We start from the raw sequence: 144,179 nt of genomic DNA on the forward strand, positions 1-144,179 counted from the left end.
AAAGGGCTATGCGGATGAGTGAGATGTATGGGTTGGTATAAGGGTATGAAGGGCAATCGGGAGTAGGTAGAGGAATATAGCGTGACATAGGGGGTATGAGGGGTTGTGGGATAATACAACAAAATGAGGTAGAATGGATTGGCATAGATGGGGTGTGGGGGATGAGATGTGAGAGCTCGAGGGATGATTTTTTTTCAATCTTTAACGCTGTGCCGATGCACTAATGCAGGCCTTGGGATTAGCCTGCCCCAGAAACCTCTTCAGTCATCCTGGAGAGGGTTAGCCTGATTTCTAATCCAGCCTGTCTTCCCACTGCACATTTCCAGAATGAATATCCCAACTTCCAAGTCTCCTTTATGCCAGTCTTGTAGGGATCGGGTTTGATTCTGGCCTTGGGTCACTGTCTGTGTGGAGTTTGCATGTTCCCCTTCATGTCTGTTTGGGTTTCCTCTGGGTGCTCTGGTTTCCTTCCACAGTCCAAAGATATGCAGGTTAGGTGAATAGGCCATGTTAAGTTGTTTGTCAATGTCCAAACATGTGTAGGTTAGATGGATTAGCCATAGTAAATGTGTGAGGATATGGGAATAGGGTGGAGGGGAAGACTTGGCTATGGAGCTCTGTTGGACAGTCATTGCGGACATGATGGGCTAAATGGCACTATCAGGATTCTATGGTCCTTTGGTTGTAATTTGTGTTAGGAGGCCATGGAAATCTACTAATATGACACCATCCACCTTCCCATCCTCCATTATATATAACTTCCTCTTTCACACATTCTAGTTATTTGCTTAAGAATGGGCAGAAAATGCTTCCTGTCGAAGCCTATCAGTTCTTCGAAGGAACTTTAGAAAGGTAACAACTGCTAATTTTAAAGCAAATTTTACATGCTATAACTGTAAAATCATCATACTCAATACATGATTATCTTCCAATGACAAAAGGCTTCAAGTGAGGAATGGAAACTGATGTCTCCAGTTAACCATTTTGGTTGCCAGGGTGAATACATTGAAGTAATTATATACATAATTCTCTTTTCAAGCAAGTGTTTTTTTTTCAGGGTACAGATTTGACCTGATATGTGCCAAGACCAGGCAACTGCAGAATCATACATGCATGTAATACAACCATCTATTTTATACTCCCTCTTTGGATCAGAAACTATTAATATCACCAACTAACCACTGACTCACAACCAACATTCTACCATCCAATCATACAGGCATCACCTTTATTTCTGAATCATAAAATGTAAATCTCTAACAAGAAAAAAAAACTCCAAGCCTTTGAGAGGCTCCTATTCTTGTGTTTCGCATGAGTTATTGAGAATCCCATTCCAGTGGCTAATCTTGTTACCTTTCTTATTGAAAGCTCCAGCATGTTTAGTACATGCTTACCTCAGCAATGGGCTTTGGGAGAAATCCGGAGCACACAGAGGAAACCCACACAGACATGGGGAGAATGTGCAAGCTCAGTAGAGACAGTCACCAAGGCTGGTATTGAACCTGGTCCCTGTGAGGCAGCAACGCTAACCATGGTGCCACCGTGCCACCCTGACTTGACATGACAGGATTATAAATTGCAGCTAACAAGTTGAAGAGAACCAGTTCATGAAAGTTCAATAACATCCAAGGTGGTATGTTTGGTGCTTCAATATTCAAGGTTTTGTACTTACAGACATGTCTGATTATATATTACAGAAGATCTGTCTTCAAAATGACTGTTTTACTGCAGAAGCAGTGACTGAGCTGATTTACAGGCAACATCAAAGATTGAGAAGGCCTTTCTGTAGTTGTGAAGGTCACAGTTCATTATGCTTCCACGGAACAGAAACCTTCAAAGACACCACATGAGACATCTGCCAAATAAACCAATTCACTCCTATATTAAGCAATATGTGTATTATAGGATTGTACTAGAGTTTCAGCACAATGCTTTTGTCAAGAAAATTTCAGGTTGGCAAGTAGAATTCCTTATGGTTAAGATAGGGACAGCATTGATTAATAATATTTCAATGCATACATGTGAACAATTAATAGCTCTAATTATTCTCCTCATTGGCACCAGATATTGTTCATTATCCAGGCACAATGGAAAATGAAAGAGGGCTGTGCAGCCTCCATCAGTCTCAATCCATCTTGCTAATTCTGTCTCTTGCTCAGTCTATTACACTATCGCTTGAAGATTGAAATGTAACTTTGGAGAACATATTAAGTGAGCAGTCTTGCATTTGTCACCCATTTAATGCTCAGCTTGATACTCCTTCCCAGTGACTTAGGTGGAAAGGAAGTTTGAGCAGGTTATATACTGGGCGGCCAATCCATCACAGCCCGTTTTGCATCCCTGCCTAAATTGAGCCTCAGCTCATAATTACTGCTCAATTTCTCTCACTCTTTCCACCAATGGAAAAGTAAATCCAACAGAATGTAAAACAAAAGCAAATTCATTCTCACTCACTTCTGACTTACTGCCCAAGCTGAATTTTATCCCCTCTATCCATAAATCTCCTCTTACTTCTGTCTGTCTGTGTTATTAATATGTACTCTTCAGCGTTAAGTAGCCAACAATACAGATTGAACATTCACTTACTCCCCTGGCCCTCATTCTTTCTGAGCTAAGTGAACACTCACTGCTGTTTCAGAGTATAGGTATATTACTCAGTGACTAGATCAGTACAGATCGCAGTTATTTTCATCAACAGATTGCCTACAGTTATTTCCTTAGACAGTTGAATAATAGAATCATAGAACGGTTCCACCATTCTCTCCATCATACTGTGCTGGCTCTTCAAAGGAGCAGGTCACCTAGCACCAGTCCCCCACCTTCTCCTCATAGCCCTACTATTCTTTTCAGATAATAGATGTAACAAACTTTGAATCACGGATGATACATGCCTTGCTTTGCCCATCAAACATTGCAATATAAACAATTCATAACCAATTTCCATTTGGACACAGCAGTACCTTTCCAAATCATCCTCACAGGAGCAGATTAATTTCTGCAGTACTCTCCTATTTCACTGTCATAGCTTCAATAGCAAAGCCATGGGAACCCATGAAGAATGATGTAATTGGTTCACATTTCTACTGCTTTTCCAAAGTTTTAGTCAACGATTAGTAGATCAGCCTCTAAAAATCAAATTATAGCACAGAAATTACACATTGTTGGGATTCAGCCAAAGAGTAAATCCAGGAGAAGGTCAAATTTGGTTTAAAAATGGAATGGCTGGCTTTCATCCCCTCAAATTGAGTATAGGCAGGCATTCCAACCAAAGCACCTCAGATAGGTACCCTGCACATGGATGAACTTAGGGAAGGCCTCAATTCTGTTCTGGTCCTCAACAAGGACTTAGTAGTAACAAGTGGTCATGATAGCCTTAACAAAATGACCCAATGGTTCTTTCACATCCTGAAAGAGGAAAAAGTCTCTTCTTTCTTCCTGACCATCTGAGTCCACTTTTGGATTGACAAGGTGCTACTCTGTCAATCTGCTGCTCTAAAAGGTCAGTTACCATAGTTTTGACTAAGCATGTGTAGGCATCTCCAGAAAATCCAACAACCTTGTTCCTGGGAATTGGAATGGGATTACTGGTGAGGCACAACAATCCGTTCGACAAAAATTACACTCCTTAAACTGATCCTTAATTTCTCTCTTTTTGTCAGATTGGATGAGTTGCTGGATGACTGAATAAATAAATTGTGGAGTAATCATTTACCAATTGGCTTTTTTTAACAGTGATTTATGGAAATCCAAATGTAAATGTGAAATTTCTTGGCAATATTTTTATTAGGACTTCGATAAAACTGAGACGGTTGGCACAGAAACATTGGAAAATAAATTTAAAGTTTTTAAAATTTATTTATTAGTGTCATAAGTAGGCTCACATTAACACTACAATGAAGTTACTGTCTGAAATAAATTATCGAAGTCTGGAGCCACGCAGCAAGTTAGTTAGCAACTGTTAATAAAATATAGGCAACAAAGGGTAAGACCTGAAATGTTAACCTGTTTTAGTACTTCATAAATGTAGCCACGTATGTTTATCAAGCATTTCCTAGTTGATTTTAAAATCATGAGGACAAGATATTGATTTTTATTTTACTTGTTACCCATCCAGTAATTGCATTTAAACTTGAACGTTCTTGATAAATTTAATAAATGAACTTCTGCATGTTATTGGAGATGGAGCTTGAAACAAGATTCAACTCCAATAAGGAACTCCGTAAAAAGAGCCTTCAGAAATAACACATATTACTGAGCTATACAAATGTAAAACAGTTGTACAGTACACCACCACTCATTAGTTTTACATTGTATGCATCTTAAGTAGCTTCCTTTCAATTAGATAACAAGTGGAATAAAAGGAAAGGATGAATATGAAAGAAAGATTTTGTGTATTAGAACTGAGTAGATATTTTGAGTTTTCTTGCTGTTTATCAATAAATTTGCATAGACCTTGAAAACTTTCAACCTTTCCAATCATAATAATGGTGGGAAGAACTTCCCCATCAGAATTCTTGGTGGGCATGTGCTTTTGCTAGTAGGGGCACAGCTTGATGTCCATTGGATGTAAAGACTGGCAATTGCTCCACCTAGTCACCTAGTTGCTGGGTTTCAGAGGCTGCATTTCTGATGAAAAATTAAGAATAGATTCCTTTCTAGGAATACTGTATTATTCTTATACTTTTGGATCATTTTGTAACTAACTGCCATCAGAACATTACCTTTTCCACTTCTGCCAGCTTGAAATTCCTATGTTATACAGGCACACAGTACATTGGAGCCACTGAAATTAGATTGAAAGGAATTATCACAAAATCATGGAATCCCTACAGTGCAGAAGGAGGTAATTTAACCCATCGAGTCTGCACTGACTTTCTGAAAGAGCTTCCCACCCAGACCCACCCCTCTGACCTATTCCGAAAACCTTATGCATTTCCGATATTTCCCATGCACTTCGGCCAACCCACACATCTTAGGACAATAAAGGACAATTTACTGTGACAAATCCACCTAACCTACATATTTTTAGACTGTGGGAGGCAATCAGAACACCAGCAGGAAATCCATTCATACAAGAAGAGAATGTGCAAACTCCACACAGAGGGTCCGATTTTATCACTGCAGGTGAGAAAACTTAGTAAAGTCGGGCATGAGGCGATTAATGCAATCTGTGCCCACGTCCGTGCAGATGCCCACGTTACCACGGCCCGAAAATGGTCCTGATCTGAACAGCGCCCGAAATGGGTGCAACAACGATTTAAATGCATTTGCATGCATTTAAATTGACTTAATGAGCTAGATGCCCAATCTTACCTGCGTTTCCCCTTTTACCATTGCGTTCGCCCATCCAGATACAACATGAAACAGACATGCTCGGCAAAGGCTGTTTCGGGTGCTCCAGCTTCTGAAGAGGTAAGTTCAGAGCTTCTGGCGGCTCTCTAACTCAGGTCAGTGGAGGGGGTGGGGGGTGGGGGGGAAGGTGTGGGGGTGGGGTGGGGTGAAGCCAGATCAATCTCTGGAGGAGAGGAGTCAGATGTATCTCTGATGGGGGGGGTGGGAGAGGAGGGAGGGCCAGATCATTCTCTTGTGGGGGGAAGGGGAGGCAGGCCAGGTCTACTCTCTGATTGGGGGGGTGGGGGGAGGAGGGAGGCCCTATCATTCTTTGGTGGGGAGACTGGAATGCCAGATCATTCTCTGGTGGGTTGGGCGGGGAGGGAGGGGGGAGGTGGGTCAGGTGTATCGCTGGTGGGGGGCGGGCGGGGTGGAGGGAGGGGTGGGGCCAGGTCATTATCTGGTGGGGGGGGGGGGGCAGTGGGGGGATCCACTGTCACTCTGTGGATGATCGTTTGGGGGGGGGAGGGTTCAGCAGGTCACGATCGGCCTGGGTAGCGGGAGGGTGGGTCGATAAGGGGGACCATTATGTTCTGGGGGTGGGGCAATATCTGTGGGGGCCATCGCTCCCGCTTTTTGCTCCTAGACTACTTTATCTGCCTTTTGCAGCCCAGGAGCGATGTGACAGGGGCATGTTTTTCAAAATTTTTTTTCACTACGCATGCACAGTTCAGGGCTCTGCTCATTTCAGATGCAATAAACCCCACTCACAGCGTGATTCATACTCGCGACTTTTTTTCAGGCTAAGTGCGTATGGGGGCACCTGAGAACAGGTTCCCAAATCAGATCTGAATTGCACCCAGATTCAGCACTTAGAATCAAAATGGTAAAATCAGGCCCAGAGAGTAGCCCAAGGCTGAAATTGAACCCAAGTCCCTACCACAGTAAGGCAGCAGTGCTAACCACTGTGCCACCCATGATTATGCTGGATTGCATTATCCCACTGGTACCACATCCACCTCTGATGTCATTTACAAAGGGAAGGCAGACAGAAGAATCCAGAATTACAAATTGTAACTCCTTTATTCAAAAAGAGGGGAGATAGAAAGTGGAAAGTACAGACCAGCTAGCCTAACATCTGCCATAGGGAAAATGTTAGAAGCCATTGTTGAAGATGTTATGGCAGGGCACTTAGGTAAGTTCAAGGCAATCAGTTAGAATCAACAAGCTTTGTAAAAGGGAAATCATGTTTAATCAATTTATTGGTGTTCTTTGAAGCAGTCATATGTGCTGTGGATATTGCTTCACATTTCTCCACATTGAAATTCATCTGCCACCAATTTATCCATTCCACTAACTTGTCAATGCCCTTTAGAAGTTCTACACTGCCCTCTTCACAGTTTACAATGCTTCCAAGTTTTGTATTATCCGCAATGTTAAAATTGTTCCCTGTACATCAATGTCTTGATCATTAACATATTTCAAAAAAAGCAAGGGTCCCAATACCAACCCCTGGGGCACTCCATAACAAACCTTCCCCCAGCCGAAGAAACATCCATTAACCATTACTCTCTGCTTCCTGTCACTCAGCCAATTCTGTATCCATTTTGCTACCGTTCCTTTTATTACATGAGCTATAACTTTCTCACAAATCAGTTGTATGGCACTGTATCAAATGCTTTTTGGAAATCTACATATACCACATCAACAGCAAGTCGCTCATCAACCCTTTCTGTTATCTCGATAAAAAACACCAGTAAATTAGTTTAAGATGATTTTTCTGTAAGAAACCCAACTGGCTCTCCTTAATGAACACAGATTAATAGTCCGTGTTACTATTTTAATTCTGTCCAAAATTATCATTTTAGGAAGTATCCCCACCACCTGAATTAAACTAACTGTCTGTACTTGCTGGCCTTAGTTTTGCATCTCTTTTTGCTTAAGGGTATAACATTTGCAATTCTCCAGGCCTCTGGCTCCTAAGTCTAAGGAAAGCTCAAAAATTTTGGCCAGTGCCTCTGCAATTTCCATTCTCTCTTTTTTCAGTATCCTTGGATACATCTCGTCTGGTTTTGGTGTCTTGTACACTTTAAGCATAGACAACCTATCCAATTACTTTCTCCTGATTAATTTTATACCCTTCTAGTGATTGCATTCTTTCACCATGGCCCAGATAGCATCTTCTTCCTTGGTAAAGGGAGATATAAAGTATTCATTTAATACCTTAGCCATGTTCCCTGTTGCCATGTGTAAATTCCCCTTTTGCTCCCTAATTGACCCTATTTTTCCTTTTGACTAATTAAATGCATATAGAAGGGTTTGGGATTCCTTTTCATTTTAACTGCCAGTTTCTTTTCAAACAACATCTCTGCTTCTCAGATTTCTGTTTTTACGTTCCCTCTGAACCTTCTGCATTCAGCTTGATTTATTTTCTACCTTACACCTGTCAAAAACACATTTTTTCTTTTTTATCTTAACTTCTAACCCATTTGTCATCCAGCGAACTCTGGATTTGTTTGCAATACCTTTCCCTTTTTGACCCTGCCTGAACTATCTCTTTGAAAGCAACACATTGTTTAGCTATCATTTTTCCTGTCAGCCTTTGACTCCAACTAGTTGACCCAGATCTGTTCTTGCCCCCATTGAAGTTGTCTTTGATTATAGTTAATCATTAATAGTTATTAACTATTAATTGTTCTTACTCTGCATTGTCTGCTGTTTTTCCCAGTCATCCTAAACCCCATGATACATTGACCACTGATCCCTAAATGTTTTCTGACTGCCGCTTGATCCTCTTGGCCACCTCATTCCCAAGAATCAGGGCCAGCAATGCCTCTTTTCATGTTGGACTGAACACATACAGCTGTAGAAAACTCTCCTGAACATACTCTAGGAACACTTGCCCTCTTTGCTCTTTACATGACCACTATCCCAGTCTATATCTTGATGATTGAAGTCCCTCACTACAACTACTTTATAATTTTTGCACCTCTTCATAACTTCCTTGCAGATTTCTTCGGCTGCCTTCTTCTCACTGGTTGGTAGCGTACAGATTACACTGAGCAATGTAATTACACCATTTTTGTTCCTTATCTCTAACCAAATGGATTATGCTTTTAATCCCTCTACAACACTGCAATGTCCTCCTTAATCAATATTGCCATCCCTTCTCCTTTTTTTCCTTTCTTATCTTTCGTGCACACCTTGTATCCAGGAATATTTCACAGAGTTCTTCACTTCTTTGAGCCAGGTCTCAGTCGTAGCCAAAGCATCATATTTCCACATGTTAATCTGTACCTGGAGTTCACCAATCTTATTTACTACACTTTGCATTAAGATGTAAGCACTGTAACTCTGATTTAAACTCCATTACTTTCTCCCTTATTCTGACCCCATTTATTAACTTACTATTCTCTTTTCCAATGCTATCTGTCCCACCCAGTATTTTATGCACCTTAGTATTCCTCTATTGATATTTTTTCCTGATTCCCACGCCCCTGCTGAGTTTCTTAAATGCTCCCCACAGCATTAACAAAAAGCCCTGCAAGGAACCCAATCCTGGCTCTGTTCAGGTGCAACCCATCCTCCAGATCCCATCTTCCCCAAAGCCCATCCCAATGTCCCAAGAATCAAAAGCCCTCTTTCCTGTATTATATTACCAGCCATAAATTCATCTGTCTTATCCTCCTATTTCTGTATTGTGTGTGGCACTCAGAGTAATCCATAGTATAGTACATTTGCTTGCTAATTTTCTATCTTGTTACCTAAACTCTGACTGCAGGACCACATCCCTCCTTCTATTTGTCATTGATGCCGATGTAGACAATGACTGCTGGCCAGCCACCCTTTCTCCTGTCAGGGTGCTCTGCAGCCACACAGTGGCATTCTTGAACCTGGCATCAGGGAGCCAGCAAACCATTTGGAAATCATGGCTGCGACTGTAGTAACACCGATCTTTTCCTCTAATTGCCTACCACCATTATTTTTCTAGACCCGTTCTCTCTCTCTCTCTCATATCCTTAAGCTGTGTGGTGACCACATGTATAAAACTCTACATATCTCTCAGTCTCACAGATGCAGCATGGTGACACCAGCTGCTGCTCAAGTCCCAAAGCCTGGAGCTCAAGCTGCAGCAACTGACACTATTACCTGTATAAATAGTTACCCTGGAGTTCACACGTTGCACAGGATGCTCATTCTCAAGATTGGAGTTGCACTGATTTTTCTTTCTTTCTTAGTTAACTTCACTGCTACCAAAATAAAAACCTTACCAACACTAATACATCTTACTAGTACTAATAAATCTTATGAATACTTAACGCATGTGACTTGTTGTAAAAAACCTTATTGAAAAATAAAAGAAAAAAGACAATAGTCACCAGCGACTCACTTGTTCTTTATTAGAAAGAAGTGCTCACTGAAAAGGAGGAGTAATTCTGATGACAAGTTTAGTTTGGATGATGAATCCTGTTGGGACTGATGTAGGTTTGGGATGTATAGCATTTCCATGCGCTTTCAACAACTGCAGCCATGTCTAACACCAGCTAATAACTCCTTTGTCTTTTGAGGGCCCTAGTTGGAGTGAGAGAATGTGTGGTCATCTTGAGAGAAAACTGCTGCACTGAAGCTTTTTCCTGTCATTCACGCAATGATGGTCACCCAGATTAGACAACCCATCGTCTAAACAGTCCAGAGGATGTCTCTGGTAAAAGCCAGTGCAGCATTTCCCAAACATTCTTTGTATCAAATCCAGCAGGGCGCTTGTTGATTTTAGAATCCAAGGAAATAAAAGATTTTAAAAATTTGCATTCGCAGCACAGAGTGGAAATGAGCATCAGGAATCTGAGTAAAAAGAATAACTTGTTTAACGTGGCCACCACAATTTTTCATCAATTAATTGTAGCAAAATATATGAAATGGAAGAACTAAATTGTAAAATTTGCTCCAATAGTACGTTTTAGAAGCACAAGAAAACAACTGCACTTAGAAACTTGATTGATCATTCTCACATATCCAAGTTTACACCATATCCTTCGATTCCATAAATACATTGAATTTTACCTTGATGTGATTTATATTGTTCATTTCGATAATCTTATCAGGTAACTTGACCTAAAGCTATATTATCCTTTGAACGAAATGTTTCCACCTGATTTTTCATTCCAATTAAGTCTTGACTTTAATATGCGTACCTTATTATTTGCACCTCTCAACATCAGAAAGAATTTGACTAGACCAAGATTTTTAATTTCCTTCATATCTCGAGCACTTGCATTACATCACTTCACTAGGAATCATTTTCCAATTTAGTGCTGCCAGCAGGGAACCTCGCTCACTGTTAATGTCAAGCACACACTACACACAATCTTCCAACTACTCAAAATTAATAGCAGACAGAACCATATGCAGTATGAACCTACATTTTAAATTTGCATTTCAAATGGATAAGACACTTTCCAGCAGTGCTGTTCAAAAATTATTTATAAAACCTCCTCCTTCTGAAAGAAAATAAGTCAAACTTTCTTGATGATTCCTTGTGTTAAATTTCCAAAATGTTTGCACACTACATTCAAAATGGATTTTGAGCAATAATGGTTTATTTCATTTGCACTGTACATTATGCCTCTGACAATGCAATCCAATACCTTTTTTTAACACAATGTTACTGCTTGACTGATATTCTGACTTTGCCTTAGCTGGACATACCCATAAAATACACTTCACCAGGTTATATCTGTAAAGATATAAATATACATTATTCTCTGTTGTTATACAGCTTTCCTCTTTTGCATTTTCAGCATGCTAATCATTGACAAAATGGACTTCCAGTAAGATAAGTTACACAAAAAATATCAGAATTAAATTTGCTGATCCTTGCCTCCCCCCCACCACCACCCTGCACACCACCGCACCCCCACCACCACCACCACCACCACTACCACCACCACCACCACTACCACCCCTCAACTCTCAGTGAATGCTCAGTCTTTGCCTGTTACATTGTCATGAGATTTCAGTTCATTTCTGGGATGGGGGAGTGTAGGCCCAGTCAGATCTGGCAAAATGAAGCATGTATTTCCAGCCCCCTCATTTTCTAGGATCATCCAGAGACACCGTGAAACATTTCTGTAGCCTGTTCCAAAGATCAAAGACAGGAAAGGCACAAGGAATCTCAAACAGGTAGAAGATGAGTTCTCCTCCTCAATCTGTAAATTTTCCCTCCATCTCCACCTCACACCCTGCATTACACTCCTCTGCTGTAAAAAATAGCAAAACACAAATATGGTTAAGTCCAATTGGGAACTTTTCAGCAGCAGATACCCCATCAACAATTAAAACATTCCAATCTCTGGCATCCAACACTCAACCCAGCCCTGCAGACATGGCTCATTTTTTAATGCCTTCCATCAAAGCCAGGAGAGGAGCCTTTCTTTGCTGGAGATTATTTTGATGCATGTCTCGACAGGGATTGAATATCCACATGAGTAGTGCACTAAGAAGCTTCATCTCAGGACACTCGAATGGTGCCCTGCCATTCAACCTCCCCTCTGATAGTGACACTATCACCTCCAGCAGGTCAATCTGAGGAAAGTGCATCTACATCTGAGAAGGAGATCTTAAGACAAGCCAGGGTCCTCTGGACCTTGGTTCGCCAGAGGCACACACGAAAATCATCACACACTATATATAGGGCATAGCAGTTCGCAGGCTGCCTCCACCTCAGTGTGATGTCAGGGCTCCACCTAGGATTAATAATGGAAAAGAAAAACAAATAATTTTTGAAGGCACAGATGTACAACTATTGTATATAGTTCTGGCACCTGTAAACATGTGGTCACTTGCCCTGTTTGGAATTTTCTGGATTCTCATCTTGTTGCAAGTTGCTTCAATGGTCATGGGTAGTTAGGGGTGTGGAACATAGTCCCCCAACAGAGTCCATTAATGTCCTCCCAGAGGTCACTTTTCTCACATTATCAACATCGTGATTACTGAGTATTCCAACCTTTGGGTGCTTAAACATTTTCCATTATTCGTGAGTGAGTGGCCTAGGTACATTGTTCAATTCATTACTTGCAGATCTCTAAAAATGATGTTGACACAGAGTGTGATGAGAGGTCATTGAATCTCCTACTGTTGCCCTAATGTGAGATATGGGTGGATGCAAAGACTCCTCAAGGGGAGTCAAACAAAAAGTTGATGCATTTTCAAGGTTAAGAGAGTGCAGCTCTCCACAGTGACCTTAACAATAGAAAACCAGAGGCTTCCATTGATGTTAGGAGAATGATGGGGTGTACACATCCAACCATTCCTGGCCTCATTCAATTGTCATTTTGAGCTAACATGCAGGTGAAGGCTGAATGTAAGGAAACATTGGGCAAGTTGGCCTTGACTGTAAGAGAGGTTGTTTGGCCTTTTCATCTCCTTAGAGTATAAAATAGACTTCACATGAAAGGATTGCAAAAAAAGTGCACCAGACATCATTAATGGACTGTGATATTATCCCATGAGGGGAAAGCAAGTAGAATGGGTCTCTGTACTCGACCACGTGGAGGTCTATTAGGCTATCTATGTGAAATATCAAGAGCTCTCAAAGGGATCTGCAGGGACCATGCAGAAAAGATGTTAAACCTGCCTGGGTGTCCAGAATGACAGAACACAGTTTCACAAAATATTAATGGCAGCGACATTAGTAGGACTCCACAAAGGGTCCAGAGTGGTTTGTCTTCAACACTCGATATCACAGTTGTCACTGTCTATGTCACTGAGTAGACTCCAAAATTATTTTGATACTTTTCAGAATGTTAAAGGTTTTAAGGAATATGGAGTTATGGAGATGAATGACAATCAGGCACCAATTACAAGAACTTCACTGATCAAGGTGCATGGAGAGGTGACGGACCAAATGGTATTCTCACTCTATTTTTTCTGTGTGCCCAAATTTCTGCTTCTGCCTGAAAGTACTGTTTGCAATGTCTATTCCCCGTTGGGAGCAGATGTGAGTGTGGCATGAGTGCATCCTTGCCCAGGTCAGATTTGATAGTGCTTTCAATGTGTATTGCATATCGACTCTGTGAGGATCTTGGAAAAATCTCATTTCTACTTATAGGTAGCTGAGGTTGCAGGTTGTAATGTGTGCATTAAGTGCAAGGCCTCTGTATATCAGCACAGTTTAACGCATGCAAAGAATCAAACCATTAGCAGGGCTGACATTAAATAGTGCAATTTAATTCCGCTGTCATAAATCAAGGGGATAATTAAAGAATAAACTATAATGTCTGTTACAAATAAGGAGCTATGGCCTACCAAACAGCAGAGGGTTTAAAACCAAATAGTAAGGAAAAGTACTGACAGCTACTTTGCCTGGAATCTGTTAGCGACTTGTTATCGGACAACAAATTTTATGAAATTGGGCGCACAATATGGAAGCAGACTAAAGTTACACTCAGAGCCTCTCCACTAAAAAGCACAAAGTGACAGACACAGACTAGTAGGCAAGAGCATGCTTTTAGAATGCAAATGAGGGCTAGCACACAAGGGAAGCTGGACAGGATGGCACCTACAGGAACTAAATTAAAAAACATATCCCCACCCCACCAAACGAGCGCTTCTGAAACAGTCAAACAACCCATGGAGACACCTAAAATTAGCATAGCTAAGAAAACGTCCCTGGCCCCTCAAACCTCTTTTAAGGTCAATGACACACCTATGGTTCGAACCCCAGAGATTCTAGACCATTAATAACCAATCAGACAAAAATGATTAACACACCCTTAAAACAATTTCCCCAACACTTGAAAACATCGAGACAGGATGGCTAAGATCAAATACTGTAAACAAAGTATTAGCATTTGAATCGCGTACTACACCGAAGTTCAGGTATAACTATAGCCCGCTGCGAGGGATCATTAGAGCACTTTCAGGACAGTCCGATTGTATGTCCTGACTGCGCTTCTCTGTCGACGTAAAAGAAAATAAAGCTGTGCCATTATTGAACTTCACCCTGAGTCCGTACTGGTCGTTTCGTCCACTCACGCTACAGACTAAATAGTCAGGGGCCTGTCTGCCATGTTGTACCCTTATAATTGCCTCTCTATGAGCCTCCACAACATCCTGGCCCTCATCCTCACTATCATCTTCACCATTCTCATTAATGGAGGAAATATCTCAAACCTCCATGTCTCCCTCAGGCAAGACATCCCCCTTTGATAAACAAGGTTGTGCCCAGTGTAGCAGATAACAATGATGCAGGACATTCTGTGGTGAGTATCGGAGAGCCCTGCCTGAGCGATTCAAACATCTGGGCCTCACCATTAGGACAGGTACTGTTTGCTCAGTGGGGTCCCTTGTAGAGGCATGTGCAGCATTGTAGTTCTTGCCAGTCGCACTCTGCAGCCTATGAACTGCCATCATTAGCCAGGTTTTCTGGAAGTATCCCTTGTCCCAGTGGAGCCAGTCCCGCAATCGCCGAGGTCTTTCAAAAACTTGTGGCACCTGGGACTAGTTCAGAATGCTTTGAAAGCTCAGCATGGCATCCCCACTCCACCCCTTCCAGGTAAAGGACATCCTGGAGGGTGAGTGCTTCTCTGGTTAATACATGGAGATATTTCGCATTGACCGGGGTGATGATAGCCATGTACGACAAACCTTCCTCAGACAATATTCAACATAAGTCCATTATCCTCGAGACTCAATAGAGGGACCATTGCCATAGCATCAGAGAAAGACTTATCACCATAAGCCTTATCAGCCATCATCAACCCATGAGGTTTGAGGCTTGAAATTGGGAGTTTCTGGTTGTCCACCACCCATACGTCTTGGAAGCATCCATCCATCTATCTACCTCCCTCTCTCCCTCCGTCCCTCCTTCAACCCCAACTTTGTCGAGTGTTTGAGAAGTTTTACAAATTGTGCAACAACATTGAGAGCTTCAGAGATGCTGCTTGTAAGGTTTTGCCAGTGTGCCAAGAATCTTGTATCCTCTGCCATTATCCACCAAGATCCACCCCATCCTCACATACAATCACCGCTTTGTGATTAATCGCTCTCCTGCAGCCCTTCAACCTACTCTGATTCTCCTGAATCCGATAATCATTTATTGCATTCCCTGCTGTCCCATCACTGTTGACATTCCCATGCCCCTCCTGATTCTGACCCCTCTCATTCTTGAGACCAGCTATACCCTGACTTTCCATGCCCCCCCATGAGACCATCCACTACTCCTGCCCACTATGAAGCTAGCACTTTTGCCCAACCTGATCAAACTCACTTCTCTGACTGTAACTGTATCCTCTGCCTCCCAGTGACCCCAAACCCTTAGGACCCAAGTCTTGGAACCTGTCTTTTAGACCCATCTCTCCATTATGCACTGCTCAGAGAGGTCATCCATTACCCTATGACAAACCTAGGACATGCATGACATGCATACACTCCTAAAGAGTCCCTTACTGTCTTGTTTCTTTCCTCAGACTCTGCTCCACCCTTCCCCGCTGACACTGCCTCCCTTGTCCAGCCTTCAAGCAGCTTGTCCTACTAACATCTTACTAAAAGAAAAGGCTGATATTTTTGATTTGTCCCTAAGAAGCACAAAGCAGCGGTGACTTTTTACAAAGCTCAGGAAGAGATCGACCTTACCAGAAGCATTCCATTTATAGGCAATAGTAAATGTGAATGTTTGAATTGCTCAGTTATTGATTCGATTTTTGATTTTATTTTATTTGATTTGATTTATTATTGTCACATGTATTAACATACAGTGAAAAGTATTGTTTCTTGAGTGCTATACAGACAAAACATACCGCTCATAGAGAAGGAAAGGAGAGAGTACAGAGAGAGTACAGCCAAAGCTAGGGTGTAGAGAAAGATCAACTTAATGCAAGGTAGGTGCATTCAAAAGTCTAATGGCAGCAGGGAAGAAGCTGTTCTTGAGTCAGTTGGTACGTGACCTCAGGCTTTTATATCTTTTTCTTGACGGAAGACGATGGATAAGAGAATGTCGGGAATGGTGAGCTGGCTTTTGAATGAGCAAGCACCACATGCAAAAGTATGCAAAAGGGCTACCTGACACTGCTCATTGGAAACCACAACCCACCATTGAAGATCTAAAAATGTAATTACGAGAGTTCATCCTGCCATTGGGAAACTGATTTTTAGCCACCCACTAAATTAAATTCCCCCACCTGCCAAACGTTTTGCTACAGACGGTCTGGAAGATTCCAGGATAAAGTGCAGTGACCACCTGTATGTCATGGGCTCAATATCCTTCTCAGGAGCGTGTTCTGCAATTTGCACAATTTCCTGACTGTGTGACTTTTCCCAGGAACTTTGTCCTTTCTCACAGGGTTTGTGTTTGAAGTGCAATTTGTGAGCTGCAAACCAATTCAGGAGGAGTGTGGGTGTGGAAAAGTGTGGTTGAAGAAGTACACAGATGAGAAGGCCTGCATTGGTTCTCAGCAACAGCAGAATGGTCCTAACATTGTTTAAAGTTCTGCTAAATATCGCATGTCATTCATTTATTCCTCCATCCCACAACACCATGTCTGCCACATGTACCTCCATATATCTTCCATTGATACTCCCTCCTTATCCATTATGTACAATCCTCAGATTGAAAGTACATTAAAAATGGAAAATATTTTACATTCATTGAGGAAAAAAAAACCTCTGAACACCTGATAAAATATTCCATCAAGCATACAAATACTGATATTGAGAAAAAATGCATTCTGCCATGTATAGAACACCATACAATCAGCTTTAGACATAAACCTTCCTATTAGCCTGTGTAAACAAACCAGAAATCAAATTTTATTACAATCTTTTAAAACTGTCACTCGTTCTTAGATGAATGCCCATTAGCACTTGAAACTCAGACAAGCATTCATAATGACCACAGCCGTCCAAACAATAACATACTCTCTGAGATGGAAAGAAAATAAGGTGCTTCTTTCATTTTCAAAGCAGAGTGCCTGTCAATCAATGGATGGGAGCAAGAGGATATATTTTGTCAAAAGCAGATTTTATTTTATAGCCAAAATTGTCACTTGATTAAATCACAGTTTACAAAATTAGAGTGTAAGGTGACATAACATTTTGTAACAAATTTTGCTGCATTACAGTACATTCCCTATTAGAAAAGTACTGTAATAAGAGTCAGCTCACCTTTAAATAACAGCACTCTCTGATGAATAACTGCAGTAAAAACACATCTACATTGCAATAAAATACCTAACAGTGATATTTGAAGGTGTGAAAACATTTTACACTTAACTTTCAGAGTGGCCCCAATTCCCAAGCATGAACTCTCAAACCTGACATGTTTCTAATAGGCTTCCACCAGAGATGAAAATGATGTGGGAGAGAAAATCCAATTTTTGATGCTCACTCTTAGGACCGTTCAGACTGGTAGGATTTTCCCATCCTGCCACAGAGATTTGGTTGGCTGCCAAATCCTTTGACCTCGCATAGTTAAGATCACACTCCGGGAACCAATCTCAGTGGGTTCGGTGTGCATTTTGGACACTAACATATAAAAGGTCAGAGGAATGTGGCTCAGAGTCAGAAATGTGGAAAAAAACATATTTCCTCCAAAATTAACCAAGAATGTGATCATTCATCCACCAAAATGTTCCCAGACGAAAATTCAACTCTTAGTTTCCATTTACACTGTTCCACAATGATAGCTAATATTATTTCAAAATGCCATTCATATTTCACACTTGACAGTCCAGTAAAGCATACCTGTTTCCTAATGGTCTATTTTTGATTATTTAGTTAGAGAAAAAAAATGCTTTTTCCTATTCTCTAACTGTAAGTGTTCATGACAATGCATATGATGTTCTAATCTATGGTAGACTAGAAGTGTTATACATCTCTTACTCTTAATTGGCTACATGGCCTTTTCTACAATTTTGATGAAGTCCTTAATTTTGTACTATCCAGAATCAGAGCTCTAAATTCAACAGCTGCTACTGAGAGTCTCTTTCCCTGAAGATATGTGGTATGTGAAATTGTAATCTAATTACCAGAGCAAAGACAGATAGGAAATCTGAATAAATCTGAATACTATATTTACTATAGAATGTCACGTCAAATTTCAAAGTTGGTAAGTGAAAATATGTGGTCTTGAAAGACAATGGCAACTAAATGTTGTGATGTGGAGATGCTGGCGTTGGACTGGGGTAAACACAGTAAGAAGTCTCATAACACCAGATTAAAGTCAGGTGAGTGGGAGTTCTATTCACAAACAGGGCATATAAAAACACAAACTCAATTTACAAAATAATGATTGGAATGCGAGTCTTTACAGATAAAAGACTTAATTACCTGTAAAGACTCACATTCCAATCATTATTTTGTAAATTGAGTTTGTGTCTTTATATGCCCTGTTTGTGAACAGAACTCCCACTCGCCTGACAAAAGGGCAACACTCCGAAAGCTAGTGACTTTTGCTACCAAATAAACCTGTTAGACTTTAATCTGATATTGTGAGACTTCTTACTGTACCTAAATGTTGCACATATCCTTCAACAGATAATGGCATCTGTTCAAAGGTGATAGGCTTGGCCGTGAGATTGATGAATTCCTTTAATCCCGGAGATAAAAGAGAACATATTTTCCTTTCAGAAATATTTCTAATGCTCAAAATCAGCACAGCTGAAAAGCATTGCTGTTTTACTGACAGAAAACCTTTCAGTTCTAATAAATTTATCAGGGCTACATGAAAACCTTATCAAAGCTTTCTTCGGGGAGCTGACAGTGAGAAGGGTAACAGTCCTTGTGTGCCAAGGTGTGACCTAATTAAATATATGGTGGAATTATGTACATATTTTACATACTTTTCTGAGATTAGCACAAGACATTGCAAATGTCCAATATTGACCTTTAGACAGTCAAGCTATTTGAACAGAATTTCAGATGTAATTAAGGTATTTAACCTAATTAATCAACTACGTATGTAGTTTTAACAACACGTCATCGATCTGAAATGTTAATTTTATTTCTCTCCCCACAGCCACAGATGCCTCTTGACCTGTTGTACATTGCTGGTATCTTCTGCTATTATTTCAGCTTTTCAGCTTTGGTATTAATTGGCTTTCGAGCCGTCTTCAGTGATTGCCTGGCATCAACTAACTGTCAGTGACCTTGCTGCAAGACCAATTTAAATTCCAATCTGCTGACCATATACCCAATACTCAGCAGTAAACTCCTCCCTGCAACAAATTCTCAGCTTCCACTATGTTTGTAATCCACTTCATCATCATTCACCCAAATCTATCCGCATTCTCTGTCTCAAAGCTCTGAATCATTCCAATTTCTTTCTTTCAGCATGGTGGCATAGTGGTTAGCACTGCTGCCTCACAGTGCCAGGGACCTGGGTTTGATTCCCAGCTTGGGTCACTGTCTGTGTGGAGTTTGCATATTCTCCCCGTGCCTTTGTGGGTTTCCTCCAGGTGATCCAGTTTCTTCCCACAGTCCAAAGATGAGCAGGTTAGTTGGATTGGCCGTGCTAAATTTCCCTTCACTGTCAAGGGGACCAGCTAGTGTAAATGCATGGGGTTATGGGGCTAGGGATTGTGGTCAGTGCAAACTCAATGGGCCAACTAGCCTCCTTCTGCACTGTAGGAATCTATAATTTTATGAAAAAGATGATTAATTACTATGCTGAATCTCAATGTAGCCTCTTGACATGTTTAAGAACACATTGGCTAAATAACTTTCAGGATGTTGTAACCAGCGAGAATTCCAACAATACATTGGAGTACCTCACACCCCCCTACCAAAGTTCCCACATAAGGATTGCATGGTAATCTTTCATTGAGCTATTGTCCTACACAGGGAACCATCTAATACCAATCCAATTTAAATTGTAACCTTTGGATGGTTCCAATTGTCTTCCAGGAACAGTTATTCAAGAAAAGTTAGAAAAATTAAAACCATTTCCAACTGCCGGGTAACTCTAATATGACCTTCACTGACCCCAGCAGACCCCTCATGGGCCCCCCCCACTCTCTTCCCCCCCCCCCCCCGCCCCCCCCAGTTACCACCCTAACCCCTGACTGCCTCCACCAACTACCCCATTCCCTCAACAATGTTCCCCCCGTCCTCCCCCACAGGACCCCCCCCAACTACTCTCCTCACAATTCCAACAACTGTCCTGATCCCCCCAACAGGACCCCCCCCAACTACTCTTCTCACAATTCCAACAACTGTCCTGATCCCCCCAACTACTCTTCTCACACCTCAAAAACCCTCTTGACACTCCCATAGGACTCCCAACTATCCTCCTCGCACCCTTGACAATTCTCCCAAAGGCCTATTTTTCTGGCCCCCTGACTATCCTCCTGATCGCCACAGAACCCTCTGACTACTTGACATCCACCATCCTGACCTGCCTATGGGACTGCCTGACTACATTCCCTTCCCCGGATCCCTCCCCACCCCTTTAAATCCCCTCCTCCCCTCACGGGACCCCCAAATACTCTCCCACCCCTGACTACCCCACCCCTCATGGGAATTTTGTAGGTTAAAAACATTGCAACGCAGATGAAATCAGTCGAACCTGAGCAAAAGATGCACAAATTTTAAATCTAAGCTAAATCATGCACCTGCACCTTTCATGTCCATTTTAGATACTGAGAAGTTATTTAAGCCAATGTTCAAAGAACCATTATTTAAAAATGCTATTCTTCTAGTCAATTACCCTGAATAATTGTGCAAACAACAAACAAAACAAATTTGATTCTACAGTTCTGATGAATACTGTCTGTCACTAATATTAAACCTTTTCTTTTCCTCTCTCAGATGTCAATTGATCTCTGTTTTCAGCAATTCTTGTTTTCATTTCGAGTTTCCAATATTTTCTGCTACTTTTCCTTTTCATCCATAATTTATTGCGTTAAGTCCACTTTCTGTGATGTCTCCACTTTTGTGTGTATTGACTACATCAATGTGGCATTGGGGATTGTTCCAAGATTAGATCAGTAAAATCACTGCCTACATGGAGGATACTAAACTGGATGTATACATTAAAATCTAATGCTTGTATTGTCTGCTGAGTGATAGTGGAGTAGGAGTCCTGAGGTTCAAGAATTTAGCATTGGGCATAAAATCCCCATTCAAGTCATAAGTGTACTTGTTAGCATTGCTGATGGAATCTTGTACATTCCAATATACGCCTATAGCAGTAAATGATTTCCACAGGCGAGTTAATTTAGACAAATGTTAGAGGGCCAATCCAAATAACTGAGGTACAACAGCTATAGCCAGTACTTGAGAAGATACAGTACAATGTGAGTCACAGTTGGATGTGGTTTAATAGTTCTAGCAAACCTAATGAAGGATGATAGAATCAATTGCAGAAACTGTTGTTCCCTGATAATGAACAAGAAAAGTAGGAGATGGGGGAAAATATGAAAGAGAAGGTTTAAAAAGTGCATGTGCTAACCAAGCAAAATGTGAATTGCTGTCTGCAAACTTGAGGAGTAAGGCGCTACCTTCATCATTCTGCTCGCGGCAATAAAATTTGTTGCGGTAATTTTATAACCCCTGGAGAAGGTTAGGATGAAGCCCATCTGCCCCTAGGGATTTGTCAGCTTTTATTTCCAATAATTTTCTCAGTATCCTTTCCCTGGTGATTGCAATTGTTTTAAGTTTCTCTCTTTCTTCCACCTCCTGATTCACAATTATTTCTGGATTGTTATATGTATCCTCTGCAGCGAAGGCAGATGCAAAATATCTATTCAATTCGTTCATCATTTTCTTATTTTCTGATATTAATTCCCCACTCTCACTCTCTACAGGACCAACGCCCACTTTACTTATTCTTTTCCTTTTTAAATACTTGTAGAAACTCATAGCAATTGCTTCTAGATTTTGAATGATGTTTCTCTCATATTTTAATTTCACCCTACTTATTACTCTTTTAGAAATCATTTGCTATTCTTTATATTCTTTGGAGTCTTTTGATCAGCCACTCAGCTTTGAAGAATTATACTATTTTTCTTTCAATTTGATACTATGTTTACCTTCCTTAGTTGGTCACGGATGGTATGTCCTTCACTTAGGGTTTTTCTTTCTCACTGGAATATATCTTTACCTAATATTCTAAAATATCTCCTTAAATGTCTGCCACTATGGGTAGGATTTTCCTTCCCTCCATTCTTTCTGGGTTCACTTTAGCCATCTCTTTCTTCATGCCCTCACTTTATTTAAGTTTAAAACACTAGTCATATGTCCATTCCTCTCTCCCTCAAAATGAATGTGAAATTCAAACCTATCATAATCATTGCTCCTTATGAGTTCCTTCACAATTAGATAATTAATTTTTTTTTTGCACATTTACAGAGATCTAGTATTGCCTGCTCTCTGACTGGTGCTAAAATGTGCTGATCTATGAAACTGTCCCAAAAACACTTATGAACTCATCATCCGTGCTACCTTAGTTGCCAATCTATTCAATGATAAAAATCACTCATGATTATCATTATAACTTTCTCACACACCCCCATTATTTCCTCCTGTATACCCTATCCTACATTGTGGTTACTGTTAGTGGGCCAATAAATCACCCCCACAAGGTAGAGGTGGAACTCAGCCTCCAACTCAATAACAATGAGCCAAAGCTCCTCAAGTCACTGACACTTACTGTAGACACATTTTTCTTGGATCACCCAGGAGCTCTGCCTCTCAGTCGCCTTTTCACCAATTCTTCCAAGCTTTGCTGACTGTCTCCGGGTCTTCATTTTGCCCACTCTCCTCTGTTTAACTGTGTAACTATCTTAAACTTGTGTTCAATGACCTGAGAAAGCCCATGGGTCCTCCACATAAGTCAGAAATATATGCAATCGCAAACCTAACATGATGTCCTTTAATACATTGCAATACTGTGTATTCACTTGATGGTGATAGCTGGTGCACGGTGAAAGCTTTGTGGTTATGTGACAAAGGAAACTAAGATATTTCTTCTTTCATTTCAGATGCTCTAGATTCATCTATGGAAATAAAAAAAAAGAAAAAAAAGATAAACTAGAAGTGTCAGCAATAAATATTATTTATTTTAATAGAAATTTGAGTTCAATATCAAATAATGAATGATATCTGCATTTATATACTGCCTTCCTATCAATAGATCACATTTTCATTATAGAGTAAAGGCCACTGGGAGCTGTAAATACATACAGGTTCTAGTGAGTGAGTGCTTTTTCTCAGGATTAAATCCCAACATCCCTTTCAGTCCTCTTTCAACTGTTGTGCAAGCTAGGAGTTGGTTTGCACAGTGGCACAGTGGTTAGCACTGCTGCCTCACAGTGCCAGGGACCCAGGTTCAATTCTGGCCTTGGGTCATTGTCTTTGCACTTTCTCCCTGTGTCTGTGTGGGTTTCCTCCAGGTGCTCCAGTTTCCTCCCACAGTCCAAAGATATGTGGGTGAGGTTGATCAGCCATGGATTGACCCTAGTGTCAGGGGACAGGCAGTGTAAATGCATGGGGTTACAGGAAGTGGGCTTGGATGGGATTGTGGTCAGTACAGACTCAATAGGCCAAATGGCCTCCTTCTGTACTGCAGGGATTCTCTGATTCTATACCATTGAGATCACACAAGAGGCCATGTTTAATATAGAAATCACAGTTCAGTGACGTATACAGGATCTCAACAGCAATTCTGAGGAATAATTATGCTGAGTGTGCACCGTGCCAACACGATGTGGCCTAAAGGTACCAAAGGAAACCAATCTAAAAACACCCCTAATTTATTTTCATATTTTCTTTTTACGGCAGATGAACGCCACACTTTATCCACAAAAATATTTCATCCCACTGTCACCCCATTCCGGCCTTTGCTTCTTCAGTAGCCATTTCTCAATTCCCATCTCACCTCAGGCTCCTATCAGACATGAACGAGCAAGAAACTGGTGAACTTTGAACCTTTTGCATACCACCCCAAATCTCTTCCCTCACAGCACTGATGAAGAAGCCATGTCACTTGATCAGACATTCGCTGCCAATGTTCACATGAGCTGCACAGATGTGCTGCCACTTGATAATCAGGAATACACCACGCAGGGAACAAAATCCTGCACAAGAAACATTCCTTTTAACATCCCTTTTGCAGCTGCTCATCATCTTAAAGATACAACGCAGACCTACAAGTTGGCCGCGCATAGTAAACAGAACTTAGGTGTAACATTGCTCACATACTCAGATATGAACAGCACATGTTCACTGGAAGCTAGTAAAGAGTTGAAATCGACACAGTGAGTCACTAGGCTGAAAGCCAAGCCAGCGGTAAAGAATGGTTCATTTGCCAGTTCCTTAGAGACTGAAGGTGCAGATGCTTTCTGCTGTAAAAGACTCAGATAAGGACCGTGATAAGGCAGCATATGGGACAGTGCTGATGGGCACTTGAATATGCATAAGACCACATGAATTAGGAGCAGGTGTAGGCCATTCAGCCCCTCAAGCCTGCTCCGCCATTCAACAAGATCATGGCTGGTCCAATTGTGACCTGAATGTCACTTTCTCACCTACCCCCAATAACAATTCCAGTGTTAAGCATTTATCTACTTCTGCCTTAAAAATATTCATTGACCCAGCATCTACCAATCTCTGGGGAAGAGAGTTTTATGGCGTCACAACCATCTGAAAATAAAACAATTTCTCCTCACCTGCATCTTAAGTAGGGGTCTCCTCATTTTTAAACCATGATCTCTCCCACAAGGTGAAACATCCTTTCAGTATCCACTCTGTCAAATTCCTTCAATATCTTATATGCTTCAATCGGATTCCCTTTCATTCTTCCAAATTCCAAAGGCTTTATGTCTAACATTTCAAACTTCCTTCATATGATAACCTCTTCATCCCAGGAATCAGTCATATGAACACTCCCTGAACTGCTTCTAATGCAATTGTATTCTTTCTTAAATAAGGGGATCAAAACTGTACACAGCACTCCAAACGTAGTCTCACCAATGCCTTGTGCAACTGTGACAAAACAGTCCTACTTTCCTAATCACTTGTTGTATCTGCATACTAGCTTATGATTCATGTACTAGGAACCCAGATCTCTCCAGAGTTGTGCAATCACTCCACATTTAAATAATATACCACTTTCCTATTCCTCCTGCCAAAATGGACATGTTCGCATTTTCCTGCATTACTTTCCATCCGCCAAGATTGTCCACTCACTTAAACGATCTGCATCCCTTTGCAGACCCCTTAAGTCCTCTAAGCAACTTGCCTTCCTCCCTAACTCTGCATCATCAGCAAATTTAACAATTATACATTCAGCCTCTTGATCCAAATCATTAACACAGATTATAAATAATTGAAGCCCCAGCACTGACCCCTATGGGACTCCACTTCTCAATCTTGCCAAACTGAAAATGCCTACTTTCCATTTGTGTCAGCTAACCGATCGTCTGTCATGTTAATATGTCACCATGAGCTCTTATTCTGTGCAGCAACCTTTGCTGTGGTACCTTGTCAAATATCTTCTGGAAATTTAAGGACAGCATATCCACAGGTTCCCCTTTATCTATGTTGCACACTACTTCAAAGGACTCTAATAAATTAGTCAAACACAATTTTCCTTCCACTAAAGCATGTTGACTATAAGTAAACGGACTGAGATATTCTGAGTGCCTAGCTATGACCTTCTTAATAATAGGTTCCAGCATTTCCCCAAGGTAATGTGTTAAGCTAACTGGCCTGTAGATCTCTGCTTCCTGTCTCCCTCTTTTCTTGAATAGAAGTATCACATTTACTATTTTCCAATCTGAAGGGATCTTTCCAAAATTGAAGGAATTTTGGAAAATTAAAATTAATGCATCTACTATCTCAGCAGCCACTTCTTTTATGGCCCTAGAATGAAGCCCATCAGGACCTGGGAACTTGTCAGCTTTTATTTCTAACAATTTTCTCAGTACCCTTTCCCTGGTGATTGTAATTGTGTTAAGTTTCTCCCTCCCTTTCACCTCATGATTCATAATTATTTGCAGGATCTTATTTGTATCCTCAACTATGAAGATAGATGCAAAGTGCCTGTTGAATTCATCTACCATTTTCTTATTCTCTAATCTTAATTCTCCAGTCTCACTCTTTAGAGTGCATAGTTTGGGGCACATTGAAAAGCTTGATACATTAGCTGTCCTGTCAGACAGCCTTCTGTTACTGTCAAGGAGCATGGACAGGTCCTGCTCTAACTCAGCAGAGGACATCATGCAAAATGTTATCCCTGCACTATCACTGATCCATCTCCCCGTCAGGCAGCAGATCTTGAAGCACTTACTGCTGCTCCCATACCTGTTACAGTGTTTGAGCAGGATTTTTCAGCCCCTAAACTGGCGCATATTGTGTCCAGCAGGACAGGAAAATTTAGAGAACCAGTAAAATTCAATGACTCTCCAAACTTTCCCACTCCACTCATGTTGATGCCCACCAATGTCGAGGCCAGAAAGTGCTGCCTTTTGTGTGGGCAATTCACATGAACCAGAAGTCTGGTTGCACATTACTATTGCTGGGACTCACCACATGTGAATCTCAACTCTAAACTCCCCTCAACGATAAGTGCAGTGCCAATATCTAAACTAATAGCTGCAAGTGTTGGATCGAGTAGCACCTCCTCTTCATCAATGTTGCCCCTCCTCCTGGGTGTGTAGTGACCGGGCAGTTGACACATTTTGGATGTCTGAATGCAAGGAGTTAGAAAGGTTAGGTTGTATTGAAGAAAGCAGACAGAGTTGTGAAGCAAGAGGTCTAGATCACTCCATCTGCAGCTCACACTTCATGCCAGGTAGCAGAATGAGGGTATTTAGGTAGTTGAGAAGGGACACAAAAATCAGCAAAATGCCATCATTCTCAATGTTCAAAGCAAGATTAGATACGATGAGCACCATTGCAGGTAGCCCATGCCACAGAAAGCCATTTCCTCCAAAGGGTTCAGCAGATACAGGTGGCTGCATAAAAATGTATTTTCACAGACTTCACTAGTGAACACAGAAGATTGGTGTTTATGAATAAAAATTGCACAACAGCTTCATAACTGTAGTAAGTATCCAAAATGTCTTTTTGCCTAAGGAGCCTCTCTCACCAAGGAGCGATTCCATACTTTGAGCCCTGATTGGTTGCACAGACCTTGTGACCTTTACTCTGCTGTGTTGCCCTTAAAGGGACAATCACTCAATGGCCTTGTCCCACTTGTTCACCACTGACTGCAAAGTCATGCCCATTATTGAGGAAGATATCAGTGGAAGATATGTCAAGAGCATTATCTCAAGTCTCAATCTAAATTAATCCTTGAGCCTCATCTCTAACATGGGAAAACTATAAATGCCAATTAGGTATCCTGATGTAGCATCCTGGTCAAAGCCTTTTCAAGATCATTCAGCTTGCAATTCTCCCCGACTGGGGCAGAAGTGGAGAAGAAAGGCAGGGCAAGTGAGAATGGGCAGATACTGCTCAGAATTCGGAGTGTTGATCTTCTGGAGGGACCTCGGGGTCCTTGTGCATGAGTCGCAAAAACCCAGCTTGCAGGTGCAGCAGGTGGTCAGGAAGGCTAATGGGATGCTGGCCTTCATAGCGAGGGGGATTGAATATAAAAGTAGGGAGGTCTTGTTGCGGCTGTATAGGGCATTAGTGAGGCCGCAGCTGGAGTACTGTGTGCAGTTTTGGTCGCCGTACTTACGCAAGGATATTTTGGCCTTGGAGGGAGTGCAGAGGAGGTTTACGAGGCTGATGCCGGAGTTGAGGGGGTTGAGCTATGAGGAGAGGCTGAATAAACTAGGCTTGTACTCGTTAGAGTTTAGAAGAATGAGGGGAGATCTCATTGAGAGGTATAAGATGATGAATGGGATGGATAGGATAGAGGTGGAGAGACTCTTCCCGCTCAGAAAAGACAGTAGGACTAGGGGGCACAGCCTCAAGATAAAGGGGGGGCGGTTTAGAACGGAGTTGAGGAAGAACTTCTTCACTCAAAGGGTGGTGAATCTCTGGAATTCTCTGCCCGTTGAAGTGGTGGAGGCTACCTCGCTAAATATTTTTAAGAAGAGGGTTGATGGGTTTTTGATAAGAGAGGGGATTAAGGGTTATGGGGAGAGGGCGGGAATGTGGAACTGAGCCACGACAGATCAGCCATGATCTTATTGAATGGCGGGGCAGGCTCGAAGGGCCAGATGGCCTACTCCTGCTCCTATTTCTTATGTTCTATGTTCTTATGGATCAGGACTGCTGGTTAAATCGCCTTAGACCTGGAAAATCCAAGTAAATCATGGCCCTCTCTGTTTTTGCCCAATTTGGTATTGGTAAAACCTGGATTAGCAAACAGTTCCAGGAATTTCTGGTGATAACAGGGGGCTGGAGAAGTGCCTTGATGTGAATAATCACACATCTGGAAATTATCTATGTGCAATTCACACCCAAAGAACGGGTACTGGACGAATCAATTTCTCCCCATTATTTTGATATGACAAACAGTTAAAGCGATTTAGAATGAAGCACTTGGGGACATTATTGAAAATGGTTAACTTTAATTCAACTGAGTTAAACCAAAAAGCCTATTAAGAAAAATTAAATCTGGATCCTTATGATCAAGGACTGTTGTTTAATTGGAACACCACAAATTGGAAGAATTAAATGCTCCAGAGACACTATAACAATATTCCACTTAAATAACAATGAGAATCCATTTAGTTTCTGATCGTGAAAGGCAATAAGCAGCTAAAATGAATAAAGAACAAATTAAAATATTTGTTCATGAAAATGCAACTGGCATATTGCCATTCACCATAAAAGTTTGGTAGATTGAATTGCACCAGCAATCCACTGCACAATAGGTTAGAATGTCTTTATTTTCTAAATGTTGAGAGAGTAATATTCAACATTTCGCCCTTAAATTTTCAGTTACTTTTGTCCTGCGTTTTTCACCTGCAGTTCAGGTGCTTGTGTTTCCATGTTTCTTTGTTTCCAAAAAGCCTTTCAACAGGGATTGGGTTGGAAGGCATGCTTCCCTTTAACCCCTTGAGTTCAAGTCCAACCCAATTCAAATCTCTTTCTTTAACGGCTATCTGGGAAATATGAAGCAAACCTGCCCAGTTCCAATTTTGTGGGTAGAATTACAGCACAAAATTAACCAGACATTAACTTAAATTGTTGTAAAATTTAAAATCTTACTCAGAGGTGTTGCCGGAAGTTAAAAGTTTAGGTTTAGTTTTACATTAAAGTCACACTACAGTGAGTGCTCTTCTGAAGTGGGAGTTAAAGTTTATTGTTGGCAGAGTAAAACTTCATACAGGAATGCTTGCTACTGACACAACATTCCCAAATTATTAAGATTTGTTTAATCTTAAAGGCATTGGGATGTAACCATGTCGAAGAGGCCATTAGTGTCAGATTTTCACTCCATGCCCTCTGACGTGCACTAAACTTTGACTGTGCCTGTGTCATCCGACCTTCCTATTCAGGTTAGATTAGTTCCAAGTAGCACAGCTATCTATGAGAGCCAGTGTCGGAGTACAGGATGGTGGATTGATGGAGGATGCGCTGTATTTATTTACGGGACAGGCTGCTACCAAGGCGGTAAGTTTTAACGTCTGATTGAAATTGACAGGCCAGACAGAAGCTAAACGCTGAAAGAAAGTGGATATGATTTCGTGGGGATCAGAGGTTGAGGGAAATGTCAGTATTGGAGTGAGACAGTAATGTGGGGGGGGTGGGGGGGTGGGGGTAGGACACCAGGCAGGGTAGATGTTCAGACATTATGAGTGGGGTGGGGGGTGTGTTTGGATATGGGGGGTTTCAGACATCTGGGGGTGGGTAAGTTGGCTCAGGGGAATTAAGGTAAGGTCGGATGGTGGGTAAAGGGGGGCAATCAAACATTGGGGGTTTGGGGGGGGTTTGAAAATTAAGGCAGCTGGGGGGTAGGACAGCAGGAGGGGTAGTTGTCAGATATTTTGGGGCTGGATGGGTCAGCTTGTAGGGGTAGAGGTTAGATTAGGTTGGGGGAATAGAGGTCGGGTCGGGGCAGCCCCTCAGGATTTGGATCAAGGGGTTCAGATTGGGTCAGAGGGTGCGGCTTGTGTCAGGGGTAGTCTAGCCAAGTTGGGGGTGTTGGACCAGGTCCGGCGGGTGGCAGTCTGGTTTGGCCTGCAGGATGGAGGTTGGGTGGACGGGTTTCAGTTGCAGGTTGAGTGGGGTGGTTGCCTGGAGTTGGGCCGCAGTTCATCAGGGAGAGGGGAGGAACTCCTATTGAGGGAGATGAATACTATCAGGGGGGTGTGGTTAGTTGGGGGGGAAGTCAGGAGCAGTGATCTGACATGCAAAGGAAGAATGAGACTCTATGAAGCATGGACCATTCATTGTTGCTGATGCCACAAACATGTTTGGAGGATGCCAGCTGCGTCCAGTGTGCCCAAACACCATGAAAGAGCTGAGACAGTTGAAGAGACTGTTGAGCAGGCCAATCCTTGGGAGCACCTGCGTTACCCTGCGTCTCCTTGGCCACTCTGACTCTTGACCCATCTATGTCACAAGGCCTTATGACAGAAGTTACTCTTGCAATAACATGGAAGAAGCAACCTGTGGAAGAGCCCCCACGGTGACCTCTAGGATAGAAGCCATGGGCATCTCAGCCATGGGAGGAGATTGCCACCTCTAGAAATGAATATGAATGCAAGATGCCACGCTGTTAGATTAGTGACATCTCTTGTTATCTTGTTATCTTTCCATGAGAATTATATATTCACAAAAGAAATAACTACTCTTTAGTGGTTTATTTTGCATGAGCACAACAGCCTTTAAATATTAACACAATAATCGGAATCTAAAGTCACTAACGTATTCACTTCAGAACATGACCTCTTCACACAACAATTTCTCCACCTGCACTATCGACATAAAATCTGATTATGAGACACTGCAAGGTGACTGTTCATAATTTATCAAAAGGCTTTCATATAAAAACACTAAATTACAGTAAAAAAAATTAGCGAATAGATTAATAGTTTAGTATTACTGCTATTTAGGAGAATAGCTCCCTGAATCCCTTTCTGTCAACTCATAACGGTTCTTCTTCCACAATATCGAGTGATTCAATACAATTTCAAAACTATGTCCCATTTTGAAGGATGAACAACAGAATGGTTAAACTTATGCTCATTTGTTATGCAATTTGTAATTCTTAAAGATGAAACACACCACTGAGTTATTATTCCAGGCATCTAACCTCAAACTGAGAAAGACTCAGATAACAGCAGACATTTTTCACAGCTTTTTAGTTTTGTTCTTTTTCAGTCAGAAAATGACAAATTATCTTAGATTATTGGAACCAAAGAATGTAACTTTGATTCAGGAAAAAAATAAAAGATGTAGAAGAAGGTATCTGAACTGTGTGCAAGAAATCACAGATTGTATTGTCAATCCAGGAAATGCTAATCAAATCAAAACCTTATTGTGTGGCAGCTGACTGGGCAAATACAAGATAAATCTCTGGAAGGAAGATGGAATCCTGACAGAATTTACATGCTCCATCTTTCACAAACTCGCGCTTTGCGTTATTCATTAAGAAAACAGAATATAAAGCAAAGCTGCACTTGCAGCTGGCAATCATTCAGCGGAACGATAGCCAACTGCATTTCATTAATTGGTTTCGCAAAACAAATCTTCGCTTTGCCAGGTGTTTGGGTCATTTCATTTCCTTATGATATATAAGAACAGACAGTTTCCCTCAAAACCAACCTGTAACATGTTTTTCCATATTGCAGCAATATAGAATTTAATTAATCATGGGCTGAATCTTCATAAATATTGAAGTGGGCTCAAGTTGTATGATTGCTTTTAAGATCTTCAACAAGCAAATACATGGAAGACTACTGGATTGAATCAACCTCCATTTCAGATTACAGTTCTGCCCTATATTCCCATCCAATCATGGAATGGTGACAGAATCACAGGATTGTTTGCTTAGTCCATCACATCAGCACCAGCTCCCTGAACGAGCAACCCACACAGTGCCATTGCCCCACCTTCTCCCCATAGTCCTGCACATTCCCCCTTCCCAGATAACAGTCGTAATTCCCCTTTGAATACCTCAGTGTCTCCACCACACTCTCAGGCCGTGCGTTCCAAACACAAACTACTCACTGTGAGAAAAGGTTACTCCTCATATCACCATTGCTTCATTTATTAATTATCTTAAATCTGTACCCTCTCGTTCTGGATCCTTTCAGGAGTGGGAACAGTTTCTCACTATCTACCTTGTCCAGACCCCATATGATTTTGAATACCTCTATCAACCTCCTCTCAAACTTCTTTCCTCTAAGGGAAATAGTTGTAACTTCTCAAATCTATCTTCATAATTGAAGTTCCTCATCATTAGACTACTCTCGTGAATCTTTTCTGTGCCCTCCCCAATGCCCTCACATCCTTCCTAAATTGTGGTACCCAGAACTGGACCAATAATCTAACTAAGGCCAAACTAGTCTCAAGTCCGTGATGCCCCTATTAACATTCCTAGGATACTGTTTGCTTCAATAAAAGCAAATTACTGCAGATTCTGGAATCTGAAACAAAACAGGAAATGCTGGAAAATCTTAGCAGGTCTGACAGCATCTGTGGAGAGAGAATAGAGCTAACACTTTGAGTCTGGATGACCCTTCATCAGAGGGAAAACACTAGAAAATAGGATGAGGTTTATACTGCAGGGTGGGACAGAATTGAAAAAAATTATCATAGACAAAAAGATGTAGTTCGTGTTGTTAGATGGCTGATAGTGGCCGTTAAGAGAAAACACTGTTGCTTCACACTGCCAGGGACCCAGGTCCAATACCGGCCTCAGGTCACTGTCTGTTTGGAGTTTGCACATTCTCCCTGTGTCTGCATGGGTTTCCTACTGGTGCTCTGGTTTCCTCCCACACTCCAAAAATGTGCAGGTTAGGTGGATGGGCCTTGTTAATTGCCCCTTAGAGTAAAGGGGACAAGTAGGGTAAATACATGGGATTATGCAGATGGGGCTTGGTGTCAGTGCAAGCTCAGTGAGCCAAATGGCCCCCTTCTGCTGTGTAGGGATTCTATGATTCTATGATTCACATTCCGCCTGCCAGCACAACTTTTAAGCTCCCAGTCAGAGAATTGAGTCCCGATCTCCCTCGTGACAGGCAGGGATAATAACCACTGTACTAATGAGGAACTCATAAAGCGCACCTCACCAGCCATCAGCTATCAGCACCCTCTAGGAAACAGTTGGACACTTTAAATTTCATTAACGGGAGTAAACTGAAGCCAAGCATTGACAGTGAAAGGAGAGAGCAGCCTATGGTCATCTGAGACCATGACAACTCTCCCTTCACCCATGTGAAACCATCCAGGCCTCTTTGTGAGATACCAAACAGCATTGTAACACAGTCTGATGCAGGATCAACCTCAATGTCCATTTCCACTTTGCTATATCACAAAGCATATAAAAAGATGAAAGAAGCTGAAGCCTGACCTGAGAGAAGTGCTTCTAGGTTGAAGACACAGGTGGAAAATGTCAAAATAAAAATGTCCCATTGCAGACCTTGAGGCTAAAGAAGGCCTTCGGGGCACATGGAGGTCCATTGCCAACATTATCAAAGGCACGTTAAGAGACCTAGCCAGAACAATAAAAGGCTGAGCAAAATTCAAAACAAAAGGATGAAAAGGCAGAAAGGTAGCAGAATAATCCATCACGCAGATGTAATGCCAGGCCTGATCGAACACAGATTCAAAGAACTCGACCAAATCATAAAAAAGTCTCTGCAAATTTCAAAAGCAAGAGGAAAAACAGAATAATCCACTCTGAGGATGAAAAGAGGAACCGAGAGAACCCAGAGTCAGGAGACTGCCAAATCACAAGAAGAATGAGTAAAATTCAGTAAAAAAACCGAGCTTGCCTTTTAGAGTAGGCAGCAATCAGGATCAACACACCCAGCAGGCTTTGTGAGAAAGTCACAGCCAACACCATAGTGTGGTGACCAAGCTCAACTGGACAAAAGCTTCTACAAGACAGCAAAAACGTTCCAAAATTCAAAGGCTGCTTCTACTCAGTGAAAATGCAGCTAGTGTCTGACTACAGGAAGTGTATCCCGCAACTGTGCACACAGTTCCTGGGCAGTTGTTATGATTCTTTCATCCTTCAAGGGGACAGTGTGCCATGCCTCTCCAGAACAACATCCAGACTCGGAGTGGTTGCTGGGTGTAGTAGCGTGGCCCCTTTAAGGTGTTCATCGGTCACATGATCCTCCTGGATCTATCAGGAGGAAGCATGCGAATCATAACCTATTGGGTGTTAGGGCTTGGGTCCCGGTAGGAGGGAACCTTTAGCATGAGTCTGGGAGACAGTGGAACTAGACCTGTGCCTGTATTGAGCTTATTGTGCAAAGTTTTCATTCAATAAATCACTATTGTGATTCAAGGTTTCCTCGTCATGATACCTCATGCTACAACACCTGGTGATAAGGATTATGCCCTGAAGTGCCTCCTAACATCTGTCCAATACCCAGTTAAGGACAGAGAGAGACAATATAGCCAAAGCCCATGCCTTAACATGAACTTGCATTGTACAGACCATCAGCATCAAGAAAATGTCCTTTTGTGTCATTGACTGGTCAGGTGATACCCTCCACTGCAAGCTGGAGAGAGTAACTTGTATTCTAGGCATTTGTTGTGTACATATGATTGTATGAGAGGACCGATGCTGGCTGAAGAAGAGGGCCTGGAACAGCACTCTTCCACAGAGGCAGAGGGGAGGAGGAAGAAGAGGAAGAGGCGGAGGAAGGGGCTACTCCAGAAGAAACCAGTCAAGGAAGACTGCTAACGCCATTCAAGATCTCAGCTTGACATGGCCACAAGAGCCTGACAGGTGCAGCAACGCTTAACATGAGCTCCTCTCAGCCTATTACAGATAAGTCTGTCACTTACTTCCACCGGAGAGATATTACTCAGCAAGCACACAGATCTGAATAATTACAGTGCCAGTCTAATAGATTGAAAATGTCTCACTGGCAGAGTATCCCACAACACAGACTCTGATATTGCAGGAAAGCTGGTTTTCTCATGCCCCTGGCTGTGCCAGGCAAGCCCCTTCCCTCACCCACATGCCACCACCCCCCCCTCATTCCTTCCATTTCTCCACCATGGCCCTTAAATGTCCCTTTAGACATCAAGCAATAATAATACAAAGTCTGCTGATGAGTATAATAATTAAAGGGTAAGTTAACAACCAGACAGAGCGAGAAAATACCCTCAAACGCCCCATAAAATGCAACTAACCTCATGGAGCTTTGGGTTTGTGCTTCATTCTCTGTGGCTAAGGATGAGAAGGAGGCAGTCTGCTGCATTGTCTCTGCTAAAGATTGAGATGGTCCTCACTTCCATACTCATCATGGAATTGCCTGAAGGGGTTTTCCGCAAGCTGCTGTGACTGTGTCATTGCAGGACAATCAGAGAGTTTGAGGTATTGAAGGATGACTGGCTCCCCCTGAAGGATGTCCTCTGCATTAATCTCTTCAACTGTGCATTCATGGCGTCTTTGGTGGATGAGACCATTTGCAGGAAGTGGGAATTGCTGGCTGGCCAGCATTTATTGCCCATCCCTAGTTGCCCTTCAGAAGGTGGTGGTGAGCTGCCTTCTTGAACCACTGCAGTGCCTGTAATGTAGATACATTCTCAGTGCTGTTAGGGGGATCTTTCAGGATGTTGACTCAGCAGCAATGAAGGAACAGCGTTATATTTCCAAGTAGGAATGGTGCGTTACGTGTAGAGCTACAGGCCTTTCACCTCGGTGCATTTGCCACTCACCCTTCCAGACCTTTCCAGATCTTTGAAGCGCTTTCTGTTCCAAAGCCACTCCCTGCTGCCGACTCCCCAAGTATTGACGTATCGCCTCCGTCCTTGCCCTCTTGGTTTTTCTTCTTCTGGATTTCAGGACAACATCTCTTCCATTTATTAAAGCATCAAGGGAGGCATCAGAAAAGCATGAAAGCACTTCACCTCCCTGTGCTAGCATTTCCCCTCTGAGCTGCCTTCTGCTCCAATGTTAAGTTTTAATTTTAAATTTATTTATTAGTGTCACGAGTAGGCTTTCATTACCACTGCACTGAAGTTACTGTGAAAATCCCCTAGTCGTCACACTCCGGCACCTGTTCAGGTAGACAGACGGAGAATTTAGTATGGCCAATGCACCTAAACAGCGCATCTTTCGGACTGTGGGAGGAAACCGGAGCACCCAGAGGAAACCAACGCAAATACAGGAGTACGTGCAAACTTCACACAGACAGTGGCCAAGCCAGGAATTGAACCCAGGTTCCTGGTGCTGTGAGGCAGCAGTGCTAACCACTGTGCCATTGTGCCACCCAGCCACTTTGTCATGGCTGCCGCTTGCCATTTCAAAGGGTCCCCTGTTATTAAGTCACACCTCCAGGCCACTCTCAATGCCATAATTGAGCACTAAACTCACGCCAGGAGCAATTAGGTTCTTTGTATTTCAAAATCATGTCGCATCACCGATTCTGCAGGATTGGAACTTGGAAATGATTCAAGTATCCAGTTCCCAATTCTGGATTAATGTCATGATTCTGGAACAGCAAAGGATTGCTCTTTGAAAGTATCTTGGTCAACCCTTAACTATCAACCAACAGTGCCAAAACTAATTATCTGTTCATTTATCTCATTGCTGATTGCTGATTGCAATGAGATAAATGAACTGATAATTACTTTTGGCACTGGTCAGTTCAAATTAGCTCAGGGGTTTTCCTACCTTACTGCAGTGACTACACTTTAAACGTACTTTGCTGACTGAATTGCAAAGTCCTTCTTTTTTTCCTTGAGAACTGTAGTTAACCGCAAAAACTCCTTTCACCATTAAAGGAATGATGGGGATGAAGCACATATTAAAATCTCACTATCAATCCTTATTCACTCAGCCCTCTCATAAATCTCTGTAATCTCTACAGCTACATCTGGCTGTACAGCCTGATTGGAAAGGTGGTGCTTGATTAATGAGAATGAAGTTCACAGCGTCCACCAAGATGTTACCATCTGAAAATCACTTGACACTATTTCCAGTTACATGATGGCAAGCCAAATAACTGCACAACTTTTCATATTAATAGACCCTTGGACCTGATTATACTTTTCAGATTTTATGTATTCTGAATAGACATCATAGATATCAACAACTTGACTGAAATCACTATCTTTAGTGACTTTGGTTATTACTTTTACAACCCTTGCACTTGGAGAGGAAGTGAGGGATCCAATATTCTCTGAAAAAAGTCCAAAAAATCTAATGAAACAAATATCTTACGAACAATGTGACACATTGAAAGTTACTTTGAAGGCACATAAAGTTACTCCAAGTATTATTTGATGCACTTAAGGCTACATTTTACAGGGGTGGTGGGGATCAGGTGACTCAGCACCAGCCCCCACCACCCTTCTGAAAGGAAAGTCAACCAGAAGTCAACAAGACCAGAATGAACCCACCACATGGCCATAATACAAATGGACAGGAAAAACTGGTTGAGTGTGGCCCTTCTCCCCATCTAATGGAGTGGGAGAAGGCTCCGCCCTCAGACACTGCTGACCAATCTGATTGGAAGTCCTGGCAATGCCAAGATACAGCAGTGGCTGCTGCTGGTGTTGTGTCTGGTAGTTTGGTGTCTCACACAGAGGTCTGGAGACTTGTATGGTTAACTTTAAACCATTTATTGGTAACCCATAACTATATCCATATTCAAAAGTACTGCCATGCATGGGGACTATCTCAGACTCTACGGTACAATATGCTAGTATGTGACTCTCTCCATTATACTGTAGGAAGTCCTCTTCTCCAGTTCCACATTAACCCTTGCTCTGGAGAACATATTTATACTTTAATGACATGCTGCTAGCCCTTAAAGGCAAATTACAAATTCCTCTTTTTTAAAAAAACTTGCCCCATTCCTTCCAATGAAATGTACCTATTTGCAACAAAATCCATTTTTTACTTGCTATCCCTTTTCACCCCCTCAAATCTCAGATTTTATAAATTCAGATGGTCTTGAGGCTTGACAGTTATTCCAGATCTCAGTCTGTCACATTTGGAAGCATGGTAGTCTCAGTTGTTTTGGTTTAACTTTATCAGTGTTACTACCTTGCGTTTTCGCAACTTGATTTTCACCATTTCATTTTCATTCATGTTTCTTTCATAGAACCCTACAGTGCAAAAGAAGGCCATTAAGCCCATTGAGTCTGCACCGACCACAATCTCACCCAGGTCCTATTCCCGTAGGACTTGTCTTCCCAGGCAATTAAAAATCCAGCCCAGGATCTTTAAATTCCACGAGAGGAATCATTTTCCAGCTTCTGCAGTAAATTCCCCTGTACTGGTTGAATACTGTAAAAAGTCTGACAACACTAGGATACTGATTAGAATCTCTAATCAGTAATCTGTAAACTGTCTGTGCTTTATATGCTCTGTCTGAGGCCAGAACTCACCATTCACCTGAAGAAGAGGGAAACCCCTCGAAAGCTAGTGACTTTACTATTAAATAAATCGGTTGGACTAAAACCTGGTGCTGTCAGACTTTTTACTGTGTTTACTCCAGTCCAACATCAGCATATTCTGGTTAAATACTGCCATTAGAAGTAAAGTTTATTTATTAGTCACAAGTAAGGCTTACATTAACAATGAAGTTACCTGTGAAATTCCCCTGATCGCCATATTCCAGCGCCTGTTCAGGTCAATATATCTAACCAGCACATCTTACAGAATGTGGGAGGAAACAGGAGCACCCAGAGGAATCCCACACAGACAATGTGCAAACTCCACACAGACAATAACCCAAGCCAGGTCCCTAGCGCTATGAAGCAGCAATGCTAACCACTGTGCTGAAGTAAGGTGCTAATAGCTCTCACATCCTATGGGTCAGTCCATTTGCAGAATTTTCAGATCCAGGAGTAGATGTGAACAGTTGCTAATTGGAATGAAAAATTGTATGTAAATGAAACCTAAAAGGGTACAAAATGTTCAACCAATGTGTCATAATAAATTGGAAAATGTCTGAATGCCCTTTAGAAAGTCTCAAAAAGGAATGTTAACTAATTAGCAAACTTCTCCAAAGGCGATGGGATAAGGGGTTAAAAAGTGACAGGCAAAAGTGAAGGGGAAGGAAAGCCAAGGTGCAAAAATGATGAGGTGACCCGACACACTAACCAATGCTTAAGAGCTGCTGAAGTGGAGGTGGCAATACATAAAATGGTTGCAAGGAATTTGGCTTTCAATGTTACACAGATGTCACAGCTCTGCATTTGATTCTCTGTGACCATAAACATTTGATATTGAAGAAGGGAAAGGGTTAATGAATTTTGTACCTAGAATAAATCACAAACATAACCCTTCATCATGACTGATCTTCTCAAGCTTATATTGCTCCTGGCATTAATGTAAATTACTTGTTCATGTCTTTCATTCTTTAATTCTCATAAAGACAAATGGTCAGATGTGAATATAGATGGTCAGATGTGAATGTTATTTTGCAGACATTGCAAGTCTTGCCTGTTTATGTTAATCACACAAGTAACTTCAAAGACAGAGATGCCAAAGCAGTCGCAGGCGTTGTAATTGAAGAAGGAAGATCAAAGATTTTGAACGAAATCGGAAGTTTGTGTATGTTTGTTACTAAGACTCATGATGTATAAATACCCACTTGTATTTGTGTTCTATGGGAAGTCTGACAGTCCATTCTTAGAACCAATTCTCCCAAAGCTCTGGAATAAAAGCCAGAGCTTTGAAATAAAAACCACTGTATTTTGACTCACTAACAGTTTCAGAGGTATTATTTTACCTACAACAATTTTTTTTAGTTTGTTTTCAGAACAGGATCACAAAAAGCACCTCTTCACATATGTTAGTTTCTGGAAATATTGCTTGGGACGTTGCTTGAATCTGCTCTCATTCCCAAAGGTGCAGCAGAAACTCAATTTACACAAATACAGGATATTTCCATCACATTTTATGTGAGTTCAGTGGTGGATTGTTAGTACTAAGGTAATTCAGTCATTGCTTGCTTTATTAATTAATTTGAAGAAAATGATTAGACACAAACCTTTTAAACTTAATCACAAAAGCACATTCAGTGCCATTAAACCCAAGCTTTTCATTTATTTATCTAATTACCTTTCCTAATTAAGTCTCGATTTACAGATGCTCTTGGGATGTGGGTCTATCCCGCAAATGATTTTGTCCATATTTAATTCTGACCTTGGCTTGTCTTTTTATTAGGTCAGCCAGCTCTCCTGGATTTTCATTATTTACCCTCAGAATCACCCTCAGGTCCAGGCAGCTTCCCTCCCTTTCATACTATTATCTAAATCATTTGCTTCTGATTTCACCAACCTTGAGCAGAAAACTGGTCATTGCAATGGAATGGGTGGGATTTTGGTTGTGAAGGGCACTGCTTTTCATTTTGGACCTTGCTCTGTTCAGGTTGGCTGCTCGTTTTCTTTGTTACAACAGTGACTATGCTTTGAAAACAATACATCGACTGTAAGACATTTTGGGATATCCTGAACTCAGGAAAGGCACAATATCAACATCAGCCTTTATTTCTGTCATAGTGACTGACATTGTGAGAGTTTACTGCAGAGGAGAAAATCATCAGAATCTCTGAGAACACCATTCTGTCGAAATTTGATGTAAATGTTTACCACTTCTAGAAAAAGATATGTTAATATTGCGACTTTCATTTTATTACTAACTGAATGCTAACTTCAGTTTCTGTTTTGTATGGCATTTCTTCATCATTACAAGCAGTGATCTGACCAATCAGGACTCCATCTACAATAACAATCATCTGGCACTTCTCAGGTGGTTTGATGGCCACTTAACTATTAAAAGTAATAGCCAAGAATCCTGCTCAAATCATCAGGAAATAAATTAAACTTAGTTTCGAAACTGCACAGCCTAATTAACTGACAGCACTGTTCACCTATATTGAAAGATAATTTTATTACCTGAAATATTAGCCCCAAAGAATTTACTCCTATGGGTAATCAATGTTAGTCCTTTTTAATCAGAAGCAAAGATTAAATTTACGGACCGTTTACAACTTGTTAGAACTGGGGAGCAATAATGCAGAAACATTTACAAACTGTGCCAGGAACATCAGATTGCAAATGCAATCTTTCAGAATAAATTTTTAATTTATAACTTGCCTGATGCCATGGTTTACCATCTGAGAACATGGCTAACATTGTCATAATAGGTAGTCAATAAAACAAACTGAAATTCAACTAGATTAATCCAATATCATTTACATATTCAGCACCATCATTTTCATTCTGCATGAAAAAGCTGACCTTCATTAATTGGTTAATTAAATCACAACTCTGCTGAGAACACATTTTTATTTTTCAACTTTTGTTTCATTGAATTCCATCAATTGGTTTCCTCCTACACTGTCTTTTGTCAGCTGAGTTTATAACCACACCAGTAAATGAACAACACTGTTCCACTTTAGTATTTCTGAATTTAAAATACATGATTTCTGTCAAAACTGCAGCAGCAACAGAACATTAAAAATAACCTACTATTAAGGAGATTGACAGATGCATTTAATTTTTAAAGCTACCAAGCGAGAAAACATCACAAAGAAATTTAGAATAACAAAATATCACTCAGTTATTCAAATAGTTATTCCAACATTTACTGTTCTGCTCTGCCCAATTGATTTGACTTCCTGAGAAAGCTATGTGATTAATGAAAAATATAAAGCTATAGGCAAGTTCTCTCTGACTTCTATGGGTAATCAAACATTGTGGTACCAGATAAAACACCTTCACCAATTTTGCCATTGCTCAGCCTGGCCAGGTTCCTCTATATTTTGAAAGGGTAATCAAACACAACAGGGTTTAATCCACAGATATAACAAAGAACAAAGAAAATTACAGCACGGGAACAGGCCCTTCGGCCCTCCAACCCTGCACTGACCATACTGCCCATCGGAACTAAAACCCCCTTCCCTTCCAGGGACCAAATCCCTCTATTCCAATCCTATTCATATATTTGTCAAGGTGCTCTTTAAAACTCACTACCACTACCTCTCCCGTCAGCGAGTTCCAAGTACCCACCACCCTCTGTGCAACAAACTTGCCTTGTACATCTCCTTTAAACATTGCTCCTCGCATGTTAAACCCATGTCCCCTAGTAATTGACTGTTCCGCCATGGGAAAAATCTTCTGACTATCCATTCACCATGCACCTCATAATCTTGTAGACTTCTATCAGGTCGCTCCTCAGCCCCCGTTGTTCTAGAGAGAACAAATCAAGTTTCTGCAACCTCTCCTAATGTCCTCCATACCAGGCATCAGCCTGATAAACCTTTTCTGTGCTCTCTACAAAGCCTCCACATCCTTTTGGTAACGTAGGGACCAGAATTGAACACTATATTCCAAGTGCTGCCGAACTAACGTTCTATAAAGCTGCAACATGACTTGCCAATTTTTAAACTCAATGCCCCAACTGATGAAGGCAAGCATGCCTTCTTGACTACCTTCTCCATCAGCATTGCCACTTTTAATGACCTGTGTATCTGTATACCCATTTCCGTCTGCCTATCAATATTGTTAAAGGTTCTGCCATTTACTGTATATTTCCCATCTGTATTAGACCTTACAAAATGTATTATCTCACATTTGTCCTCACGTGGTTCTAATCTGATTACACAACAGTTTTTGCATTCAGTATTTGGTAATTTTGAGGTAATGATGCATTCCAAACAGTTTTTAAAACCATTGACATTTGGATGGTTGATTTTTTTCTATAATGATTTTCCATACTAACAAAAAGAAATATTCAATGAGAGATGCTAAATAGATTGGCAGACCATCTAGTCAGAATGCATTGGGACATACACAGAAACTAGACAAGACATTCAAGAGCCATATTTGTACTCTTTTGGATATTGAATTTCTATTCCCAGCTGAAACCCTGTTCAGTCAGCCAGTAAGGACAGCTATGTTCTTTATTTGTTGCAAATATGCCACTTATATAGCAAGGATTAGTAAAGCAATAATATAGTTTCATTACTTGAAGAGAGGACTACATTCGAAGAAAGGGATAAAATTCAAATCGGGGTGTCGGAGCAGAGGGGCCTGGGTATACACGTGCGTAGATCATTGAAGGTAGCAGGACAGGTGGAGAGTGCAGTTAATAAAGCACACAGTATTCTGGACTTTGTTAATGGAGCATAGAGTACAAGAGCAAGGAAGCTAAACTTAACATTTACGAGACATTAGTTAGACATCAGCTGGAATATTGTGTGCCGTTTTGGGCACTAGACTATCAGTAGGGTGAGAACACATTGGAGAGAGGGCAGAAAAGGTTTTACAAAAATGGTTCCAGGGATGAAAAAACTTCAGTTATGAGTTATAGATTGGAGAAGTTGGGACTGTTCTCCTTGGATAGAAGAAGGCTGACAGGAGATGTTCAAAATGATGAGGGGTCTGGACAATTATGGAGAAATGGTTCCTGCTTATAAAAGGATCAAGAATGAGAGGGCACAAGTTTAAAGTGATTTGCAGAAGAAGCAAAGATGATGTGAGAAAAAATGTTTTCACACAACTAGTGATTTGAGTCTGGAATGCACTGCCTAGTGGATGCAAGCTCAATTGAGGCATTCAAGAGGGCATTAACTGATTATTTAAACAGAAACAATGTGCAGCGCTATGGGGAAATGGCAGGGGAACGGCACTAAGTTATAATGTTTGTTAAGAAAGTTGGTGCAAACATATTGGGCCAAATGACCTCGTCCTGCACTGTAACAATTCTGTGATACACATAGTGCTAAGTGGGGAGCTGCCTGGCACAGCAGTTGCTGTCTACTGAATACAGAATCAATGGACTACTCATCACATCCTGTCAAGAAGTGGGTAATGATTGACATCAGTTTAAGATATGCATTCTTAAAGGCACATACACATCATATCATAACTAGGATCACTGTCCCAAACCATCACTTCACAAACTCATCTTTTATCACAGACCAACTGCAGCAAAACCAGAATAGGATGAAGGACAATCATGGTAAACATGACAGAACAGAACTGCCTCCATTCCAAGCCAGTCATGCAATAATAGAATCCCTACAGTGCAGAAGGAAGCCATTTGACCCATCGAGTCTGCATCGACTCTGACAAAACATCTGACTCAGGCCCTATCCCCCCGCTCTATTCGAGTGATCTCACACATTTGCCTCGTTAATCCACATAACCAACACATCTTTGGACACGATGGCCAGTACATCTAATTTATGGAGTGTGGGAGGAAACTGGAACACCCAGAAGAAACCCCACACAGAGTCAGGGAGAACACGCAAACTCCACAGCTAAGGCTGGAACCGAACTCAGGTTCCTGAGGCTGTTAGGCAGCAGTGCTAACCACTGTGCCACTGTGCCATCTGTCAAAAGTTGAGAATCATGTCCCCACAGGAACAAACAAAAGCCCCATCAGAAATGTCAAAGATTTGTAAGGAACCATATTCCTATAAAGTGACAACATTAAATGGAGCTACACTAAGAAGAAATGAATCCCACCTGAAGAGAATTCTCTGTTGGCCATGCAACAAGCAGTCCAACAGCACAGCCTACGCAGGAACACCTGTGCTTTATCCATGAAAGGCAACAAGTACCAAACCAAGCACACTGAAAACAACCATTCCAAACCCACACTTCAGTCCGAGAAAACAGGTAGTTAAAATACAGCTACATGTAGCTGCCATCAGGGCTGGTCAGCCACCAACCATCACATCTCCAAAAATACAAACTGTAATTGCATCTTGAAGAGTAGTCATTTGATGTGTTGTTGTTATGAATTGTAATACTTTATGTTAAATAACATTTATGGTTACTTCAAAGCAATGACTCATAGTGATGGCTATCAGCGTATAGTGTCACTAATGAAGGAGAGTGTGTTAAAGTAAAAGATGTTGTTAGGTAAGATGTAAATTTGCCAATATATGTGCTAGAACACTGCCCCATACCAGTCTGTAACCATTATACCACTTTTCTACTCTATAAGAAATATTTATTTACATACATAGTAGTGTTAAATGGAATTGACCCAGTATTTGAGGGAAGGGGGATGAGGTAAAGCTATTTGAATACATGTTTATGCATATGTACATGTCACTACTAGAATTGATGTAATTACCCATGTTGGGCTGGATTTTGTGAGGCACCATGAACTTGCCCCTCCAGCACAAGGTCAGTGATTAGTTCACCCACAACCATGACAACTGCCCCGCAGCAATTAAACTGGGAGCAGCATAAGTTGTGAAAAGGCAAGACTTCCACTAGTATTTTCAGCAGGAAGTCCCACTTTAGAGAAATGCTGGACAGTCAGATGACAGCACCAGACTGGTCAGAGCAGTAATCAGTGCAGGGACTACCAGCAGTCCAGTGAAGAGCAGCCTAGATTCAGGATGTTGCTGGAGCCATGTTGGCAGGCCCTGGAAGAGGGAATTGTAGGATTGGGTTTGAGAGGATCTTGATGGGTCTCAGCAAGAAGGGGATCTTACAGAGGGGGTGACTCTGATCAGCCCAGGGAGTCGCAAAGGAGGATCCTTCCTCCTTCCATGACACCAGCCTGCTCAATTCAAGGTGACAGGCTACCCAATGGCATAGGCCCCCCACCTGCTTTCCCCGTTCTGATTAAAATACAGGAGGGGGCAGGATGAGGACATTAAAGTGGCAATTAATTGTTTAAGGGCCTCAATGGGTCAAAAGGAGGATGAGTCACACGTGCCTCTCCCACCCCTTCCCCCACAAAAAAATTCAGACAGGTCTGTGGCAGGCAGGTTGGGAAGGCCTCCTGTTGGATTTTACACAAGCTTCTCCACCTTCCAGTCTTCTGGCAGGAGGACATAAAATCCAGCCCATTGCATTGCCATGATGTCCAGGCAGGAGCACAAGTATGATCAGTCTCTCAATAAAGCATCAAGTCAGGAGGTCAGGCTGATTCTTAGGCGAGACTTTTCCAGCCCCCCTTCAGATGCTGTGGCAAGTCATTCCAACATTGATAGACTTCTGCAGAGCCAGAACATCCCTTCAGGGGGAGAGGTCAGAAAATTCCATTTTTTATCAAGTTACTATTAATCTAAGCACAGAAAAGACAACAATACCCTGACTTGCTTCCTTCACCAAAGCTTTAATTGTAAAATTCAGAAACTTTTATCATAGCTTATCAAAGTGCGCATTTGTCTATAGATAAGTTAGAACAATTGTCACCGGCTTCTTTTAAAATATTATTCCGAGAAGCGACTCATGGAAAGAGAGCAGCTAGTGGGAGGGCCAGGCTGCTCAGCGACTGTGAAGGTCACAAAGCTTCCAACAGGGCAGTCGTGCGTCCCAGCTCACAGAGGGCCAAAGGTCACATCTATCAACTAGAGACAGATACATAGCAACCTGTCACTTCACTGTGGGAGCACGTAGAATTTCTGTAACACACACATCCTATCGGTCACTAAGCTGATGCACTGGGGTGACCAACAGTAGCACTGCATAAAGTTCACAGGCAATAAATAAAATATGGAAGCACAGAACTTATATTCTATACTACATGCTGTACTATTGGGTACGTCTATCCAGAGTGGGGTCTGTGGAGTTGAAGGTGGATTTCTTGAGGATGTCAATATGGGTGCTCATCTGGAAACACTATAAAAGTAGGGAGGTCTTGCTGCAGCTGTATAGGGCATTGGTGAGGCCGCAGCTGGAGTACTGTGTGCAGTTTTGGGCGCCGCACCTGCGCAAGGATATTTTGGCCCTGGAGGGAGTGCAGAGGAGGTTTACTAGGCTGATACCGGAGTTGAGGGGATTGAGCTATGAGGAGAGGCTGAATAAACTAGGCTTGTACTCGTTAGAGTTTAGAAGAATGAGGGGAGATCTCATTGAGACGTATAAGATGATGAATGGGATGGATAGGATAGAGGTGGAGAGACTCTTCCCGCTCAAAAAAGACAGTAGGACTAGGGGGCACAGCCTCAAGATAAAGGGGAGGCGGTTTAGAACGGAGTTGAGGAGGAACTTCTTCACTCAAAGGGTGGTGAATCTCTGGAATTCTCTGCCCGTTGAAGTGGTGGAGGCTGCCTCGCTAAATATTTTTAAGAAGCGGGTTGATGGGTTCTTGATAAGAGAGGGGATTAAGGGTTATGGGGAGAGGGCGGGAAAGTGGAACTGAGCAGCAACAGATCAGCCATGATCTTATTGAATGGCGGGGCAGGCTCGAAGGGCTAGATGGCCTACTCCTGCTCCTATTTCTTATGTTCTTATGTAACACTCATGTCAGGATGGACTCCTTCATTGCCTGGGCCAGGGTGTAGATACACTCTGGAATCCCTGCCAGATGTTCTCATACTTCTTGCTCTACGCTGAGTATTTGACACTTATTGACAACTTCAAAGACACATCATCAGTGTAGGGCTCAGCATGGCCTAGCTTCCCACACTCCTCTGTCAGTCAGTGATCTCACTGTCACAATCTCTAACGGCTAGTCAGGCAGGAGTGGGTGCTTGAACCACAGGTTATGACCCCAAATCTAATCACCAAGGTGACAATATCTGAGCTGCAGGCGGGTACGGGGGGAATAATATGATGCTGCACCCTCTGAGGTCTCCTCCTCCTCAGATATGGACAGAGGTGGTCCCGCAGAGATTATGGAGGGAATTTTCCCGTCACGCCCACCACAGGAATCATAGCAGGCAGTGGGTCGGCCTTGGAAAGATCTTTTGAGGTTTGGGTGGGATGTTACAGCTTTGGGGTGAGTGCAGCTGGAAAATCCTACCCTATATCTCTCTGGTCCTGCAATTTACAGTGTGCTAAAACTGAATGATCAAACCGACTCATCCCTCCAGACAGGAGCCCATGTAGTCAAGTGCAGCTCAAACAGATCACTATTAATTGGACAGTACGACCATCCCTCATGCTCAACTGATACTTCCCCCCAGTGTGACTTATCCTCACCTAATTTTATTCTGGCCTTACCGTCCACAATGGGACAACCATCTTGGTATCCTCCTAGCTTTAGCATCCCCTCCTCTATTCAGATCAAGACTATGATGAGCAGGACTCTTTCACCAATCTGTGCTGTTTGGTATTCTGGTCCTTTTCTCCTGCAGACACATAGAAGAATGATGCTGGCGGCCACACTAGTGCAAACACAGCACCTAATCACTTTGCTGGAGCATCAGTGGTAAATGGCAGTCTCATGACTTTGGATCATTCTGGAGTAGCATGCCTGGGACGGCAGTGCCAGGCTCTTGTCCCCTAACAGAATGGCATCCATTCATATGCCAAACAAAACAACACTGTGACTCTCCCTCCCCAGCATCTGCTATTTAACTTTATCTACTTGCCCTATCAGTTTGAATATGAGCCCACAGAGATCCTCAGGAATTTCTTCTAGGGAAGGTGATGCATTAATGATATTATTGCTAGACTATTAATTCAGAAGCGCGACTAATGCCCTAGGCACTTGGGTTCGAATCCCGCCACAGCAGGTGGTGGAATTTGAATTCAATAAAAAAAATCTGAACTTAAGAATTACTGATGACCATGAAACCATTGTTGATTGTCTGAAAAGCCTATCAGCTTCACCAATGTCCTTTAGGGAAGGAAATCTGCCATCCTTACCTGGTCAGTCTCACATGTGACTGCAGAGCCATAGCAATGTGGTTGCCTCTCAGCTGCCCTCTGAAATGGCCTAGCAAGCCACTCAGTTACAAGAAGGCAGTTCACTACCACCTTCCCAAGGGCAACTAATACTGGCCAGCCAGTGACTCCCATGTCCCACGAATAAAAAATATTGTCATCATGAATTACTCTAAATGGATTGGAAAGAATTTCTTAACCTTAAATCAAGCAACAGATCGATCCACCTACTGACAAGGTACTCACCAGGTGAACCCTTCCATTGTTCGCTGGAACGGGCGGAGTGAAGGAGCACTGAGTAAGGTAAGAAATTACCTGTTACAAACTGTTGAAATAATTTAAAAGCATTTTCGCGGGCTTTTTTGTGTTTAGTAAGAACTTACCTTGTAGAACTGTTAGATTCATTTAAAAGCATTTTCACGGACTTTTTGTGTTGACCGCTTTAAGAATTCAAAGGGAATGGATAGCAGGGATTTGTGGGTAAGCAGGCTTTTAAACAGCGCCAGGTTTAAAAGGAGGCCTGGTGTAGACAGCGGGCAGTGGAGTGAGAGGGAAGCAGAGTGAGCTGCTAGGGCTTAGGATCAAAGGGCTTGAGAGAAAAGGGCCAGGTAAGTTTGAGTTGAAAACTGTGTTCAGTATTACTAAAGAGGAATAATGGAGGGGCATGTGATGTGCTGTTTCTGTATGATGTGGGAACTGGTGGACCCCAGGGTCCTTCCCAGTGGCCATGTCTGCAGTAAGTGCAGGTTGCTGGAGGAGCTCCAGCTCAAAGTAGATGAGCTGGCCTCTGAGCTACAGACACTGAGGCTCATCGGGGGAGGGAGGATGCCATTGATAATGGAGTGCAAGAGACATCCACACCCTCTAGACTGGCTAACTCTAAGGGTCAAGAACAGGAGGGGGCTGCTGAGAGGAGGAAGGAGGGTGGGGACTGAATGCATCTCAATCTGCATAACAGGTTTGAGGTTCTTGCTTCCAGTGTGGACGAGAACGAAGGCGGTGAGGTTGGTGAGCAAACTGCACACGGTACAGTGATGCAGACACAGGACATAGACAAAGAGAAGGTGAAAAGGAATGTAGTGGTAACTGGGGATAGTGTGGTTAAGGGTATTGACACTGTCCTTTGTCACAATGACAAAGAGCACAGAAGGGTGTGTTGTCTGCCTGGTGCTCGGGTCCAGGATGTTACATCTGGGCTGCAGAGGAACCTGGAATGGGAGGGTGAGAATCCGGTCGTTGTGGTACATGTGGGTGCCAATGACGTAGGCAAAATGTGAACTGAGGGTCTGGGGAGGGAGTATGAAAAGCTGGGAATGGAATTAAAAAGTAGAACCGACAAGGTGGTTATCTCTGGGCTACTGCCTGAACCATGTGCAGACGGGCGTAGGGTTGATAAAATTAAGGAAGTGAATGGGTGGCTCAGGGATTGGTGTGGGAGGAATGGGTTTGAATTTATGGGGCATTGGCATCAGTATTGGGGTAGGTGGGACCTGTTCAGGTGGGATGGGGTTGGTCTGAACCGTGCTGGGACCAGAGTCCTGGCAAATTGTGTAAATAGGACTGTAGACAGGGCTTTAAACTAATTAATGGGGGGGAGGGTGTGAGGGTAGGTGACTTTGCAGGGCCTACAGTAAAGGAGAGGGTACAGGTATGGGAAGAGGCCAAGAATGTCCCAATAATAAAGGGAGTAGGGGGTGTGAGTAAGGTTGGTGGCATTCCTGCAAATAGGGTACAGGTGAAGGCTGGGATGAAGGCGCTTTATCTGAATGCACGAAGCATTCGGAATAAAGTGAATGAGCTGGTGGCGCAGATCAGCACAAATGGATATGATCTGGTGGCCATTACAGAGACGTGGCTGCAAGGTGACAGGGACTGGGAGCTGAATGTCCAGGGGTATCAAGTGTTTAGGAAGGATAGGCGGGAGGAAAAAGGGGGGGGCGTAGCTCTGCTGATTAAGGATAGCATCAGGGTGGTAGTAAGGGATGATATAGGAACCAAAGAGCAGGAAGTGGAATCATTGTGGGTGGAGATTAGGAACAGCAAAGGGAGGAAGACGCTGGTGGGTGTCGTCTATTGGCCCCCAAATAATGATCTGGAGGTGGGGCGGGCTGTTAACGCACAAATAAATGCGGCGTGCAGGAATGGAACGGTGATAATTATGGGGGATTTCAATCTACATATTGATTGGTCGACCCATGCTGGACGCGGTGGGCTTGAGGAAGAGTTCTTGGAATGCTGCCGGGATAGTTTCCTGGAACAGTGTGTGTTGGAGCCGATGAGGGAGCGAGCTATCTTAGATCTGGTGTTATGTAATGAGGCAGGTAGAATTAGGGACCTTGTGGTGAAGGATCCTCTTGGGAAGAGTGATCATTGTATGGTGGAGTTTCTGGTGCAGATGGAGGAGGAGAAAGTGGGTTCCCGGACCTGTGTCCTTTGTTTGAACAGAGGAGAGTACGGTAGGATGAGGGAGGAGTTGGCGAATGTTGATTGGGGGAGCGCGTTGGAAGGTAGGTCTGCTGAGGAACAGTGGAGGATCTTTAAGGAGATCTTTCTTGGTGCTCAGCAGAAATTTATTCCGATGGTTAAAAAGGATCATAGGAGGAGAGATAATCAGCCGTGGATAACGAAGGAGGTAAAGGAGAGTATTAAATTAAAAGCGGATGTGTTTAGAGTAGCTAAGAGTAGTGGGCAAGAAGAGGATTGGGAGAGGTTTAAGTATCAACAAAGAATGACGAAGAAGTTGATAAAGAAGGGTAGGATAAACTATGAAGCTGGGCTAGCGCTAAATATAAAAAAGGATAGCAAGAGTTTTTATAAATATATAAAAAGGAAGAGGCTGGCTAGGGTGAACATTGGACCCTTAGAGGATGAGAGGGGGGACTTAGTGGTAGGGGATGGGGAAATGGCTGAGGCCTTGAATAACTTTTTTGTTTCGGTCTTCACGTAGGAGGACAAGAATAGTTTGCCGGGTGTTAGCGATGGAAAGATGGTAGGAGTGGAGGGCCTGAATGACATTATTATTACTAGAGAGGCAGTGCTCGACAGACTGGAGGGACTGATTGTGGACAAGTCCCCAGGACCGGATGGAATGCATCCAAGGGTTCTGAAAGAAATGGCGGAGGTGATAGTGGATGCCTTGATGATTATTTTCCAAACCTTGCTGGATTCTGGGGAAGTGCTGGAAGATTGGAAAACGGCTAATGTTACGCCGTTGTTTAAGAAGGGTGGCAGGCAAAAGGCAGGGAATTATAGGCTGGTTAGTTTAACGTCTGTTGTAGGTAAAATGCTAGAATCCGTGATCAAGGAGAAAATAGCAAGGCATCTTGAGGAGAATTGTTTGATAGAGCAGACGCAGCACGGTTTCATTAAGGGGAAGTCGTGTCTGACAAATTTTTTGGAGTTCTATGAGGATGTGTCTAGGGCGGTGGATAGAGGAGAGCCGGTAGATGTGGTGTTTCTTGATTTTCAGAAGGCGTTTGATAAAGTGCCGCACAAGAGGTTATTACAGAAGGTCAGGGGGCATGGAGTTGGGGGTAGGGTGTTAGCGTGGGTAGAGGATTGGCTGTCAAATAGGAGGCAGAGAGTGGGGGTCAATGGGTGCTATTCAGATTGGCAGTTGGTGACTAGTGGAGTACCCCAGGGATTGGTGCTGGGGCCTCAGCTATTTACCATTTATATAGATGATCTGGAGGAGGGAACCGAGTATATGGTGTCGAAATTTGCTGATGATACCAAGATTGGTGGAACGGCAAATTGTGCGGAGGGTGTGGAAAGTCTGCAGAGGGATCTAGATAGGCTGGGCGAATGGGCCAGGAACTGGCAAATGGAATTTAATGTTGGCAAGTGTGGAGTTGTCCACTTTGGTAGAAATAATGATAGGAAGGACTATTACTTACATGGCGAAAAACTGCAGCGTGCAACGGTGCAGAGGGACCTCAGGGTCCTTGTGCATGAGTCGCAAAAACCCAGCCTGTAGGTGCAGCAGGTGGTCAGGAAGGCAAATGGGATGCTGGCCTTCATAGCGAGGGGGATTGAATATAAAAGTAGGGAGGTCTTGCTGCAACTATACAAGGCACTGGTGAGGCCACAGCTGGGGTACTGTGCGCAGTTTTGGTCGCCGCACTTACGCAAGGATATTTTGGCCTTGGAGGGAGTGCAGAGGAGGTTTACTAGGCTGATACCGGAGTTGAGGGGGTTGAACTATGAGGAGAGGCTGAATAAACTAGGCTTGTACTCGTTAGAGTTTAGAAGAATGAGGGGAGATCTCATTGAGACATATAAGATGATGATGGGATGGATAAGATAGAGGTGGAGAGGCTCTTCCTGCTCAGAAAGGACAGTAGGACTAGAGGGCACAGCCTCAAGATAAAGGGGAGGGGGCAGTTCAGAACAGAGTTGAGGAGGAACTTCTTCACTCAAAGGGTGGTGAACCTCTGGAATTCTCTGCCCGTTGAAGTGGTGGAGGCTGCCTCGTTAAATATATTTAAGACACGGGTAGATAGGTTTTTGATAGGCAAGAGGATTAAGGGTTATGGGGAGAAGGCGGGAAAGTGGAACTGAGACATGACAGATCAGCCATGATCTTATTGAATGGCGGGGCAGGCTCAAAGGGCTAGGTGGCCTACTCCTGGTCCTCTTGTGTTCTTGTGCTCTTGTAAGGTTAACAACAGTTAACAGAAGTCTGGCTCAGTACATTTTCCAACTTCATTTTTTGATCTTTGGAATATGTTAAAATTTCTTTGATTCAGAAGAAGAGACTCAGTGGTATAAACAAGCAGGGATAAATGGTGAAAAGCTACCGCCTTGCCCACCACAGAATCGGAGTGGGCGAGGGCAAACAATGGAAACACCTATTGATCTCAGGTGGGAATCCCTGGTCTTGCTCCAGTGAGGCCATAAAATCCTGCCCAGAGTGTGAGCTGTTATTTATTGACCAGAACATTTGGCTTAAAAATCATCAGATCTTAACAACAAGACATTGGCTTTATTTTGCATTTTGATGTGAATAGGGACAACACGTTCTTATAGAAGTGGAGAAATATTCAGCATTTTATTTGGTAGCCTTAATGTTATTGGTTAGCTGTAAACTCTGAATTTAAAATTTCAAAGGGGAAAAATCCAATGAGAATGAACAGGTGTTTGAAAGTGTCCTCAGAGTTCTCCTGCACATTGGAGTTTAGAGAATTACACACATTTATTTCATTTAAATGTCTCAGCCCTGCTTCTGCGGTGTGGAAGACTCCTGCTCTTCAGTGGTTCACTGTAAGTTGTATTTTAAACTTGGAGACCTCCTTCCTTGGCTCTCTGAGGTTAATTTTATCAGCAGCAAATTGTATTGATGGGTTCTCTGGGAAAGGCTTTGGTTGAGCAGATTACCCATTTATTATAGAGTGCCCTCCAAGACCTTCTGTTGACAGATAATCTATAGGTGTATATCTCACATTTTGAAATACTGTTAAGCAGTGAAATCTGAGCTCAGAAGAACAGATTCATTTACAAGGAACCCACATGTGCAGCTGTGCTTTTAGATCTCAGGTTTCCACCCACACATTCGGTAACATCTGCTTTCTTCAATGTCAGCGCTTGTTATCCAAGTGAATGGTGGAAGTTAGACATCGACAGGGAAAAACAATCAACTAGCATTTCAGATAGAATTCTTTAGAAGCCACCACTAAAAATACTCCCCACTAATGAGTTAAGATATCCAATTAGTAATGGGTTGTATCCAAAAAACTGTTTTTAACTTTCAAATCTGCTGGCAGTGGAGGAGGTCAGTCGCTTGCAGGGAACGCAAAAGATTCAGCTGTACTTTCATTAATGGCATTTTAATGCAGCCATTGTATTTGCATCTGACCTTTGGGTCTCGAAACCCATTAGAGAGTTGATGTGATAACACTACATCAATCTCTTTCAGCTCCAGTGTTTAAAAGGACCCTGCAAAGCTCAGAAATGAAGTACTGTAGGGACGATTCTCCCATATTCTCACAGAAAGAAACTTAAGCAAGGAGTAAGGAGGACTAAAAGGGGCCACAAAAAGCCATTGGCCAGCAGGATTAAGGAAAATCCCAAGACTTTTTATACATATATAAAATTCAAGAGGGTAACCAGGGAAAGGGTTGGCCCACTCAAGGACAGGGGAGGGAATCTGTTCATGGAGCCAGAGGAAAGGGTGAGGTATTAAATGAGTAATTAGCGTCAGTTTTCACTAAAGAGAGGGACTTGATGGATTATGATTCTGGGAAAGGGTGTGTAGATAGTTAGAGTCATGTTGAGATCAAAAAGGAGGAGGATTAGGGTTCTTGAGAAACATTAAGGTAGACAAGTCCCCAGGGCTGATGGGATATACCCCAGAATACTGAGAGAGACAAGGGAGGAAATTGCTGTGGCCTTGAGAGAAATCTTTGTATCCTCACTGGCTACAGGGGAGGACCCAGAAGATTGGAAAATAGCCAATGTCGTTCCTTTGTAAGAAGGGTGGCAAGAATAATCCAGGTAATTACAGGCCGGTGAGCCTCATGTCAGTGGTAGAGAAATTATTGGAGAGGATTCTTCGAGACAGGATTTATTCCCACTCGGAAATAAGTGGGTGTATTAGCAAGGGGCAACATGGTTTTGTGAAGGGGAGGTCGTGTCTCACTAACTTGATTGAGTTTTTTGAAAAAACAATGAAGACAATTGATGAGGGTAGGGCGGTGGATATTGTCTACATGGACTTCAGCAAGGCCTTTGACAAGGTCCCGCAAGGTCCCTAATGCAGAAGGTGAAGTTGCAAAGGATCAGAGGTGAGCTGACAAGAGGGATGAAGAACTGGTTCAGTCATAGAAGACAGAGGGTAGCAGTGGAAGGGTGTGTTTCTGAATGCAGGGCTGTGACAAGTGGCATTCCTCAGGGACCAATGCTAGGACCTTTACTGTTTGTAACATATATAAGTGATTTGGAGGAAAATGTAACTGGTTCGATTTGTAAGTTTATGGATAACACAAAGATCAGTGGATTTGCAGATAGCGATGAGGACCACCAGAGGACACAACAGGATATAGATCAGTTGGAGACTTGGGTGGAGAGATGACAGATGGAGTTTAATCCGGACAAATGTGAGGTAATGCATTTTGGAAAGTATAATATAGAAGGAAATATACAGTAAATGGCAGAACCCTTAAGAGTATTGATGGGCAGAGTGATCTGGGTGTGCAGGGTCATATTGAGGTCACTAATAGTAGCAACGCAGGTGGAGGGCATTGAGTTTAAAAAGTAGCAAGTCACGTTGCAGCTTTATAGAACCTTAGTTAGGCCGCACTTGGAGTATAATGTTCAATTCTGGTCGCCACAATGCTACAGGGGCATGGAGACTTTGGACACGGTGCAGAAAAAATTTACCAGGATGTTGCCTGGTTTGGAGGGCATGAGCTATGAGATGAGATTGGGGAAACATAGTTTGCTCTCACTGGAGCGACGGAGGTTAAGGGGTGACCTGATAGAAGTCTACAAGATTGTGAGGGGCATGGACAGAATAGATAATCAGAAGCATTTTTCCAGGGTAGAAGAGTCAAATATTAGGGGGCACAGGTTTAAGGTGCAAGGGACAAGGTTTAAAGGAGATGTGCAAAGCAAATTTTTTACACAGAGGGTGGTGGGTGTCTGGAACTCACTGCCGGGGGAGGTAGTGGAAGCAGATATAATAGTGGTTTTTAAGGGACATCTTAACAAGTATATGAACAGGATAGGAATGGAGGGATATGATCTCTGGAAGTGTCGGGGGTTTTAGTTCAGTCGGGCAGCATAGTCGTTGTAGGCTTGGAGGGTCTAAGGGCCTGTTCCTGTGCTGTGATTTTCTTTGTTCTTTGTTCAGTGCAACGAGCCAGGAGACATAAGTGGAGACCATGTAACGGGCTCCCCGCTGAGTGCCGCAGCCTCCGGGCATCTCCAGCCACTGGATTTCCAGCGTTGTCAACTCCACGCCAGAAATCGGTGTGGAGCTGATTAAATTATTTAAATTCTAATTCAAATTCTATTAGTGGGCCCGGGACTGAAGTCTTCGGGTCCACAAGCCTCTCCCACTTCTGCCAGGAATGTTTTACAACTTAATAAATTTGTTTTACAACTTCCTTGCAGCTGCTACCTATTAATGGAGAGGGGGCAACCCAACCCTGCTGGAATGAAGGGGCCCAAGAGGCAAAGTGGCAATGCCCAAGGGGCACCTTGGCACAGCCCACTGGGCATAAGGCAGGGCCAGAGGAGATGGGGGCAGGGCCTAATGAGGCAGGGCCTCTGGTGGGCGGATTATTGGAGGTGGGGGGTTCCTGCTGGCACCCCGCACGGTGGATCAGTGACATATGGAGGGAATGGCTGATTGGAGCTAGCCATCTGGGTGGAGGGGTGAGATGAATCTCTTGGGTGAGATTGCCAGGGGAAATGGGACTGCAGGGCGGGGGTGTCAGTACTGATGGGGGGGATGTCGGGACTGAGAGGGAGAGGGGTTGAAGAGATTAGGACTGCTGGGGCGGGGGGGGGAGGCAGACGTGGGTGATTGAGGTTTTGGGGAAGAGAGTGGTTGGGGCTGGCCCAGAGCCATCAAGGAGGCCAGAAATCAGGGCGTGAGGGGGGTTGGAGGGACAGCAATAGGGGGTTGCGGGGCTGGCCAGCGATTGGGAGGCTGGGAGTGCGGGACTACTGCATATGCATCGACCTCCACTCTGACAGATCAGTGCATGCACAGTGGCTCGCTCAGTGCTATGTCCTCGGCCTCTCCAGCTGGAATAGGCCCCACCCCCTGATTTTTATCATCATTCATGCTAAGGCTGTCTGTGATGCACGGACTGAGGGAGATTCAGTTTGGAAACCCTATGGGAAAAAAAAACAACTGATTTACTCCAGATTTTACACAAGTTCAGCACTTGGAATTTTTTGGGGAGAATTCCACCCTTTTTCTGTGTGCGTTTTGACAGATCCAGAACTGGCCCAGGAAGGCAGCAACACAGCTCAGCAATACATTTTCAGGGATAGCTCTGCGGGTTGTACCGGCTGCTGTTACACATGGACAGGAGAGAAAAGGCAGCTTCAGAAAACAAACAAGCATGGTTGGAAGTATGGTTGGCAGCTCAATGTTCCAGAGTACAGATGCTATAGGAAAGATAGAATGGGCAGTAAGAGAGGAGGGGGAGATGCACTTTTGATTAGGGAAAGCATTATGGCAGTACCGAGGGGGGACATATTCGAGGATTCGGCCATCAAGTCAATATGGGTAGAATTGAGAAATAAGAAGGGGGAAATCACTTTGATAGGGTTGTATTATAGGCTCCCAAATAATTGGTGGGAAATTGAGGAGCAAATATGTAAGGAGATCACAAATAGCTCCAAGAAAAGTAGTGTGGCTAATAGTCGGAGATTTTAACTTTCCCAACACTGACTGGGACAGCCATAGTATTAGAGGGTTGGATGGAGAGAAACTTGTTGAGTGCATTCAGGAGGAATTTCTCATTCAGTATATGGATGGCCCAACTAGAGAGAGGGCAAAACTTGACCTCCTCTTGTGAAATAAGGAAGGGCAGGTGATAGAAGTGTTAGTGAGAGATCAGTTTGGGACCAGTGACCATAATTCTATTGGTTTCAAGATAGCTATGGAGAATGATAGGTCTGGCCCAAAAGTTAAACTTCTAAATTGGGGCAAAGCCAATTTTAATAGTAACAGGCAAGAACTTTCAAAAGTTAATTGGGGGAGTCTATGGGAAGGAAAAGGGACAACTGGTAAGTGGCCACTTTCAAAAGTGTGTTAACCAGGGTTCAGGGTAAACACATTCCTCTTAGAGTGAAGGGCAAGGCTGGCAGAAGTAGGGAACCCTGGATGACTCGGGATATTGATGCCCTGGTCAAGAAGAAGAAAGAGGCACATGACATGCAGCGGCAGCTGGGATCAAGTGAATACCTTGCAGAATATAGGGGGTGTAGGAGTAGAGTTAAGAGAGAAATCAGGAGGGCAAAAAGGGGACACAAGATTGTTTGGGCAGATAAGGCAAAGGAGAATCCAAAGAGCTTCTACAAATACATAAAGGCAAAAGAGTAACAAGGGATTGAGTAGGGCCTCTTAAGGATCAACAAGGTCGTCTATGTACGGATCAACAAGAGATGGATGAGATCCTAAGTGAATATTTCTCTTCAGCATGGATGTTAGGGGACTTGGGGAAATAAATAGTGATGTCTTGAAGTGTACATATTACAGAGAAGGAGGTGCTGAAAGTCTTAAAGCATATCAAGGTAGATAAATTCCCGGAACCTGAGGAAGTATATCCCACGATGTTGTAGGAGGCTAGGGAGGAAATTGTGGGTCCCCTAGCCAAGATATTTGAATCATCGATAGTGACAGGTGAGGTGCCTGAAGATTGGGGAGTGGCAAATGTTGTGCATTTGTTTAAAAAGGGCTGCAGGAAAACGCCTGGGAACTACAGGCCAGTGAGCCTCACATCGGTGGGTAAATTTCCATAGAAATTTCATAGAACCCCTACAGTATAGAAGGAGGACATTCAGCCCATCGAGTCCTCATCAACCATAATCCCACCCAGTCTCTACCCCGATATCCCTCCATATTTTACCCACTAATCCCTTAACCTACGCATCTCAGGACACTATGGGCAATTTTTAGCGTGGCCAATTAACCTAACCCGCACATTTTTGGACTGTGGGAGGAAACCGGAGCACCTGGAGGAAACCCACGCGGACACGAAGAGAATGTGCAAACTCCACACAGACAGTGACCCGAGCCAGGAATCGAACCCAGGTGCCTGGAGCTGTGAAGCAGCAGTGCTAACTACTGCGCTACCATGTGAAACCCCCACCTCAGCTATAACATACAGCCAGCAAGCTAAACAAGCACGCATAACACTTCCACTCCTTATTATACAAGAAGTCCCACCCTTGAGAGCTGTTGTCCAATCAGATTCTCTGATAGTTCTAACTGTCCAGGCAACATCGGAGCTCAGTAGTGAGCATTTCTGGGCTATAAGGAGGAGCGAGAAGAAGAGCAAAGGCTGCTTAGGACATGGAAGTCCTGGGCTTTTAAGGTAAGGAGGTATCTGAGAATGAAGAGAGAGGAGGCTGGGAGAAGTGGGGCAGCATGGGTGGGGGGTATGGTGGGGGGTTTGTATGTATTGGAGGTGAGGCGGTGAGGAAAGAAGCAGGATTGGTTACATGTTAAGGGGAGTTGCCCTTGATGTACATAAAGCACCCCCACCCTTCCTCACTGCCTCTTTCTAATTTTACCTCAAATAATTCAATCCGCCACTTCAGCCCATGCCAACCATATGATGGGTATGGGCAGCATAATATCCCAGCTTGATAACAAGCTCGGTTGACCTTTAATTATTCATTTAAGTATGGTGGGTGCCCACCTACAGTACAATGGGGTCAGCTCAGGACAGGGCAAGAAAGTGGTGGGCAGGGCAAAGCATCCCTTGTATTTTACATGCCCACCCCATTCTCCTCCCCCCCCATCACTGGTCCCACAGGTACAAAGCTGGCAGGGGCTCATTAAATCCATGCCCTTGACGCCAGCAACTACAGAGCTTGATGATCTGCACAATCTGATTTAGAATCCATTCACTCTGTCAATTCTGTTCATCTTTTTCATCTCCCACTGATCCTTTGAGCATTCATTAAAGGCTGTTACCAGTGGCTGATAATGGCCCTTCAGAGGAGACAATTCATTCAAAAGATGCAACATCACACAACTCATGCACACCTTCCGCCAGTTCAGATACACACAGCTCGATGACACTGGTCAGATGGATAGTTGTGTTGTCACAAGTGAAGATAATCAGGACCTCAAAAGGGAGCAGGAACCTCCAAGCTCTGCCCAACCAGACACAGTCCTGAGATCCTGATGTGAGTCTCGGATCACATCATCAAAGACAGCTATTCTTGAGCAATAGTCATATCACAAGGAAGAATGAAAAATAAGGATGAATTGAAGTGGATTATCATCCTAGCCCTTTTTTGAGACTATTCCGGATCAGGCATGCTCTTCGGATGATCACTCTCACTTAAGTTTGAAAACTCATACATCACAGACACTTAAATGAGTCTGAAGAACTGATTTACTCTCCCTCAAGGAAAGGAACTACCAGAGAATATTATCATCCCCTGCTTTAACAAGTTTTAGTCACATTACAGCTCAGATATTATGAGGGGTTGTGCACCTCTCCTCAATAAATTCCTCTCCACTGAAGAGTATATGGGAGTTCAAGTTTAACTATATGAGACACAGGCCGGAATTTTATCAGCCTGTCCACCTCGAGAACTGGAGGTGAGGGATGGAGCATGGGAAGATCCATTGACCTCGGATGGGGTTTTACAGTTTCGGGATGAGCGAGACCATAAAATCCTGTCCATTATCTTTCTAAATAATATAAAAGTTTATTAAAGAACCAAACATTCAATTTACATTTGATGGTGAATTGATTGCAACATTGATAGTCTTGGGAAAGTAAAGTATAATCTTGTTTCTATTGGAGAATCCAAGTTTAAATTGTATTGTGGAGAGATATTTAGGATAACCATCAAGATTTAAAGTAGTGCTGATAGTAAATCCCCAAGTAGAAAGTTACAGAATCAAATGAGGCACTTCTATCACAATTAAGGGGAGATCTATCAGCACAACACTAGTCGAATGAATCCAATGAGTGCAAAAATCCTATTGTGTAGTTTGAATACTTATATCCTAAAAGAGCTGAAGCAGCAGTAAGCATGTTGAGCACACAGGTTGAGTAACATCCTTTGTTTTTGTCAACATCCTTTGATTTAGTCAACATTCTCCAACAAATAGGATACTGAGAGTTGCAGATGGAGCTCACTTCCTTGCTACATTCAGTTTCTGAGAATCAGTGGACAAGTAATTTAGGGCCTGATTTTACCATCAATTTGCGCCTGTTTTCGGGCGTGAAATCGTCGTAAAATCTGGTGTGAGGCCTTTATCACGGTCTGTATCCGAGTCCGCGCAGATCGCCACTTTACTGAGTCCCACGAATGGCAGGGATCCGTTCCACGCCCAAATCGGGCACAACAATGATTTAAATGTATTTGCATGCATTTAAATTGAACTAATGAACCGCCTGCCCAATTCTATCAGCATTTCTCCCTTTACCACCACTTTTACCAATCCGGAACCGCGCTTTTAGGGACCTACTGAATAAAAGCCTGAGTCATGCGCACCAGCCTCTGAAAAGTGCATTCTGACTCAGATCAGTGGTGGGGCTAGGGGTGGAGGTGGTTCAGATCATTGTCTGGTTGGGGGCGGGGGGGAGGAGGAGGAGGCGGGTCAGATGTATCTCTGGCGGGGGTGTGAGGGCTGGTCGCTGTCTGGTGATGGGGGGTTGGGCTGGTCGCTGTCTGGTGATGGGGGGGGAGGAGGCGGTTCAGATGTTCTTCTGGAGGGGAGGGGGAGTGAGGCCAGACCATTCCCAGGATGAGGGGGAGTGAGGCAAGTTCGTTGTTGGGGGGTGGGGGGCAGAGTGAGGCCAGATCGTTGTCTCGGGGAGGAGGAAGGCGGGGTCGATGGATCTCTGGGGGCAGGGGGTCCTCTGCCACTCTGCAGGCAAACAGTGGGAGGGAAGGGGGGCAGGGTTGGCATTCGGCCTGGGTAGTGGGGGGGATGGATAAGGGGGGCAGTGATGTGTGTGTGTCCCCCTTATCCACCGCCCCCCCCACTACTCACACACATCACTGCCCCCTCTTATCCACACTCACTATCCAGACCGATCACCACCCCTCTCCCCTTCCCTCCACCCACCGATTGCCCGCAGAGTGGCAGCGGATCCCCCTGCGTCTCCCCCCCCCAACCAGAGATCCAACTGCTCCCCCGAGATCCATTTGTCCCGCCCCCCCCACCCCGAGATACATCTTACCCCCTCCCACCGAGATACACCCTCGCTCTCGCTTTTCGCTCTCGGACTGCTTTCCCCACTTTCTGTGGCTCGGGAGTGATCTGACATGGGCGCGCTTTTTCCAATTTTTTTCTAACTGCACATGCACAGTTCAGAACTCCGATCATTCCGGCAGCGCTAAGCCCTGCACACTGCACGAATCGGACTGGAGATGGCTGAGAGCATATGGGGGTGCCTGAAAGCAGATTTCTAAGTCAGATCTGTACTACACCCAGAATCAGCACTTAGAATGAAAATGGTAAAATCAGGCCCTTGGGGGCTTCCTTAAAATTATTCGTTGTTAGATTTTGCTATCTTACAATTTACCAATGCCTGGCTGAATGATGTGAAGGCCAGTCCCTCTTTTTTCAGGAACTTCCTTCTGCTAGAGGATGCCACAGGATATTGGTGTCCTTGAGCACACAATTAATGGCCAGGCATGTTTATAAATGTCTGAAACTTTGTTGAGCAGATGAGCACTGTTTTTAATTTTTAATACCTATTTCATAGGAGAATCACTCTTTTTAATCTTATTATTCCATGTTTACAGCTAGATTCCCCTCAGAACACATCATGGCAACTCCCTGAGACCCTTCACCGGGTGTGCATGCTGATCACTCAATGGCTGTAGATCAGCTGAATTCTGATAGAGTGGAATCCATTTTGGTCAAATAGAAATCATGTGTGATCTGGTGGCACCTTGACTGCCACACCTGTGCAACATATAACTTCCTGTATCTGTGGCAATTCACAAAGGGCAGAAAAACTGAGTGCGCCTATTTATTCTGACTGCAAAGTGCACATTCGTCCCAGCCCAGACAAACATGACATCTCTGCCACTTGTGTGCAGTACATTGGGAGATTCCACAATTATCACATTCCTGAAAGAAGCTGGAGGTGAGGAGGTTAATAGCCATGATGACCACTGGCATAACATGCCTGGAAGGAGATCTTCAAGAATGCTACAAACATCAGTGGCAACCTGACAAGGAGGTCTGAGCCTTGTAAATATTTAATATACAAATTTTGACAGAACCTATTAACTATACCTACTTAGTGATTCACCTCAATTTTTCAGATTCAAATGAGACTTAGAACCCTAAGGTAAGACAAGACTTTTCAGATGGTAAAAGAGGTTTTATTTAAAGAGAAATATGAATTAGTAATGGGTTATAATATAGTCAGTGGGGGTTCATGCATTTGTACAGATAAGTCTTCCTCCTTTCAATTCAAAGTCACTTTCAACATCAAAAACAGTATTAACTCACTCCCTTCTCTCTAAACTTCAACTTTCTAAATAACCCAAAACACAACTGATCAAATCTAACTGAGTTTATAACTTCCAACAGGTGATTGAGCCTCGAATATCTTGCTCCAACATTTGAATAGATATTCTTGGATTAGAACATAGCTAGCGAAAGAAAGTTTTTCCTAAGGCCTTATACATTCTAGTGAATACCATGTCATGTCAGGCCAGGCAACTTGAACTCATTGATTTGTTCTGGCTATTGTTGAGGATAATTTCATTGCAATTTAAATTATATAAATTAAAAATAACACAAGGGGACAGCCTTATGAAAGTCAATAGTTCCTTATTCATTCACTATTGATCAGGTTATGAAGAATACGTTTATTCTCGAACAAGAATCTTGGCAGCTTGAATGTACCATCACTTAGCTCAACTCTTTTTGTGGAAACATTTCATGTTAACAGTGTATCCTTCAGAAATTATCCTAAACTCTTTAATATTAATTAAAAGTAGAGATTCCAATCAATATGCATATATTAATATATATTAAATACATAAATATATACATATTAAGAATTATGTTGATTTATCTTCCAAGTTAATCAATGTGCATTCTTTAAAGATAATCTATTTCCTTTAATCTGGAACATGTGCAGTTTGGCCTTAGCGTTTGTTCAGTTGTTCTTTCAGTTTCAAACCACTGTTCGAGGCCATAGAAAATTAGTTCACTATCTGATGTACACATTCTGTTAGAAAATCTGCCCCTATTCCTCCTCTTGCTGCCCCTTTTGCTTCTGTTCCTGTTTCTGTTGCTGTTGTTCCTGTTGCTTCTCCTACTGATGTTTTAAATATCATAAGATCAGAAGAGCAGGAATAGGCTGCACAGCCCATCAGGCCTGCTTTATAATCCAGTAAGATCATGGTTCATCTGACTGTGCCCTTAATGCCACTTTCTTGCCTATGCCCCATTACTCTAAACTCCCATGTAAATAGTCTCAGTGAAAATGATAGCTTTGGGGTTTAAAAAAAGAGTAGCTTGGACAAGTTGGGTTGAAGGGTCTGTTTCCATGCTGTGGACCTCTATGACTCTATGATATAATTCTATTAAATATTCACAAACTATTACCATGAAGTGTAATTTCAATGTTTCAGTCTCTATGTTAGCTAAGGTATCTATGCCATCTACATTACTTTGATAACATCCATTTCCAGGGATTTGAAGTGTGAACCATTTCCAGGTGGACGATGATTGAGACTCTGATGCCTGATTAGAATCACATTCGCTTTGTAAATACAGCAAAATTGATTAACTGGCATCTAGTTAACTCAGAAGAATGTTCTGGCCTTTTGACTGATGGTGATATCCTTAAATGCTCATGTAACCTTTCAATTTAACTCCTGTCTGCAAGTCAAGTTTAGATTTATTTTGTGAAGGGTAACATGATTAAAATGAAACAAAAACAGAAAATGCTGGAAGATCTCAGCAGGTCTGGCAGCATCTGTGGAGACTTTCCACAAATGCTGTCAGACCTGCTGAGATTTTCCAGCATTTTCTGCTTTTGTTTCAGTTTCCAGCTTCTGCAGTAATTTGCTTTTATATTAAAAAATGGACTTGTTCGCCCAAACGTTTCAGAAATTCTCATACTCACAATAGTTTGCTCCTTAAAGCCCAGTTGTTCACATACCTGTTCGCTGAGTAGCAGTGACAAAATTGAAATCATTTGAAAATATTAAATGGGGAAGAAATGAAATGGATGTCTGCATTATGGGTTAATTAGGAGCAGAAATCTTTACTCTAGCATATTCTTTTCATAATATGTAGGCAATTTAAGTGAAACATTTCACTAAATTATTCAATGGACAGGATTTTATCAGCCATCTAAGGGCAGGAAAACCGGCTGGTGGATCCATAAGTAAGAGCACCATGTTATCAGCAGCATTCCCACTGCTGGCTCACCTCAATTTTACTGGTAGCAGGGGAGGAGTCTGGTGGCCACCCACCCACCTGTGGCCCAATTGAGGCTGTTCATTGAACAAAAGCCTCATCCCACTCCTGCTCTAACTTAATAAACAGCAGGAAAGACTTGTGTCTAATCTGTAGCTCAGCATGTGTAACTATTCAGTGAAGTAAGGTGCACTGCATCCTTCCTGGATGCCAAAAGGCATTCTCCCACCCTCTCCATAATTTTACTTCCCTGCATCCACACCTGTCCTTTCCCACAGACCACTGCCCCCCGCCCTACCCCCCACCCCCTGATTGGGGCCTGCTAAGCTAACCCAGCCCAGCCCTGGCAAGATCCCAAACTTAAATAAAGGCAAAACACTGCTAATGCTGAGATCTAAATCAAAATCAAAACTGCAGGAAAAGCTCTGCAAGTCTGACAGCATCTGTGGAGAGAAAATAGAGCCAACGTTTCAAGTCAGGATGACTCATTGTCAGAGCTGACTCAAAACGTTAGCTCTATTCTCTCTCCACAGAAGCTGTCAGACTGCTGAGATTTACCAGCATTTTCTGCTTTTGTTTAAGATTCCAAACTAATCAGAGTTTTGAGTGGTTTCTCTTCCTCCTGGTCATCCTGCAATACTAACAGCAACCTCTGTTTTCACTATAGTGCTGAGTTGTTAGTCTCTGACTAACCAACAACTCTAAGAGGCAAGACTTCTGCATAGAGACGGCCAGAAGTCCTGCCTCATACTAATTAAAGGGGCATTGCCTAAAAAGTTAAAGTGTGCTGCCTGCCCTCAGCTATCATCCAACCTTATAATGACCAAAGCTATCTAATGACTCTTCAACAGAGAAATGGTGTTAACACTGGGGGAGGCAATAATGTGGTTATGTGAAGGAAATATACAAACAAATAGGTAGAATTCATATGCATTTAGAGTATTATACTTTAGTACTGAGAGAATGGACACATATTCTTGTGTCGCCATTTTTACCCAGAAGCCTTAAAGCACTTGGTAACAGCTTTAGTTTCAACAAGTGTTAACACATGTCCTCTGCATCATACATAGAGAAACACCATGGCCTTTCAAGTTCTCTTCACGCTAAGGAAAAAGAAGAAACGTCATTTTCAAAGGGACTTCAAAATATTTTATAATTGTATTGCCTCTCCTTAGCTATTCAGGGGAAAAATTAGAAAAACAGAATATAAAGGGTCTATTCCACTATTAAATGTTTAAAATCACTTCTGTAACAGTGGACAGTGTTAACAGTGGATAGTGTTTATAGTGGATAGTGTGTGCAGAGTTAAAATAGAAAAATGTATGACAATATAAATAATAAAATTAAACTCATGAAGAAATACATAAATAGGAACTGCATTCATTTCGATTAAACTAATAAAACTATGTAATTTAAAGCAGAAAGTGTCAGCTACAGAGATTGTGAGATGAACTTAACAGGGATATTGTTTGGATACAGATTGGTCAGAAAGGAAAAAAACATCACGCTCAGTCTAAACTAAGTGGATGGAAAATCTATAGACTGAAACCAAGTAACAGATCTTAGACAAATTCAATTGCACTTATATTTAAAATGATTTTCTCCTCTATCCTGGACCCACAAAGGTCATACAAGAGCTGCATCTGAGAGAACAGATAAATAAAAACATACCAGAACTCAAACGTTCTGCTTTGAACTGACAGATACAGAAAGTGGCCAGTTGACATTTCCACATCTAATTTTCCCTTTCTTCTTGCACATCTAGCCAGATCCTCTACTTTGCAATGAATGCTATTCAAAGATGTGCAGGTTAGGTGGATTGGCCATGCTACATTGTCCCTTATTGTCCAAGATATGTAGGTAAGGGAAATCTGCTGTATGAAATTTGTGGGGTTACCGGGATAGGGTCTGGGTAAGACGCACTTTCGGAGAGTTGGTGCAGACTCGATGGGCTGAATGGTCTGTTTCTGCACTGTAGGGATTCTATGATTCTATGAGTTACAGAATGTTAGGCCAATGTATAAAGGACTTCTTTGTGTAGCCATGATGTGGAGATGCAGTGTTGGACTGGGCTGGGCACAGTAACAAGTGTCACAACACCAGGTTAAAGTCCAACATGTTTAAATAGTAGCTCAAGCTTTCGGAGTGCTGCTTCTTCATCAGGTGAGTGGAGTGGAGAGTTGTGTTCACAAACACGGCATATATAGCTATGCCTACATATATATCTCCAGGTTTAGTTGTAATTAGTGTCACATCACTGGTATCAATGGCTGGTTCAAAATAGATCAGTGATAAACTGGTGTCATTTGAAGAACACAGCTGGTTTTATAAAGCTGACATTGTAATTGAAATGTTTGTTAACATATGAAGCATTCAACGTAACAATATTGTTCCAGTTCTTTTAGCAACGAGATCTGTGGTAATTTTTTACAAAAAAAGAGATTGCTCATGAATGTTAAAAATGTATATGAAGTATGAAGCTAGCTGTCATATAAGTATAAAGAGAGGATGTTAAAGGACAAATATATAGAATAAATAATTCCCCGTTAATGTTTGAATGTTTGAAGAATCTCCAATCAGGTTTCTGTCCCTGTTACAGTACCAAAATAGCTCTTATTAGAGGCACAAATGACATAGAAACATAGAAGAAAGGAGCAGGAGGAGGTCGTTTGGCTCTTTGAGCCTGCTCTGCCATTCACCACGATCATCTAATTCATCATGATCAGCCACGATTGGCTGATCGTCCAACTCAATAGCTTAATCCTGCTTTTCCTCCAGAACCTTTGATCCCATTCATCCAAGTGTTATATCTAGCTGCCTCTTGAATACATTCAATGTTTTGGCATCAGCTATTTCCTGTCGTTAATCCAATGCAAAAGTTTAAGTAAGCTTTCCCTTCTTGTCTTTCTTGACTATCTTTGACAAGGTTTTGACAAGCTTTCTTGTCTTTGACAAGGTTGACTACATCACCTCCTGCAAGACTTCTCCACTGAGATCCAGATGGGTGGAACTGTCCTCAGCTGATTCCATTCTAATCTATCCATTCGTTGTCAGGGAAACACTTGCAATGGTTTCTCTTCCTCTTCCTGCATTGTTACCTCTGGTGTCTCCCAGGGATCAATCCTACATAGCACCCTCCAATTTCTGATCTGCACACTTCCCTTGACACAATCATTTAATTTGATGAGGACACATCATAAGAAGCATAAGACTTAGAAGGAGGAGTAGAAAATTCAATCCCTCAAGCCTGCTCTGCCATTTAATACGATCATGGTTGATCTCATCTCAGCCTGAATTCCACTTTCACACCCGTTCACCATAGCTCTTCAAACCCTAACTAATTGAAAATATGTCCATCTCTTCCTTAAATTTACTCAAAGCCCTAGAATCCAGCATGCTCTGGGGTAGCAAATTCCACATCATAAGTGCATTGTAGTAAACCTCATTTCTCATGATGATTACATTCCATATCACTTCCATATTCTTGGTTAAGCAATTGGATTGTTAGTCTGCTTTGGTTAACTTCGTTAGAAACACAATGCTGATATCTGATTGTCCTTCTGGCTTTTTTCTGTCATAATGCATTTCCTTTGTTTCTTCTTTAAAACCAAATGATTCATTTTCAGCCACTAGGGGGGAGCAGGTGGCCCGACCCCACTAGAGCGAAGGGAGGTCATGGAAGCCTCCAGGAGGTCAGGGGTAATGGGGTGCCCTCTGGGCATTGGCAGATTGGCAGTGTCAGCCTGACCCTTGGCACTGCCCAAGGGGCAAAGTGGCAATGTTCAGGGGGTACCTTGGTACTGCCCACCAGGCATTGGGTAGTGCCAAGGAGGTGAGGCCAGAGGGAGGGGCAATTGATGGGGGTGAGAGGATCCCACCGCCACTCTACACATTGGATCAGTGACAGAGGAAGGGAGGCCAGCAATCAGGGCTGGACATCGTGGTGGGTGAGTGGTGGGTGGAAGGCTGGTCTGCCAAGGGGAGGCTGAACTGCAGGGGCAAGGTGGTGGGGGGTTGGGTTGGGACTGCGGGAGGGGTCGGGGAGATTGGAACTGCTGGGGGGGGTGATGGGGGTGGAGATCAAGGTGGGCCAGGAGTTAGGGCTGCAAGGACAGGATTGGGGGGTTGAGTCAGGACTGTGGGAGGGGTCGGGGAGATCAGGACTGCTGGAAGGGAGAGGTGGAAGATCAAGGTGGGCCGGGGATTCGGGGCTGGCCATGACATATCTAAAAGGCCAGCGATCGGTGGGTGTGGGTCTTACACGGCCAGCAATGCAGGGTCATGGGACTGGCCAGCAATCAGGAGGTCAGCAGTGCTGGGATACTGTGCATGGTCTGATCTTCACTATGACAGATGCATGTGCAGTGGCCAGCTCAGTGCTGTGCTGCCATCCTCTCCAGCGGGAATAGGCCCCACCCCGAGCTTTTCTTCATGATTCACACTAGTGCACTCTATGATGAACAGAGTGTGGGAGATTCATTTTGAAAACCCCACTGACAGAAACAAGGATTTACACCAATTTCTACACAAATTCAACACTTAGAAATTTTTGGGAGAACTCCACCCACAGTGTTTACATCATCCTTCTTTTTCAGAGTTATAGGTTCTTACAGTTATATCTACATTTTTTTTTAAGTTTCAATAGATAACCATGCAAGTTATCTTTCTCCCGTTTAAATGCAGGTTGCGACACTGATCCTTGGGGAACCCCAGTCTATATCACTGTTTTCTGTCCATAATTATTTTTGTTTACCCAATAGGACATTGACTTCTTATTCCATGAGCCTCAATTTTGCTAACCAACCTTTTATGGGGTACTTTTATTAACCTTCTCTCTTACTTCATCAAAAATTCAATTAGATTAGTCAAGCAAAATCTGCTTTTTACAAATCCAGGTCTATCTTTAACTCAAACCTCTCCAAATGCCTGTCGATTTTTTTTCCCTGATTATTGTTTCATAAACTTTACCCACTATTGATGTTAATCTAACTTTACTTCCAAAAGGCATTTGATACAGGCTGCACAACAGGCTATTGAGAAAAGTTATAGCTGATGGGATTAATGAAACAGTAGCTACATGGATCCGGAATTGGCTGAAGGACGGGAAACAGAGTAATGGTTAATGGATATTCTTCAGGCTAGGGGAAGATTTGTAGTCAAGTTCCCCAGGGGTCAGTTTAGGACCTTTGCTTTTCTTAACATTGTGAGAAGTAGTGTAATTTTTAAGGCTGCAAGAGCTAACAGTACAATCAGCAGTGATGGACGAGTTCAGCAGCATACAGAAAGGGGGAGGCACATGACAGACAGTTAACTAGGTTACACGAAACAGATAACCGCAGTGATGAGATTAAGCGCAAAATGGGAGTTGAGAGAGTGTTAATTGAAGGAATGACACAATACAAGCCATTTACAGTGTTTAAAGTTAACAAGGTTAACAGCCAAATAAGGGGGAATAACACAATACAAGCCATCACAATGTTTGAAAAACAGTATAAAATGTGCTGCAAATCTATGTAAGGTGTGCCTATTTTGACTAGACACCCGGTCTTGCAAGAACGACAAATAAAATCTTGCTCCTTCAGAACTTGACTTGACTAAATTGTTTAACTGTGAGCTGTGTTTCTCACAATTGGGGGCTCGTCCGGGATCCTAACATCCCTGGTAGGGAGGTTGCCAGTGACAACTGGGAAGACGCGTCCCGTTCCAAATTGAATGGTCCCAGGTGTTCATCGGTGGACTTCTCTGCCACTGACTGTTGAGAATCCTAGGAAAGTTGTTCTGAACGAGTAAGTGGGAAACGATAGGCACCGTCGTGTGGTCGGGCAACGCTGCGGACCAAGGTAAGAAAAGTGACTTTTAAGTATTGCCTTGGCGACCGGGTCGTGGTAGGTAAACCATGGGAAGTGGGGGTAGTAGGACAAAGTCCCCCGGGAAAGGTGCTGGGAATCCGCGGAGAAAGGGTGGGGCCCCAGGGAACATCCCTCCAGAAAGTCCTTTTGGGACGGATGTTGGAAGAAGGGTGGGGCCCCAGGGAACATCCCTCCAGAAAGTCCGTTGGGAAGGATGTTGGAAGGTTTGGGCACTAGTACTAGGGATAAAAACAAGACGACAATGATGAAATATTGTGCTTTGTTTGGGTGAAGGAACCAATCAGGAGTCCGTCCGTCTTCTGGCCAAAGTACGGTTCGGTTGAGGATTGGGTTTGTCAGATTCTTAATAAATATGTGAAACAGAAGCAGCCGGCGTCCCAGGAAGGAATTGATCATGCAAGTTGCTGGATAATGTTAATTTAGGGGCTGCGGGGGAGGTTATGTGATGAGGGAGCAGAGGAAAGTCGAATAAGGGAGGTGCCCCTAGAGGCACTGGAGTTTGTGGATGGGTCACGAAGTATATAGATGGATCAGCATGAATGGGATGGACCTACAATTGGTCTGAGCAGAAAGAGGTAGAGAGAAGTATGTCAGTGGAACTGGGAACCCTGACATGGGCTTTTACTGAGGTGCGGGGAGAACGCTAATAGTGGTTATGTATTTGGAATTGTGCATGACTATATGACTGTTTGAGAGAGAAAGGGATTTGTCACGACATGAGGCACCCGAATCAAACATGGTCAAATTTATTAGAGGCCAGTGAGCTCCCATCAGTAAAGGGTTAAAAAGAGACAAGCAGGCTGACTCTGTATGGTACAGAGAGAGAGAGAGAGAGAGAGAGAGGGTGTAACTGTGTAATTGAGACCCTCATGTGATGTAATAGATATAGCCAAAGTGAATTGCTTTAAGTTTTTAAGTTTACTAAATTATGTAGGGATCGGACAGAAATTTGAATTCTGCCAAGTGGGAAAGGTGGCATTATATTGCATCTTAAAGTTGTGAGGAGAGATAACCATTTAGGCACACAGTAGATTTGATTTTGTACTTGCCTGTGTTGGTTACAAAGGCAGAGCTGTAGAAATAATTAAACATGTAGATTGCACATTAGAATGCTTTCAGTATTTCTTCGTGCATCTGTGCTCCAAGTGATGTTTTGTTTTATTGTACCAGAATTGTAAGAAGGTGCAAGGGTCTTGATTTAGTGAGGATATTTAATGATGATAAAAATAAATCTTATTTTGGATTTTCTGAATCAGGCTTTAGTTAATTAAACTGCTGTACTTTGACTCACAATTAGTCTCAGAGGTATCTTTACCTACAAGGATTGGTGCCGAAACCTGGGATCTGTTTACGGGTCCGGTTGAATGGCCACAACTGGAGCTCCGGAACAGATTACCAAATTTAAGGGAGTGAATCAAAGTACAGTAGGTGCTCATCTGTGATGAAAAAGTGTGAGTGTGTGTGAGAGGTCTGAGCTGAGCACGTACAGACAAGGAGGCATCTGTCTTTACACCTAGCCCTAGACCAGTTGTTAAGAGGGGTAGCCCCCTACGCAAAGCTCAGGAGTTTGAAGTGGGTGTAAAGGCTAGAGAAGGATGCCTGGGATGTGGTGTTCAGACGTGAGTAAGAAAGAAAGCCGGCTTAATAGTGTGAGCTTAAAGGTGTAAGCTCACGAGTGTAAGCGGTGGTATGGAGGGGACTGATCACCCCTGATAGGTATCACCGGACTGTGATAAGAGCGACCTAGGGGTGGGATCCATTTCACCCACTAGATCAACAATGGAAATGATTGAAAAAAAAGGACAGAACTAAGAAAATTGGAATTCTCTTAGTTCGAATTAATTGAACAGGTTTAAACCAGATTAATTGAACACATCTCAGTCTTGGGTAAAAAAATATTGGGCTGACGACAAGGAGAAAATTAAAACGTCAGAATCACAGATTAGAGAGTTAGAAAAGAGAAACCAAACAAAGAAAATAGCAGTATTGTTAATACATCAGTTAGCTGGACTAATTGAACAAGTAGTCACTTCCACTAAGAAGTGGAGTGGGGATAAAAAAGATTAAGGAATTAGAATTCAGAGTAAGGGAACTGGAGAAACAAAACCAAGTGTTAGAAGACTACTGCAGAGGGACATCACCTCCCTACCCCGGCAGTATTAACAGACGGACAGGAACAGCAAATAGACCCGATAGTCTGGGCAGGGGAAGGAAACCGAGGGGGATTAGACGCTCCTCCTCTGCAAATAAATTTAAAAAAAGGAGAGACGGTGTGTGTTAAGCAATACCCTATACCTTTGCAAGAAAAAAGGATTACAGCCAGTAATTGAAGGATTGGTTAGAGATGGACTGTTAGAACCCTGCATGTCCCCTTATAATACCCCTATATTGCCTGTAAAGAAGCCTGAGGGAACGTACCGCCTGGTACAGGACCTAAGGCCCCTGAACCAGATAGTGACGATGCGACACCCCATTGTCCCTAATCCTTATATTTTATTAAGCAAGATTCCTCCTGATCACGGGTGGTTCAGTGTAGTGGACCTAAAAGATGCATTTTGGACATGCCCACTGGTGGAAGAAAGTCGAGACTTATTTGCTTTTGAGTGGGAAAATCCTATCACAGGACTGAAACAGCAGTTCAGGTGGACAGTGCTCCCACAGGGGTTCACAGAGTCCCCAAATCTTTTCCGTCAAGTCTTAGAGCAGGTGTTAGAAAGATTTAAAAAGCCTGATGAAATTACGTTACTACAATATGTAGATGACCTACTAGTAACAGGAGGAGGAAAGGAAAAGGTAATAGAAGCCACAAATAGCTTATTGAATTATCTGGGACAACAGGGATTCAGGGTGTCAAAGAAAAAGCTGCAGTACGTAGAGAAGGAAGTTAAATACCTTGGACACCTAATCAGTGAGGGAAGGAGAAGAATAGATCCAGAAAGAATACAAGGAATCCTAGATCTAAATATACCATGGACTAAAAAGGAACTTAGGAGGTTCTTGGGATTAGTAGGATACTGTAGATTGTGGATCAAAGGGTACGCACAGAAAACTAAACAACTATATTTGAAACTGTTAGAAGAAGAACCTAATGTTTTAAAGTGGACAGAGGATCTAAGCTGATAATAGAAACGAAACTCCCTTGGACTAAGTGCTTACCAAAAGCACTTTTGCGTATTTGTACAGCTCCTCGAAAGGATTTGGGTTTATCCCCCTATGAAATGCTATTTGGACTACCTTATATGGGGGCAGTCGGGGAGTTACCGGTTCCTGAAATGAATGATCAATTTGTAAAGAAATATATACTGGGCCTGTCCTCCTCGATATCTTCCCTTAGGAAACAAGGATTATTGTCGCAGACTCCAGCCCTCGACTTCACGGTACATACAATTCAACCAGGAGATTGGGTCCTGGTAAAGTCATGGAAAGAAACTAAGCTGCAACCGGAATGGGAGGAACCATATCAAGCACTCCTAACAACTGAGACAGTAATCAGGACTGCTGAAAAGGGGTGGACACATCATACTATAATCAAGGGACTGGTAAAACCTCCAGATAATTCCAACACGTGGATGGTCAAACTGACTGAAGAACCTTTGAAGCTGAAATTTAAAAGACTCTAAATAATCAATTTTTAGTTGCGGCGTGAGCGCGGGAAAGGAACTGTTTTGAATTAAGTTCTCTCCTAAAAGGTAACGAGAAAGGGATAGAATGGAAGGGGTAACCTGGATAATGCTTTCCTTCCTCTTGTCCAAGAGAGTACTTACAAGTATGGGATATAATTCAGATAAGTTAGAAGAGGACAAGGGAAACACTATGAGCTCAGTTACGGTTCTGGATCTCACTACAACACAGGTAGTAGAGACAGACCTGTGTTCTTTGGTAATATGTGGGGATCTGGTGAGCCAGCAAAAATATTCGGTAGAATCCTTACAATTTTATGCCGACGGAAAGTATCCTTGGGGTAAACTCCCTTCCATAATATCCCTTCATCAGAAACATATGCAGCCAAGATCAGAATGCCTAGATAAGGAATACAATCTTATAGGGACCAAATGGACTGAAAAAAAAAATAAGCAGTCCAGTCTTAGATCCTAAGAACCTCTCCCGGTACTCCATAGCTGGTGGGCCCTTCTTTACAGGTAACTGGACCAGGGACCAACAATTGCACCAGGCAGTATTTGGAATTAGGGTAAAGGAGGGAGGAAAATATAGCAAATTGAAATGTTGTTTCCGAATCTATGTAGATAAAAATTTGAAAACACCTGACTAGAATGATAAGGTTCCCCAAAACGACCCAAGGGCAGTAAGAGTGGTCGAAGTAAACAACCTAAAACAAATCCTTGAAATAGAGACTGGGTATGAGGAGACTAATGCCTGGGTAGAATGGGTCAAATACACTGTAAAAAGCTTAAATAAAAGCAATTGCTATGCCTGTGCGTCTGGGAAGCCAGTGGCCCAAATAGTACCCTTCCCTCTGGGATGGAAACGCGACAGAAGAGGTATGGAGTGCATGTTAGCCCTGTATCAAGAAAAGGAAGCATGGGGCAACCCGAACTGCACATCCCTATCCCTGATGTTCCCTCCTGTGGAAGCAAAGAACTTAAAAACTCCCCCTCAGTTTCTCACTGCTGTTGTGAATCACACTTCATGTGTGAACCGACAAAGGGCAGAGTTAACTCATAATATGGGGGAGTTAGAATCATGCTCAGAGGTCAGGAGCATTACAGAGAACGGAATGGGAGGGAACTATTCATCATTGAAAATCCCCAGAGCAGATATATGGTGGTATTGTGGAGGAAGGGTACTGAGGCCAACTCTACCCCCTCAGTGGAAAGGTACATGTGCAATTGTCCAATTGGCTATACCATTTACCCTGGCATTTGAAAAATCAAAAGGATCAGGGAAAACAAGAGATCAGTGATAGGAATTTCTTTTGATGAAAAGATATATCTAGATCCCATAGGAGTGCCTCGGGGAGTTCCAGATGAATTTAAAGCTCGAAATCAGATTACAGCTGGGTTTGAATCCTTGTTTTGGTGGGTAACAATAAATAAGAACGTAGATTGGATAAATTATATAAGATTGGGACGAGCAAGTGAATAGTATGTTAGCCAAACTGGAACAACCTACTCGCGCATATCTGGACTAAACCTGGAAAAAGGGATGCTAGTGAAAAATTACAGACAGTAAAAAGAAAAGGGGGGATTGTGAGAAGTAGTGTAATTTTTAAGGCTGCAAGAGCTAACAGTACAATCAGCAGTGATGGACGAGTTCAGCAGCATACAGAAAGGGGGAGGCACATGACAGACAGTTAACTAGGTTACACGAAACAGATAACCGCAGTGATGAGATTAAGCGCAAAATGGGAGTTGAGAGAGTGTTAATTGAAGGAATGACACAATACAAGCCATTTACAGTGTTTAAAGTTAACAAGGTTAACAGCCAAATAAGGGGGAATAACACAATACAAGCCATCACAATGTTTGAAAAACAGTATAAAATGTGCTGCAAATCTATGTAAGGTGTGCCTATTTTGACTAGACACCCGGTCTTGCAAGAACGACAAATAAAATCTTGCTCCTTCAGAACTTGACTTGACTAAATTGTTTAACTGTGAGCTGTGTTTCTCACAACATGTATTAATGATCTAGAATTTGGTGTGCAGGGAACAGTTGCAACATTTACAGTAGGTACAAAATGTAGAAGCAGTGTTAACTGTGAGGAGGACAGTATCTACACTTCAAAAGAGTGTAGATGAATTGATGACTGGCAGATGAAATTCAATGTGGAGAAATAGGAGGTGAAAATGTGAATATATCATTAAAGGTTGCAGGACAAGTTTAAAGAGCAGTTATTTGAAAAGAAACAACCTACACGGTCATGGGGAGAAAGCAGGAGAATGACACCAGATAAAATCCTCATTCAGGGAGTCAGTGCAGACATGATGGACTGAATGGCCTCCTTCTGCGCTGTAACAACTCTATGATTCTACCATCCTTTAACCATCCGGCAGTTACCAAGAGCATTCATACATCCTCTGTTGAATAAAGCTATCATGTGGGTGGCACAGTAGTTAGCATTGCTGCCTCAGTGCCAGGGACCTGGGTTCAATTCCCAGCTTGGGTCACTGTTGTGTGGAGTTTGCACATTCTCCCTGTGTCTGTGTGGGTTTTCTTCAGGTGCTCTGGCTTCCTTCCACAGTCTGAAAGACATGCTGGTTAGGTGTATTGACCTGAACAGGCACAGAGTGTGGCAACTAGGGGAATTGCACAGTAACTTCATAGCAGTGTTAATGCAAGCTCTACTTGTGACTAATAAATAAACTTTAACTTTAACCCTCTCCAGTCCTTTAGCATCACCCCCGTGTATAAGGAAAATTGGAAGAATATGCAAGCCCTTCCATGTGGCGCTGTGGTTAGCACTACTGCTTCACAGCGCCAGGGACCTGGATTCAATTCCTGGCTTTGGTCACTGTCTGTGTGGAGTTTGCACATTCTTCCCATGTCTGCGTAGGTTTCTTCCTGGTGCTCCTGTTTCTTCCCAAAGTCCAAAATGTGGGGGTTTGGTGCATTGGTCATGCTAAATTGTCCCCAGTGTCCTGGAATGCATAGGTTAGAGGGCTTAGTGGAGTATGTGGGATTACGGGGATAGGGCCTGGGTGGGATTGTTGTCGGTTCAGACTTGAAGGGCTGAATGGCCTATTTCTGCACCACAGGGCTTCTATGATTCTATTACCTCCATCCCCACGTTCATTAACAATCTGGGATGCAAGCCATCCAAACCAGTTCACTAAACTACCCTAGGTATAACCAACCTTTCCTATATCTCCTCCTCTCAATTTTAACCCTAAAAATTCAGGTGATTCTGTCTCTGATTTTCTCTCTCTTTCCTAAAGGGAAGAATTAACAGGCCTTGAAATTCTCAATCAGCAACTTACTGGGAGAATGGGAGGGAGTAGAAGTGGATGAAGTTGTCTCAACTTTCTCCATAATTCAAACATTTAAAACAGTGGATCAGCCTAGAGACTGTTCTCTGCAATGCAACTTGCACTTGAATATCAGCCTTGTTTCTTAGTGACTGGAACTAAAAGTATTTAAGATGAAATCTGACTCGGATATTATAAAGTTTGATCACTGTCACCTCTAATTTTAGTTACGTATGATAGTTGTTCAGCGTGCAAAGTTTGACTTTTTGAGTAAAGCCCTATTCCAAAAACTCAAACCAAAAATGTAAATTAATACTTTGTATAGTACTGAAAGTGTGCTGTAGTGTCAGAGATACTTTTTTTAAATTGAACTGAGACCCAGTCTATCTGCTCAAGTGCTTGCCAAGGCCACTGTGGGACTCCGCTGTGTGTGAATTTTGCCAACATAGCAAGTAGCTACACTTGATAAATACTTCAAAGCACTTTGAGACATTGTGAGGACAAGTCTCTCCAAGGTATTATCTGTCAATATGAATATTTTGCACTAAGTTCCTGAATCCAGGTCCATTGATGTTAATTTGAAACAGTTATGGCTCCCAACACTGTGCCCTGTGGCAATTAAGTCCCTCCCCTCTGACATAACTCATAACCAAAAGTACACTTTGTTTCCTCCCCTTCAGCCAGGCTTTTATCCATTCTCAAAGTTTAGCCTGAATCCTCACATCTTTGAATTGAATTAATGGCTTTTCATGTAGAACTCTCTGGTGATTTTATTTTAAGCTGTGTACTGTGCTTGTACTCAATGGTGTGATCCTGTCAACTTCCCTCAGTGGATCCTAATTAAATGTTCAAGCTGATACTGGAAGTGTTATTAGGAATCGACCTTGGGAGGTTAGCTGGGAAAAGATGGTGTTACTCTTTTAACCTACCTGCATTAGTGGAACAGAGAACGGCAGCCACTTTTCAGGTCCCACTGACATTAGTAAACAAAGTGTACTCCTGATTCCAGACTTGGCAACAGCCATTTTTGCCAAGGCAGGTAAAAATTGCTCATTGGGAATTTCCACCTAGCCTCCAGTTTCCCGATGCAGCAGTTTCTATAAGTGTACAGTCAGTGGAAATCATTGAGGAGATTGGGAAACAGGGAGATTTACAGGCCCACCCTGCCTGACTGCGTGGGGAATGCTGTGATTTCCCTGAGTTCCAAACCAACTATCAACAGTGCTGGTCTGGCTACTTTTCCTCTTTTTTCGATTAAATGGTTTATAAAGTTGGTGAGAGGCACATCCACGTTGAAGCATCCTCTCAGTTACTTATTACCGCAGCCTGGTGCTCCTCTCAAACTGAGTCCTCTGATTGGCTTTCTACCTTTGAGAGCTCAGCCACCACCCTTCGTTGGACACATGTCTCCATACCAATCAAGGGGGCATCCTGCTCAACATTCCTTTTTGCTTCAAGGGCAGGATTGGCACTCAGGAACTGTCCGAATTCCTTTCTGACTCAACACAAAAATTCAGCTCTTTGTAGTGTCTGTAACAATTTGGTACTCTGCTTTCTCTGAAGCTGAAAGCTCCCCACGGTGTGAAAGTCATTTATTTCCAGACTCTTTAATGTAAGTGTTATGGATTTAATTGAATAAAGGTGGACTGGAGGTAGATCCTGGCACAGTGGAAGGATGTATCCTCGCATTAATACCACATTTTAGAAACTCCTACGCAGTGACTGAAAACTAGAAAGAGGATCAGTGACCTGACTAAGGCAGGAGTCAGTCAATCCTTGAGGCAATGCCTAATAAATGAGCACATAGGTAAGGCTAAACTTCCCCACCTAAGAACAGCTCAAGAAGAGCTGATAGGCTCATACTCCTTACCAGATGATTAAGTTATGGTTAGAGACTGAAAGGTTCCTGGAAGAAGATGAATAAGACTGGACCTTAATATCTCAGCCTGTAAATAGGGAAGCAACATGCCTCCTTGCTTAAGTATGAAAATAAGAGTCCTACATCAGCTATAAAATCTTCCTTTTTCTCTTTTTCCATTCTTCTCACTTATCAGTATGAATTATTCCTCCCGAACTCAAACAAACCTTCCTCACGTAAAATGATGATGGTAAAAATAACAAGAAACATCTCTATACCGATCAAATAGTGAACCTGGTAAATCAGAGTCTTTGTTCAGTATGTGTCCGTAACAACAATTGCTCAGGTGTAAGAAATAGCTTTTCATGCTTGGTCGCATGTCAAATAGTATAAGACCATTTATTAGCTGTCTCAGATTGATCTTGGTAATTGTCTGTTTTCTGCTGACAGCCAACTAAAATTGCATTTTTGCAACAAGTCAGTGTCATTATCTGAACATTTGGTATGTCATACTGATTTTGAATATAACTTAACCAAAGAACTGATTCCCTAATATATGAATGGAATTCTTAACTCCTTAGTGTTGATCTTCGTTTCAGCATTTTCATAATTCACTTCACTTTCGCTTAACTACCTACTCCAATTCAGGGTCGCAACCCTGATGGACACTGGGTGTTAGGCAGGGTACACCCAAAATAGGACACAAGTCCATCACAGGGCATACATTCACACAGAGGCAATTTAGCATAGCCAGTCCACCAAATCTTCATAGCTTTAGGCTGTGTGAGGAAACCGGAGCGTGCCTACATGTGGAGAACGTGCAAACTCCACACGGGCAGACACCTGAGGCTGAAATCAAACCCGGGTCGCAGGAGCTGTGAGGCAAAGCGCAAACCACTATGCCACCGTGCTGCCTCATTTTCATAATTTTGGAATTTAAATGCAGTTTCCAATGCATTTGCAGCAAATTTACCACTGCACAGTGGCAGAAAGTCAAGGAAATTGAAGGCCAAAAGTCTTTTTGAGTTAATCCACCTCTTGATGTTGAAGAATCCTGTTTCAGACACCATGAAGTAGGCTATGCAGTCTTGAGTAAATTAACAGCAAGTTTTTATTTACTAATCATAACTATGAAGATTTATACTGTAGAGGTTACAGGTATGGTGCTGACTCCATCCTAGGTCTTTACGCCACTCTGCCCTTCTCTAGCCTGCCGTTGGTGTAGGCTGCGTGCTTTCATACATCACTGTGTGGGTGCTATTGTACTCAGTCTCATATTAACCTCCAATTCATTCACACATCCACTGAAGCAGTGATGATACAGGTGCAGGCAACCTGTCTGGATTATGGCTCTCATCCAGATAGGGAGAAGGCGGGTACATCACAGCTTAGCAAAGGGCAGGAGAAGCAAAGGCCTGAGCAACAAGAGGCAGTGGGGCCTCCAGAAAGTAAGAAGTCAGCAAACATAGACCACTGACAGACAACTCCAGCAGTGTTCTTAAGTAGGAATGAGCGAAAAATGTCCTGGGATGTGGTTGCTCACATTTGCCAGATTCTCCAAACAGGTTGTAACCACAAAGACCCTGGAGGAGTAATGCAGATTTCCTGGTCTGTATCGAGCGACTGTCTGTTCAGGTGCCTTTTAACTAAAGTGCCCGGACATTTGACTCCCTGAGGTGACAGCAGAGTGGGTGACATCCTGCCTGCCCTCCCATGAGATTCTCCGAGCTCTTCACACCCGCACTCCCACATGTCTGAAAACAGGCTGGAATTTCCTCAGAGTAGTTTCTCCTCAGTAATAATTGTGTGATGTACCTGTCTAAAATATATAGCAACATAAACAAAAGACAGAATTTAACATGATTGGGTTCTATTGAACTCTATTGAAATTGCATGAAAATAGTTTTGGTAATGCTTAAATCAGACTTCCAAAGACATTTGCCAAAAGACTATTTAAAAATATAGAAGTGGTAAATAAGTGAGAACAAAAGAAGGGAATTCATGCATTCCACTGGGTGTTTTAGTTTTTGTGGCAATGGCAGATGGGACAACAACAGTAACAGTAGCCATGATTAACCACAAGAGAAATACTGTTAATAAAAATGGTGGAAGATGCTGTGTGCATGAATATGATTAGTCACCAATCAATAAGCCTCACTGGATTGGTGAACTAGTATTTCACATGGAATAGCTGTCATTTCATTCTGTATTTAATATAACATGAAGTAAGGGACCAGCACGTAACAACAGTCACAGGGTTACAGCACTTAATTTTCTTAAACACTGAACTTTAAAGAAGCTAGTGGTGCTTTAAAAATGGAAATTCTTGTTCTACACTGATCCCTCAGAGCTGAATGCATTCTGTTGCCTCAGTCTGCCACCCACACCCTAACTGGAGTCATTGCATATTGGGCCCTCTCCTGGTTTCCATGGCAACGACTGAATGATGAAACATAAATTGGCAACTAAGGTATACAGATGTGTTTATTCTAGAGAAACCTGAGATTAAATTGCAAACTATATTATGTTTGATATATAAATATAGATCAATTTATTGATAAATAGAAGATAAGAGTTCATTTTAGACAAAGACTAGCATGGCAATTAGTAACCATAGACTAAAAATTACTCTTCATAAATATATTTTTTAAGTAGTGATGAAGGTTTACTCTTTTGTAGCAACAGATCAGTGGCCCGTATTTTACTGGGGTCTAATGCCATTACGCCTAGGCAATGATGGGTAATCTAGGCTGGTGAGTGGGCCGTATGAATGGCCCTCCTTCATCTCAGTGTGCTGCAAGACTGAAATCAAGCTTGTTCACCAACGATGATCCCGTGGATAAAATCAAATACATTTAATACACACCAAATATTTCAAAAATTGGAGAAAATGCTTCCTTATATATATTAATAGAATTATCAAATTTAAATGGTCAAAACAAAATAAATATTTAGATTTGGACACAGTGGAAGCCCAGTCAAAGTTGTGTGAGTATGAAGTATTCGTGCAAAGCTTCGTGTGGAAAAATATTTTATCCTATTTTTCTCACATTTACTATTTTGAAGTACATTTGATTTTAGATTTTAGATTTTACCGGCATTGAAGATGGTGGAGGAGGGTTAAGGGGCTGGGGGTGGGGGAGGGTTAAGGGATTGGGTTAGGAAAGGGTTAAGGGGTTGGGGTTCGGAGAGGATTAAGGGGGTGGGGTGGGGGAGGCTTAAGGGTTTGGGGGTGGAAATGGGGGAGGGTTAAGGGGTTGGGGGTGGGAGAGGGTTAAGGTGTTGGGGTGGGGAAGGGTTAAGGGATTGGGGATGGGGATGGGGGAGGGTTAAGGGGTTGGGGTGGGGGAGGGTTAAGGGGGTAGTGGTGGGGGATGGTTAAGAGTTTGGGGGTGGGGCGGGGTGAAGGGGTTGGGGGTGAAAATGAGAACCTGCCAGCAGATGGTGAGAGTGTCGACCCACTGCAACACCACCTCTACATCTCAGCGTACAATCAGGAAAGCAAGATTTCAGCTCTTGCCTCATTAAGTCCTCCTGCCTGCCACGTTTACTGTGCTTACAGTCCCATTAAGTTCTGTCCTCTTTGTGAATCTTGTCATTTATTTTTGCCATATCCTTCTTAAATATAAACTGCAACATTAAAACCTATGAAAAATGTTCCATGAACCGTTTATTTTGCAATGGATGATAGACAAAATTATATATTGGTGCTTTGGTCAGCTTTGAAGGAGTGTTCCCTTTCCTTCAAATAAATTAAACATTTTCTTTTCCATTAATGACAAATGCATTTCCTTTAGATAGCAAGGAGACAGTACCAGACATCGTGCTCCTAGTGACTGAAGATGATTTTCTGGGTTATTAATGAGGGTGCATTTACACTTATAGCTACTTGTCTGGAAAAGGTCACCATAGAACAGGTGTGACATAAAGTGGATTTGAATTGTGGATTTTGGAAGCACAGGCACTGGTCCTTTAGGCAGCACAGTGTCTTTAGAATAACATTATAGCAATTGACATTGATAAATGATTAATTGGATATCTCTTTCAAAAAGCTCCACAGCATAAATGGGTGGAAGTTTATCAAAACGGGGCGGCTTTCTTGTGTGGGAATGGGGTTAAATACTCCAAAAATGCTGGCATGCTAGAAACCTGATGTGATCTTGTTCACTTTCGGCCTTTACTGGGGCATTTTGAAGGTAAGCAAGAAAGTGCAATTTAATTATTTAAGGATCAACTAATTCTATCTTTAACCCAGAATTCTGGTTTTAACAACCAGCACATGGATTTTCCAAACTGTAGGAAACTCACTAGGGTCAACAAAGCAAGAACACAATTTAAATTCATCAGTTTGTGAGATTGACAAGCTAGAAAGCCTTTAAAGAATGGAATTGTACAGTTGCTTCTTTCCCTAAGTGAAAGGCTTGTGCTCACCGGAATCCTTCTGAGCGTGCGCTTTAAAGATGGACTCCTACTTCTTAGAAATCATCATATCTATCTTGGATTTTGTCCATTTACATCTGCATCACTCTGCCACCAGCTTTGGGAACAGTTATGCAGTCCACCTTTGACCTCTGATGAAGAGCAGCAACTAGAACAACAGTAGAATCAGCAGGAGCAACACCAGGAAATACACCGAGAGCAACCGCCCTCTCCTGCATTCCTCATAACAACATATCGCAGCTCCATTCATTCCTCTCTCTCAAAGTAATTAGCTTAATCAATGGTCATTCTGTCCAGGATAGCTGTGAGAATGAGAATGGGTGACAGTCCTTCTTCCACATCACATTCTTCCAGCTTTTCCATCACTGACTGGGTTGGCTACTATGCTTGGGTATTTGAAAGGAGAAAGACAAAAGGGTAGAGTTGTGATGAGGGGAGCAAAGGAACACATGCTTACACCATCCGTAACTTTAAATCAGAAGAGCTAGTGAAATGAGGGAAATGGGGTGTTAGGAGGAGGATTCAGTACGAGCATATCATCACCGTTGATGGTTTCAGCACCACATCCAGGTCTTTTGGGCTTGACTTTTGGCGTTGACCACCATGTCTATCCAGTCCTTCATAAAGTTTGTCTGGAAGGCTTCTAGCCATCTTGAAATAAATGATACCTTTCCTCTCCTCCACTTCCTACACCAAAGCCTCCAGAGCAGCATCATTTATCTTGAAGCCTGCGCTCTGACATGTCATGTTATGCTATTCCTGTACCTTTCCCAGGACAACATCAATTGTAAAATGACTTCTAGCACCAATTCCAGTCAAAATTCACCCGTCACTTGAGAGATGCAGGTTGGTATTAACTGATGCTATCCATTCACGATTGTCTGCTGCTTACCCAGACAGGCAGCAATTATTTCAATTCATAAGCAGCATAAACTTTGTGGTCTGCTTGCACCAGAAACATATCATGATTACCGTAGATCATAGAATCCTACAGAAAAGAGGAAACCCTTCAGCCCATAGAGTCTGCACCGACCACATTCCCACCCAGGCCATATCCCCATAACCCCATGCATTTACCCTAGCTAGTCCCCCTGAAGCTAAGGAACAATTTCACATGATCAATTCACCTAACACACACATCTTTGGACTGTGGGAGGAAGCCGGAACACACAAAGGAAACCCAACAGATACAGGGAGAATATGCAAACTCTATACAGATAGTGACCCAAGCTGGGAATTGATCCCAGGTCCCTGGTACTGTGAGGCAGCAGTGCTAACCATTGTGTCACCATGCCTGCTACTGAATTCCACACAGCAAAACAAACCAGCAACTTGTGGCTTCATTCCCAAGTTAAGATCTGACATTGTTGCTCCTTTCCAATTCTACTTTCCTCTGCAACTTTTTAAAGAAAACTTTAATATTTATAGACCACTTCTGACAAAATACTTACATTACTGATAATTGTCTCGCCAGAATCATTGTGAACATGATCTCTAGAAAGGATCGGTAGAATTTTACGAGAATGATTCTAAGTGTCCAGATAGCGTAAAAATGGGAGAGTTCCTGATCCATTTTTTGGGAGAGTTTTCACATCCAATCGTATATAATCAGTCATTAAAAAATGGTGTAAACTGTTTCTAGCTGCTGCAGGCAGTGGGCTGGGCTTAGTTCATCAGGAATGTTCACCATTGACTGCACAATGTTCAGCACTACTCATGACTCCTCAGACACTGAAGCATTTCATATTCAAATGCGACAAGATCTGGACAATATCCAGGCCTGGGCTGACAAGTGGCAAGTAATATTTGAGCCACACAAAGGTCAGGCAATGACCATCACAAATAAGGGTTACTTTAACCACCACCCCATGACATTCAATGGTGTAACCTTCACTGAATACCCCACTGTCAACATCCTTGGGGTTACCATTGACCAGATACTTAACTGGACTCACCACACAAATACAAACACAATGGCTACAAGAGCAGGTCAGAGACTAGGAATACTGTGGCGAGTAACTCCCCAAAGCCTAGCCATCGTCTACAAAGCATAAGTCAGGAGTGTGATGGAAAACTCCCCACTTACCTGGATAGGTGAAGCTCTAATAGCATTCAAAAAGCTTGACACCATCCAGGACAAAGCAGCCCGCTTGATTGGCACCACATCTACGAACATTCAATCCCTCCACCGCCAACGCTCAGTGGCAGCAGTGTGCACTATTTACAAGATGCACTGCAGCAATTCATTCAAGATCCTGTGACAGCATCTTTCAAACACATAACTACTTCTATCTAGAAGGACAAGGGCGGCGGATACATAGGAACATCACCACCTGCAAGTTTCATTCCAATCCACTCACCATCCTGACTTGGCAATATATCGCCGTTCTTTCGCAGTGGCTAGGTCAAAATCCTGCAATTCTCTCCCTAATAGCATTGTGGGCCAACCCACAGCACATGGACTACAGTGATTCAAGAAGGCAGCTCACCACCACATTCTTAAGGGCAACTAGGGATGGGCAATAAATGTTGGCCAGCCTGCAATACCCATGTCCCACAAATGAATAAAAACAAAATTTGCCAGCCATCCTATAGATGGGAGCTACTGTGCATATGCAGACCTCTGGTGTTGCACGTGTGCATTTTCAGCAGCAGGGATCTGACAGTCAGATAGCTGTCAGGCCCCTGCTGCTGCAGCCAGCCTCAACAAACTCCCCCCCCCCCCCACAATTGTGGGGGCTCACAGCTGATCTCAAGCACCACAACAAGGACATCTGCCCGATGAGCAGTGCCAAGGTGCCGGCTGGGTATTGTCCAAGTGCCAGGCTGCAGTGCCAAGGTGGCAGGGTGGCACTGCAGGGCAGGCACTGCCCAAGGGGTATCCCCCTTGCTATCAGTCTCCCTGAGGTCCCTCAATGGCTTCCAGTTCCACTGACAAGGCCAACACAACTGTTCCGCATTCATGGGAAGCAGGTGTTTTTCTCACTGCAGGACACCTCACCAGAAATCCGCTCTCGTAAAATCACAACAGCCGAGAAATTGTGCATGACCTTGATTCTGAGGTTCTTGCACAATTTTATTGGCTCACACCATCCATCGATGTGCAGGGTGAGCCAGTAAAGTCCTGGCCAATGTGTTTCTTACAAACAACTGAAGTCAACTTGTTTTTTAACCTACCTTCTTTCATCTCCCAATCTCAAAACTGCCCTGGAAGGCTAATGTTGTCATTAAAACAAGTCAAGCTTCACAAATGTCATACCCTGCATTTCCAGCAAAGGATAAACAACAGTCAGCTAAATTGTTCTTTGACATGTCAAACCTTAAAGCATCATAGGAAATAGCAACTTTTAACCATTTCATTCAGTAAATAAATACACCAAAACTTTCAGTATATTAGATTGAATATGCTGATCCTATGTACATACAAGAAAGCTATCTTACAGCCGACTCCTTGAGAATTAAGAAATCCTTTCTCTTCATTCACAATCCAGCAATCCCATTATTTCTGGTGATCTATACCGGAGTTTTACATTTCTTATTAACTTTCAAACCCATCAAATGGGATATTACAGAACAGCTACTGTGGCTATTCATAAAATGAGGAAGATTTGAGACAACAACATCACCCTTAAGTTGTCTTACAAAGATCACAAATGTCCCATTAGGAGCCGTATAGTTAGCTGATGCTGCAATGATATAGATCTTGATGAATTGTCAAACCACCTCTTCCCCGGCACCTATTTTTGTATTTATTCCTCAGCTAACTTGTTGGGTAATTTCTCATTTAAGTCCTCTGGTCACTGATTTACTATACTTACACAGCACACACAACCACACGTGAGGCATTTAAGGCTATCACCTTTTGGCTGTTGACTAATTTATTAACCTCATCCTTAGTCTCACTATCCCATTTACAAATTGCTTAATTTAGACCACCCCTTCCATTTCTTCTTTAATTAAGCCTTTATTCCTTCTTACTGGAGAATAACCTTTCCAACTCATCAGTTAATTTGCCTTCATCATAATATTGATTTTCTATAACTAATCTGTTCTACACAGCCCCAGCTAGACCATCGCCAGAAGTTGCATTAAAGAGAGAACTCTGGGTATTATCTTTCCCTGTAATTCATACATTTTTAATTTATATTGCTTGCGATCCACTTTTCCCAATGGCAAGAACATAAGCTCATGCAAGACTCTTCTAGCATCTTCTCACTCTTGTTTCAATCTATTTTTCTCTGTTTGTAAACCATCCCATTCCTGTTATTGCTTGTGACTCCTTGGGCTATAGTTGCCAGTTGTAACTGAGCCAGCATAACTAATACATCTTGAATTGCCAATGTCTCCGCTAACTCTGTGCTTTATGTTTTAACATATCAATTACTCTGTTTTCAATTCTGTTTTTGCAAAATTCATCAAATGCCTCAGTGCTTTAAATGTCATATTTTTCTCACTTGCCGAGGGTTAGCTCTGTCACAGTAAATCTGATTCAGTCATTAAGATGACTAACACCTCACCACCAGCTACATCTTTGAATGATTTTTCCTGACAGCCACCATGGCTACACAAACTGCCGAAGCATAATATGCACAATATGCTGACACAGCTTCCTACCTTAATCAATCTCTTACTAGGCACTTGGTGTGACAAAATCAGGGAAGCCACTGCTGTCAGTCATGTAACAAGTTTGGCTCTTGACACTATTTAACCCATTGAAATCACTCTTTCATTGATATGTAGGAGACCATGTCCAGGTACAGAACTGGAGAAAACATTGAATTAGGGCCAAGATCGCAATACACAATTAATCTGCACCCATTTATTGTGATTTAGACAGCACAAAATTTGTGTTGTCTGCTCGCATGATTGTCACATGGAGTTAATACTAAACATAGCCCTGAATAGCTGTTTGTCTGAGTGAAGTGTACAATATTATGAGGGAGTGTAGGAGTTCAAACTAGCCTTGCCTAGCCTCACCTACTTTAAACAAGCCAGCAACTTTGAAGTAAGTGGCATATTTTGGCTTGAACAGATGTTGGAATTTATTGCAGAAGAATCCTAACCCTAGCAATATGTTACAAGTGGGCTCCAAGATCCTTTAACTCATTATTGAAAGCTTGGACATGGTCAGGAGGGGAGAAGCCCTCTATTCACAGGAGACAATTTCTGTAAAGGCGGTAGGAGCAGAAAACTGTGCAGGCCAATAGCAGACATCTTGCCATGACCACCTGGAAGAAGTGCCAAAATTACATAATTCAGCAGTCTCACGAGTGGTCCAAAATCAATTAATGCATCGTCAAATGCTGTATTCCAGCAACTCCCAAAAACCTCACTCACTGCCTAAGCACCAAACCCCACCATTCACCTACAATAATATCTATTAACCACAGCTCATACCTCACGTTCATAGTTTCACCTTACTCATCACTTTACCTTCACACACTTAGCCCTGCTGCAAACCTCAAACATTGCACTCTCTGCCAGCTATACAACTATGCCAGACACAATGGGATTTTTTCTAACCGTCTAGCTAGCGTGAAAACAGGAGAGTTCCTGATCTGTTTTTTGGCCGAGTTTTCACGCCCAGTTTTATGCACATAATCATTGAAAAATTGGGCTAGACCTTTTCTAGCCACTAGAGGAAGTGGGTGGGTCTATTTCACCAGACAGCCAGCGGCTCAGATCAGAGCCACAAACTGCACACATGTAGGAAAGCAGAAAAAAAAGCTCTTCTGATGGAACCTACCCCTCCCCCACACCAGGCCAGATACAAACTCCCCTTCACCCCACGGACATTGAGGAAACCCCCCCCCAACATTACTGACCCCCTTACTCACCCCCCCGGACTGCCTTGCAGATGGCCCCCTCATCACCCCCCTGCCCCGATTGCTGAGTGACGTGACACAGATGTGTGTCCAGGTGCCAGCATGAATGCAAAGCTCAGTTAGGAGTCAGAATGGTTTGCACCAGGGCATCATCACAATGGTGCATAGTAAGTCATCATCACCCTCCTGCCTGTCACAGAAACTCACTAACACAGCATACCCAGACCCATCACATGATACAATGTTGCAGGAGATTGTAGGGCTCCAGGGTGTCGTAGCAGAGCACATGAGGGTGGTGGTGGGAGTGGGGGAGGAATGGAACCCATATGCAGCAACACACCCCTAGTGACCAAAGTGTCTGGTGATCAGGGCATCCCTCGCCGCCCTCACATGCCTGACCCTTGCTGCTGCCAACCGTCCCGCGCCTCAGTGGGGTTGGCTGTCGTCATCGTCCTTCTCATTCTCCTCCTTGTCTTCTTTCTCCTGATCCTCCTCCTGCTGGGTGGCCTCCTCCCTAGCGACACCTGGGTGGTTGGCCTCTACTTACACCTCCTCTTCCTCTAAAAGGTCTCCTCATTGCTGCGCCAGGTTGTGCAGGGCACAGCTCCCCACCACAAACTGCATTTTGAGGAACTCAATGCGCCACTCCGCTATTGAACGAGTGGCATCATGGGCCTCAGTATATCAGGTCTCTGCCTCAGCCTCAGGCCTCCGCACAGGCATCATCTGTCAAGCCGGAAGCGGGTACCCCAAATCCCCCACGAGCCATCACTGCACCCTGGGCTCCTCCTTAAAGATCTCTGGAATATCTGAGCTCTTCAATATAAAGCTGTCATGCATACTACTGGGGTGTCTGGCGCAGACATGCATGATGTTCAGCTGATGGTCACACAGATTGATGTAATGGAAGCCCTTTATCTTCATGAATCTTTCAAGATCTTTCACTGGGGCCTTGAGGGCAACTCCACTGCAAAAGTCAGAGGACAGCCTGTCTGAAATTAGCTGGCTCACCTTGAAGGATGGAGAATGACCTGCATCCAAGATTTGCCATTTGATCAATTGGCTGGCAATTCCCTTGTGTTCCAGTGCTGCCTGGAACAGTGACCAATGCTGGACAAATGGACAGTCACAAAGAGGATAGAGCACAGACCCAGATTTCAGGGTTTCAGCAGGGCCAGGGTGACAGGCCCAGCGAAAGATCGGAATTGAAAGGGCAGGAAGGGAGGGAGAAATGGGTGGGGGGCTCACGGTGGGCCTCCAATGAGCACCTAGTGCCCAAACAGAAGTCACCTCCTGCTCAGGATGATGACACCAGGTTTTACCTGGTGATCTGATATGGCAGAAAGAAATCCCACAACACCAGCTTAAAGTCCAAACAGGTATATTTACAGCAAAAGCCGCAAGCTTTTGAGACAGGCTGTCGCTTTGACAGGTGGCTGGGAGTTCCCGATTTTGCCATTGTGTCACGTCCATTTTCTGGGGTGAAAACGTGGTAAACGCGTCAGGCCATTAACACGATCCGTGCATTGTTCACGCCGATGCCCACTTTACCAAGGCCCCGGAATGGCCGCGATCTGATTTGCACTCAAAACGGGTGCAATGGCGATTTAACTGCATTTGCATACATTTAATAAACAGCCCCCAACTTTATCAGCATTTTCCCCTTTACCATCACGTTCACACGTCCAGGTGCGGCACAAAACAGATATGCTTGGCAAAAGTCTGTTTCGGGCATTCCAGCTGCTAAAGAGGTAAGTTCAGTGCTTCCAACTGCCCTCTGACTCAGATCAATGGGTGGGGAGGGCAGGTCAAATCATTCTCTGATTGGGGGGGTGGGGGGAGCAGGTGGGTCAGATGTATCACTGGTGGTTGAGGGGGGAGGGCGGACATATCACTCTCTGGTCGGGGAAAGGGCAGATCGTTGTCTGGTGGAGGGAGGCAGGCCCGATCATACTCTGGTGAGGGGGGAGGGAGGAGGAGGTGGGTCAGATGTATCACTGGTGGGGAGGGGAGGGAGGGCAGATCATTTTCTGGTGTGGGGGGAGGCTCGATCATTCCGTGGGTGGGGGGGAGGGAGGCCAGAAGGATCTCGGGCACTGGGGGCAGAGTGGCAGGGGAAGGACGGGTCCCCTGCCACTCTGTGGACAATCGGTGGTGGCGAGGTGGGGGGGGGGGGGGGGGGGGGGTGAGGGAGTGGGGGAGGGGCTCATGATCGGTTTGGGAAGCGGGGGGTTGGATGGGTAAGGGGGACAGTTATGTTGTGGGGGTGGGGTGATATTTCTGGAGACCATCGCTCCCAAGCCATTTTATCCATTTTGTGTGGCCCCGGAGCGATGTGACAACGGCGCAATTTTCAAACTTTTTTCTAACTGCACATGCGCGGTTCAGAGCTCCAATTGTTCCGGGCGCGCTAAGCCCTGCCCACAGCACAACTCAGACTCATGATCTTTTTTTCAGGCTAAGTGCGTATGGAGGTGCCTGATAGCAGATTTCCGAGTCGGATCTGAATTGCGCCCAGATTCGGCACTTAGAATGAAAATGGTAAAATCAAGCCCATAGCGTCATAGGTTCATAGAGATTTACAGCATGAAAACTGGTCCTTCGGCACAACCTGTCCATGCTGCCTCTTTTTTTAAAGAACAATACAGCACAGGAAACAGGCCCTTCGGCCCTCCAAGCCTGCACCGCTCATTGGTCCAACTAGACCATTCGTTTGTATCCCTCCATTCCCAGTCTGCTCATGTGGCTATCTAGATAAGCCTTAAATGATCCCAGTATGTCTGCCTCCACCACCCTACTTGGCAGTGCATTCCAGGCCCCCACCACCCTCTGTGTAAAAAACGTCTCTCTGATATCTGAGTTAAACATCACCCCCTCACCTTGAACCTGTGACCCCTCATGATCGTCACCTCCGACCTGGGAAAAAGCTTCCCACTGTTCACCCTATCTACACCCTTCATAATTTTATACACCTCTATTAGGTCTCCCCTCATTCTCCGTCTTTCCAGGGAGAACAATCCCTAAGCTAATTCCAATTGCCCACATTTGGTCCATATCCCTCTATATCCATCATACCCATTTAACTATCTAACTGCTTTTTAAAGGACAAAATTGTACCCGCCTCTTCTACTACCTTTGGCAGCTTGTTCCAGACACTCTCCACCCTGTCTGTGAAAAAAGTGCCCCTCTGGACACTTTTGTATCTCTCTTCTCTCACCTTAAACCTATGCGCTCTAGTCTTAGACTCCCCTACCTTTGGGAAAAGGTGTTGACTGTCTAGCTAATCGATACCCCTCATTACTTTTTAAACTTCTATCAGATCACATCTCAGCCTCCTACGCTCCAGGGAAAGAAGTCCCAGTCTATCCAGCCTGACCCTTATAACTCAAACCATCAAGTCCCGGTAGCATCCTAGTAAATCATTTCTGCACTCTTTCTATTTCAATAATATCCTTTCTATAATAGGGTGCCCAGAACTGTCTGGAACAAGGTGAAGTGTAGATATCAGCACTCACCTGAACAATATCTGGAGCTTCCTTCGGTGTTTGGAATGGAGGCCACCAATAATCCTGGGCCTTGGATGATGGAAGTCCGTCTTCCAGCATCAAGACTTTTGTGGTGATCCACTTTCTTTCTTAGCAGGTTCATCCTGCGGCCTCAGAGTGTTCCCAGAGAACCAAATTCAGTGTCAGGAAGTTCATCTTCTTTCTTGATGTTGGCTGCCTTTTCATTATGGCGACTGGATACAATGACAGGACTGCCCCATCATAGAATACAGCACAAAAAACCAGTTGCATAATTAATGAATATGATGTAGTGAAAACCTCAGCAGGAGTCATTACTCCCAATGGCACTTCTAAGACCACAAAGGTGCCATCCATTTGATGGGCCTGGAGCTCTCAAGCAGGACAGCTGGCCCAGATGGGGGCAGCATTCCCACCTTAAATCAAATTGACTGTAATATGCCTGTGGAGCCACCTATTGAATCAGCAGCTTGTCACCCCTGACTTTAACAGAGATTTTTCTGATGAATTTTGGATCCTACCCATCTTAACCTGAATGGACATGGATATACCACGCATTGCAACCTGCACATCAGCAAAATGGGAGCAGTCAGATTTCTAGACCTGAGTGCTTATTCATGTTAATACCTGAGACACTTGGCAAATATCAACTTCTTTCTGTGCTTTGGCTAAAAATACTTCACATTTGATCATTTGTTTTGAGGTGAATTTTTCACTCCAGATATAATTGCAAGGGCTTCATTTTCGATCTCTAAATAACTATTCTTGGAACAGTTCTGGATATGGAAAGGGAATGCAATCAGTCACTCAGAGTATTTATGAGGAACTATAGCTCCTACACCCACTTGAAACACATTAACTGATGAAATCAGTGGCAAATTAGTGTTGCAGTGGCCCACCTGTTGTTCAAACTTTAAGTTATTCATAACTAGCGTTATGACCAAGTGAGAAGGGTCCACTGGCTCCTCTCAAATCAATCTCGCTGGTTGGTTACAACAAAGGTTTAAGTTTCATATTTACAAGGAAATGCCTTATCAATGCAGAATTTGTTTAATATGCTATGATCAATAAAGAGCCAGTCATACTTGGTTTCTTTGAGTCAAAGAAAGAGCAAAGCTACTAAATCTGAGAATCTAATAAAATGCAACGGCAAGCATTTGGCCCTCATGCAGAGCCATGCTGGTGGGTTAACCAGTAAGGACAGTAGCTGAAACCACGCAGGGAAGCCCTACTCAAAAAGAAACTATATGTAAACAAGTTGATAAGAGGCATACAGGTTTGAAGACAAACCGTGCAGAGATGGACAGTGAGAGTGTTGTCAGGAAAAAGGGAAGGGAATACCATGGACTTCTAGTGGGGAGCTGAGGGCTCCATCACAAGGTTTATAGCAGAACAACAGCCCAGGCTGTAGAATCAATAAAAGCTAGTATTACAATGGCTTTGGCAAAACATGACTGCTAGACAGTTTAATCGAGGAAACAGGGGCATTAGGTGTAAACTATGCCCTTGGAGCTGCAGAAGAAGGTGAAGGAGATTTTGAGCATATACTTGTGTAATATCTTGGACAGAGTGGCAACCACCAATTGAAATAATTACAGAACTATTTCTTAACAGTAAAACTGTGTACAGAGATTGAGAAGGATGCCACCGATTGCTTCGACTCCAGTTTCCAGACTGCTTAAGAAAGGCCATGCTCACTCCCAGGATTTCAGTGCCCTGATTGACCATACTGGTCACATGACCGTCCAAAACATCAGCACCTAAAAGGGTTTACTAATACATCTCTTCCTCTTGAAGTTTCTTATTAACACATACCAACAGAAGTTAAACTATTTACAATACAACGCCATAAATATTTTTTAGCATAATCCTTTATAAAGTCAGTCTGTCAGGGAATGTCCTCTCTCTCTGGGAGTGGTACAGTTCAACAGGAGGTGCCTCACAGTGGGGGCAGATTTGATTCAACTTTCAGAAATCGGACTTCCAACTTGTAAAGACGCATCAGTGCCGACGACTTCTCCAGTTCCCACTGGAACATTACTCAGCCTTCCTCAGACTGTCTTGTTTCCAAAGTGCTTTCAAACACAACATCATTGGTAGGCATACTCGGAGTGAACTTCCCAGTGGCTCTCTATGCGAGCCTCTTCTTCTCAAGTGATCTAAATGCTGCTTCAGTATTTTACCTTGAACTTCTACTTCATACAATACCAGACCCATCCTGGCCACGGCTACATCTGGGATCAAACTGACCAGTCCCAACATTTTTAGCATGTACTAGATCATCCATTTCAAATGTTCTCTCAGGCTTTGTTGAATCATGATGTTTCTTTTGCACACTCAGCCTTGCATCCCGCCAAATTTGGAAACATCAGGTCCAACTTAGTTTGAATACACCCACCCATCAGCAACTCAGCAGAGCTGTTCTGGTGGTCATGTGGGACTTTGTTCTATATGTTATAAGAAAATACATTGGTTTTGTCTACAGGAAGCTGGTAATTGCTTTTCCATGGCTGCTTTGAAAGATTGCACAGCCCTCTCTGCAGTCCATTTAAGGAGAGATGGTAAGGTGCGGTACGTATGTACTTAATTCCATTTGACAACATGAAATGATGGAACTCTTCCCCGGTAAATGTTGTCCCATTATCCGAAACCCACACCTCTGGCAAATTATGGACGAAGAAGGTTTGCCTTAACTTTCTCACTGTTGCAAATAAAGTTGTGGACTTCATCTCATAGATGTCTAGCCATTCTGAGTTGTGTCCACAATAAGTAGGAACATTGTGCCTAAGAAAGAGCCCACAAAATCAACGTGGAGTCTCACCAACTGCCAACCTGGCCACTCCCAAGGTTGCATCAGGGTTGTTGATGGTAACCTTTGTTGTACCTGGCATTGACCACACTGTTTAACCATGCTTTCTATACCTGTGTCTAACCTGGGCCATCACACATTGCTGTGAACCAACATTTTCACCTTGGACATGCTGGGTGGACAGTGTGTAGTTCCTCCAATACCAACTTCTTGCCAGGCATGGGACTGACCACCCTCACTCCCCACAGAAGGATGTCATCTTCACAGCTCAATTGCTTATTTGAAATGGTTTTAGTTGTTCAGTAATTCTATTGTAACACCAGCCATTAAGAACCATGGGCAGGATTTTCCAGCCACATTCGCCCCAAAACCGGAAAGTTCCACCCAAGGTCAACAGACCTTTCCATGGTCCGCCCCTCGTCCACTAGTATTTCCATGGTGGTGGAACAGGAAAATTTGCCCCCATATACTTACGTCTGGACAATGTTGGATCCTTCTGAGTCCAGTATTTGATCTGTGGTGCCAACACAGTTAGCATACCAAAGAAATTCAAGGCAAGGATAATTTCTTGTGACGCTGACAAGGTCAGCATACTTTCCAGTAGTGGGAGAAGGTCCAACGCTTCTGCATTTGATATTTGTGACCCTGGTCTGTGATGGAAGGTATATTCATAAATGCCCAACAATAAAGCCCACACTATTGGAGGAATGGCTTTACCTTCTCTAAATAAGCCTAACTGAGGTTAATGATTAGTATTTATGGTGAAATGCTGTCCATAAACATATTGATGGAATTTCTTTAGCCCAAAGCTGACGGCCACTACACTTTCCCGATTGTGAGTATACATTTTCTGCATCAGTTAGGTCCCATGCAGCATAGCCAATGGGCCTTCCTAACTCATCTTCCATTTCATGTGACAAAACATCTCAAATCCCTTTAGGAGATGCGTCACAAGTAAGGATGATTTCTTTTGAAGGGTCGAAATGGACTAAAAGGCAGGGCGACTGCAGGGCTTGTCTCACTTGTTGGAAGGTTTTCTTTTGCTGTGTCCTCCAGTACCATCTCTGATTTTTTTTTAAATATGCATGTAGAGGTGCCAGTATTGTAGACAAATTTGGAATCAGTCCTTCATAAAAATTTACCATTCCCAGAAAAGACTTTGGCTGGAATTTTCCTGCCGTTCACGTTAGTGGGATTCTCCAGTCCCACTGGCAGCACACTCGCACTCGTGGGTTTCCTGCCAGCATGGAACAAAGAACAAAGGGCAAAGAACAACACAGCACAGGAAACAGGCCCTTCGGCCCTACAAGCCCACGCCACCACTTTAACATCCAGTCAGTGACTTATTCCAATCCTTCTTCTACCCATGACCTTTGTCTACGACTCTTCGACTCCACTAAAGTGTGCAAACTTAGAGAATTTATGTGCACCAGATTAAGGGAGGTCTAATTTAGGGACAATTTGTTACACCAATCAGCCTAAGAGCACGTTTTTGGGGTGTGAGAAGAAACCAGAGCACCCGGAGAAAACCCACACAAGCACAGGGAGAATGTGCAAACTCCCACAGACACTGGCCCAAATCCATGTATCTGCACAGCAAACAGTGATAGTCACTGAGCTGTTGTGTTGCCCGTCAGTTGGTCCAGTATTGCCCGTCAGTTGGGATGACGTCAATGGGAATTTCCATTGAAACAGCAGGACCGGAGAATCCCACAGCTAGCCAACATTGCACCACCCCCCACTGGTGGGAAACATGTGGCTTGGATGCTGGAGAATCTCACCCTTTAAACTCAGTTAGGGACCTGATGAAGTGTATCCCAGGACATTGTGGGAGGCTAGGGAGGAAATTGTGGGTCCCCTAGCAGAGATATTTAAATCAATGGTAATCACAGGTGAGGTGCCTGAAAATTGGAGGGTGGCAAATGTTGTGCCTTTGTTTAAAAAGGGCCGCAGGGAAAAGACTGGGAACTATAGGCCAGTGAGCGTCACGGCTGTGGTGGGTAAGTTGTTGGAATTTTGAGAGATAGGATGTACAGGCATTTAGAGACACAAAGACTGATTAAGAATAGTCACCTTGGCTTTGTGAGTGGAAAATCATGTTTCATAGATTTGATTGAGTTTTTTGAAGGAGTAATCAAGAAAGTAGATGAGGGCAGTGCAGTTGATGGTATCTACTTTAGCAAGGCCTTTGACAAAGTATTGCATGGTAGGTTGTTGCATAAGGTTAAATCTCACGGGATCCAGGGTGAGGTATCTAAATGAATCAAAAACTGGCTTGATGACAGAAGCCAGAAGGTGGTTGTCGAGGATTGTTTTTCAAACTAGAGACCTGTGACCAGCGGTGTGCCTCAATGGCTGTAATGAGGTCAGGAGCTGAGTGATCCTGGTGAAACCTAAACTGAATGTCAGTGAAGAGGTGAACATCATTGCGAATGCTACAGCCTTATCTTTTGCACAGATGTGCTGGGATCTTCCATCTTTGAGGATGGTGATATTTGTGGAGCCTACTCCTTCAGTGAGTTGTTTAATTGTACACCACCATTCATGGCAGGACTGCAGAGCTTAGACCTGATCCATTGTTTATGAAATTCCTTAGTCTATTGCTTGCTACTTAAACTGTTTGGCATGCAAGCAATCCTGTGTTCACCACGTTGATGCCTCATTTTTAGGTATGTTGTTCTTGGCATATTCTCCTGTACTCTGCATTAAACCAGGGTCAATCTCCTGGCTTGGTGGTATTGATAGAGTGGGGGATATGTCAGGCTGTGAGGTTCACGATTTTGGTTGAGTAGAATTCTGCAGCTGCTTATTGCCCGTAGTGTCTCATGGGTGCTCTGTTTTGAGTTGCTAGATCTGTTCAAAGTCTAGCACCACACAACATGATGGAAGATTTGTTCAATGTGAAGATTAGACTGATCCCTAGTTACAACTTGTTACATCCTGCCAGCCAGAAAAATTATCATTAATGGCTCCCCTCTATTTCCTGTTAGCTAGCCAATCTGCTATCCGTGCCAATATGTTACTGGCATGGATAGAAGCACAGAAGCTTCATTTCAACATCAAAATTATTCTGGCACTCATTAAGGTGGCCTCAGGTGAGAACTGCACAGCCGCATAAACCAGGCACCTGCTCCTGCTTGGCTTATACGGTTATTGTTTTACACTTGGAAAATGATCACAACAATGTTAATTTAGACCCCATTATTCTTCAAACAGAATCGAAACATTTTGAATAAATGGCTGGGTATTGCTGGATGTTAATGCAGAATGGCTACTGCAAGGTTTTAATGTTAGGAATTGCAAAAGCAAAGTGATTTTAAGGTGGCAGAAACAAAGATCATTTGAGTTATTTGCACCTCACACATTATGGCAGGAACTCTATCACCTCGCCTTGGAATCGGCACAAGCGAGAGCCTGGCAATGGAAATCTCCATTGGTCTCAGGTGGGAATTTCTGGTCTCGCCCGAGTCAGGCTGTAAAATCCCATCCTATGTTACTCAGTTCACATTCTTATCTACATTAAAAAGTGATCCAGAATCAAGGTGCGCATTAAGTATGATCAGTTTTAGAGTGAAGAGCATTTTTGACTGTTCATGATGGAGAAAATTACTCCAAGTTCATTTCCCTGGCGCAGAGCCATGCTAAATGAAAGGGAAAGCTGGATGATTAGAGCTTTGAGATTATCACGCTAGAACATGACCCCACCAAATTATCCACTTGACTTTAATGAACCAAAATCAAGAAGATCACAAATTGGCACAGTGACCTTTGTACCCAAATCAGTTCCCCCATCAAGTGAGTCTCTGCACTGAGAATACAAACTCAGAACATTTATCGCAATAAATGCTTCTATTTTTCAAACTACTATGAAAATAGTATGGATTAATACTGACAGGAATAGGAATGGGACACTATGGCCTGAAGTTACACATGGTTAGAGGGCTATGTGTACGAAAATACCAACAGAATCCAACATCTGGAAGTTCCATCCCGAAACTGGCCTCAGCCATTTTTTGGGGGAAAATGAAGTGGGCTTCTAAATGGAATATTCCTGGTTCATGGGGGCAGATGCCCATATAACTCAACAGCTGCCTCCACTTGTTTGCAATTTTGGTGAGGTGAGTGTCTGAAACCCAACCTGTGCAAATTAGAGCAGGTAATAGCAGGTCTGAACCTTATGGATTCAGTTGTATAACCAGAGTACCCTTTTGGAGACAAGAACAGAGAATGGCGCCTATGTTACTCAGTTCACATGGTGGTTAGCCTCACAGTGCCAGAGACCCGAGTTTGATTCCAGCCTCAGGTCACTGTTTGTGTGTAGTTTGCAGGTTCTCCCCATATCTGCGTGGGTTTCCTTTGGATGCTCCGGTTTCCTCCCACAGTCTAAAGATGTGAGGATTAGGTGAATTGGCTATGCTAAATTGCTCCTAAGTGTCAGGGGGATTTGCAGGGCAAATATGTGGGGAAATGGGATAGGTTCTGGCTGGGATTGTGATCGGCCACAATCCTGACCAGGCTCGATGGTTGAATGGCCTTCTTCTGTACTGTAGGGATTCTGGGATTCTATGATTCTATGAATGCTGGAAGAAATCAGCAGCTCTGGCAGCATCTTTACAGAGAGAAATATAGTCAACGCTTCGAGTGTGCATAACTCTTCTTCAGAACTGAAGAGAGGGGGAATTGTGTTGGACTTTATATTGTATAAGAGAGGGCGGAGTGGCTGAAATAGAGTAGAAGGTCAGTCATTATTGGCAGCCAGGAGAGATTGCAACAAAGATGCAGCAAAACTTAACAAGTAACAGACGGCTCGCTGGGGAAGGGAGAGTTTTTGTACTGAAGGAAAATGTGTTTGGGATATATAATAAAACATGTTAAGATGAGGCGAAAGATCACAGTCTAAAGATATCGAATTCAATGTTGAGACCTGAGGGCTGTAACATGATAAATCAGGGTGCTGCTCCTCCAGTTTGCGTTGGGTTTCATTGGAGCAGCAAGTCAAGATGAGAGCGAGATGCTGAGTTGTAATGGTAACCAACAGGGAGTTTGGTTTCATGCTTGCAGACTGATTGAAGATATTCCACAAAGTGGTCACCCAGTCTCCCCAGTGTGGAGGAGGCTGCATTGACAGCAGCGAATAAGTACGTCAAATTGAAGGAGGGGCAAATGAAATGTTGCTTCACCTGAAAGGAATGTTTGTGGCCTGAACAGTGAAGAGGGAGGAAGCAAAGTGACAGGTTGCACCTTCTGTGATTGGAAGGGAAGGTGCCGTGGGAAGGGGATGAGGAATTGGGCATGATGGAGAAGGGGCCAGGGTGCCACAGACGGAGCATGGTTCCTGCTGAATGCTGACATGGGTGGGGGAGGGGGGTGATTTATAAGGGGACTATGTCTTTCGTGGTGGCTTCCTGCTGGAGCTAGTGGAAAAGGGGGAGGATAATCCCTTGAATGTGAAAGCTGGCAGGGTAAAAAGTGAGGGCAAGGGCTACCCTGTCATGGCTCTGGAAGGGACAGTAAGGGGTGAGGGCAAAGGTGCAGAAAACTAGTTGAACCTGGTTCAGTTAATCACAGTGGAGGTGAGCCTCCGATAAGGAAAATAACAGAAATGTCGGAAGCACCATTTTTAAAGGTGGTATCATCAAAATAGATGCAATGCAGGCAGAGAAACTGGGAAAATGGGATGGAGTCCTTAACAGGCAGTAGGGTGTCAAGAGCTATAGCCAAGGTAGCTGTGGAAATCGATGGGTTTGTAGTGAATATTGGTGGTCAAAATATCACAGAAAGTGGAGACAGAAAGGTCAAGGAAGGGAAGAGAAGTGTCAGAGATGGATCATGTGAAGGTGAGAGAGAAGTGGAAATTGGAAGCAAAATCAATAAATTGTTCCAGGTCCAGATGAAAGCATGAAGCAGCATCAATATAGTCATTGATGTAACGGAAAAAGAGTTATGGGAGGGGGTCTAATTAGGACTGGAACCAAGAGTGTTCCACATAACCCACATAAAGACAGGAATAGCTGGAACGCGTGCAGGGACAAATTCCACAGCTTTTATTTGCAGGAAGTGAGGCAAGTTAAAGAAGAAATTGCTGAGTAATAAAACAAGTTCAGGTGGAGGAGAATAGTGATGGATGGGATTGTTTGGGCCTCCATACAAGGAAGGAACCGACAATCCTCAGATAGTCCTGATGGGGAGTGGAGGTATAGAGGGAATGGGCATCCATCATGAAGAGGAGGCAGTTAAGAGCAGGGGACTGAAATTGTTGATATGATGTGGCACATCAAGGGAATCATGAATGTAGCTGGGAAGAGATTCAACAAGGGGAGAGAAGGTGGGTTTGACATATGAAGATATGAGTTCCTTGGGGCAGGAACAGGCTGTTATGATGGGTCTACCAAGCAGTCCTGTTTGTGGATTTTGGGAAGTCTTTTGGAGTGGTCAGGATTTGGTTAGTATCTCATGATACCCTTGGGAGAGGTAAAGTATCTTTTGGGACATGTTGGGTGTCCTTTAAAATTATTAAAAGTAGACATGATTATGTAAAAACGTGCATTAGCTCATTGGAAATGTCAAACTCTCAAGGAACTGTCAAAGTAGTCAAAAAACTGTTAAAGCTACCAGAGAATTGTCAAATACAGTGAAACTGCCAAAACTCATTGGAACTAACAAAGCTGTCAAAGGATGTAACACTGATGGACTTTAAATACTTTAAGTAAGTATGGAGCTTAAAAAATGTTTCACAATTTACACTATCTATTGATATAAGCCTAAGTGGTATCATTATAGGATTTGTACTGCATTGTTATTTTCACAACCTAACATTATCACAGTTGGGTGGGTGCCTGTTGTGTTTGATTGTCAGCTCAAATGGCTATACAATAGAAATATTTGTTTCCATAAGAGATTGGTTGAAGGAACTTCAATGTATCAAATTGCTTTTTTATCCATGTGAGTTTTTTTTTAAGTAGTGACATCATACATAAATACATAAATTTATTTTATGTTGACATGTATCCTGAAGTTTGTCCATGGTAGATACTGAGTGAATTTGAATGGAGAGGGTAAGGGAAAAGAGTAGTGGGTGGAGACATGAATTGGCATTAATTTGAGGGGGGGTGCATGGGTGGCATAGGAGATACAAAGGGACATGGGGATTGGTAGAGCGTCATGAGTGGCATGGGGGGGTTGATGGGCCAGGGGGTGAGTAGAAGGGCATAGGATTATATAGGTTGGCATGGATCAGGCATGGGTAATGTGTGTGTGGTGATGGGAGTGAGGGCTGAGTAAAGTTTATTTATAAAATTTACTTATTAGTCACAAGTAGGTTGCACCCACACTGCAATGGTTACTGTGAAAATCCCCTAGTCACCACACTCCAGCGCCTATTCGGGCACACTGAGGGAGAATTTATCATGGCCGATTCATCTGCTCCAGAGCCCACCTCCAAATCTGGCAGCCTCAGGACTCATTCTGGGGGCAGTGGGCCTGACTTCTAATCCAGTCTGCCTACCCTCCTGGGTTAAATTAGTGGAGCAGGGAAATGTCCTATCTCTGTGCTCCTGACCAAGACATGTATTTACATTAAATTGAGCTATTTTGTTTGAGTTGAGTTTTACTTTAATCTTCCAAGTAATTAACTAGCTGCAGTTTTGAGATTTTTTTTATCCAACTTTATTTGCTTACAATTCATTTTGTGTGGCTTCTGTTCAAAGGAGTCATTGCTCCTACTCCAAACAGAGGTTAGAGATTGTCAGTAAGGTCATAGTCTTCTAGTTGCACCTCTCAGTGATGAGTCACTTGTCCACTTTGTTACACAAGAAAGAATCAGAAATTTAATGTATTGCCACAACTGACATCCAATGCTTAATAAATTGCAGTATTCAAACAGATATTGGATAAGCACTTAAGTACAAATATAAACATGCATGTTTAAAAGGCATAAAGAAAATGCAGAAATACTTAAAAGTATAAAACTGTTGACCAGGACATGTAAATGCAAGACATGTCTATTCTGGTTCTATGATGTTTTCTAGACATTCACTTTGGACATATTTTGGCTCCAAAAATGGCTTTATCCTATATTAAAATTTGACTCAACAGTGGATCTAGCCATTCTCTTCTGAAGCATTTCCTCGCTATTATTTTACCCACCAGTTTTTCAGATTTACCATTAACTGAGACAATGTTTAATTTGTAAATGCCAAGTGGCTCATTTCCAAGTTACTGAGGTAATTCATTTGCATTATTTAGCTTAGATGGAGTGGAACAGCTGAATTTATAGCCACCAAATGCATTACTTGATGAAAGTTTTTTTAAAAAGTACCTCATTAGTACCCTGATTGTAAGTTGGTAAACTTTATATTGATGTACAACCAACAACCTTCTGACCTCCAGCAAGGTTAAAGCAGAACTGAGTGTGGGGGTGGACTTGGGAAGGTGGGGAAGAGAACATATTGCCTGAGTTACCTGCTGGATCAATTCTAAATTTGGCTGCAGTTTTGACTTCAGATTAATGGTTTGCCTGAATGGTGGAAACATTCATGGTCCTAAGTATATCAAATGCCACGGTATAATGATAAGGAGCTTGGATTTGTCAACAAAATAAAACTGCATTCAATTAATGCAATGCGCAATGTTACAATATGCCATTAAATGTCTTGACTACATCTTGAATGAATTTATCACTACTGAAGCTTCATTGCTGATTAATAAAATTGTTGAAACAAATTTTAATTTACCACATTTTGGTCTGTGGCAAACCAGGTACTAATTGGTTTCTGTTGACTTTCTGTTAACCAGCTTTGGGTTTTATTCAACCTTTACCACTATGCTCCAATTTCATTCTTACCCATGTACTTCTCTCAGTTTTTACAAATGATAAAAGCATAAACCTAGCAAAATTCATAGGGAGGCCTTTGGGTAGCCCTAATGGTGGATGGAGCAAGACCACTGAGCAGAACCTTGCCCTGCTAAATACCTCAACTTTGAGCCATGTAAAATAATTTAAAGGAAAAATATTTGGTGATCTGAATGTACACTTGTTAATTTTCCTTTTCAATCAACCTTGGGGCATGGCCTTACAACCATCAAGAGCCTTCCTGGTACCTCATCTAATTGGACATTCTTCACATGCAAGCATCAACCATGAAAGTCAGCAGGTATTTGACAGTGGAAGAAATCACAAGAATGACAGACATTCATTCTTTCCAGAAAGGCAAAACTGAATAGTCTCTCCTCATTTGCTAACCAGAGGTTCCAAGGACCATTGTCAAACCATTACACTTTCAGACTATAGATCCTAGATTTGGAATTTTCCCATCTGTGAGGTTTGATAACACAGCATGAGTGGCTCATTAAAATGATGATGAAATAGTCCTTCAATAACCTTGGCCATTTCATGGATTGTTGAATCATGGACCATCAGTTTGTGAACGTGATCTCATGATCTTCACACTTGCTCTTTATAATACTGCTCTGAACCCATGTTCATATTGGTTGGCTCACTGTCACAACCAATGAATGAAGAACCATCTTTCTTGAAGCTACTTGTTGGTTACAATCAAGTCCATGTAAGCCTCAGTAATGAGGTCTTCATTCTTTATCCTCAGTTTCTCCAACAGCTTCTGGGCTATAGTTTAGCTTACATAATTTATCAGGCAATTGAGACAGAAAGGAATGGGCTTGTGAGGGTATGGAAGGGAAATCGCACTGCGGCACTTTGCTATATTACCAGTGGGATTTGGACTGAGAATTTTAAAACTTGCTGATCAATAGGTTTCATCTGCTTGTCACTCTGCGATTACAAAACAACCCTGAGAATGATAGAAACTGTTGCTGCATCAAAGCCCCAGCAACTTTGGATGCCAAGGAATCAAGGGTGCCAACTTCTCATGCACATATAATGAGGAATGTTCCTCATTCACAATGTATTGTAATATTCCGAGCCATAAATAGGTGAACATGTCACAGGTCTGCATTATATGATAATAAAATTGGAAAGTAGCAGATCTTGGCTGGATCCAAGTTTTACCCTGAATTCTGGCCCACCTGTACGCCATCCACCCTGTCCTGGAAGTTTGGCAAAATGCAGTTTTGATCAAAGGAAACTTCTGTGTAATTATTTCCCACCTGCTTTGTGAATGGCAGTGAGTATAATAGCAAATCAGGCTTTAACCTAAACTTGAATTGAAACATGGAACACTCTCTAATGTTAACCACATCCTGAGAACAAATTTTATAAAAACATTTCACTGCTATAACCAACTCATTATTTTATTTCTAATTGCTTTTTATTTGACTATTTCAAGTTCTAAATAAATCTGATGTGAAGAAAATCAGCCTGGAATGTGTGAGATTCAAGTAAGTAAAATACCTTTATTTGTGCAATGGCTCAAATGGCTCCCAGGTCTTCCAGGTAAAACGTCCCAACACCTTACAGTTGCAACAAGCTTTATAATTTTTTGAAAATAAGGATAAGAATTTTATAATCAAGACATTATTTTAGTAGGGAAAACATTCTTTGATTCCTTTAAAAAGCACTGTTTAACATCAGGTTCAGTTGTGCGAGATTAAGAGAGGCTGGAGTGTGGAGATGGAAAATAACAGTGATGGCTTCAAATCAGCATCGCGCACTGATTCGAGCCACTGAACGAGATTTTCTGGCCTCCCTGCCGCATGTTTCTTGCGACAGGAGGCAGCACACCACTTGCCCAACTGGATCTTCTGGTCCTGTCGCTGTCAATTAGATTTCCCATTTATTCCACCCCATGCTGCTGGGAAACCCACGGTAGGGATGCGCCATCGACAGGACCAGGTGTTCCAGCTGACATTGAATTTTGGCCATTATTGTGCAGTTCTTCATGCTGCCCGTGGTCCTTAGGCTCCTTAGGTGTGCCTCTGCAAACCCTTTGCCAAGATGGTGTTCCAGGTACTTCGCATCAAATGTGAACATTCTGGAAGTCTTTGAGTGGATGCAAACCACCTTTGAAACAGGCACTACAATGCCCAACTTAATCCCTCATAAGATTTGGAAAAGCCAACAGAAAAGAGACAATTTTATGAATGTCTGCTTCAAAATCATTTCTGTCAGAAATGTGGAATGCAAATGCTAGTTTCATTCTCAAACTGAAGAATTAGGTTGATTAGCCATGTTAAATTGACCCTAGTGTCAGGGGGGTCAACAGGGTAATGTGTGGGGCTGCGGGAATAGTAGGATGTGTGGGATTGTGGTCATTACAGACTCAATTGGCTGAATGGCCTCCTTCTGTACAGTAGAGTTTCTATGATTGTTACCAGATAGATTTTTCTTAATTGTGGGAGGCAAAATAATTGATACAATCAATTAAGACAATCTTATCTACAAAATTCATGCGTGGTAAACTCCAGATATTCCGGTCATTAATGGCTAAGCATTTCAAACTCTGAGCAGTGAACCATTTAGATACCATCTGCTTTGCTGAGTGATTTCTGAATATATTTATTAACTTCTAATGAGATCCAAATGGATACATGATTCAAGGTTGGAATTCAGTTTGAATAAGCTATTACAACCCAAAGTTTTCAGGGGGAATTAAATCAAAACTCCCAGAATTTTCAGTAGAATTTCTTCAGGAAATCACCTTGTCACCAATATCTTCAATTCCACTGCATATGCGAAAAGAATTAACATGGTGTGCGCAAAATTAACGCCAAAGGGAATAGCTGTAATATAATATCAATCAGCAATTGACCAGTTAGTCTTCCTATTTCAGCTTACTAAAAAAGAGCACTTAATAAAATGGAGCTGTAACAGATAGGCCCTGTATCCACATCGCACATCGTGCCCTTCTGATCTTCAATAGCATTGATATTATTGGAGAAAATGATTGTGATTACTGGAGAATGTGGCACAGAAATCCATTGCGGATTTCAAAACATTCAGAGTAACAGCACCCTACTAAAGATATTGCACAAGCGAACAAGAAATAGGAGCAAGAGCAGAGCACACAGCCAGACGAATCTGCTCTGCCATCAACACAATCATGGCTGATCTCGGAATTCAACTCCATCTTCCTGCCCACTCTGTATATCTCAGCTTTAAATGTGTTAAATGGTGGACCATCCACAATCCGCTGGGGTAGGAAATTTCAAAGTTTCGTACACTATTGAATCATAGAATCCCTACAGTGCAGAAGGAGACCATTTGGCCCATCGAATTTGCATTGACATCAATTCCACCCAGGCCCCAACCCTGTAATCCCATGAATTTACCCTGCTACTCCTCCTGACACCAAGGAGCAATTTAGAATAGCCAGTCAACCTAACCTGCAGAGCTTTGGGCTGTTGGAGGAAACCGGAACACCCGGAGGAAATCCACACAGACAGGGGGAGAATGTGCAAACTCCACACAGACAGTGAACCGAGGCCAAAATCAAACCCAGGTCCCTGGCACGGTGAGGCAGCAGTGCTAACCACCCTGCCACTGTGCTGCCCATTGAGTGAAATAATTTCTCCTCATCTCAGTCCTAATTGATTAGTTTCTTATCCTGAGACTGTACTCCTTTTTTTAAGAATCCCCAACCAGCGGAAACAATCTCAGAATCCACCCTAGCAAACCTCTTCAGAATTTTATAAGTTTCAATGAGATCGCCTTTCACCTAAGTTCAATTTACTCAGCTGTTCATCATAGGGCAATCCCCTCATCCCAGAACCAATTTAGTGAACATTCCCCATACCACCTCCAATACAAATATTTTGCTTCTTAAATAAAGAGACCAGAACTGCGCATAGTTCAGTTTAGATGCCAAAACCTGGTACAGCTGTAGCAAATCATTTCTATTCTTGTACTCAAATCCCATGCAGTAAAGGTCAAATTAGAATTGTCTGATAACTGTCTAATAGTTGGTGCATCCATGTGAGGATGCTAAATGGTAACTTTACAAGTCAATTCTCCCAGTGTGACAGGACTGAAGGTCAGTGACAGGGCTGTCATAAAATGGAGCCAATTCTGTGACTTGTGCTGCCATCTAGTGAGACTGCACTGGGAGCAGACAAAATTACCACTGTATTTCAGTTTCCTGCTGCGGGTCAGATATTTGATTCAGTCTGTCTGTGTTAGCTGATACAAATCTAATTCTATCCTGAAACCCTACACTGATCACGTCTCGTCAGAAGAAATTCAGAAATTATTCCAGAAACAGAAGGTGGCTAATATCTGGAATTTACTACACATTTTCTGTAGATACAATATTCTTAATTGATTTTGTTAACTGCCACAGTTAAAGATAAATGTCTGGAAACAGTACTGTAGTTTCAGAAAGTAATTGGAGAGAAGCCCTAGTTAAACTGGAAACTGAATCACGAGCTGGCCTCTAAGAAATTGAGAGAATAGTTTATTCAATCGAAGATCGCAATAATCAGGATATAATCATGATATTATTCATTATCATATTCAATGGCTTGGCTCTTCTGGTTGTAATTCTACTCATCTCGTTAAGTCAGTCATTAGAAATCTCTGCCATAGCATTGATGCAGTGACTAAATATCAATCAACCTGCGTTTGACCTGAACAAACTAAGCCAACCTGCAATCACATACAAATTTCTTTTTTACCCCACTCTTCCATGTTAGAAACGAAGGGTAGTTTTTATTAATGTGAACACGTATGTGTGCTGAGAACAAAGAATAAAGAACAGTACAGCACAGGAACAGGCCTTTCAGCCCACCAAATCTATGCCGTCACAGATGCCTTTCTAATATAATTTTTTTTGCCTCTGTGTGGTCCATATCCCTCTATTCCTGCCTATTCACGTATCTATCCAAATGTCTCCTCAATGTTGTTATAGAATCTGCTGCCACCACCTCCTCTGGCAGCACGTTCCAGGCATTCACCACCTTCTGTGTGAAAAACTTGTCCCTTACATCTTTTTTAAACTTTTCTCTTCTCACTTTCAACCTATACCCCCAAATAATTGATCCTTTAACCCTGGGAAAAAGACTCTGACTATCCACTGTATCCAAGCCTGTCACAATCTTATAATCTTCTATCAGGTCCCCTCCAACACTTCAGTGAAACCAATCCAAGTTTGTTCAACCTTACTTCATAGTCCAAATCCTCCAAACCAGGCAACATCCTGGTAAATCTCTTCCGCAACCTTTCCAATGCATCAACATCCTTCCAATAGTTTGGCGACCAGAATTGTGCATAATACTCCAAATGCAGCCTAACCAAAATCTTATACAGCTGCAACATGATTTCCCAATTCCTATACTCTATGCCCCGACCGATAAAGGCCAGCATACCATAAGCCTTCTTGACCACCTTGCCCATGAGTTGCTACCTTCAGTGAACTGTGGATCTGTGTGCCTAGATCCCTCTGATTGCTAATATTTCTAAGGGCTCTATCATTCACTGTATACTTTCCTTCTGCAGTAGATCTTCCAAATCGCATCACCTCACATTTGTCCAGGTTAAATTCCATCTGCCATCTTTTGGCCCAGGTCTCTAGCTGATTTATATCCTGCTGTATCCTCTGACAATCCTCGTCACTATTCACTACTCCCCCAATTTTTGTATCATCTGAAAATTTACTAATCAAACCACCTACATTTTCCTCCAGATCATTTATATATAGTGTAAACAACAGAGGGTCCAGCACTGAACCTTGTGGGACATCGCTTGTCACAGACTTCCAGTTAGAAATGTACCCTTTCCCTGCTACTCTCTGCTCTCTATGCCCAAGACAGTATTGTATCCATCATACTAGCCAACCTCGGATCCCATATAAGAACATAAGAAATAGGAGCAGGAGTAGGCCATCTAGCCCTTCGAGCCTGCCCCACCATTCAACAAGATCATGGCTGATCTGAAGTGGATAAGTTCCACTTTCCCGCTTTCTCCCCATAACCCTTAATTCCCTTGTCTATCAGAAACCTATCTACCCGTGTCTTAAATATATTCAGCGAGGTAGCCTCCACCACTTCAATGGGCAGAGAATTCCAGATTCTCACCACACTTTGAGTGAAGAAGTACATCCTCAACTCTGATCTAAACTGCACACCCCCCCCTTATTTTGCGGCTGTGCCCTTTAGTTCTGCTATCCTTTCTAAGCGGGAAGAATCTCTCTACCTCTACCCTATCTAGCCCCTTCATTATCTTGTAAGTCTCTGTAAGATCCCCCCTCAGCCTTCTAAACTCTAATGAGTGCAGACCCAGTCTATTCAATCTCTCTTCATAGGCTAACTCCCTCATCTCCGGTATCAGCCTGGTGAACCTTCTTTGTACTCCCTCCAAGGCCAATATACCCTTACACAAATGCGGTGACCAAAACTGCGCACAGTACTCCAGTACCCTGTACAGTTGCAGTAAGACCTCCCTACTTTTATATTCTATCCCCCTCGCTATAAAAGCCAACATTCCATTCGCCTTCTTGATCACCTGCTGCACCTGCAGACTGGGTTTTTGCGACTCATACACAAGGACCCCCAGATCCCTCTGCACCGTAGCATGCTGCAGCTTTTCGCTCTTTAAATAGTAATCCCTCCTACTATTATTTCTGCCAAAGTGGATAGTCTCACACTTGCTAACATTGTACTCCATCTGCCAGGTCCTCGCCCACTCGCTCAGCCTATCCAGATCCCTCTGCAGACTTTCCGCACCTTCCACACAATTCGCTTTTCCACTCATCTTCGTGTCATCAGCAAATTTCGTCACCCTACACTTAGCCCCCTCCTCCAGATCATCTATGTAAATGGTAAACAGTTGAGACCCCAGCACCGATCCCTGCGGCACTCCACTAGTCACCAACTGCCAACCAGAATAGCATCCATTGATTCCAACTCTCTGCTTCCTATTAGACAACGAATCCTCTATCCATGCTAACACCTTACCCCCAACTCCGTGCACCCTAACCTTTTGCAGCAACCCTTTGTGAGGCACCTTATCAAACGCCTTCTGGAAATCTAAAAACACCCCATCCACCGGTTCCCCTCTGTCTACTGCTCTTGTCACATCCTTATAGAAATCCAATAAATTCGTTAAACACGACTTCCCCTTAACGAATCCATGCTGTGTCTGCTTGATCAAACCATTCTTTTCTAGGTGTCTTGCTATTTCTTCTTTGATGATGGATTCCAACTACAGACGTTAAACTAACAGGCCTATAATTCCCTGCCTTTTGTCTGCTACCTTTTTTAAACAGCAGCATAACATTAGTCGTTTTCCAACCTTCAGCACTTCCCCAGAGTCCAGCGAATTTTGATAAATAATCACTAAGGCATCCACTATCACCTCTGCCATGTCTTTCAGAACCCTGGGATGCATTCCATCCGGTCCCGGGGACTTGTCTACCTTCAGTCCTGTTAGTCTATCAAGCACTACCTCTCTAGTGACAGTAATTGCATTAAGGACCTCATCTCCTACCATCCTTCTATCTTTAATATTCGGCAAGCTATTTGTGTCCTCCGTGAAGACCGACACAAAAAACTTATTTAAAGCCCCAGCCATTTCCTTGTTACCCACCACTAAATCCCCCCTCTCATCCTCCAAGGGTCCAACATTCACTCTAGCCAGTCTCATCTTCTTTATATATTTGTAAAAACTTTTACTATCATTTTTTATATTTAGAGCTAGTTCAGCTTCATACTCTATCTTTCCTTTCTTTATCGCTTTCTTAGTCATTCTTTGTTGTTTTTTAAATCTTTCCCAATCTTCTAATTGCCCACTATTTCTAGCCGCTCTGAACGCATCAGCTTTTAATTTAATACTCCCCTTTATTTCCTTCGATAACCACGGCTGGTTATCTCTTCTCTTACAGTCCTTCTTTATCATTGGAATATATTTCTGCTGAGTACCGAAAAAGATCCCCTTAAAAATCCTCCACATATGATCACCTTCTGTCTCAGCCTGCCATGAGGAACCTTATTGAAGGCTTTATTAAGGTTCTTGACTCATGAGTAGGATAATTTCTTTAGAGGAGTGTTTCTGAAATGTAGGTCATGATCCCAAATTGAGTTACAGAAACAACAAATGGATTCACAAGTTCTCCCTCTTTGAGACTGTAACAGGCACTGGCATTCAATCCCACACATCTCTTGGTCTTTTTTACTGGGGCATGGATTCCTGCCTGCGGCTGCCTCACTGAATTACAAAGCCCAAGCATGACCATGAACCCATGATGAGCCCACTGCCAAACTGTATCTTGTCTGAGCTTAACCACATCATCCTGGCCCTTAGAAATACCCTAAATTCCAACATCAATCACCTGAAGAACCTCAACTTGTGCTTCCCCTGTTTCCTAGCCAATGGCCATGAGCTGAAATAGCTCCAATGAAGTAATGGACTGGTGAATACATAAAATAATAACATTTTTACAAAGTACTTTAAACAATAGATTTTCATATTTACATGATCATTTATCTATGAGTTTCATGTTTATATGTATAGAACGGAGTTGTGGAGGAACTTCTTCACTCAAAGGGTGGTGAATCTCTGGAATTCTCTGCCCGTTGAAGTGGTGGAGGCTGCCTCGCTAAATATTTTTAAGAAGCGGGTTGATGGGTTTTTGATAAGAGAGGGGATTAAGGGTTATGGGGAGAGGGCGGGAAAGTGGAACTGAGACACCACAGATCAGCCATGATCTTATTGAATGGCGGGGCAGGCTCGAAGGGCTGGATGGCCTACTCCTGCTCCTATTTCTTATGTTCTTATGTTGATCTATAACACAGAAATTTTAAAAGTATCATACCGAATGCTACTGTGCTCTTTTGTTCTTGAGGTCACTTTAATTTTCAAGTGTCAAAATGGGATCGTATTGGAAAATGGTTTGGAAAGCAATGCTTTAGAGAGAACCAATACAAGAGAGCAGAAGGAAACATGTGTAGATCCTTTACCAGAAAATTGGCAGACCAAGAACCACATTTTTGTCACTGATACAGAGGAAGAAAGCTGTGAACAAAAACAGAAAATACTGACAATTTGCAACTAAGTATAAGAGGTTACTTTAATGCTTCAGGTGTTAACATTGTTTGGGAATGGCATAGTCAAGCAGTGCTTCCTCCATAACACAGGCAAGAAGATGTATTTGCTACTGGTGTGGGATTACAGAGTAGATGCTGCAAATGACAGATGGTGTGACTCATAGAATGGAAGGTGAGGACAGGAGGAAGTTTATTGTTCTCAAAGGAAGGAGGAATGAGAGCAGATGCACAGGAAATAATACACATTCATTTTGAACACAGAAAAGTGATCAAGAGAAAGAAAGTACCGAACAAACAGAAATAAAGGAGAACAAAATTTGGAGTAATTATAACTTTACTTGATAGCACATCGCAATAATATGGTAAAACAACCTTCCAAAAGCATATTTTTTTACAACCTGCAACTTTGTGTGAAATCTGCAATTCTTATTCATACCGTTTCTATACCATTCAATCACAGTTTTCCCAGACTTCTTAACAAAGTCCCACTGGGGGGGAAAATCAATTATTCAACATGCAGTGACCCACAGGAATATTAATCTTGCTGCAGCATCCTGTGTGATACATTGCAACATAATTAATGCTGATATTTGATAATAACTGGAGAGAAAGATCTTAAGTACTGCAAACTAAGTATGTGAACATTTTAAGGAGTTTAGTTCAAACAGTGAACATAAAGAATTAAGTAACATCCCAGTTAATTTAAAATATTTTTTGTAATTTATGTATTGGAGCACACTTTAGTTTTGTCCTTGTCAGATGCTACACTTTGTGGGCCAGCAATGACGATTCTAGATCCAGAAATCAAAACATTTTCCAGTTTATTAAAGATTGAACAAACATAGACACACCCAACATCAAGAATTCCTCAGGGTAATGTTCTAGGCTCAATCATCTTCAGCTGCTTCATCAATGACCGTTCCTCCCTCATTAGATTACTTTAGATTACAAGTAACAGTCATTCCACACAAGTGCAAGCAATGACCATCTTCATCAGAGATAACAATCATCCCTTGACATTCAATTGCATTCCCATTCTCACTCTCAGCATCCTGGGGTTTACCATTGACCAGAAACTGAACTAGACAAGTCTAGTGACTACCAGAGCAGGTCAGAAGCTTGGGATGCTGCAGTGAGTAACTCACCTCCTGACTCCCCAATGCTGTCCACAATCTACGAGACACAAGACAGGATTGTGATGGAATATTCTTCACTTGCCATAATGAGTGTTGCCTCATCAACACTCAGGAAGTTTGACATCATCCAGGACAAAGCAGCCAATTTGATTGGCACCCCATCCATGAGCATTCAATCCCTCCACCACCAACATAGAGTGGCAGCAGTCTGTGCCATCTAGAAGGTGCATAACAGGAATTCTGTCAGAGAGTCGGTGCAGACTCGATGGGTCAAATAGCCTCTTCTGCAGAGGTTGTATGATTCTATGAATTCACCAAGGTTCCTTTGGCAGCACCTTCCAAACCCACAGTAGCAACCGTCTAGAAGGGCGAGAGCAACAGATGCCTGGGAACACCACCACTTAAAAGATCCCCTCCATGACACTCGCCATCTTGATTTGGAAATACATCACCATTCCTTCGCTATCTCTGGATCAAAACCTTGGACCTTGCTGCCCAACAGTGCTGTGGGTGTACTTAAACTACAGAGGTGGCAGCGGTTCAAGAAGGGAGCTTACCAAGACCTTCTCAAGGGCGATTAGAGAAAAGCAGTGTATGTTGACCTAGTCAATGACACCCTCATTCCATAAATGAATTTAAATAAACGTTTCAAACAATGCTTTGCTGTCAAAGCAGACATGCTGCAGTCATTTGAGCTCAGCTTTTTCTCCTCTCTCTTTACCTTCGTCTTCTTCATACTTATGGCACATCCTTATCTTATATTGTTTGCAAAGCACTAACTGCCATCCACTTTGCAGTTCATGACTTGAATACATGCTGTACCGGCATGTAACAATCTTAACAAGATGTGCATGATTTCAAAACATTTATTGGCAAATTTCTCTATGGAATCCAATACTATGAAGCTAGCACAAGTGTGAGTGTTTGGGGTTAACAAGGTATAAAATGCATTTTAAGATCATAAGATATAGGAGCAGAAATAGGGCATTCAATCCGTGAAGTCTGCTCCATCAGTTTCTCAACCCTATTCTCTTGGTTTTTCTGCATAATCCTTGATCCCTTTACCAATCAAGGACATATCTATCTCTGTCTTAAATGCACTCAATGACCTGGCCTCCACAATCTTCTGTGGCCATGAATTCCATAAATTCACCACCCTCTAGCTGAAGAAATTCCTCCTCATTTCAGTTCTAAATGGTCGCCCCTTTACTCTGAGCTATACCCTCAGGTCCTAGTTTCATCTACTAATGGAAACACCTCCTCCAGGTCTACTCTATCCTGGGCTTTCGTTATTCTGTAAGGTTCAGTGAGATCCCCTCCTCATCCTTCTAAACTCCGGTTGAGGACTCTGGGTCTGTACTCATTGGGGTTTAGAAGAATGAAGGGGGATCTTATTGAAACTTACAGAAGGCCTAGTTAGATTGGACATGGAGAGGATGTTTCCACTAGCAGGAAAAATTAGAACCAGAGGGTACAATGTCAGGCTAAAGGGATGATCTTTTAAAACAAAGATAAGGAGGAATTTCTTCAGCCAGAGAGTGGTGAATCTGTGGAACTCTTTTCCACAGAAGGCTGTGGGAACCAGGTCATTGAGTGTCTTTAAGACAGAGATGGATATATTCTTGACTAATAAGGGGAGCAGGAGAAATAGGGAAAAGACAAGAGAATGGAGATGAGAAAATATTAGCCATGATTGAATGGCGGAGCAGACCCGATGGCCCAGTGCCTAATTCTGCTCCTATGTGTTATGGGCTTATCAAGTACAGACCCTGAGTCCTCCGATGCTTCTTATTAGTCAGCTTTTCATTCCCAGAACCTGTTCTGCCAAGGCCAGCACATGCTTCCTTAGATTTGAGGCCCAAAATTGCTTGTTACAAATAAGTCAGTCTCAGGGCATGCAAAATCACTAATAATGTAAACTATCTGCAGCCTGACCTCAAGAGCAGGCTGCTTGTGTCCTCTGTCCAGAGATACAAGGCAGCCAAAGTGTGCGGGCTTTAATTCTAAGCTTTTAAGAGTTTAATGTGTTAAGGATTATTTCCCTTATAAGATGGATTCTGTTACTACCTCTTGATCATTGACATATGAATAAAGCAGAAGTTATCAAAACTTTGATCAAATGGGTCCCCATAAAAGATTGCTTGTCAAATCTTCTTTGTTTCTTTCCATTACACAATTTATAAGAAATACGTCACTGCATAAGTGTTTAATTAAGACATTAATTCTTTAAGACACAATTCATTCCTGTGTATTGACTTGTTGGTTGGCATGGTAGGCATTTGTTCAATTGTGGCATGTCTCTGAACTATGAATAACAAAATCGAGCACCAGTATGGCACAGAAATTAGCTCAAGTTACATTATATTACAGAGATGTTGTAGATGACATGGAAATGTCATAGACAACAGGAAATGTGTATGATCAGAAACGATGTGTACCATTATTAATGATGTGGAGATGCTGGCATTGGACTGGGATGGGCAAAGTAAGAAGTCTCACAACACCAGGTTAAAGTCCAACAGGTCTATTTGCATTCACAAGCTCCCGGAGCACTGCTCCTTCATCAGGTGACTCACCTGGTGAAGGAGTAGCACTCCAAAATCTCATGATTCCAAATAAACTTGTTGGGCTTTAAAATGGCATTGTGAGACTTCTTACTGTATCACTACTAATGCACCTCCTGTGACATTGTTCAGAGTGAATCTGAAATTGTGTTGGATTGTGGGGCATGGTGGGGCACAGAAGCAGGGATGATGTGCCTATTTTCAGCAAAAGAGTTAAGAAAGAGGTTTGAAAGATGTCTTTCCAAGAATTGTTTTTTGACTGCTCCCTGGAAAATAGACAGGGTCTGAACTCTGTCCACTCAGCAGAAAAAATACCCACCTTCAAAAGACTCCCAGAAACCTACCTCATTTATAATTAGATTAAATATTGTGGCATCAAAAGAGCTAATGCATCTGGATGATTTTTTTTCTGAAAGAAAGATTGAATAAGGCAACAACTCTGCCTTTTGCTAAATTTATAACAAGCCCATGATTTTGGCAGAGATAAGTGGTCCGCAATGTCAAAAAGGGTCTTCCTAGCTCCCACCATTAATGAGTCACGATTAGTGTACTTATGTTTTGCAGTCAGCTGTGTGAGATCCCTGTTTAGGCGACCAGCAGGACTAGCGCAGCTCCTGCATAGGATAAAAGCAGCTTAGCATTCAAACAATGGAAAATGATTCTCATTAACATGAGCATGTTATGGTCCATCCTGTCAACTTCAGTCTTTTTACATTTTTTTCAAACTGTGTGCTGACCTTCATCTCCACATTTTCCAGGAATAGTGGCATGAACAAATTACCAAGATGAAATATTAGAGAGAATAATTATCACTGATCATGATTAACCCAGCACTAATTTAAGCAGTGACTCTCTGTGGTAATTCAGTCTCTTCATACTGCTGTGCAGATAAACACTTCCAAAGCACTGCTACAGCATATGTCACTGGCAACAATATTCGAAAACATCATACGAGGTGCACAGGATAGAGTAATGTTAATTTTGATTTGAACTATTAATGATGGTTTTAAAATATACCCCAGCAATGAGACCTCTTGCTTAATGATCACCGTTACTTTTCTGGTTTCTCAGCTTGCGGCTTTTGTTTTTATATAGATTGAACTGGAAGTGGAAATAGCAAGCACACCACATTGGCTAAATATTCATTATGGCCTGTTTTTCAGCACAGAAGTCATGGCCCACAATCTGCCCATACCAAATGTCATTAAGGTAGACAGTGCACAAAATTTGGGACAGATTTTTTGGAAGGTGTTTCCTGCCCTGCCACCCAAAATGTGGGCAAGAAATGCTTTCTGACCAGTTGGCCCCAGCCATTTACTGCCCAATAAAACCTTAACTGGCTGGAGGTTGGATTCCACCCTCATTCAGGAGGTAGTCCCACATAAAGAGCTACTGGCCAATCCAATTGGCCAGCAACCCTGTAGTCCCAGCAGTGTTAGGTTCATACAGTGGCCACTGCTTGGACTATAGGCAGCCCTGGAAGACGAAGAATTGGTGAAGGCCAGACTTCAAAATGTCTGGGGTAACAGGGGGTCTGGCTGTCAGCGAGGGTATGAGGGCTGGTAGGGGGGTCGGGTTTGAAGGTCCTGAGCTGGATTAAAGGCAGGGTATGTCTTCAGGGATCGGAGGGGGGAGGGGGAGGTGTCTCCAATGGGCACAGACAACCCTCAAAGAAGGCCACACACCTTGCCCAACATCATCAAGCTCAGAAAAACCTGGCAACCATTCCACCCCCCACTTCCCCCTTCCCAAGCCCCCTTGTAAAACATGAGGCAGTGAGTATGCAGCAATATGGTCACAAGCTTCTTTTTATAAACCTCCCCATCTTCAAACCCATTGGCTGGGACCATAAATTTCCACCCTTGATTCTGCCTCCAACATTAGTCAGAGCAGAACATGCAGTGCTGGCTGTCTGAGGCCTTAATCCTGGACATATATATAAAGAATATGTTCTTAGCGGGGGACCACGAGGCCCTGAAGCGTGACGTGCAGTAGGACATGGAAGGGATGGCCTGTGGTGCGGGGCGGGGGAGATTGTCGTCAATGAAAGGAGTCTGGCTTTCCCAGGGATTTGTCAGCCTGCAGCCCCAACAATTTGCTCAATGCCACTTCACTGGTGATTGTAATCTTCCTGAGTTCTTCCCTTCCTTCCATTTCCTTGTTTACAGCTATTTCTGCGATGTTACTTGTGTCCTTTATAGTGGAGACCAATGCAGGATATATGTTTAATTCATTTACTGTAGTCCTGCTTTCCATTATCAATTCTCCAAACACATTTTCCATAGGACCAATGCTTACTTTGTTAGCAATTTTATTATTTAAATGTCTATAGAAACTCCTATCTGTCTTTATATTATTTTTTGGCTTTCTATAATTCTCTAGTCTATCCCTCATTAATCTTTTTGTCATTCTTTGTTGTTCTTTATATTTTTTCCAAATTTCAACCTGCCACTCATCTTTGTGCAAATATATGGGCCGGAAATTTCTTATCATCCTATGAGTTGTAGCAAGAGGGAAAGAAAATTCAGGGGACCATTGAAAGATCTGTTGAGCTCAGGTGGAAACTTCTGGTCTTGGGACATGCGAGGTAAGAAAATCTTACCCCATACTCTTCCTTCAAGCTTAATATCGTCTTTAACTTTTTTATTTGACTATGGACAGCAGGTTGGAATTTTTCTTTCTCATTGGAATGTGTCCATTCTGTGTATTCCGAAATATCCCTTTAAATGTTTGCCACTCAACCTCTACGGACCAATCCCTTAAGTATTTTTGCCAGTTCACTCTAGCTAGCTCCACTTTCATGTCCTCATAATTGTCCTTATTTAAGTTTAAAATGCTAGTCTTGGATGCATTATTCTCTCCCTCAAATTGACAGTAAAATTCAATGGTCAAATATATGTTCATTTAGGAATAGAAATTCAGCTCAGTGCTTATCTCTAATAAACAATATATTTTAATAAGAAAGGTATGCAATGATTGAAAATGTGAGAACTGTGTGTTTTTTTAAACATTTTAAAGATATTACAGTTCATCCAGTTCTGTTTGTGAATAATATCGTCCTTCAAACAAGCTAGCTCAATGCTCTCACACAGAGGACGTTCAGTTTCCATATCATTACTTTCAAAAGCAAAAAGAATTAATGTGCTTGTAAATGGATGTCAAGTCCATTTATACCCATAAGTGTGATCATTTCACTCAACAGAAGCAAATCCATCAGTCCGCATCTACACTGATAATTGTATACAAATTCTCAAGCAGTTCATAAGCTGTTTAATCACCAACACTTCTAAGTGTGTAATTGTGCAATAAGGAACTGCAGGCAATGGTTGATCATAAAATCTAACACTGGGCTGTTAAGAAGCAGAATACGCTACCAAAAATCATCATGGATGCAGAAGTCCATAAATATTCAAAAACCTATAAATTAAATGGCACAGAGAATGTTAAAGGAAGTATGCCTAAGTGGATAGCTCTTTCAGAGAACTAACGTGGGCACATTGAACAGAATAGACTTCTTTGCAGTCAAAGTTTTATTATACATATATATATGTGACCTCATATTTCCACAATCAAACTGCAGCTCTATCAAACCAGATGGGAACTATGGCTGACTGCAGTGTTTGAGTAGAGAGATTAAAAATTACAGCACACTGATCACTTGCATCCCTTAAGATAGGCACAAGGCTTCAGATATTATGGACTTATGTAACTATATTTTCCTACATATATATGAGGGTAGAGAATCTATTCCTGCAGCGTAGTCACACCCACTTTGGTGTTAGGGAGGAAGTTCCAGGATGTTGACCCAGCAACAGTGAAAGAACAACATTATATGTCCACATTAGGAAGGTATGCAATGATTGAAAGGGGCTTGGAGGGGTCGTGCAGGTGGTGGTGTTCCCACATGTCTGCTGCTCTTTTCCTTCTAGACAGTAATGGCTGTGGGTTTGGATGGTGCTGCTACACGTCAGAAGGTGGTGGTGAGCTGCTTTCCTGAACTGCTGCAGTCCCTGAAGTATACACACAGTGCTGTAAGGAGGGAATTCCAGGATTTTAACCCGGTGACAGTGAAGGAACAGCAATAAATTTCCAAGTCAGGATGTGAGTAACTTGGAGAGAAACTTCAAAATGGTGGTATTCCCAAGTATCTGCTGCTCTTGTCCTTCTAGACAGTAATGGCTATGGGTATGGAAGGTGCTGCCTAAGGAACCTTGATGAGTTCCTGCAGTGCAACTTATAAATGGTACATATGGCTACCACTGTTCATTGGTGGTGGAGGAATTCAATGTTTGTGGAAGGGGTAGCAATCAAGCAGGCTGCTTTGGCCTGGATGGTGTCAAGCTACCTGAGCATTCATCCAGGCATGTGGAGAGTACTCCATTGCATTTCTGACTTGTGACTTATAGATGGTGGACAGGTTTTGGGGCTTAGGAGGTGAATTACTCTTCAGAGGATTCCTTTGACTTGCTCTGGTAGCCAGGCTAAGGTGGAGGGAAATAATGTTAAGGTGGTGAATGGGGTGCCAGTTATATCCAAAGTGGACATCTTTGTCCAAGATGGTGTCAAGCTTCTTAAGTTTTGGTGGAGCTACACTCATCCAGGAAAGTGAGGAGTGTTCCATTACATTTCTAACTTATGTCTTGCACATTGATGGACAGGCTGTGGGGAATCAGGAAATGGGTTATTTGGTGCTCTCGCTGATATGGGAGTGCTCGCAAGCTATTAATAGAAAACGCTCCATCCTCCATTGCAGGAACAAATGCAATAAACACATAGGTGGAGCAGGAGTTCGAGATGAACTTCTATTCACATTTTAAAATTAGGGCGACCTGCAACAACAAACATTGATGTATGTCTGCAGTTTGCTCTGCAAGGGTAAGCAGGATCAAGTTGTTCTATTGGATATAGCACCTAATGAATTCGACCAGCACAGGGGCACAAAACAAGAATGTTACAAAGTGTACTTAGTTGATCTATTGATTGAGGGCGGCACGGTGGCACAGTGGTTAGCACTTCTTGGACTGCTGCCTCACAGCACCAAGGGCCCTGGTTCAAATCCAGGCTTGGGCGACTGTCTGTGTGGAGGTTGCACATTCTCCCACTGTCTGCTTGAGTTTCCTCCGGCTGCTCTGGTTTTCTCCCACAGTTCAAAAATGTGCAGGTTAAGTGGATTGGCTATACTAAATTATCCCAAGTTGTGTAGGTTAGGTTAATTAACCATGGTAAATATGTGGCGTTAAAAGGGTAGAGCGGGGGAGAGAACCTGGGTAAGATACTCTGTCAGAGAGACAGTGCAGGCTTGATGGGTTGAATGGCCTCCTTCTGCACGATAGTGGTATCATGATCTTTTCAGCAGCTTTGAAGGAATGCTGCATGGTAGAATTAAAACTGCTATATGTACTAGTATATTATTTTTCACAGAAACTTCATTGCAATGTTAATGTAAGCTGACTTGTGACTAATAGATAAACTTTATTTTATTCATCAGCATGTCCTTGAAGTTGAACAAAATAAAATTGACAGACAAATGTACTGCATCAGTTCACAGAGGTGATAATCGTTTAAAAGATCTTAATATTGATGAAGTGTGCTTAATTTCCCCAGCATCAATGTACCATTTTTTCCTTTTAATCAGGACATTTCCTGTATACCTTTCTCATGAGCAGCATTGAGATTTGTTGTTTCTGAAATTGAAAATTAAAATGAAACATGTAATTTTGACAGAGTGGCAGTGGGAGTGATTTTAGTTTGTTTCGCCTGCCATTAGCAGGATGGACACAGGAGCTTGACTGTCCCAGTAAGCATGGTGGCTCAATTTTAAAAGGGCCAACTGCTGGGAAATTGCCGGCCTTTTTCAGATTGTAGGATCTTTAAATAATCAATTTGAGGCCTAAGGTCTCTGATAATTATTTTAGGATTGAAATTAATCAGGAGGCAAATGGGGCACACTCCAATCTTTGATACGTGGTAGAGGCCTAAAACTTCAGACATACAAACTCCTGACTCAATCTTGAAGCAAAATTAAGCCTTGATCATGATTAAGATCAGTAACCTCAGGATGTCAGACAACGATTCATTGCAGGAAATGCAGTGCCACAATGGTTAGCACTGCTGCCTCATAGTGCCAGGGAGCAGGAGTCGATGAGGAGTTTGTACATTCTCTCCATGCCTGCATGAGTTTCCTCCGGGTGCTCCAGTTTCCTCCCACAGTCCAAAGATATGCAGGTTAGGTTGACAGGCTATGCAAAATTGCCCAATATATAAAGGTTAGGGGGATTAGCGGAGTAAATAGTGGGGTTATGGGATCGGCCAAATGGCCTCCTTCTGCGCTGTAAGGATTCCATGATTCTATGATCGCAGTCCTTCAGCACTTGTTCCTGAAATCAAAGAGCTAATTACAGAGGAAACGGAATTAAAATAAAAGCTAAAAATCTCACCAGGTTAAGCAGCTGTCTCTGAGGAGTCCTTTTATTGCTTAAATGCGGTTATTAATGTTTACTCTGGGATTAGTTTTATGATTCTGCATTAGGAGGATGATCACGTGTTCTCGGCCAGTTTTTTCCCCAGCATCAGTGTACTATTTTTTTCTTTTGATCAGGACATTTCCTGTACAACTTTCTCATAAGCAGCATTGAGATTTGTTGTTTCTGAAATTGAAAATTAAAATGAAACATGTGAATTTAAGATTTCATTTTCTGTTTAGTTTTTAGAATGCAGTGTTAGCATTCACAATGAGAGGACTAGAATACAAGAGCAGGGATGTACTTCTGAGGCTGTATAAGGCTCTGGTCAGAACCCATTTGGAGTATTGTGAGCTGTTTTGGGCCTCATATCTAAGGAAGCATGTGCTGGCCTTGGAAAGGGTCCGGAGGAAATTCACAAGAATGATCCTTGGAATGAAGAGATTGTCGTATGAGGAATGGTTAAGGATTCTGGCTCTGTACTTGTTGGAGTTTAGAAAGATGAGAGGGTACCTTACTGAAACTTACAGGATATTATGAGGCCTGGATGGAGTGGACATGGAGGGAATGTTTCCACTTGTAGGAAAAGCTAGGACCAGAGGGCACAACCTCAGGTTGAAGGGACGATCCTTTGAAACAGAGATGAGGAGGAATCTCTTCAGTCAGAAAGTGGAGAATCTGTGGAACTCTCTGCTGCAGAAGGCTGTGGAGGCCAGGTCATTGGGTGTCTTTAAGACAGAGATAGATAGGTTATTGATTAATAAGGCGATCAGGGGTTATGGGGAAAAGGCAGGAGAGTGGGGATGAGAAAAATATCAGCCATGATTGAATGGTGGAGCAAACTTGATGGACAGAGTAGCCTAATTCTGCTCCTATGTCTTATGGTCTTATAATCTTATAAAAGGGGCATCAAGTTGGAAAGAAGCGTTTTTTTTTTCTCTCTCTCTATCTCTTTCCCCATTTTTGGAAATTCTGGTGGCTAGCTGAAAGCCTTCCTGGAGTAGAAAATCTGCTGTTGGTGGCTTGACCAGAGTCTACCTAGTGTTTTGGGAAGCTGTTCTGAGCTCAAACTGTCCTACATCTACCCAGAGGACTGCAGACTTCATCCAAAGAACTCAATTCCAGTATCATATGAGCAGTCGTGTATGCTATATTAAACCTGTCTGAAGGGTCTTGTTTATGGAATTTGTTTGATTGGGACAGCTCTTATATTCATTGAGGTTTATACTTACTGTGATTGTTTTGGTGTTGTTTGTAATTGATAGAAGTTGTTGCTAATATTCTTACTGTAGATGTTAACTAAATAAATAAACTTTGTTTGATAAAAGCTCCTTAGTGGGTCATTTGAATCATACCTGAAGTAAAACATCTCATGTTTATCCTAGCCAAATTCAAAGTGCAAAACTTATGATCCAGGCAGGCTCCATAAAACACTTTGGAGTTTCTGACCTGAGCCATTACACAAATGTTGAGGCCTACTCAATCCCTGGTGTTACATACATCCTCATGATGCAGGCATCTGTAACTCTTAGTGATGGATGCAATGCAGCAGTCCAACTCACCTCTCAGTGGAGAGCAAAAGGTTCAGGAGATGCAGTCTGATATATGAGGCACTCATGACCATGCCTCCGCTTTCAGTCTCCCAATATCCCATGCTGCTCAGCTGTCACTTTCAATGGCCTGAAAATGCTGACACTCTACCCAAGTTATTAATAATAAATAGCAGACCTCAGATGTATTGCAACCATTGTAAGTAGTGCATTGCCATGTCGATAGACCGTGTGAGAGGTGGAAGAGGGTTAATGTCACAATATGGTAGACACATCTTCTGATCCTGTGTTACATCCTGCCATGTCCAAGGGACACATCTGGGACCTCGGCACTCTCATCTTAGGCTAAACACTTGAAACTTTTTGACAGGAATTGCAAGGCTAAGCATGTTTCTACAAATTATATCATTGTGATGGGAAGGTGGGCTAATATTGAGATGATGTTCAGATGCACAAATGGGTCTGAGATAAAGCTGCAGACAGAAGCACATAAGAACTGGGAGATTCCATTTTGAAGTCAAGCTCACACAAGCCTGTCAGAAGCTACTTGGGGACCAATGGAAGAAGCACCAACTGTGCACATGATCATTAATCCACTAGGATACTCATTGATCACTCTGCAATGCTGAAACATAGAGGACTAAAGTAGCCTGCAGGATGTGAACTCATGAGGCACCACAACATGAGCCTCTGAGGCTGGACTCATGTCCTGGCCAACCAAAAAGCTCTTTGAGGCTGACGTCTCACCCAGGTCACCACTCAACAGTGAATGGACAGATGTTGTAATGAGATGGTTGTAGAGACTGTGCATCTGAGACAGTGACACCTGAGTGGCCACAAGGCATTGCATCAGAAAGAAGAGACATACACAACACGAGAACTGGAGGGAATAGAAATATATTTACATATGTGCAAAGAGTATACACCTGTGCCACCTTTGTACTCCCAGTATTTCTTCACATTTCTAATGCTAACACTCTTCAAACTCTGTAAGGGTCCTGATCAGCATTCTCCCTCCATTCTGGGATCTCTCCCTGTTATGGACGATCTCCTTTATATTACAGAGTGTGAGCAGGATGGATGCCAAGACAGCTGATAAGGATCTCTGCCTTTTGTGAGTGCTGAGTGGATGTGCGGATGGGCTGAGGACGTGAACTGCACAGAGTGCAAAAGGAGATGAAGATGTGAAATGTGTGACGGAGTCAGTGGTGATGTCCTTGTGTTGGTAGCAAAAACAAAGCAAAAGATGTACAATATGGTACTGAGCATGAGAACTTTTGTTTTAAGATACTTTTCATAAAATGACAAATATGTGTTTTGAGTGGGACACCATGACTTTAAAACATTTACAAATTGGTGCAATATCCCCAAAGGTAAGTTATAGCTTTCTATTGAACATGCTTTAGCGTCAGCCTTACAGATATTTGCCTTGTGCCTGACATGTTATTCAATAATTCTGAGCCAGTACAATGAGATTAAAATGTCACATTCAGGCAAGATAATGGCCCAGGATTTTACAGTCAACAGCAAGGTCACATTGCTCACTGCTGACCTGAAAATAAGCTGCCCACAAACATCTTGCATTATCTGTGATATAAATATTCCCTTTCCCAAAATCAATTTGAATTCGGGCCCAAATCCAGTGTCTGGCAGAAGTGCTGTCCCCAAACAGGTTGATATGCCAATCATACTGCAGTATTCACACAGACAGCAAGCCAGGAAGTAAGATATAATGAATTTTTTATTTCTAACCAAAATTTTACTTGTACCTCAATAAATGATTGGGAAAGACACACCAGATTAAATTAGAAGCTGAAATATCACAAACTTTAAAAAATATTATTTTAAAAATGTGATTTTTTTTATTACCTGGAGAAATCTGACATCCTACAAACATTAAAATTAGTTCTTCATGGCTAGTCAGGCTGTTCAGCAATAACTTTGAACTCATATCATCTTTAAAAAACCCTGCTGTATCCCATTCAATAAAGTATAACTTTTTCAATTATTTTTAACAACAAGATGACGAACAAAAGAATGTAATGCTTAGGAACAGGAGTAGACCATTTGGTCCTTCAAGCCTGTTCCAACATTCAATAACATCAAAGCTGATCAGGTTGTGTCTTAGTTCCACTTTCTTATCTTTCCTTCCATAACCCTTGACTCCCTTTGTCAAAAATCTGTCTAACTCTGCCTTGAATACTTTTTGATTTGATTTGATTTGATTTGATTTATTATTGTCACATGAATTAGCATATTGTGAAAAGTATTGTTTCTTGTGCGCTATACAGACATAACATACATTTACAAAGAAGGAAACGAGAGAGAGAGCAGATTGTAGTGTTACAGTTATAACTAGGGTGGAGAGAAAGATCAACTTAATGCAAGGTAAGTCCATTCAAAAGTCTGACAGCAGCAGGGAAGAAGCTGTTCTTGAGCCAGTCGGTATATGACCTCAGATTCTTGTATCTTTTTCCTGTAGGAAGACGGTGGAAGAGAGAATGTTCGGAATGCATGGGGTCCTTAATTATACTGGCTGCTTTGCTGAGACAGCAGCAGGTGTAGACAGAGTCAATGGATGGGAGGCTGGTTTGTGTGATGGATTGGGCTACATTCATGACCTTTTATAGTTCCTACAGTCTTGGGCAGAGCAGGGATCATACAAAGCTGTGATACAACCAAAAAGAATGCTTTCTATGGTGCATCTGTAAAAGTTGGTGAGAATTGTAGCTGACATGCCAAATTTCCTGAGTCTTCTGAGAAAGCAGAAGCGCTGGTGGGCTTTCTTAACTATAATGTCGGCATGGGGGAGCCAGGAAAGGTTGTTGATGATCTGGACACCTAAAAACTTGAAGCTCTCAACCCTTTCTATTTTGTTCCCATTGATGTAGACAGAGGCATGTTCGCCTTTATGCTTTCTGAAATTGATGACAATCTCCTTTGTTTTGTTGACATTGAGGGAGAGATTATTGTTGCCTCACCAGTTCATCAGATTCTCTATCTCATTCTTGTATTCTCTCTCATTATTTTTTGAGATCCAACCCATTACGGTGGTGTTGTCAGCAAACTTGAAAATCAAATTGGAGGGGAATTTGGCCATAGTCATAGGTGTATAAGGAGTATAATAGTGGGCTGAGAACAGAGCCTTATGGGGCACCAGTGTTGAGGATGATTGTGGAGGAGGTGTTGTTGCCTCTCCTTACTGACTGTGATCTGCAAATTAGGAAGTTCAGGAACCAGTCGCAGAGGGAGGTGCCGAGGCCCAGGCCACGGGGTTTGGAGATGAGTTTCGTGGGAATTATAGCGTTGGAGGCTGAGCTGTAGTCAACAAAAAGGAGTCTGACATAGATGTCCTTGTTGTCTAGGGTTGAGTGCAGAGCCAGGGAAATGGCGCCTGCTGTGGACCTGTTGCAGCGGTAGGCAAACTGTAGTGGACCCAAGCAGTCTGGGAGGTTGGAACTGATACGTGCCATGACTAACTTTTCGAAGCACTTCATAATGTTGGATGTTGGAGCCACCAGCCAACAGTCATTAAGGCACACTGCTTGGTTTTTCTTAGGTACCGGGATGATGGCCGTCTTCTTGAAGCAGATAGGGACCTCATATATATGTAAAGACCCAGCTTGACTACTTGCTAGGGAAGAGAATCCTATACATGACCCTCTAAAAGAAAACGTTCTTTTTCTGAAACTATGTCCTGCAGTTTTAGTCAGCCCTGTGGTCAGGTGATCCATGACTGCCAGGTTTGTTACAGAATTAATGGTATTTATCCATAAGCAGGGATAAAGACTTAAAATGTGGAAGCCAAGTTTAAACCCAGCCAGACTCTGCAATTTGTAAACTGCAGAGCTGGAAAAGACAGTTTTCACGTAGCCAAGCCTTGGACAATCAAATTCCCATTCAAACCAGATAGGCCTGGAACTGCCTGGCAATAAACCTGTTGGACTTTAACCTGGTATTGTGAGACTTCTCACCGTGCTTATCCCAGTCCAATGCCAGTACCTCCACATCAGTGGCGCTAATGGCCACACCATTTCAGACTGAACCATTGTTTACACCTCCAGTGAACCTGCTTTGTAGAAAGATTGCTATGCAGACTTGGTGGCACCCAGGAGGCCAGAGAAATAATGTGAGGAGGATTGGATACAGGAAACAGAATCTTGGAGGAGGGTGTGAAGAGAGCAACCTGTCGTCCTAGCTATCTCTCTTTCTCTCTGGCTCTCTCTCTCTGCCTTTTTGCGCTTGCTTCAATGACGTCTCCAGACAACACCTGTGACTGTCAGCCAAGCAACAAAGCAACCAACTCCTTGCATCTCATGATGAGCATCATCAGATTGACCATACCCAGAAGACCACCTGGCAAGACAAACAGAAAACCAGAACCAGCCCTAGACAAGATGGAAATCCCAAATCGATCCCTGAAACTCAGCCAAATCTCAAAGACCAAGGAACAACCTGACATTGCCTTATTGAATAGCTATCACTAGACTTTTCAGACAAACGATTCAAATATAGTGATTGGGTGTGGTTAATGTTTAGCAAATCCTCAGGTGCATTTTCGAAGTAGATAGTTAGTGTAGATTTGAGACTGTTTACTTAGAGATTTAAGACATTTTCTGAAGAATCTTGTGAAGAAATTGAATATTGATTTTCCTTGATAAAGTGTTCAGTAAAGTTGTTCTGGATCTTCACCTGACTCTTGTATCCTTTGTCTATCTCGCCGTGTAAGCACTTAACTTAAAAAAAGGTTATTGCAAACAGGTCAAGATTAGTCAGGGTACTTTTACCCCTCTTCCACTTTCCAACACCCTCACAAGAGGAAACATCCCCAGTTATCCATCCTCTCAAATCCCCTCAAGATCCTATATGTTCCAATAAGATCACCTCATGTTCTTCCAGGTATCAGCCCAACCAGTTCAATATTTTTTCAGAAGATATGCCCTTCATCCCAGGAATGATTGGAGTGAATGATTATTTTTTCCAGCACAGAACTGAACCTGTTCCTGAGTCAGAAACTCACCTCCAGTGGGAAACTGACTGAAGCTCAGAGTTTTATGGAAATGAGCTCTTAAGTGATCTGGATACAGGTTCCCTGTCCAATAAAAATCCAGTGGCTGTAGGAATGGAGATCATTTCGGTGAAGTCTGGGAGCTGGATTTTTGTATAATAGACAGGAAGACGGAGTCAAGAGATTTCCTAACCTGTGAGATCTGTCTCCTTTAACAGGGATCCCACCTGCCAAATTTCTGTCCCAGGGAGGTGGTGGCAGGGTGGATTAGGATCACTGTATCTGGTGACAGGCCTGGCGCAGTATTGGAGTGAAATTGGCAATGTATGGAGACAAGAATTTATAGATAGCCAGACTTCTGCAAAGATTATCCTTATTTTGAAGTGTTTACATGGTTTTAATATGTTCTACTTTACTTGGATCAGGACATATGCCTGCACTGGATTAAATAGAACCAAAGAAATTGATCTGCTGCATTTCAGACTGTTGAACACTGATCCTTCACTATATGCCTCTTGCATTAATAAATGCATATTATGGTCACGTTCTTGCATTGCCCTATCTAGAATTGGATATCATCTGCAATACAGACACATCCTGATACAGTGCTTGTAATGCAGTCCATGTGAGCTTGATAGAGATCCTGGATAGAACAAAAGCAACTTATTTTCTGAATGGGATACAGAATGTAATATCTTGACTGCTATTAGCAGGGTCTGGTGATCCGTGGTGCGGGGTGTGAGGTCCGCACAGACAACAACATCGATGTCTGCGAATGCCTGCCTAGAGTGTTGCAGCCTCCTTCGTGATTGCTTCTTCACCATGCCCGATTACATCTGCCTCTGCCTGCAGATGCTGCGCTCAAGATAATGTCTTCTCCTGCTTCATGTCCTTCATCATTTTCCTCTGGCTTTCTAATGTCTGGGCTTCTGCCCTTCCTGTGCAGGCATCACTGCTAACCTTGATTTCTGAGGATGCAGCACCCATTCTCAGCTGCAGTCTTCCTGGGTGCTCAAGTGGAGTCTTGCTGCACAAGTGATGCTGGGTGATTGACTGACTAACTAAACTGGCTGACGCTTCCCCTGACCTGTGAATGGGCTGCTGCAAATTTAAATTCAAAGAGGTTGCCCTTTCAGGTTTGATCAACATTTCAGCTTACCATCAGAAGCTTTTCTGGCCTCTGACTTGCCCCCAAATTGGTTCACACCTGCCTTCAGCTGGTCTCAGGAAGACAGCTCCTCTATGCTGGCTGCCCCACACTGAAGTTCAAATCTTGCAGAGTTAGGCTTTTAGCAAGACCTTGATGATCTTACCTGGTCTGATCAGGAAACTGGCTGAGTTTATAGGATCTCACTATCCCCTGGCCTCTCTCTCAGGTTTAGATGGGGACAGGACACCCCCATGCATGACAAACTCACTTCCGTAGCTGATGGCTTCCATTTGGACGCAGTTTGGACCGCACAAATCTGACCCTGATAGTATTAAAATGACAAGTTTTTGTCAATTCAGTGATTTCTATTTATCACAGACAGGGAGGACTTCAACATCGCCCCCTTTGGGGATGTATAGAGTCATTGACAACTTCTGTGTTTAACTGCACATTTGTGGAATCTGGAATTGTTGTCAATTTCAGAGGAATAACGGCAGTAATACTGACAGTTTTCCTATTAATACTATGGTGAAATCTGGCCAATGTGTACACCTGTCAAAACTGTTAGATTGCTATAAGCAATAAGTAGTCCCCAATAGCATCAATCTGACAGCTCATGATGCAAGAATACTATTGATAAATGATTAGAAAACAGAGTTATAATTCATCAGAACCCTCAATTTTTGGGAATGGATTTAAGATAAATGGTAGAAAGATGTTGTATTCCCAAATGAAAAAACACATTGAAAAATCATATTTGAGAAGTATGAAATTGCATTATAGAATTTTTTTTAAATCTTTCACAGGATGTGGGCATTGCTGGCTAGGTCAGCATTTATTCCCATCTCTAATTGCCTTTGAGGTGGTGGCAGTAAGCCACCTTTTTGAACCACTGCAATCAATGTGATGTAGCAGTGCTTTTAGGGAGGAGTTCAAGGATTTTAACTCAGCAACAATGAAGGATCGGTGGTGTTAGGATGCTGTGTTACATGGAGAGAAACTTGCAGCTGGTGGCATTCCCATGCATCTGCTACTCTTGTCCTTCTGGATAGTAGAGGTGTGAGTTTGGAAGATGCTATTGAAAGAGCCTTGCTGCAGCGCATCTCGCAGATGTCACACGCTTCTGGTACTGTGTGCCGATAGCAGAAGAAGTAGATGTTAAATGTTGTGGCTGGAATGCGGGCAGCTTCGTACTGGACGGTGTTGAATTTCCTGAGTGTTGTTGGTACTTATCCAGGCAAATGGAGCATATTCCATTACATTCCTGGCTCCTGGATCCACTACGGTTTGCCTTTCGCAGCAACAGGTCCACAGCAGATGCCATCTCCCTGGCCCTGCATTCAATCCTGGAACACCTAGATAACAAGGACACTTATGTCAGACTCCTATTTATTGACTGCAGCTCAGCCTTCAATACCATTATTCCCACAAAATCCATTTCCAAACTCTGTGGCCTAGGCCTCAGCACTTCCCTCTGCAAATGGATCCTGAACTTCCTAAGTCACAGACCACAATCAGTAAGGATAGGTTACAACACCTCCTCCACAATCATCCTCAACACAGGTGTCTCACAAGGCTGTGTTCTCAGTCCCCTACTATACTCCTTATACACCTATAACTGTGTGGCCAAATTCCCCTCCAATTTGATTTTTAGTTTGCTGACAACACCGCAGTAGTGGGTTGGATCTCAAACAATGACAAGACAGAGTACAGGAATGAGAATCTGGTGAACTGGTGCGGCAACAATAATCTCTCCCTCAATGTCACCAAAACGAAGGAGATTGTCACTGACTTCAGGAAGCGTAAAGGAGAACGTGCCCCTGTCTACATCAATGGGGACAAAATAGAAAGGGTTGAAAGCTTCAAATTTTTAGGTGTACAGATCATCAACAACCTGTCTTGTCCCCCCATGCCCACACTGAAGTTAAGAATGCCCACCAACGCCTCTATTTTCTCAGAAGACTAAGGAAATTTGACATGTCAGCTACGACTCTCACCAGCTTTCACAGATGTACCATAGAAAAAGTTCTTTCTGGTTGTGTCACAGCTTGGTATGTCTCCTGCTCTGCCCAAGACCACAAGGAACTACAAAAGGTCGTGCACGTAGCCCAATCCATCACGCAAACCAGTCTCCCATCCATTGACTCTGTTTATACTTCCCACTGCCACCGGCAAAACAGCCAGCATAATTAAGGACCTCATGCACCCCGGACATTCTCTCTTCCACCTCCTTTCGTTGGTAAAAGATACAAAAGTCTGAGGTCACATACCAACCAACTCAAGAACAGCTTCTTCCCTGCTGCTATCAGACTTTTGAATGGACTTACCTTGCATTAAGTTGATCTTTCTCCACACCCTAGCGATGATTGTAACACTATATTCTGCACTCTCTCGTTTCCTTCTCTATGAACAGTATGCTTTGTCTGCAACGCACACAAGAGACAATACTTTTTACTGTATACTAATACAAGTTATGGCCAAATGGGCCACCTAAAATGGCCCATTGTAAAGCACTCTGGGACAATTGGGCAGCCTAGAAGACAGAGACAAACAGGCTGCAACCCAGACGAGTGAATACACAGGATATGGGTCATCCCAAAGACAGTGGACACTTTCTGGTCAAACATACTTGTTTACCTTAACCCCTTATTTGGGAGGGAGGTATGTGACCTATGTGCCTCCAGCACCTACAGCCATGGCCGTTGGGTATATACCCAGAGATCGGTGTGGCAGCGCCTGATCGGACTCTTATCGATCAGGTGATCAAGCCCTGATCGATTGATTGACAAGAATCAGGAGACCGCCCTAAAAGGGCATGAAACCAGGGAGGGATAAAAGCTTCTGCACAACAAAAGAAGCTCTCTCTCTCTGACCCAATGAACAGGCTACAACACCGGTGACCATTGCCAGCGACAACTAGCACAAGGAGAGCCACCATACCCGAGAAGGAAGGAAGACCAGAGCCAGAGTGCCAGACCAGACCAAAGGACACCAGCGCACAGATAAAGGCCGATATCTGCTTGGGTACTCACCAGTCACGCAAAGTTAAGGCAAGGTCTAATATTAGACTTGAACTTTAAGAACAACAACAAAGAACAACACAGCACGGGAAACAGGCCCTTCGGCCCTACAAGCCCGTGCTGCCCATTTTAACATTTAGTGAGTGCCTCATTCCTATCCTTCTTCTACCTGCAACTTTTGTCTACGCCTCTTGGACTCCACAATAAAGGGGTGCAAATTTAGAGAATTATACGTGCGCCAGGTTAAGGGAGGTCTAATTTAGAGACAATTTGTTAACACCAATTAGCCTAAAAGCACATCTTTAGTATTTTCTGTAAGATAACTTTGTTGTTGGTTGGGTGGATGATTATTGATTGTGTGTTTTAATAAATATTGGTTGTACTAACAAGAAGTCTACTCACAATTGTTTGTCCATCATATAAGGGTTAAAGCAGACTGTGCAGCAGGCACAACAATATGACAATAATAAATCAAATCAAATCAAATAAACTTGAGCCTTGAAGATGGTGAACAGGCCTTTGGGAGTCAATTGGTGAGTCACTTGCTGCAGAACTCCAAGCTCTCACCTGCTCTTGTAACCACAGTACTTCTATGGCTAGTTCAGTTCAGTGTAGGATGAATGGTATCCCCCAGGATGTTGTTAGTGGGGGATTCAGCCATGGCAATGCCATTGAATGTCAAGGAGAGATGCTTAAATTCTCTTTTGTTGTAGATGGCCATTGTGAATGTATTGGAATCTACAAAGAAATAGATAAATTGAAAAGTACCTGATTGGAATCTTTGTGGAATCTGGAGATCTCTCACATTAGAACTGGACTTGTCATATATTGAAATTATATGTCAGAGGCATGCAAAAAAAACCTTACTTCTATTGGATAAGTGACAATTTCAGTCTCTCACTTCAGCTCAGATGTTTCCTATCAGCACTGGAAGTTTCACCTCAGCACCAAGCTTCCTTATTTTGGATCAATAGCAGGCACACATGCTGGATACAGATCCATAGACAAGTTCATGCACCAATTGAGTTTTAAAAGCAGCAACTGTTGGAAAATAAATCTCAAGAGAATAAATAAAATCATGATTGACACATAAGAAGATGTTTACTATATTGGAAGCCAAAAATCGATAGTTCCAGGGCAAAACATTCTTCAGGGCATTATTCTTGGTTTGAGGTGCTTCACATTATCTTCCTTCCAGGCTTGCTATTTGTTGACTGTTCCATTCATCACTCCTCCATTAATGAAGTATCCTTTGCCAGTTTACAGCAGGGCCGGGATTGAGATTTGCACTGTTATGTGGTAGGTAGCATCCAGTGACAAATAAGTCATTGCCCATCTCCAACAATACAATGAACAAGCAGTGCAATCTGACCATTAATAGCTCAAGCCATAGAGTTCCTGTCATCAACATTCTGGGGGCTTAAGTGGAACTGGACCATCAATGTCAACAATGTAGCTACAAGAGCAGAGCAGAGGCTGAATGCATTGTGATAAATGGCTGCATTTCTGACCATATAAGACCTCACCATTATCCAGAGGTTCCGCTCAGGAGAATGAGGTTAGATGACTACAGCAGCAACAACATTCAAGAAGCTGAAGACACTCTGCTGTGCACCAGCTCAACCATTTCTACTCTACAGATCCCTGACTGTACAAATGGTGAAATTATGATTAGAACAAAGAACAAAGAACAACACAGCATGGGAAACAGGCCCTTCGGCCCAACAAGCCCGCGCCGCCATCTCAACAATGTGTTTTTCCTCCTCCACCCTTGACCCATGTCTATGCTTATGGCACCTCCATTGGAAACCAGATTAAGGGGAAAATAATTTAGGGACAATTTGTTACACCAATCAGCCTAAGAGCACATCTTTGGGGTGTGGGAGGAAACCAGAGCACCCAGAGGAAACCCACGCAACCACAGGGGGTATGCGCAAACTCCCACAGACATTGGCCCAAATCCATGTATCTGCACAGCTAGCAGTGATAGTCACTGAGCTGTTGTGATGCCCATCTGCTGGTCCAGTTTTAAGCACACACAATGACGTGAAGTACTAGGCCACTCTCAACACATCCAAGAGCAGCCCACGCACAACCCACCATGTGCATGCCCCTCGTTAGACAACAAGGTGGACCGAGGCACCTGCGGAGTAAAAGAGAAAAAACATCAACACATGTAACATTAGATTTCCAGAAACGTCCTGAGGCTCTGATCCTTATTTAAAACAATCTCCTATAACCCTCCATCCCTGTTTCACTCGTGCCTATCTAAGTAAACCTTAAGCAACTCCAGCGTGCCTGCCTCCACCACCTTACTTGGCAGTGCATTACATACCCCCACGACCCTCTGTGTGAAAAACCTCCCTCTAGCATCCAAATTATACCTCTCCCCCCTCACCCTTAGCTCGTGACCCCTCGTGATATTTGTCTCCAATCTAGGAAAAAGCCTGCCACTGTTTACTCTTTCTATACCCTTCATAATCTTATACACCTCTATCAGATCCCCCCTTAATCTCCATCTTTCTAAGGAAAAGAGCCCCAGTTTACCCACTCTTTCCTCATAACCCAGTCCTTCCATACCAAGCAGCATCCTGGTAAACTTCCTCTGCACTCTCTCCAGGGTCTCCACATCCTTCCGGTAGTAAGGTGACCAGAACTGGACGCAGTACTCCAAATGCGATCTACTGATTAACACTACTGATAAAGATTAGCAACTGACACTTTCTCAGGCTTGTAGAGTAGGGCCCTGTTTCATTTGTCCAGACAGTAAAAGTTCTGCTTCAATGGCCCAAGATTGACAGGGCGTACATTTCATAAACAGAGGGCAGAAATTTTGGTTTTCCTGCATTCAGTGGAGTTTTTTTTTTACAGATTTCTGTGTTGAAGATAGCCAGATTGACAAACTACCTCCCTGCAAAGCAGAGGGTACTCTGCAGCAGACTGCAGGAGCAGGTAAGGAGTCTGTCATTGCAGTAGTGAGGGAATGAAAGGTTGGAGGCCGATTGTAGGAGTGAGATTCCAATACTCAGCTCTGGAGGTCAGACTCCCATTCCTGGAGTGTGATCTGATCCAGAGGAATGGCCTTATCCTTGGGGGAAGGAGAGTCTCAGTCCTCTGAGGTGGGGTGGGGGGGGGCGCGGTTTCAATCCCTTCTCCCAGAGTCTTTGGATAGAGGAGTTTGATCACAGCTGGGAGGGTCTGTTGGTAGGGAGGAAGGTTAGCTTGCAGGCCTTGGGGAAGGGGGAGGTGTTGGTGGGGTTTGGGCAGAGAGGTGAGGGAGAGGGAAGTATTTCTGCTTCTCCTAGCCCACAAGCCGTGCTTTGAGAATACTTACCTTTTTCCTGAAGGTGTCTTTGTCTCTCTTTAGCTGCTGAGTTTCTTGAGGCCTGAGAAATTTAGCCAGCCTAAGTCAAACCTTTAAGACAAGTTCAGAGTGAAGCGCTTAGCCTCATTAAAATAATTGTGAGGTCAACCAGCTTCCTTGGAGCAGTTTGGTCACCCACCCACTGGCTTGTCTTCAACGATCCTTAAGGAGTCGGGTGTGAACAGCAAATGATAGCAACAGGCTGCATAGAAGGTAAGTGTGGTGTCTTCTGAGGCTTAGAAAGTGCTCAGGAGAATCACTGGACCCCCCCCCTCAAACAGCTTGTAAACTTACCTGATTTACCTGAAATGCCTAAAGAGCAAAGATTCAATCTTGTCCGACTCTCTGAACATTTGTTTGCTAACTGGTGAGAGGCAACTCTCCCCACGTATACACAGAGCTCTCTCCTAAATAGAACAGCTGAGGTTCCACAGAGGCAGAAACCAAGTCGTGTAAACTGGGTTCTGCTTGGTTGGAATCCAAGCTGTAGGCATCAGTGTCAGCCAAGCAAACTAGGAGTGAGCAACATGAAAATCTGAATACAGTAGTGCGTGTACAGTATTAAGAAACCAGGAAATAAAAGAGAGGATACTAGAAAATACTCCTCAGGCCAGGCAGTATCTACAGAGAGCGAAATGGAGAATTAATTTTATGAGCTCATCGCACCCGTTTTGTGGCAGGAAAATGTCATAAAATTGGACATAGAGCAGTTAGCAGGAATGGCGCCTATTTTCATGCCCATTTTATCAAAAAAAAATTGTGATGGGGACCCTGCCCAAAACAGGCGAAACGTCAATTTGCATTTTTTACATTCATCACAATGTCATTAGTGAGCTTCACTCCCAATCGTCCCAGCTCACCTGACTTAACCACCATACTCGCTGCAGCCGGATCATTCAGGAAAACGCCTCCTCTATAAAAATCACATTCAGGTGCTTGAGCAATGAAGGTGAACGAGGGGTAAGTCTCTGTGTTCAAACTGCTCTGTGCTGCTCAGCGGTGTTGTTCCATGGCAGCCGTGTTGCATTTCGGGGTCTGCGAGTGTGTGTGGGGGTGGCTGGGGAGCTGTTGTTGCTCACGGGGTCCAACCTTGGACTCCGAGCATGGACCCGGGTCAGAACTTTGTCCTGGAGTCTTAGCACTGCCTCTGGGTCCTAGTGCAGACAGCAACAAGCACTGATGCAGGTGGGGGATTGGCTGGAAACTCTCAGAAGGGGCAGTGCTGCAACCTCAGGACTTGTCAAGCATCACTGTCTGTGACCACTACTGTATGGGTTCTGAGTGTATATTTGTGATTGGGGAATATGAAAGGGAGGTGTTATCATTCTGGGATCTGTGGAGGGAGTATGGGGACCGTGTGTTTTTGGGGGTTCTATAGGAGGTGTATGGGGTGTGTGTGTTGCTGGGGATCTGTGGGGGGGGGCAGGGTATGGGGTATGTGTGGGGCTGGGAGTCTGTGCAGGGGTATGGAGATTGTGTGTTGATGGAGGGCTATGAGGCTATGAGGTGGGGTATGGGGAGTTAGTGTTGCTGGCCTGGGGGGAGCAGAGTTCTTTAATCTCTCCATCTGTCTCTCCCCTTCCCCATATTACCCCCCCTTCAGATTGATGAGATGGTTTTTGCGATGCACACCATTGATTTTGCTGTTCTTTTGGTTGCTGCTGGAGCTGAGGAGGAGGAGCAAGAGGATGAATTGAGGGCAGAGAAGGCTGGGGGGTTGGAGTAATGGAGGTCAGTAATGTTGGGTGGAGTCTCCAATGTCTGTGGCGGGGAGGGGAGGCTGTATCCGGCCTGTGGGGGTTCTATCAGCAGAGTTGGTTTTTTTCCTGGTTTTCTTGTGCATGTGCAGCTTGTGGCTCTGATCTGAGCTGCTTGCTGCCTGGCAAAATAAACCCCGCCCACTGCCTCTCACAGCTAGAAACAACCCAGCCCATATTTCCAAAGGCAAAGTGCATAAAATTGGGAGTGAAAACTCGTCCGAGAAAGAGATCAGCAACATTCCCAACTTCACGTTAGTCGGACACTTAGAAAAAATCTCTAAAATTCCACCCAAGGTTTCAGGTTACTGACTTTTCATCAGAACTGGAAATTAAGCTCTCCGCAACAACAAAGGCTGTATCTTAAGGAATATAGTTTAGAATTCACAGCACAGGATGACTAAGATATCAGCAAAACATCACTTTTACAAATTGACTGTCTTCATTCAGCTTTTTCTCGTAACACATAATGCTGACACAAACAGGCATTTAACAAATGACAACATTGCATCTATTACTCACCCCATTCAACGCATAGACACAATGAAATATTACTAATGCTCCTATATTGGTCTGGATTTTGCTGTGGTAATAATGGTGAAACTCTCAGCATTTACCACCATTACTTCACTGAAACTGACAACAACTTGGGAGCTTGTACATATGCAAGATAATATGGAATTCCAGAAGTTCCTGTCCGTGGACTCACTGCAGCAACTTCTGGGTTTCCATATTATCCTGAATAAGTAAGAATTCTTATAATTGCTGTCAGCTTCTGTCAAGGTACCCAAAGACTGAAATCTCCTTTGCATTCTTTTGATGAAACAATCCCTTTTTATGCTGTTGGTCTTGCTGTAAAAACTTTGAGACAGTAACACTTCGTTGAATGAGATGTTTAATTGTGTACTAACTGTAGGATTACTGCAAAACACCCATCCTGGCCCTGAAAATCCATTTGTGGATTGTCAAGTTTCTCCAGAGTAATAAATGGATTTATAAAATATTATTTTTAAGTTATCTTTATTTTAGCTTCTATCTTAACCTAATAATCATTTCATTTGCTATCTGAAAATTCCAATAAAAAGTAAAAAAATTAAGTACCTTTAACCTCCCGGTTCGCCGTGTGTGCATGTATGTCAGTGAATGCTACTTACTTGCTTGCTTACAACACTGTTGCTATGTGCCAAGGCATGTACTTAAATTGGAACCAGCTTTAAGCTGGTGTTGAGAAAGGGTGACACCACATCACAGTGATCACTATAACCATTGTGGGCAGTTTACTTCAAGATCAGTGCATTATGCCTTGTTTCACCACTGACTGCAAAATCCAGGCCAATTACATCTTAAGTGCTTGGGCACAGCACAAGGTAACAGGCATCACAGAAAATTATAACAGAAGTCCAGAGGGGAAGTAGATAGCTAGTTGGCTAACAAGAGCAAAAAAAAATTAATATACAAGTCAATACTGTGTATAGACACTTTCATGATGCTTTGCTATCAAATCATTTCATATAACATAACCAACATGATTTATACCCACCTAACATTTTTAATTTCATTGCATGGTGTAGTTCATCAGTTGAGGGCTATTTTGGAATCTGAAGTAAATGAAGGCAAAAAGAATCCATTACTCAAAGTCTTCAGTGTGATTAGGAAAGTTCACTTTTCGTCATGTCAGTCTGAAGCCGAGCAGTGACAAATTGTTAATTACCATGATGAATGTGAATCAATTCCCAAGTATTTTCACTGTCTAGTGATTAAATAAGCATTGTCAACTGAAATGAAATTATCACAGCGCAAAATAGCTGGACAAACATAAATCTAATTTGAATATTATTCCTTATAAACAGCCTATAGGTTTTGTTTTGTTTGAAGGTGCTGTGATGAATGATAGAATACATCATAACAGAAGAAATCTGTTCCATTTCATAAACTGGTATAAATTTACAAGGAGCAGGACAAATTGAGCTCAAGCAAAGTTCACTTACCCTAATTAAAAAGAGGTAATTGTCCTCTTTAGCTTTTGCTATAAACCTTTCTCATTCTGAATTAAGCTTGGATCCCAGTCCTATCACTCAGACTGCTACTAATAGCAGCCACAATTTTTCTTCATGGGCTAATAGCAGGACCCTACCCTGAGCAGGTGGGCATTGGAACCGCATGTGCTGTTTTGCCAGTGGTGACCAAATAAGAGGCTGCCAACAGCTCAACAGTCCAATTGCATATGGGAGACCACCTAGCAGAACTGCTGGCCCAATCAGAGGCCAACCAGCGTTAGTGATGGCCACTGCTTGAGTCTGAGGTCAGGTAAGATTTCTTTTACTAAACTGGGCCAAAAAGGCTGGGAACCTGCTGGGGTGATACTAAGGTTCATCTGGTAGTCTTCCTACACAGCAAAATCTACTCCCAACACTGATAAAATGCCAGTGGGAGAAGAAACTGCTCATTAATTGGCTAATTAATGGGCTTTAATTGGCCACCTGCCTTCAGTCAACAGGTGGTCGCACTGCTGAGGTGCCCATTGCTGGAAATGTCCCCCAATGGCAAGATTTCAGGTTCCCATCTCAATACCTCTTGCCACCATTCTCCCAGCCTGTTTCATAGAATCATAGAACTACTACAGTGCAGAAGCAGGCTATCCAGCCCATCGAGTTTGCACCAACTCTCCAAAAGAGCATCTTACCAAGGCCCACAGCTAATCATGTCATCTAGATTGGAGTAGTAATATAGACATTCATCCATCTTGGGAGGCGTGGGGTGGCACAGTGGCACAGTGATTAGCACTGCAACCTCATAGCATCAGGGACCTGGGTTGAATTCCAGGCTTGGGTCACTGTTTGTGACA

Source organism: Carcharhinus amblyrhynchos, chromosome 5 (assembly GCF_965287045.1).
Source record: "Carcharhinus amblyrhynchos chromosome 5, sCarAmb.v2.hapA, whole genome shotgun sequence".
In the NCBI taxonomy this organism is placed as follows: domain Eukaryota; kingdom Metazoa; phylum Chordata; class Chondrichthyes; order Carcharhiniformes; family Carcharhinidae; genus Carcharhinus; species Carcharhinus amblyrhynchos.